Below are 140,476 nucleotides of genomic sequence, written 5' to 3'. Positions count from 1 at the left end.
TGCTTTGCAAGGCTGGCTGAAGACATTACTGCAAGGAGAACACTTTTTGTCTGATCTCTAACACTGAACCTGCATAGTATGATGGCACGTGATAAACATACGGTAGTTCCACTGATCACTGGGATGTGCATATTTCCTGGCCACGTTTAGACAGTGTTGCCTCGAGGAAGCCATCCTCTGAAGATGGGTGTTATACGTTTGAAGGTTAAAATTAAATATTCAGGAATACTAACAGCAACAACCATACTAGCAAACAGAAGGTAATCATGCAATATTCCCATACTCTCCGCCGCCTTAAGACAAGGGAAGCTGAGAAAGTAGCTATGAAGAGCAGGTGTGAGATGGAGAGCGATAACGCGGGTGGAGAGATTAAACCCTTTGGCATCACGGCCACCTCCCCGCCCTGGCCTGCGATTGGTGAAGGCGGGGCCGTAATTGTGCTTTTAGTATTCATAGCGATATAGCTACGGTGATGAGGGAGAGAGAGAGAGAGAGAGAGAGAGAGAGGAAAAGAGAGAAGGAAGAGGAAAGGGATCGAGAGAAAGAGGGGGAGGACAAAGAGAGAAAGGAAGAGGAAAGGGGGGAGAGAGAGAGAGAGAGAGAGAGAGAATGAGAGAGAGAGAGAGAGAGGAAAAGAGAGAAGGAAGAGGAAAGGGATCGAGAAAAAGAGGGGGAGGACAAAGAGAGAAAGGAAAAGGAAAGGGGGGGGGGAGAGAGAGAGAGAGAGAGAGAGAGAGAGAATTCAGGAAGTGAAAAGTGTGGGAACAACTTGATGAGAGAACCGGTGGGAGATGGAGTGAGATAACGCTGAGAGATACACGGAACGAGACAGAGAGAGATACATAGCCCTATTCCGACTAAAATGAATGGGGTACGTAGGATACAGAAATATGGAAAAATACAGAGGCACACAAAATAAAATTAGGAGAGCCATCATTAGGGCGTCCAGTGAAAATAATTTACACTTCCATTCATCATCATCTTCACCATCATCATCATCACTGGGGAGGTGAAGCTTGCAGAAACTCTCCTTCCAAAGTCTTGAACCCCATACTGGTTGTCTGCCTTGTTGACTTGCGCGATCGATAAGCATACATATATATTAATCACCATCATCATCATCATCATCATCAATGGGTAGGATCCAAAACAGGGAAGACAAGTAGAACCATCATCTGAGTGCCCAGCGAAAAATTACCTCCAACCATGCACCGTAGGCCAGTCTCTCGGCCTTAGCACACTCCCTAGCACCTCATCCCCAGGGCTATATTTTACCTCTAGTTAATGGTGTCTTGTAAACTACACCCCTCCTACTCCTACACCCCTTGTCCTCTTCTTCCCTTCTCCCATCAGCGACATAGATGAACTGACGTAGGGGTGCTACTTCTTTTTCTGGAACTGAAATTACTCCCGTGTACTAGAACAGACCATTCAGTTATAATTATTATTATTATTATTATTATTATTATTATTATTATTGTTATTATTATTATTATTATTATTATTATTATTATTATTATTATTATTATTGAACCAGTGCAGATTTATATCCAAGGGGTGGTTGGGATTTATTGCTCACGTAATGGAACTCAGGGATGAGTGAGGCTATTCACTCTCATCTTAAATGTCAGGACCAACTTGCCTAGCCCCGAGCTTCTACACTTTTCATGGGGAAACACAGGATTTGATGATGACTGAATGAAATTATTATTATTATTATCATTATTATTATTATTATTATTATTATTATTATTATTATTATTATCATTATCATCATCATCACCATCATCATCATCATCATTATCATCATCATTTGAAAACACAGTAATGTAATAGTGGCCTAAACATTCTTGTTACAGTGATAACTTGTCATACACATAAATTCGATTCTCATGGGGTTTCTGTGAGCTTTTCGATCAAGGAATGCCACCAAGGGGAGTAGGCTGTTCGTTGGTTCGTTGAAAGATTCCCTGCACATATAGTGCAGGCCGGGCCATACATTAGCCCGGTCAGTGGTATATGAGCTGATTAAAAAACAGTAAGTGGGGAGGACAGGACCTGGGGAATGCCCAGCACACACGTCCTGTCTCCTGACTGGCTTTGTGGTGTGTGTGGAGTAGGCGATTCGTTTTCGTTCAAAGATTCCCTGCAGGCCGGGCCATACATTAGCCCGGTCAGTGGTGTATGGGCTGATTGAAAAACAGTAAGTGGGGAGGACAGGACCTGGGGAATGCCCAGCACACACGTCCTGTCTCCTGACTGGCTTTGTGGTGTGTGTGTGGAGTAGGCTGGTTATCCACCCTTATATGTACTGGACTACGGTGGCCAGCCTATTCGTCCTAGGCCTCGAATGGAATCAAATGAGAGATTGGCTGTTACCTCATATTATTATTATTATTATTATTATTATTATTATTATTATTATTATTATTATTATATTATTATTATTATTATCATCATCATCATCATCATCATCATTACTACTACTACTGTTTTCTTTCATAGTGAAGAGTTGTATTTTCGTTTTAATTTGAACTTTGTCATTCTTCTTCAAAGCTTTTATTTTTATTTTTTTTTTGTTCCACCTTAATTCACCTGCATGTTGATGCAAAGTTGATTAATATTACAAAATTATTAATTCTACAGAAAATTATATTAAAGTGCAATGTTCAAAACATCTCGCTCAGGAAGAGGCACCACGAAATCTTACAAGAATATGACCCTCATTGGAAATACAGAACTAAGCCAGATTAACCCCTTCACTACGATGGCGTATTTTGTATTCTATTCGTGCTACATCAAGACGATTTTTTATAGTTTAGGAGGGGCTTCGAACTTTTTTTTTTTCACTAAAGTCGTCTCTACTCTTGGCCTTGCCTTAACTACACAAAATCATCTGGCGTTGGCAAGAATTATCCTTAAAAAAAAAAAAGTCAGCGGATTGTTGGGGTTAAAAAAGAAAAAAAAAAGAAAAGATCCTCCTTTTTTTTTTTTTTATTGGTCCAGTTACAATCCTTCCTCCTCCTCTCTGCCTACCTGCGCCTCGCCTTTCCCTCACGCCATCCAACCATCCATCCATCCATCCTGCTACTATTGCTGGTATTAATCCATCCATCCATCTATCAACTCTGCCATCACGGTCATTATCAGAATCACCTATATTTCGTCCGTAAAGTTAGCATCATGGAGGCATCAGTGCAGGTACGACGCAAAATCTGGAAACCCTAACTTGTTCATGAAGGGAAGTAAACATCAAAGAAGTTACATGCTCAAAATCAACTTCTAACACAAATTATGGAAACGTCATTTTCATATACAAGGAAATGCCACCAGTCTTCACACAGCTTAAAAATGACGTCGGGTAATGAAAGGGGTAATGAAGGCTGTAACCACTTTTCATGAATTCACCAAAACTTAATTACAACATCTAACGGCAATGATAATAATGTAAAAAGAAAAAAAAGTCATCGCACTGAAATTATTAGTCATACTGGTTATCCGTCCCAATAATTCCAGGGCAGATAATGGCTCTTAATTCAACTAATATATTCCTGCCTTGGACGACTGATTGCCTGTTTTTTTCTTTCTTTTTTTTGTCAGTAAAGGTTTTGGTGTTTGTGTGTGTCTTCTACCTGCAAATACCGCCACGCATGATGGGCTGAACCTTTTATTTTTTTCCTTCTCCGAATTCACCTCCCCACCGTGTACTCCTTACACTGTCCTTTAAATTCTTCTTGCCGACTAGATGGTAAACCCCATAATGTCTTAGTTGCTTTCCTTGCGTTTGTGTGTGTGGGGAGGGGAGAGAATGTGGATGTGGGTCTAGGTGTGAGTGCATGTGTGCGCTCCGTGCGTGAGTGCATGCATGTGTGCATTTGTGTGTGGGTGGGATGGGTATGGATATAGGTGTGTGTGTGTGTGTGTGTGTGTGTGTGTGTGTGTGTGTGTGTGTGTGTGTGTGTGTGTGTGTGTGTGTGTGTGTGTGTGTGTGTGTGTGTGTGTGTGTGTGAAAGACAGACAGAGAAGGAAATTGCTACATAATTATGAGTTTGCCGCAAAGTACACCAGGAAGGAGGGGGAGATAGGAAGCATTACATGATGAGGAACCGGGGAAGGAAGAATTAAGGTGTCATGTGCAGAAATCAGCAGGTTAGGCAGAGGTGCAGGGAAGTTTGTTATGCACCCTCCTCTCTCTCTCTCTCTCTCTCTCTCTCTCTCTCTCTCTCTCTCTCTCTCTCTCTCTCTCTCTCTCACCACTCCAAGCCACCCTCCCGCACCTACCTTTCCGGCATTTCTCCAATTCGCAAAAATTCCTGGCTAACATTCCTGCCTACCTAAACCACGATAGAATTTCACTTAAGGTTCAATATTTGTCCTGCGGTAGACGGGGGGGTGGGGGGAGTTCGATGGCTGGTGCTGAGTCAGGAGAGAGAGAGAGAGAGAGAGAGAGAGAGAGAGAGAGATTAACCCTTTACATGCTGCAGACACACTTAGGCCTTATATTTAGGTTAGAAGCAGACGATTTTATTCAGTTGAAGGATATCTAAGCAGTCTGTTGGTTAACAGCTGTGTCCATTAACTCAAACACCTGTAGCCCCATGAGTGTGTGTTTTTTTTTATTTCCTTAGCTATCGCCATTGTGACTGGTGGGGAGGAGGCACCCACTGTCCATTCACTTGTTATGTGACACTACAGTGAGTGACAAACCAAATCGTTTCTTGCAGTCCAGAGTCCAGGAAACCATTTACTACGTTCGGTGGTAACCATGTAGTCAGCTAATGTACGCCTGGTGGTAGGTTAATGGGCTTCAACCAGATATGGTACATTAGGGTTTAGCTCTGAGGAGTGGATGAGCTTTATTAACTACATCATACCACTCACGGCGAGCGACTGGTCACCCTTTCCTTAAATGCATGGTAGCCCAGCCCCGGACCCCACACTTCTGACGAGGTGGTAAAAAACTGCATTATAGATGAATGGATGGTTGCTGCCGCGGGATTTATTCTTGCTGTCATCACACACACTTGTTATTGCTGCCACTAGACGATTTTATTCAGCCTACCGCCAGATTTTTTTTTATTGATGCCACCACTCAGATTTATTCTTATCATTATCATTACCCAACTGCCAGACGATTGTACTCTTGCCACTGTCATGCTACTATATTCCTGTGACTGTCTTCCTTAGTTTATCTCCAGACATCTCGACATAAACAGACCTTGAATCTGGCTCCGTCTTGTTTTATTTTTCCTGGAAAGAAAACCTACATGTCTCCAGTTTCTGTTTTTTTCTTCCTTTCACTAAGAGCAAGAGGAAGAAAAATAAGTTTTCACCTTAGGAAAGATTTTTGGAAATATGAGTGATAGAATGACCCACAATAATTATGTTCATCCCGGTAAAGCGGTAAGACTTATAGTGAATATTTTTCGGGTTTACGCCGATGAGCAGAACCATCAGGCGTTAGGTGGAATGAAATGAGAAAGAAGAGGCGACCATGAAAAGGTTATAGGTAGCAGAATAATTCTGCTACCTATAACCTTTTCATGTTGAGAACCTGTGAGTGTTAATTATTAACACACAGGTTCTCAACACTCACCTTCAACTGAATAAAACTGTCTGGCCTTAGCTGGAACAAAACACTAGAAGACATAGCCACGAGAGAGTCAACTAGCCTGGAAAACTTACCAAAAGCCAGCCCGCAGCAACCCAACCTAAGCCACAAAAAGTGACACGTAGTAAAAAACAGTAAAAAAAAAAAAAAAAAATGGTAACAGTCAGCCCCTTATTACCCCTTGTGGTTGTAGGGGCCCGAGGCTAGGCTACTGTAGTCCAGATTCTCCAGCACACTTAAAGGTAGATGACCGGGCCTACAGTATGCCCCCTGGTGGCATGGCATGATGGGCATACCTCCAGCTGCAACACAGGGATTTGAATCAATATACCCTCCGTACATGATCGCCTCCTTCAAAGACGCTTTGTCCACCATCAGGTAGGGAAGTTCAAGGTGCAAATTACCAAAAAAAAAAAAAAAATGTATCACAAAAATTTAAAAAACGATAACCGAAAGTAACTTTGAGATATAACGACAAAAAACTGAAGCGAAATGTTACTGAATGGTGTTAGAAAATGTAACAGAACAGCAAGTAATATATAAATAACCTTGTGGTACTTAACACTTGGCTCCTATGACTCACTCAGGTGAACAGAATCTTCTAACGTTAGCTGGAACAAAATTATAGAGTTGTCCCAACCTTGAGAGTGTAATAAAAAATAGCCCACAAAAGTATCCCTGGGGCAGGTACTTAAAACTCTTCGTAATCGACGACCGCTTACCTGCGTCGTACCGGCCGGCACAAACATCAGCCTACATACCTAGAGATTGGCAAGTTCAAAAAATAACCGATTACTATCATCCAGCAAGAAATAATTGTGAACAAATTAATCCAGTGGTCAATTCGTCACGTAGGGTACAGTATTGTACATTCAAGCTCGTCATCTTCATTCCGGTCCTATCAGATCATTGCAGGTTTATTATGTCAGTTTAGATTTAGTTAGGGCTAGTTAGTTCAGTTGAGGACCATTCAGACCACACTTCTTATATCCAGACCCCTCACATCCAGCTCAGTTTCATTTAGGTACAGTTAGGGCAAACGTTCAGTAATGTTCATTTAGATCCTGTCGGCTTTTTTCCCATATTTACTTACACCCAGTAAAACAAGTCCGATTCAGTTTAGGACTACTCATGCTAGGTCTATCCTTTTAGGTCCAATTAGATTTATTCAGGACCGTCAGGTTGCAGCCCAGTCAAGCCAGGACCTTTTCATTTCAGCTCCAGTTATACCGGTTTTGGTTTAGTTTTGTCTTTCAGGAATTTTCAGGTTCACTTAGAACTTTATGCCCATTAAGAAAATTTTCAGATCCACATAGATCCATTATTATTATTATTATTTTTTTTTTAAATGTAAACTTAGACCCAGTCTTGTCAGTTTACATCATTTCCGTCATGCTTGGAACCTGGTGCTGTAGAGGCATTCCGGACAGTAGCAGTCCCTTTGTCTTTTCAAGAGGAGGAACGCCTTTATGTGGTGGGATCAGTATAACCGGGTAGTAAAGCTTCCTGGTTATACAAACGTCCCTCATCTCCCTCCCTGTCCCCCGAAAGAAGGATGGTGTGTTGCGGGAGAGAGGCAACATCAACCTGCAGTTTCTGGGTTCACATTCAGCTAAACCTCAGACAACAACAACAACAAAAGGCCACTCCAAGTCAGTTAGCTAGAATTAATAAAGATCGATTCAGGTTATGATCATGAATACATGTGTCAAAAATGTATCTTATTAGTTTTTTTTTTTTTATGACAATGTATGTCTCCCAGGCCCTTTCAGGTCCATTAGATTTCTTCAGGTCTCAGTAAAGTGCTCTTTGTGAGCGCGTGACGAGCAAGCGAGCGTTTATACATACGCCTGTCATCACACACACACACACACACACACACACACACACACACACACACATGAAAGTGAAAAACAACTTGTACCTCGCATGTGTAACTGTCATCCTCGTAATGCTTTACTCGTAAATCGATGTCATAGTGGAGCATGTCATTTGAAGCCCTCAGTACATTCCCTTGGAAAGCTGGGATCCCAAGGGATTTCTTTGATCTCATGAGTAAACATATAGCTAAAAACATAATTTGCTGAATGTGCAGTATATACTACCTGCTGAAAGAATCTCTTCACCTCACATACTAGAAAAGTTGTTATCCACTGAAAACAATCGAGGTAGAGCCGTGTTGTGTCGGGCCGGGCCGGGTCGTATCGGGCCGCTTATTTTTCAGCTGAACGTGAGAGTAAACATCGCTGCGCTTGCCCACTTCGCTTGCTCGTAATCATCCCTATTAGAGCAATAGTTATCTGTTATCGATTCATGTCTTTCAGGTCTGGGTGGGGAAAGGGGACGGAAAAAGAGTGGGAGGGATGAACTATGATGGTGGGGGGTGGGAGAGTGTATGAAAAGTATATCCTGTGAAGATTGGCCGGTAGGATGTAAGTCGTAATTTCTCAAAAGAATTAGAAAGAGGCGAAAAATGGGAGGGAAGAACGGACAGCAATGGGCGGGACAGGCCATGATAGTGGTGGGTGGTGCAGGGCGGGAGAGTACACCCTGTGCAGGGGAATGTTGTGGGTTGGGCGATATAGGTTTAATCAAGGCTTATATTAAAAAACAGCATCCAAGCAGATGAAGAATAAGACGAAAGCACATTTCTTTCTTATACATCTGGTCCTGACAACGTCGGTAATAATTAGCCATGTAGCAATGACAGATATATGAAGTTTAATGGAATCTACTCTGTGGCACGTAACTACCAACAAATACCCCCCGAGAAATGTTACTCCCAAGGCACGTAATGACGATGTGGGCCTCCGTCTTAGTGAAATCATTAGGATGGGTTCCGTGCTGAAGGAGGGGGCATGGGTGGGCAGGTAAACAGTGGGTACGTGCTTCATATCCCGGGGGTCCCACTGGGCTGGAAGTTGGGGTCCTCGATGTTTGCTCAAGGTACACACTGGCTTACTTTCTGACCCATGAACTCGCACTTACTTTACTCATTACTGAAGCTAATAAACTCATTTTACTGTTTCTGGCTTCAAGTGCATTCCTGTCACTACGTTTTTCTTATTCCATTCTAACTGTTATATTCATTAAAGACTTTTCGTCTTGGAGGCGTTAGATAAAGCCTGCAACAGTTCCCTTCAGTGGTAATTTTTTTTCCGAAGATGAATAAAATCATCTGTAGATGGCAATACTAGCATGATAAATACGTCATCGGACGGATTGGGACAAATTACACTCTGTACGACCGTTTTAATCAAACTCATTCCTCACACAGTCTCACTTTACGCATACACACACTTCCATACACACTCACATCCACGCATTCACACGTGCAGTATGCTAAAATTGTTAATTAAATCACACTTGACTTTTAAATGCATCTTTGCTAAGCTGATCAAAAGTGAGTTAAGGTAGAGCATTAACTTTCACATGCACTACTCTAGCCCATACAGGCACGTTTTCCTAACTTGTACTTTGCGAGCATAAAAATAAGATAATTATGGCCATCACTGTCCCTAAAAGAAGTTTTAGCTTACGCTGTACCTCAACGGACAGTTGGAGTAAGAATAACTAAGATGTACTAGAGATTTTGGAAATCATTGTATTTAACCACTTCATTACAAAGGATCAGTCCCTTAGAATAAGTATATCTTCTTTTTTTTTTTTTTTTTACTCAGACTTGACCTAAAGTTGCCATCTCTCTATCTTGCATGCTGATGGTAGTAAGAGATTAGCACCAGAATATCATGCTACCTGCGAAGAAGTGCTATGGAAATTCCCGAGCCATATCACCGGCTATGTCTGCCACTGAGATGCGTGAAATAAGCTGCCAAAGGACGAGCATCTGGACCAAGTTAAGGAGATAACTATAGCTGCACCAATAACGTAATATACCAGGCACCATCGTACTTGGGGAATACATCTAACAAACTCACACATCCATCACTCGAAATTCTCACTTAGGCTCAAAGGACTAATTGATAGTAAAGAGAGGTGTGACTCATTTTCGCTGGGTATTTTTGACAGTCCTCCATTTATTTACTTATTTATGTTTATGTATTTGTTAATTGTTTGCCTTAATATGCGTCATGACACCCCCAACCTCATTTGCGGTAGCCCATGGTGTTGGTGATAATGAATTAACGATGATGATGATGATGATAAATTCCTTTCCCCACAATTCTCTCTCTCTCTCTCTCTCTCTCTCTCTCTCTCTCTCTCTGTCACGCAGCATCACTGGTGGCCTCCAAAAAAATTAATGTGAAGAACGGGAGCCTGATTTTTGGCCCTGGCTGTACGTGAGCATGAGGGCAGGAGAGTGACCTTTGACCTCTCTCTCTCTCTCTCTCTCTCTCTCTCTCTCTCTCTCTCTCTCTCTCTCTCTCTCTCTCTCTCTCTCTCACACACACACACACACACACACACACACACACACACAGATTCACTATGATGTCTCTCCAAAGCTGCATAAAGTTATTTCAGGGTAAAGCTAATAACACAGAGCAAAAGATCATCGTCTCATTGTAATAAACAAAAAATATAAAATTGCAAGTGGAGACATTTTACCCCTTCAGAACTATATTTCTTTCACTTTAACTTGGCTCAGATCTTCGTCCTTTTGCAGCTTATTTCATGTAACTCAGTGGCAAAAAAAGGCAGTGTTTTGGGCTTGACATTCTTTCCAGTGCATTTCCTCATAAGCAGCATCATTTTCCAGAGCTATTTCATTTTAACAGGTCACCATTCCAGAAGGAGAGAAAGCAAATTTTGGCCAAGCTGGAGTAAGAGGAGGATCGTGGTGTCTCATAAGTAGAATAAAAACAGACTCAGCAGCAGGAATGAAGTGAAAAAGAGGTGTATAAATGGTACAGGGGGAGTTAGGGGTTGTACCACAGGTCATCTATTACTAAATCCAAGATATATTTACTAATCTCTTATTTTAGTTTTTATCATGAATTATTATTATTATTATTATTTTTATTTAAACTTCGATCACGTGTCTTTTACGTCACTTTCATTGTATTCATGCTGAGAAAAAACCTGTTGTAGGAAGGGAGTCACATGTCTCAGTTAACTCGCTTAGAATGATAATGTCTTTTTACCCTCCACCTAACAAAGTCAGAGGAGGGTATTGTTATCATTGGGATCAATAGGTGTCCGTCCGTAGAGATGGGAGGCAGGGTGGCTGGCCGGGCGTAAAGATATTGTTTCCGGACCAGAACTCAAAGTATTCATTATGGAGTCATGAAATTTCATATAGTTATGTGTCTTATAGTGAACTGGTGCTTTTTGATAGGTAGAATGCTGAATCTTGATTTTTTTTTTTTTTTTTTTTTTTTGATAATGAAAAAGTAAAAAAAAAAAATCCAGAGATTCAATGCCACTTGCGCAAGTAATCTGAAACCATGTTGTGTGTCATCAAGGCGTTCTCCTTACGCTCACCTTTAAAAGAAAAGATTGGGGGGTTAGGGCCTTTATGCGCTTGGTTAGATGTGCAGGGAGGTGAAGGGTATGTGCTTGGTCAGATGGAGTGTTGCAACAGCGCATCGTTGCCTATTTTCTTTTTTATCCCCAGTCTTTAATCATGAAAAAAAATAATAATAATTAGGAATGAAAAACTGTGCGTGACTCGTGCCATATTCTAATGTTATATATTCTCTTCTACAGCTGAGCATTCAAGATGGAGCGATGATAATTTTAGGTCAAATTTGAGTAAAAAAGAGTACTGTTAGTTTAATAAAATTTCTGTTATGATCTGACACAGTATTAAGGCAATATAATAGAAATATCAACTTCCAGTACGATGACATCCGCCTTAATTATTTCCTGCCACCAAGCAGAGATTTTATTCAAATTAGGAAAGGTCTTTGGTATCGTAAAGGTTAATAAAAACTAACTCAAAAGACGATAACAAACGAGAGAAAAGCGGATCGCCATTGTTCCCTGGCATTTAATTACATATGACAGAGTTATGATGCGGTTAATGAATCTTCTGTTGTTAAAGGCGCCTTCACGCACGAACCAGGCAGTTTGGGAACAGATGAGTACTGAAAGGAAGCCTGGATGATTCTGTGAGTGCATGAATAACTTTATGAGTGAATGAGAGTAAGTGATTCTGAGTGTGATTCTAGATGCGTGAGTGTTTGAGTGAGCACGTTGAATGTACGACTGTTTGAGTGAACAAAATGTGACCGCGTGAATCTGAAATGTATGGGTGTTTAAGTGTGATTGTGAGTGATTCTGAGTAAGTGTGAATCTGAATGCGTGGATGATTGAGTCCCCAAGTTCGACTAATTCTGAGTGAGTGTGATTCTGAAAGTACGATCGTTTGAGTGAGCAAGTATGACCGTGAGCGATTCCGAGTCAGTGATTCTGGATGTATGGGTGTTTGAATGGGTGACTGTGTGTGATTCAGAGTGAGTGAGTGTGATCCAGGATGCACGGTTTTTTGAGTGAATAAGTGTGACTGTGAGTGATTCTGAGTGGGTGTTTTTCTGAATGTATAGATGTTTAAGTGAATAAATTGTTGGTGATTCTGACAGTATTTGAGAATCTGAGTGCACGAAATAATGTCGTTGATGGTGATTCGGAGTGGCTGGATATGAGTAAATGAATGAGACTGAATGCATGAATGAGTGAATGAGTGTGTGTGTGATCTAGTCTGAGTTGGAGGAACGTGATAGTGAATTATTTAGATTGCAATGTGAGTTAATGAGTGAATGATTGTGCATGGATCGGAGTGCGTGTGCAAACTTAAATGGGTGAATATGAGTGCAAATGAAGTTGAATTAGGCGATTAAATGTGTGTGTGTGTGTGTGTGTGTGTGTGTGTGTGTGTGTGTGTGTGTGTGTGTGTGTGTGTGTGTGTGTGTGTGTGTGTGTGTGTGTGTGTGTGTGTTTTAAACCTAAGAAATTATCTCGTGTATTCATAATTTTTTTTAAATATTTCTCTCTCTCTCTCTCTCTCTCTCTCTCTCTCTCTCTCTCTCTCTCTCTCTCTCTCTCTCTCTCTCTCTCTCTCTCTCTCTCTCTCTCTCTCTCTCCTGGATATTAAGTTCCCGTTGCTTTAATTTTTCTGGGAACCTAAAATTGAATCCTGATTCTTTACGGTCTTGTGTAAAATATAAATTTCGCAAAGAAATACGGATTAGTAGATGCGTAAGTAAATAGAGTCAGGTATATTAGATAGTAATAACATCGAGAGATGCGTAGGTGAATGAGTGGATGGTTAGACACAGACTAATTAATACTTAGATTGATAGATAAACAGTTAGATATATAGATAGGTAGATAGAGAATGAAGAGAAATTATGGTGACACTTTGGCCTAAATACATGTGTTATATTTACAATAATATACATTATGTATATACCATATAGACATACCTGGAATATAGATTCATACGATAAAGAGATAGACTGATTAATACATAGAGAGGGATATAGATATATACCTCTATGGTGACAATAAATGATACAGGCAAATCCATCGTTGGATTGGTGGATAAATTATTGAATGAACTGATATATGTACAAAGCATTGTACCGTGAACCCAGCGAACTGCAGATTAAACTGCTTCATCCTCAATCCGCCATCCTCCTTTCCGGGGACAGGGATGGACCGAGAGGCGTTTTAGATAATCATTCATCATCATCATCATCCGGACCTCCTTTCCCACCCTAGGGCAGGGTGAAGAGTAGCAATGCCCAGAAAGCCCAAATTGCCCAGTTCAATGGGCCACGCTTTCATTCACTCATCATCATTCCCCATGTTCTGTAGCTTCACATAAACGTATCCGATTGAGTCAATCCGGATGCCGCCACGTTAAAAAAGGGTGCCAAATCCCTGATCATCCACTTCTCACATTCATCCAGCCAGCTCGATCTCTTAGCCTCACCGACTTCTAAACCTCTCTTCCTCACACACTCATCCACCATATCTCTCCACATTCTCCTTGGCCTACCTCGCCTCCTCCCTCCTTCAGATTCGCTCAGATATACCCTTTTCACTACTCTATTGTTATCCATTCTCTCCACATGACCATACCATCTCATGGCAGTCGTTTTGTTTTAGATAAAATTACTAAAAAAAAAAAAAAAAAAAAGGTGTTAGAAATCCTAATGCCACGAGAATACAGTCCTACGTAACCCAATATTTGGAAACAGTCATTACGCACCACTAACGGTCCAACGTAACGCCTTCACACCCTCGTTAAACCTGAGACTCCTCGTTAAACAGGAGAGACAATCGTTAGGCACAGGTATGTAAGCTAGTGCGGTGGTCCTTAGGCAATACTTGCTGACACTGGAGACATTGTACACAGTATCTGGTAACATCTTCTGTCATTATTTGATGACACTAATGACATTACGTAAAATACTTGAAATATGTGATCAATTCTTTAAATGGGATTACCTTATTACTTGGATATAATTTACGTAAAATACTTGAAATATGTGATCAGTTCTTTAAATGGGATTACCTTATTACTTGGATATAATTTGGTTATGTGTTAACTGAGGTACTTAATAGTTCACTACTGAAAAGGTAATATGACTTCAGACGTCGTTGTTTGAGTACAAAATATATAGATATATAGATAGACACACACACACACACACACACACACACACACACACGTACGGTATATATATATATATATATATATATATATATATATATATATATATATATATATATATATATATATATATATACCCACTTAAAGCCTAAATTCTTTGATTTTTCTTACAATTCCGTTACAGCCAACTACATAACGAGCCTCATTTCGTTTATTGGGTTGTTAGAGGCGGGAATTCCGTGAGATGGGATTGGATCCTACATCATTACATCGCTATTGGTCACTTAACATTTCTTCCATCATTTGTCGGAAATATATAGGACTGAGCGAAATTAGGAGATTTTGAACTACGGCCCTTTTCAGGCAAACCAAATGTCACCTTTGTGTTCCTCTTCAGCTGCGCCTATTTTCCTTTGCCTAAATAACAAGAAGAAGAGGGGATTTTCCTCCTTATATCTTCCTAAATGACGGTCGTTTTCCATGCGTAACTGAGTGCTATGCGGAAATTTTTGGAAGGCTACGAACTAGAAGGAAACGTTGGACTAAACGGTATCAGGCAAACCAAATTTCACTCTTATGGTCTACGTCAACTGTGGCTAATTTCACCTGTTCCATTGTTAAGGAAGGCAGAATCAGTTTTCCCCCTTATGTATTCCTAAGTTACGCCCATTTCCCAATGCTTAATCGGGCGTTATACGGAAACTCAAAAGAAGCTACGAACTAAAAGGAAATACTGATCAGGCTATGGTGATATAAACCAAACTTCGCTCTTATAACCCTTGTCAGTTACAGCTATTTCCCCTTGCCCGATGGTGCTTTATAGAGGCAATAGAGTTCCCTAAGATCCTAATTGTAATCCCAGGCTAATGATGAGCGGGTAATTAGCCAAGGTACCGCGGGATTCGAGCTGAGAAGGTGAACGGTATGGTGGGACTGTTCCTTACGCTGTGTTTATGGAAATTATTGTGGTTTTTCATTAGCTTGCCTTCACTAGAATGGGATGCCTTTTGACAGGTGTTTTATGAATGATCGTAGTGCTTACTGGAATGCTAACGGCAGGCACTTGTTTGGTGTAGTTCAAAGTGTTTTGTAGATTATGAGGATGTTATAGTATTGAATGGAAGGAAATGCCTCTTAGAGTTAGCCCCAGCAGTTGGTTAAATGTTGATGTTAGTAATTTGAGTATTTAAATTTCAAAAGTGTTTCATAAATAGCATAGTGTACACTACACAGGTGCATAAATAGGACATATTTCCCCAGTATCCAGTCTGTCACAGTCATTAGCGAAAGACATTAATTTAGTGTTGTTCCGATTCGTAAATTATATATATATATATATATATATATATATATATATATATATATATATATATATATATGTATGTATCAAGTGGGGTTGGTGGAGGATTAGAGCCCCTCCCTTTAAAACAATTAACTCTAAGCCATTTGCCACCCCGTTTGCGATACATGGCGTCTGGCAATGAAATAAATATATATATATATATATATATATATATATATATATATATATATATATATATATATATATATATATATATATATTCACTTATTTATATAGTTTTTTATCGCGACTATGAACGCACGCGTTTTTTTCAGGCTGTCACCGGACGACTTTGTTAAGCTGAAATCCTTGGGAATATATATATATATATATATTCACTAAGATAAATGTGAGATCAGTATTCAGGCTGTCAACAGACACCTTTATTTAATTGAATTCCTAGCATGCCATCACAGCCGGAAGGAAAGAGGTGATGAAATAGATTACGTGAATTTCAGGAGAAGGAATAAGTGCTGGGGCTTAACCCAGCATCCACGGCCAGTATTTTGTTTGCAGGAGACAGTCACAACCACACACAAGCATAACTGACAGGGAAATCACCCCAAACATTCCCCCAGATATTTAAAGTCCAGGGGCGGGATGCGCTAATATATTTACGATCAGTTCCGTGTCGTAAGTATAATTTATTTTCACAGGAAGAACGAAGAGAGCATACAATCCCCCCTGTTTCTCTTACTTTCTGCAAAAATTAATCTATAGAATGCTTAGCCACTGGAGGAAAGGATTGTGAGCTCTTTTTTATGTTTATTTTTTAGTTATTTTTGTCTCAGTTATGTCCATATTCTTCCCTTTTGTCTTTTTCCTCCAATATAAATAGGGCCCTACTTTCACTGTCCTTTTCTTTCTACAAAAATAAGGCGCCTACTTTCATTTCTGTACATCGAACAGTCTAGAGTAAAGAATACCATGCCCGAAGATCTTATGGTCAGCCCTCTAGACTAAAGACTGATTGACAAAATTAACATGGAAATAACCCAAGGATATTGCGGGTTTTGTCATTAAAGTCAAAAGCAAAGAGGGGGACGCAGGAGGTGAGAAAATGAACTGCAGAAGGAACGAGTAAAGGTCAGTATTTTGCTGGTAGAGGACAATCACAACCACAAACAAAGCCAACAAGGAAAGCATTCTACAGACATTCCCTCACACTACAACACGCAACCCTCCAGTTACAGGTCTCAGTCCATTTTATTTCTAGGTGCGAACAGGTAAGACAGAAACACCCAGCTTTATGCCTATCGACTGGAAGAGGGTCATTGAGCAGACAACTTTTGCTGAGTCTCAGTTTTCCTTTAGAATGCTACAACTCAATGGTCGCATTACATCCAGGTCCTCATGTAGAATGCTGGGTGAACAAAGGGGGAAACCATATTTTGTCAGGTCAGGCAGTTTGACCAGCACGGGAAACTGTATGGGAATCTCAGTTGCAAGCTGGGTGTAGTTTCCTCTTTTAGTGAGCCTCTCTTGGGTGTTATTGTTGTTGTTGTTGTTGGCCAGGCTCATCTGGAATGTGGACTCATGAGGACTGTAGCCTTAATCTACCATTCTGCAATTGAACAGCCTCCTTTTTGAGGATACTCGTATGGTAGTAGCTGAGGGGCGTCTGTACAACCAGGTAGTTTATAAGACCGAATTACCCAGACCAGAACAATCAATGCCACCACATGAAAACGTCCTCAGCCTTACGTAGTGAAGAAATTAAGACAGGGCTGAGGCTCCTAATCTCGGTACACCACATTACTGTTGGGGAGTTAGGCAATTTCTCACGCCTTCCATGTGATGTTATTCAGAGCAGGAGAGACCTGTGGTAGTGAGGAACTATAGGCTAATCCAGCGACTCAACCTCCGGTATATCTAGTGTGGAGAGATTTGCTTTGCCTTCTGCCGTTTCTATACATCATGGATGGAGATATGGAGAAATGCTCTTGTTACCCCTCATAATCTACGCCTCTTCTGGTAGACTACCCTCTCTAGCACACACACACACACACACACACACACACACACACACACAGATCCTACTCCAAAAAGCAGTAAGACGCAGAGAGAGAGAGAGAGAGAGAGAGAGAGAGAGATTATCAACTTAGCGAGGCTACGAAATAGATGGAGGGAGAGGAAGTGCGAGTATCACGTGAGAGAGGAGAACGTGATGAAGAAAATATCAACAAAAATAGACTACCACTAAATGAATAGAGGAACTAGGAACATTAAGAAGGGAGGTTGAGAGACGAGAGGAAGGAAGGAGAGAAAGACGGTGCCGAAGGAAAGAAGAAAGGGATTGAGGGAGCAGAGGGAGGGAGGGGTAATGTGAGGGAGGGTGACGTTAATGGTGAGGGAGTCGGCTGAGGTTGAGTCGTACCCCGCTATACTGAACTCATCCCCTATTTCTCTGTAATTCACACTTATCTCTGCCTCTGAACGAATTTGTCAAGATAAGTGGTTAATATTTTGACAGAGTCGAAAGCAAGGTCGATTTCCAGAACGCATGTCAAAGTTCAAGGCTTTACAGAGCTGCGTTGTCCTGTTGTTTTGATAGCCATTGCGGGGAAAATGCCGAACTATGAACTTCTATTAGTGGTATTGTGTATATTTGGCATGGTTGTGCGCAAAGGGTGCAGAGGTTTTGTGTTTGTAAGGTCAGTTGAGTTATATGAGCAATGTTTTTGTCATCATCGTACGCCCGGCAACTGCGCGCGCCGAACAAGACTTCCCCAGCCTCCGTTTTCTTCCCCCTGGTTGGATGTTCCGGCCGAGTGACCAACCCACGGCATCTCCCCTTCTCGGGCCCTCTCGCAGCCTCAGTTTGGCAGTAACCATTGAGAGGGGAGGTGTGTCGCTCATTTTCCTTTGCCCGCTGGACTTTGCTTCTATAACCCTGTGACGTGAAGCTTGTAAACCGAAAACTAAAATACATACTGGAGGATTTTTGCCTAGTGAACGTATGCGAGGTGAGGTTGTGTGGTTGGGTTAGTGCCGGTGTACTGTATATGTTTACGACTTCTAGAAATTTGAGAACACTTGTTACCTGATTCTTAGTGACACGAAAAATCTGAACCTTGTGTTTACGTGAGTGTCCTCGACTGGAAAAACATTCGAATCCCCCACTTTCCAGCAAAACAATTTACAACTGTTCCACAATATAAGACCGAATTACCCAGACCAGAACAGTTGAAGCTGGTCGCGATGGACCAGAAAGTTAATTAACCCATCCAAGTAGGAAATGAAGCTGTGAGACTTTTAATTCGAACCGACAAAAATGGAAACGAAAGGTGTTGTCCCCCTCTCGGTCGTCTTCCTGGTCGTACTGCTTCGTCCTGCTTGGTCGTCCCGAGTCGTGCTGCGAGATAATGGGTACGAGGGCGTGGTGGTGGCCCTGGAGGAGTCCCTTCCCGTGGCATCATGTCCTCAAATCCTACATGGATTAGAGGTGAGCACACAATTTTTTTTTTTTTTTCCAGTCCATACTCCATTTTGCCATGACTGAAGATGAAAGGTGTTTGCATAGGCGACATCAGCTAGAAAACAACCCTAAACTAACCTTGTCGATTATGACCGGAAACTAATATAATAACCCTAGTACAGTATACTTTCATCCTTTGGGGAAACATGGGACTGACGTGGATTAAAGATTTTTTTTTTTTTCCTCGGTCTGCGATGGAGATGTTTACGTCCCATTTTGACGTTAGCGATGTTTATATTGACACTACTGATTTAGTTTTGACGTATTCCAAAGGCCCAGGCCAAATCGAGCAGCTTTGTTGTTAATTTGGTCTGACAGCTGATATCTTTTTTTTTTTTTTCTAACAATTATGCCACCTCACTCAACATTCGCCCGATTTGTTTGAATCTCTTGAAACATGCAACAGTTAGACCATGTCACATGGATACCCGTTTCAGTATTCATGTTACTCGCTGGATTCGCTACTTATATATATATATATATATATATATATATATATATATATATATATATTACAAGGCGTACCGTACGTGAAGATGCAGTCTGCTAAATTCATAATTAAGGAAGAGTAGCTGCATTACGAAGCCTTCTATACCAGTGTGAATACCGCAGAGTTTACAGGCGTGGTACAGTTGCGTTCAGAAGAAACGATATACGTCCACTCGCTTAGTGTGCTATGGCTTCCATTGCTGGTAAGATTTGGAACTAATTCCCTCACTTATTGGCGCATTAATAATCAGTACACCAGGCAGTAAGTGAAACGGTTCAACATCTCACAAACAGTAGACTCTACAGTACCGTAGATAACATGAGCAGATATGAATTGTTTCTCCTGAACGCAACTGTACTATACTCTGACATTCCAGTCAACTCACAGTTCACTTTGTTTCTGTGCCTGTATGTTTTTCCCCACTTCATTCATCCGTATAGACTTAATAGAATGTATGATTAGCTCGCTTCGGTATTCATGATAGCCATTCACTCACTTATCAACTGTATTAGTCAAATTTCTACACACCATTCAATATTCATTGTTTCATTCGTCTTTTATAAATGTTTTGGAACTCGTGGTTGATTTTAATCCGTAAGTTTATGAACAGGTATACTCTGTCATTAATATCGTCCAGACCATAGCGTGCCTAATACTCGATTGTAGTTCCCCATGCACTGAATTTAAACCCCGAGGAAAGGTATATTTAGGATTTAGTACTGGGAACTGACTTTGTGTTTACTGATACTCTTAGCCACACATTCATACTCGCCAGTTCTCAGTCAGCCTTAAATTCTATCAGAATGGTGTGTTATTACAGATTATCTTAATTATTCTTATTTCCAGCTGAGTTAAGGGAATCTTCATGCACCATTGTGAAGAGGTTGTCATAATTTATTCTCTTAGTATGAAGTCTGTTGTTTCTACTGCCTGATGATTATTACGTTTAGGGGACACTTGGTATTCGGTGCAGGGTCAACCACGTCGCTCCCATAGCGTTTTTCATGTAGCTCTGAGATACTGTTTGGAAATTGAGGAGTTAGAGCCTTAATTAACACCTACCAGAGATCCGACCAAGTTTAATGAAATGATCTGTGCGGGGTAAAAATGTAATAAATGCCTCATCAGCCTGAAGGGGTTAATATCAGCCCACTCAGTATTCATCTCTATTGATAATTTACTTATACACATTCAGCAGCTTTCATTATTCTCGCAGTCGCCTGCATATGCTGTCACCACTCATCATCATCTCTCTCTCTCTCTCTCTCTCTCTCTCTCTCTCTCTCTCTCTCTCTCTCTCTCGTAAACACATTGCTTACCCGTCACACGTATTCACGTCACGCTTCTCACACACACGCAAACGTCATTCGCACGTCGCACTTACGCACGCAAATATTCACTCTACCTGTACGCAACTGCCACTCACTGCTAATGTCACTTGCTCCGGTCACACACACACACACACACACACACACACACTCACCGTAACCCAATCCCCACGTTCACACAAACATTACTCAGGTCTCTCTCTCTCTCTCTCTCTCTCTCTCTCTCTCTCTCTCTCTCTGATAGTTGTCTCACTGGTACATACAGTATGTGGTAGCTGCCATTTACTTTTTTTTTTTTTTTCCCTGCATTCTACCCATCTCTTACATGCAGTGGAGTAGGATTCTGACAGGATAAAGCCAAGTGTGGATACTGTGACCTGTGGGATGGAGCAGAAAATGTCGAAGGCTTGAAAATGGGAGAATGTATGCTTTCTGTTTCCACTGTTCACTCATCTAATCAGGTATTTTTAGCCAAATGAACGATGGTTTTTGTGACATATATTTAGTTATTTATTTACCGACATCATACTAATTTTTACCGTATTTCAGTTCGTTGACATTCTCTTGATTATATTTTTTTTTTTTTTTTTTTTTTTTTTTTTTTTTTTTATGTGACCGACTCTGGGCATAGGCTTCACAGCCTGCTTTCAAGGCCCAGTAGTCCTCCTACGTACCGCACACCTCTGCATGTCACCACTTCGGCGCTAACACCCACCGTCCATACTGAATACATGCTAGGGCTGTCTCATACAGGACTGGTGTATTGGTATTAGCGGGGGTATTTTTACGACATGTCGGCGGGTCTTCTGGTAGATCAGTAAAGCCTGATTATATGAAATTGAAATCCTTAAACTGTTCCCTGCCCCAGCTGGATTTGAACCTGGGTCCGGTAGGACCGCAAGCCACCTCTCTACCGATTGAGCCACCGCCTCCCCCAGTAGGCTGTTGGTCTTAATTTTGTCATAAATATAGGCTGCTTTCTCGGTACCGGTATTCTTATTTCCGTTTCTGTTCTCAGTTATTCGTGTTTTTTGCACCACTTTCATTTTTTTTTTTTACTAAATCACTAATTTTTCGATTACTTCTTTTTTTAATCTAGTCATTGTATTCCATCCTCTCCCAGGTCTTATTGTAATTTTTCTGTAATTCAGTAAACCTGTTTCTATAATACTAGACTCCTCCCCTTCCCTGTTTTTTCCACGCATCCGGTCATATTTCTTTTTATTGGGATTTCTTTTGCTTCCTTTTTTTCGATTTTCTTTGGCCAACCATAAGTCTATTCTTGACGCCAACCACATCCCGTTTTCTGTAGGAGCTTGGCAGGAGGGGTAACGAGTCTATTGTTATTAATTAGGACCGATTTTTAAGTCTCTCTCTCTCTCTCTCTCTCTCTCTCTCTCTCTCTCTCTCTCTCTCTCTCTCTCTCTGATTGGGTTCATCTCATCCTCCCCCCCTCTTTATATGCCTTGTGTTAGTCGTCCTGTTTGTCTTTATCTCTTCTCATTTTTTGTTTATTATCCAAATATCTCTCCGTTTCTCTCTCTTCTGTCAGTTTGTCTGTATTTTTATACAGCCCTTCCTCCTTCACTCTCTCTGAATTTTTATACATCCCTTCCTCCTTCGTTCTCTCTCTCTCTCTCTCTCTCTCTCTCTCTCTCTCTCTCTCTCTCTCTCTCTCTCTCTCTCTCTCTCTCTCCTATCAGTTTGTATTTTTATACATACCTTCCTCCTTCATTCTCTCTCTCTCTCTCTCTCTCTCTCTCTCTCTCTCTCTCTCTCTCTCTCTCTCTCTCTCTCTCTCTCAAGTGGCTCTTCCGGTTCAACAAATCTCTAAGTCCACCCCCATATTTTTAGGTGACTCACGCGGAGTGGTAGTTATGGTGAGTGGTAGTTGTGTTGGTTGAGGTGGGTGTGGTAGTTTTAGTAGCTTTTGTGAGTGTGGTAGTTGTAGTTTTTGTGGCTGTGGTGTGTATGATAGTTGTGGTAGCTTTAGTGTGATAGTTGTGTTGGCTGAGGTGGGTGTGGTAGTGTTATTTTTGTCAGGTGTGATAGTTGTGGTGGTTGTGATAATTCAGATGGGTGTGGTATTAGGTGTGGCAGCTGTGGTAGGCCTAGGTGAGTTGGTGGTTCTGGGGGAAGTGATGGTTGTCTGGGAGTGGTAGCTGTGGCAGACTAGTTGTGGTGAGTGTGAGTATAGTAGTTGTGGTAGGTATGGTCGGTGTGTTGGCCTAGATGTGGTTCCTGTTGATAAGGCAGTAGTTGTGGGTAATCGTTAAGGTGTTTGGTAGTTGTGGTGAGTGGTAGTTGTGATGGCTCTGATGGATAGGCAGCAAGTGATTATAGTGATAATATAAATTGTGATGTTGATAGTTGTGATTGTGATACTTGTAGTAGAAGTGGAGATGATTGCGGTGATTATAGTAGACGTGGAGGTGATTGCGGTGATTGTAGTAGGCGTGGAGATGATTTCGGTGATTGCAGCAGACGTGGAGATGGATGCGGTGATTGTAGTAGACGTGGCGATTATTGCAGTGATTGTAGTAGACGTGGAGATGATTGCGGTGATTGTAGTAGACATGGAGATGATTGCAGTGATTGTAGTAGACGTGGAGGTGATTGCGGTGATTGTAGTAGGCGTGGAGATGATTGCGGTGATTGTAGTAGACGTAGAGATGATTGAGGTGATTGTAGTAGACGTGGCGATGATTGCGGTGATTGTAGTAGGCGTGGAGATGATTGCAGTGATTGTAGTAGACGTGGCGATGATTGTATTGATTGTAGTAGACTTGGCGATGATTGTGGTGATTGTAGTAAACGTGGAGATAGTGGTAGTTGTGGAATTAATTATCACCTACTCATGCAGTGTTTAACCCAAAATAAGAACATAGACTACATCACTGAACCCAAGACGATGAATTTGCTTGTCATGGACCGTATGTGTATGTATGTATAAAAAGCTGTGTAACTTAAAACTGATCGTGTGTGTGTGTGTGTGTGTGTGTGTGTGTGTGTGTGTGTGTGTGTGAGTAATTAGTATGTTCATCTTGGTGTGTGTACGTATATGTGAGTGAAGATAAGTACGGTCCTTATATGCAGGTCGTGTAGGAGTGTGTGCATGTGCGTTTATGAGAGAGAGAGAGAGAGAGAGAGAGAGAGAGAGAGAGAGTTATGCAGTGCTTGTGTTCTTGTTTTTGTTAACATGTATATAAGTTATATGTGAGGATGTATACATGTGTGTCCTTAAAAATTTTTTTTTTTTCTGCTAGTGTTTGTGCTGATGTTAAAGTGATGCTATAATTTTATTTTGCCAGCTGTCGTGGTTTTAATTTTCCTATGTGTTTACTTATCTTGTTACTGTGGCTGATTTTCTCCTTGCTCACTTTATCGTATTGGTGTTTTTGCTATTATGATTTGTCTGACATTATTATTATTATTATTATTATTATTATTACGTGGTATTATTGTTTTTTTTTCTGTTCGCAATGCATTTTGTTCAACTCGTTCAGCCAAGGAAGGTCTAAGGTTAGGTTATCTCCAGACGATTTTGTTCAGCATAGGGGAGACTTATGAACCAGAGAAATACTAGGCAGCCTTTATCAACCCCCTCATTACTATCGGTATCGATCCTTCAAAAATTAATTCGTCATTCTTGAGGTAACAAAGGATGAAATAAAATATGACGCCACGGAATTGAGCGTTTTTTTTTTTTTATGTTCTATTTGCTATGTATATTTTTTCGTGTTCTCACTGCCATTGGTATTTTCTGAATTTGCAATACAGCTTTCCTTTCTCGTATTCTCATTACCGATGTTCTGCGTTTCTTGTTTGCTATGTACTCGGTGCTTCTATTGTCGTGTTCGCACTACGTTGTTCTTGATATAATCTTCCTGTTTGCTGTAGGCTTCGTGTTTCATGTGATGTAGCCGAGCCGGATACATAAAGGTATATATTAGATGTATTCTGGTACTGTAGTGGTTGTAGCCCTGGGCGTAGTCAGAGGGTGTGGGGGTGAGGGGGAGAGGGTGTGGGGGTGAGAGGGAGGCTGATTTATCACTGTTCATTAAGAGAGAGAGAGGGGGGGGGTCCCACAAGTTCACCAGACCACAGCTAAACACTAGAACAGCACATTAGTAAAACAACACAGCGGCACATTAAGCTATAACAAAAACAGACCAGAGCAACTGAAAAGAATATTACAGCACATGACATAACTGCTTCACAAACGCACTAAGATTCTCTCTCTCTCTCTCTCTCTCTCTCTCTCTCTCTCTCTCTCTCTCTCTCTCACACACACACACACACACACACACACACACACACACAGGAACATCACAATAAACTCATCACAACACGAGCTTAAACTAGTGCTGCTTCTTTACTGCATCCTCTCTCTCTCTCTCTCTCTCTCTCTCTCTCTCTCAGCACAGGAACATCACAATAAACTCATCACAACACGAGCTCAAACCAGTACTGCTTCTTTACTGCATCCTCTCTCTCTCTCTCTCTCTCTCTCTCTCTCTCTCTCTCTCTCTCTCTCTCTCTCTCTCTCTCTCTCTCTCTCTCTCTCTCTCTCCCACCTGTTCCCTTCTTTCTTCTGTACTTCATTCGCTTTGCTGTCCGTATCTTCATCTCATAGAATTAGATATCATAGTCATAGTCTTTTTGATCAAACAACACCGAAAGGACCAATGATTCTGTCGCTGTTTGTTCTCCTTTGTACTCCTTTTCCACTCTCATTTTCTTACCATCCCATCCCCTTTCTTCTTCCCACCTTCTCTCCTTCCTCGTTCCTCTCCTTCCCTCCCTCTTTTTTTCTCCCAGCCTTCCTCCCTGTCTCCCTTCCTCCTGCCTGCGCTACCGCCATCTCGGCAGGGTCAACAACTGAAGGAGAGAGACCCACAAAATTGCTCTCTTGTGGTTGCGCTCCAGGCAGGGACGGAGGAAGGGAGAGGTGGAGGGAGAGGGAGAGATATGAGGAGGAGGAAATTGGAGGGAAGGAAGAGAAGGGAGTAAAAAAGAGTGGAAGAGAGGATTGAGGAGAGATGAAGGAGAATGGATGATTGGGGGGAATGAGAGAGAAGGGGGCGGGTGGAGGGAATCTGAGTGAAAGAAGAAAAGAAAATAGGATGGGGATAGGGGATAGTTTAGATATGGTAGCCAGAAAGGATGGAAAAGTAGAGGGGGGGGGGGAGAAAAGAGAACGAGAAGAGTTCGGTAACAGAGAAAAGGGAAGCTAAGGAAAAAGGTGGGACGTTGTAGTAGTGAGGGATACAATGAGAAAGATGGGAAGTGGCAGCAGAAACCAGTCACAGGGAAGGAAGAGGAGGGGAGTGAAGAAAGGAAAAAAGAGAGCTAAGGAGGAAGATGGGGCTCGGTAGCAGAGAGAGAGGGGAGAGGGGTAGAGGGAGGGAGATTGGGAGGGGTAGCAGAAACCAATCATTATCATCGCCCTTACATCCATTTCTCAACGTCCTGGTATCTGTGCAGGCGCTACCCACGCTCTCCGTTTTCACATTCTTAACGTGGTTTCAGAAAACAGTTGTAGGGGTTGGATTTTTTTTTTTTTCAGGTTGGATTGTCGAGGCAGGAGCCTTATTGGTGTGTGTGTGTGTGTGTGTGTGTGTGTGTGTGTGTGTGTGTGTGTGTGAGGGTTTTGAATCGCTTAAAGTTTTTAGAGACTGGTGGAGTGGGAGTGGGTGTGTTTTCAGATAGTGGAGTGGGAGTGGAATACAGTATTATATTTCAGGGGCCCAAGCAAAAAGGATTTTGTTAGAGACCCATTTAGCCAGGTTGGTCTCAGTTTAGTTTGGGCCGTGGTTTCAACATCAGATTTTAGGGATCGCAGAAACCCGTGAAGCAAATCTGCCCAGTTGATTCCTAGGAGTTTTTGTTACGTATTTCCCTTTTCCATGTGTTCTCTGGTTGGTTTCTTGGAGTTTTACAGACTTTGTTTCAATTACCGTACGTTCTTGAGATAACAGAAACCGGCGAAGTCAGCCTGTCCGGTTGATTTCTGGGAAGTTCTGTGCCCTGATTCCTGTGGCCACTGTGTTCACTATAGCAGGTTTGTGGAAGTGGAGAACGCGATGTTTTGGGGAACTATAGAGAACGGCCCGGCATCCCATTCTACTACTCACCACCTCTTCCCTCTAGCACTGCAGGCGTTCCACTGGCCTTCGTGTGGTTCCGCCTGTTTTAAACCACTTCAGTCCGATGAAGTTATTTTATTCTTGTCACTTCTAGACACTTTTATTCAACAACTTCAGCGCGAGGACGTCTTTCTCATTTTATTTGCGCAGTCTCCAAACGATTTTATTAACACTAAGGAAAAGATTTCGAACTGAAATGAACCATGAGGTGCCCATCCATCCGTTCAAAAAGTCTCCTGGGCTACAAAAAAGTAATCTGAAGATACCTCAACAGGAACAGAATGAAACAACGTTATTGAAATGATCTGGTTAGTCTTTGACTGCTGTGTGTTTCTACAAGCTGATTAAAATCGTCTGACGGTGGCTTAAAATACAAATTTTGTCCATCCCTTGCAAGGTGATGGTTGGGGGTAGTCACAGGACAACTTCCGATAATTTTCCTCGTAACTAAGATTTGTTTTACTGGGTAAAAGAATCAAAAGTAATGCCTACCGTGAATGACAGAATTCAAAGGAAGATTTTGCACTTCTCGTCCCTTGAGCTTCCTGCAAAAACAAATACCGGTACCGGTATTAGTTACGACAAAATGGCTCATAGGGTATATTCCTGATTTCAGACCCTGGCCTGAGATAACCAGATAACCTCCGATACTTTTCCTCGTTGTTAATAATTGTTTTTGTAGAAATGATTCGGAACATGGGAAAAATCTGCACACTCCTTACTTTAACCTTCCTGCGAAAAGTGATCTTAGTTAAGCGAAGATTAATCTTAAGTTTCTGAATCGGGAGGCTGAACGAAATTGTTATGGGAAGTGAGCGAAATGGGGAGGAAGGAGATGCTATTCGCCGTGGGTCAAAACAGTGCAATTACAGACTGGATTTTAGCTGGCTAGACTGTGGTACGAGAGAACGGGCCTTAGGGGAGGAGCAGGAGGGAAGGAAAATAGGGAATAGGGAGAGAAAGAAAGATGGGGAGAAAGGATGGAAAGATAAGCGAAAAGTACGGATGCGGGAAACGAAATGAAACAAAATGGAGATAGAGAGGAAGAATAAGAAAAAACAGAAAATAATAGGAGGGAGAAATGGGGGAAAGTGAAGAAAAAGGAAAGCAGAGTAGGCAGTTGCAAAGAGAGAGAGAGGGGAGGGAGGAGGAGGGGGAGGAAGAAAAATTGGTCTACTTTTTAACTGCATTTCTGGTGGCTGCCGCGGGTGGGACCTGGGGGAGGGGAGACGGGTAAGAGGAGGGGGGGTGGAGTTTGATTGGAGGAAGGGAAGGAGGAGAGGAGTCAGGGATGGAGAGAGGAAAGAGACGTGAGGGAGTGTGGGATGGTACAAGGGAGGAGGGAAGTAGAAAGGGGGGAAAGGTGAGTGAGATGGGATGGCGCAGAGAGGGAGTGTGGGGGACGAGGGAGGGAGGCAGAATGGTGGGAGGGGGAGAGTGGAGGAGATGCAGGAGTGAGGTAAAATAGGAGAGATAGAAAGAGAGTGAAAAAAATGATAGAGGAAAAGGGAGAGAAAAAAAGTGAGAGAGGAGGGACGGACGAAAGGAAGGGTTGTGTGAGTGAAGGATGGGTAGTCAAGGAGGTAGGGAGAGGAATGAAGGAGAATTGATGGAAGGAATGGAAGAGGGAAGGAGTGACGAAAATAAGAAGGTAAAATGTAGGAAGGAGTGAGAGAAGGAAATAGTGGGAGTGACAATAAAACCGGGGTAGCTGATCCAAACCCATAATTGTAAATCCCCGTTTTGTAATTGTACTGCAGACCCTGTGATTGTACGCCACATCATGTTTATCATTTCGCCTTAGTCACCCAAACAACACCATGCCTCTGCAGTTACAACCAGCGCCGTATTGGGTAGCAGTGAAGACCCTGGAGAAAGAATATCACGGTAGGCTGATTTTCATGCATTATCGTTATTTAGTTGCTTTCTTTTCCTTTCTTTTCTTTTCTTACCGTAGCCTAAGCCTTGTCCAACTACCTGCGTGATTAGATGAGGCATTCAGGGAGATTGCAAGTTCTAGAGTGTTATCAAACTTACCGATATTAATGAACTATCAGATGCAACATTGCCTCTTGTAATGTGTATGCCTACCCTGCGTATTGCACAGCATCCTAAGACTCCAAATGTTGAATGAATGCAAACTCTTTAATTTAGTTTTAGAATCAGTGGGGTTCAAAGAATGATGTACGGTATAAAATATTCGGTTCCTCTATGTTCCCAGCATCGCTTCAGCTCCCCAGTCGCGCACAACCGGTAAGACCAGTGTGCTCCTTACTAAAAAGTGAAAATAGTGTACGTCCCAGGCCCCACACTGCTACAGGCTCCAACAGCAGTAGTACAGTACAGGAAGGACGTTGCCCAGCGAGTTGTTCTTCCTTTGGTCAGCCTTTAGGTGTGCAGTACACAAGATCAGCTGAGGCGAATATAAACACTGGCTCCTTAAAGTTCTCTGTCTTTATTTTCCAAATAATTCCACTTAATTCTTTACAACTTCACTGTTCTCACAAGCACTGGAGCTATACACACTTTATAGATTGCAGTTGCACTTAATGTTTAACAACACTTCACAGTTAGTACACTTAGTGCGTGCTAACACCATTTATTACACAAGTACTGAAAATAATCTTCACTGACAGTAATTACACTTAATACACTTCACTGTCTTCTCAAGTTCCACTGATATACAAACTTCAATAACCCGTCACTGTTTGCCACTGCTTTCACAAGTACCAAAAATATACAACCTTCACTGACACTGACACTGCACAAACTGACCCGAAACCCGACTAAATTCCAAACTGACTTGACACCTCATAAACTTGTTATAATCTCTACCCCATCCTTATATAAGCTTCCATTACTCTCGAAACTTCTACTTCTCCAACATTCTAGGACATACTGTCTTGCATCAGCCCCTAGCAACAACAGTTACCAACTACGAGACATCAAAACATTCTAGAGTTGTCTTACATTACATAACACTAAATCATTAACCATATGAACTTGAATTACATAATTTAACAAACAATTACTTAAATAAAACATTATAAAGAAAAAGAGCACAAAAATAAATTAATGTTTAACTTACGAAATAACTACGCTCACAAACACCAGGCAAACTAGCAACTCTGACGACTCGTACTGAAACAAACGGTACCAGAAACGTCTCGAAGGTACAAGACTACCTAACTGGTAAAACCCCGTTCATAACAATAGGGACCTGGATGTAAGCCGACGTCTGTGTGGCGTATACATGATGGTTAAGTTTGTGTACGGTATGTTTGATTGTCCCCTACCTGTAAAATACTTCCCGAGCACTTGTTCCTTCTGAAACTCACTTATTACCCGTCTGCTCTGACTCTCCTTGAAATTTGGTGGCAATACCCACACAGTGCTATTCATGTCAATAACACGCTCTGCACAACAGCTTAATATTTTGTACGTTAACTGAAGTTGAAGAAAAATGTTTGTTTTTATGCAGGGCGTCTCATAACGATGTACAGTACTACAGTACTAACTTCAGAAGAAGATTAGTCGGCGGATTTTGAGTAAAAAATAATTATCAACATGGATGCAAATTACCATTCCTTAAGAAACTGCAAATACTGATGATCAAAAAGACGAAAATAGTCTCCCTTATAATTCACCCATAAGGCCGTCATATTAGCTGAAGAATCACCTGAAATCTGTGATTTAGTTCACGTCATGGGACACCCTTTACATCTTTGGGGATTTTTTCTTTTCTATTTGTCCGTCTTTTTTTTTTTTTCTAGTCTTCGCTCTGCAAAGCATGACACTCGTATGACGTAAGGGTGCTGATGAGTACTTTTTCAATGTTACTGCCTATTTTATGAAGTTTAGTTATGGAGATATTAAGTATTACAATGCATCGTAAGCCCGTATTGAATGGAGTATTCCGTGTATAAGGCTTCTTAGGTCTCTCTCTCTCTCTCTCTCTCTCTCTCTCTCTCTCTCTCTCACACACACACACACACACACACACACACACACACACACACACACACACAAACTCGTCCCATCCAGAGAGAGAGAGAGAGAAAAAAAAATCATCCATCATTCGTTCAGTTAGATACGGGAAAGAAACGCAGACAAATCTCTGTAATTTTCGTGGAGTGCATTAATGGCTGAACAGAGGCTAATTTGTAAGGCAGAATGATGTTTAGAGTGTTTGCACGTCTCTCTCTCTCTCTCTCTCTCTCTCTCTCTCTCTCTCTCTCCCTTGTATATTTTTCATTCATTTCTTCCTTCATTCGTGACCACATAATATTGAAAGAAAAACGCCAAGGCACTCGGTAAAAATATTAATTAAGGAAGGTAAAAGCATTGGTGATGTTCTTTACTTTCCTAAATTTTTGTTAAGTAGTTGTTCCTTATTGATTACGTTATTTATCCACTGACGGTTTTATTGGCTTAGGGAAGACTAGGTAATAACGAATGGTGTGTGTGTGTGTGTGTGTGTGTGTGTGTGTGTGTGTGTGTGTGTGTGTACAGGAGAGAGAGAGAGAGAGAGAGAGAGAGCAATCTGCTTCATACACCAAAAGTCTCCGGGGTATAACAACTAACAACCCACCTCACGTGCTCTCTCCCTAAGGCTCGATCCTCCTTCCAGTACTCCCCTCCGTCCCCCGTCACTCCCCCCTCCCAATCGCCCCCAGTCCTCTGCATAATACGGCTGAGGGATTGGCGACACCTGGGTACTGGTTGTGGCGTAGGGATTGGGAGGTATTGTGTCGGGAATGATTGGGTGTCTTTCATCTGATTTCCTTACTCCTGACCTCCCTCACCCCAGTCTTTTAGCTGCATTTGATTTGGCGGCTGTTCTTTTCTTCTCTCTCTCTCTCTCTCTCTCTCTCTCTCTCTCTCTCTCTCTCTCTCTCACACACACACACACCAACTCCCTTTCCTTCTCTCACATCTCTCAGTTCCTCTCCTCTCCCCTCCTCTCCCACCCCATTACCCTTTTTCACCCCTCTCTCACCCTCTCTTTAACCCCTTTTCTCCCCTCCACCCTCCCGCCATCTTTTAATCCTTCATCTCCCTCCCTCTTTTTTCTCTCCCCTTCGCTCCCTCCCTCCCTTCCTTCCCCTCCTGTTCGGTTACATCAACTTTCTCTCTCTCTCTCTCTCTCTCTCTATCTATCTATCTATCTTTCTCAACTTGCCTTTTTTTTTTTTTTCTTTTTTTTGGTACTCGTCCCCATCCCTTGTTTTTCTACTCATCCTTCTTCATCTGCAAAGCTATTATTTCTCCAACTTTCAGGCATCCCCGCCAACAGTCCAGCCTTCATTGCTCCCTCGCACTAACCTCTAAAGTTCTCCCAGCTGCAGCCTCATCCCTTACTTTCCAACCTCTTCCTTCTCAATTTTCACAACCCCTTGCTCTTTATTCTCCCTTAACCCAAGCACCTCCTCCGAGTTTCCCCAACTCTTCCACTCACTTTCCCCAATCCCTCAGCTCTTTTCTTCTTTTTTAACCCCTCCTTCCCAATCCTTGCCTTCACATTTGCCAACCCAAACTCCATTTCTCTTCTTAAACTCCCTGTCCCCAGCATCTCCACTCATTTTCTTCCTTAAAACCTCTCGCTTTCCTCGGCCATTAACCCCCAGTAAACCCCTCTACGCCAGCCACTTCCATCAACCTCCCCAGCCCTTTTCTTCTCCCCTACACCTCCCCCCAGCACCAGATAAAGCCCTTCTCCCACTTCCTCCCGCCATCCATCTCGAGGCAGGCGGGCCGTGAATAGAGAGGGACTTAGGGGTAGACGGTACACTGCCAGGGGACACTGCTTCAAGGGGCTCGCTCGCTTCTACGCACTCTCCTCATTTCTTGTTATTTTGGTCAATTTTCCTCTTAATTCTAGTGAAGGGAGATGAAGGTCGCAAAAATTTCCCTCACATCTCTAGCCCGTAGTTGGTATCGGCCTGTAACGACGTTTGTGTTCTCGATAGAAGGGTAAGTAGGCTATTTTAGGTAATCCTGATTCTGGTACTTTCCCATTTATTTTTTTAAATTACATTACTGTTGATTCTGGCCCCTCTCACCCCCCTCCCGTGCATTTTTTTTTTTTTTTTTTTTTTTTTACCGATAAGGAGGATTAGTTCATTACACTGAATTTATGACGTACATTTTCGCTGATTGTGGATGTTCATACTTTTTTCACTTACTACGTTACATTTTTCGCTTCTCTGGCGTCATTATTTCCCCCTTTTTTGGTCATTTTTCACGTATTTCGATACATTGTCCACTTAAACCCATACTTTTTAGCAGCAGCGGTTCTGGTACCTTTTCCTCATGTATTAGTATATTTAACACTGCATATGACATCATCCCGTTTGTCTGATGCTAGGGACTGTCTTATTATTTTTTTTTTCCCAGATTTTTGTTTTTTGTCCCTACCGTACTGTAGCGGGACTAACTCAAATGCATGAATTTCACCCACAGATTTTAATAAGTATATGTTGCGAGGGTACAAAGATCTCCGTTACAGTTTGTGCATCTGATTTATTTATTTTCCACTTTCCTGTGTTAGTTGGTGGTTGTGTCCAATAATTCGGAGGAATGTTTGGTATGAGCTTTCCTTGTCAGCGACTCTTCTGTCTATTTGTAATATTTTCCTACCCACAAAAATACTGCCGGATCCTTTTGCGATAAGTTTTGTCGCTTGTTCCTTCTGAAATTCACTTCGTCATCTAATCCTTCCTTCGTCCCCCCTCTTCCGACTTTGTGTCAAGACATCATTTTTGGTGCTTTTTCTTGTCATTCAGACTAAGCTGTTTGTGGAATACGTTTCCTCCATATCGGATGCCATTTTCATCATAGTACGTTGTCCCTGCCCTACTACTGGCCGCTGTGCCATACAGTCTGGTCAGTGCTCACTGCTGACAATGAAGTTTATCATCGTCCAGTGAATAATAATAATGTAAATCAGTTTCATTACAGTGCGATTTTTTTTCGCTATGCAGTAACAACAGCAACAACAACAACAACAACAATAATAATAATAATAATAATAATAATAACAACAACAATACCGGTAATAATAATGATAATAATAATGATGATGATAATAATAATAATAATAATAATAATAATAATAATAATAATAATAATAATAATAATAATAATAATAGTAATAATTTCGTCTTCATACTCTGTTTAACAGGTATGTTATTATACATAAAGACTGATCGATATAAAGAAAAAATAATAATTACAAAGAGTCTGTACACTGAAGAACAGGTATAGACAGATCAGTATATAGGAAAAAGAAAAAATAAAGCAACTACATAGAGGCCATACAAAAAAATACCTAACTTTTCGTTTTGATACACAAGCTACGGTATTGAATATCCGATATCGCATTCTCTCCGACCACACAGCAAAGACAGTTTTGCTTACGTTTTATGCAGTGTCATAATCTTCTCTTCATACCACTATTTTCCCCTCGGCGTATAAGGATTATTCTGGTACACCACCTCCCATGTTTTCATCAGTTCGTTAATAAATCAGTTGCGTTAACGTACGTCCGACCGGCGAAAGTGTGAAAAAGTCTGTGGGAAATGCACTCCAAGGTTGAGAGTGTCCGGCTGTGGCGAGAATGAGTGAAGGAAGACCAGGAACGAGGTGGAAGGGTATGTGAGTAGGATTGCTTGGATAATGTAAGGGCAGAGGAGAGGCAAGACCGAAATTTGTCTGTCTATCTGTCTGACGGTGTAGGTAATGTGCATCTGTCTAACAGTATCTGCCTTTATCTATCAAAAAATCTACCCACGTACTTGGATAGCTTGATATGTATTGTTTTTTTTTGTTTTTTTTCCGTTCATGCATACGTTTTGCCATACCTTCCCCCTCCCTGCCTACCAGTCTGCCTGTCTGTCATCTTTCTATTTTACTTCTTGCCTACCTCCCTCCCTGCCTTACTTCCAGCCTACCAACCTGCCTTCCTCTCCGCCTGGACATTCAGACTCCATTATCGACTTTTCCATTGTCTTTGCAGGGCATTGTGGGCATTCAGCTGTGAGTTGGCCTGTGTGTGTTTCTCCGGTTCCTTTGCCTGCCTGCGAAAAATTCTCTCTCTCTCTCTCTCTCTCTCTCTCTCTCTCTCTCTCTCTCTCTCTCTCTCTCCACCACACTCCGTCACCGTTGTTTACATAAATTTTTTACATTACTTACCTGCCTGCCTACCTACCTTCTCTCTACCTACGTACTGTACCTACCAACCTACCACCACCCGTGCCGAACTCACTACCTACCCCACCAGCGTCACCCCCAAATGTCATTGTATCCAAATATTGACACTAAAATTCCTTCTCCGCGCTCCATTCCCAGCAGTCGCTAAGTGTAGTCGTCCAGTTCACATCTACGCAATCTTTTACGCCGCAGACATTTCCAATACTAAGTGATTTTCATGATTAGAAGAAAATAGGTCATTGTATTAATTTATTTCTACTTATCAGTTGGGTTATGCATACTTCGCTCCCTGTCTCTATGGGACTTTTATTTCGGAGTCCTCCCTCGTAACTGATTGCTTTATCTTTTGGCGCTGTTAATTTTTGAGTTACTATAATCGATCCCTTAATGTAATAGCGATTCTCTTCTACGCTGTCTCTGTCGTTACTTTTTCCACATTATTATTATTATTATTATATTTTCCAGCATTCGCTTATTACCATATATCCTTCACCATTCACCTCCCAACGCTGCTTCTCAGCGTGTTAAGTTTCCTAGCTCCCCACCCTTGAACGCTGTTTGTTCTTGGTACTTCGCCTTACCCTATCTTACTTCTGTTTACTTTGTCACCTCATAATTACAAGATACGGTAGCTTTGTGTGGTTTGTTCCCAGTACTTGAGTTTTCATTTTTTTATTGCTCAGTTCATTTCTGAGTAATCTGTACCATATTTTTGTGCAGTTTTTTCCCCGCTCTCTAAGGAGATCCTTTCTCTAACTGATACATTTGTATTTTGCGTTACTTACCCTTTTATTACAATACATTCCTCTTTTTCTCACTTTTACTGTATCTTTCCTCTGTGTTATGTATCATTTTTTTTTTCTTTTTTTAAGCAGACCCTCTTTATTCATGATTTAGTTCTTTCTCAGTCCCTCCCCTCCCCTCCTTGTGCGAGGTTTTTGTCAAGCCCTCCTATTCGTGCTACTTCCAGACGGTTTTACTCAGTATAGAAAAGACTTCTAGTACTGGAGATTAATGAAAGCCGTATCGTCCCTCAGTGAAAAGCGTGTCTTACAATGGTTAATCCATTCAGTCCGTGGACGCGTCTTATTTATTTCTGCACTTTTTATTATTTTATTCCTGCTACTGTTGTTGATTAATTCCTGCTAACTCGCGACGATTTTATTAAACTTGGTTTGGGTATTAGTAACAAAGGAGTTACTACAGGCTATACCTAACTTCACCATTTCGAATATCCTTTCCTTGGCAAAATAAAATTGTCTAGAAATAGTAAGAATTACATGACAATACGCCATCGGCTTCAAAGGGTTAGTATGGTGTGGCGAGAGCGAGAATGAAATACAGAATACGTCATCACACCGAATGTTTTGAGTTTTTTTGGCGATCACTTCCCTCCATCGTGGCCGGATTCAGTTAAATGGTGTTCGTAATTAAGGGCAGTGGTAATTAACAGAGATTACAAAGGTGGGGTGTTGGCTCTGTAAACAATCTCTCTCTCTCTCTCTCTCTCTCTCTCTCTCTCTCTCTCTCTCTCTCTCTCTCTCTCTCTCTTTGTTTTCCCTGTCTCACCAAATATCTCTTCCCTGTTTCACCAAATATCTCCTTTCTCGCTCTTTAACTTCCCAGCGTCCCACACTATTTTCGCCGCCCGCTACAATATGCATTCACAGTTGCATAGATAAGATCGCTTGTGTTTTTATTACATAACGATTGAATGTTATTATACTTGACTTTCGAAAAGATATCATTATTTTTTGCAGCTACGGAGCTTAAAGTAATTTTTAAGGTATATAATTAAAGTAACTTTTGAGATTACAAGAACTTTGCGGGAAGTTTGGAAGGAAAATAGTTTAAATAAGTTCTGAAATTACAAAAATGGTTTATCTCCTGTGACAGTGTTTCTAAGTCGAGGAGATCGATTTTTTTCCCTCCAGAAGCCCAAAGTTTCTACCTTGTCCTTGTAAGTAAGAATAATTGTTTGTCGTTAATGTTTTCATCAGAAATTGCTGCACCGGCGGGGTCGTGTTAACTGAGTCACGGCTCCATTACACCTTTTTTCATTGAGTAAGTATTTTCGCAAAACGTATTTCTAATTAACCCCTCCAGCCTGATGACAATTCTTTCACGGTGTTGTGGCCAGACAACTGTTATTGTGGCTAACGCAAGACTTGTATTTTGGTTAGTGCCAGATTATTTTATTTAGCTTCTGAGATCACGTCGTGTTGGTGGGGTTACAGTCTTCATTATGTACGTGTAACCAATTATCTTAATCATTGAAGAACGTGCCGGTATGCGGGGATCGATTTATGGAAAAATAAAAATGTGTATGTAATGCAGCTCGTGAAGTCCAGGTTATGTTAACCCTGAAAAACAAAGTACAACAAAGCTCTGTGAGCAGTGTTTATAAAAGTAAGGTGAACCGTCAGTTACGTGTTTTATAGTCACTTACTAAAGTTTTGTGTAAATAGGCCTATTAGCAGAAGTTAAGATGTCGGTAGACAACTTCAACATGTTTTTGCCGCTTTCCTCCCGTTTTCATCAGCTTTGGTGTCGTTTCTGTATCCCGATCACTCCATCGATAATGTTGAGCATCAGGGTCTGTATAGAATACTGTACATAAACCTGGGAGGGAAGAGTGTGACGATTCTTCTGTAAGTGGATTACTGCACTCCAGTGGCAGGTGTAGGCAGTGCAATGATGAGGGGATGGTGGTGCTGGTGTTCATGATGGTGATGATGGTGGTGGTGTTCATGATGGTGGTGCTGTTGGTGGTTCCTTTTTTAATGGATTATCAACATCCGAGTAGCAGATTTAAGGAGTAGAAAGAGAGTATGGTGGTGATAGGTTGAGCTTCTCAGACGGTGTGTGAGGTGGTGGTGATGGTTGGGCGGGGGATAATAGTGTTGTTTTGGATGATGATGTAAATGCCACTCCTGTTGCATGTGTAGGCACTGGAGAGGGTATGTTGTTTAAGATGATGATGGTTCTTCTGCTTTAGAAGCATTTCAGTGACAGGTGTAGGCAGTGTTAAGGGGAGGGCATGGTCGTGGTAGCAGCAGTGAGTGTATGGCAGTGGTGTTCGTAGAGCTGACATGAGGGTGTGTGATGTTACTTGCGCCCGTGCATCATGAGTCGTAGGTGTAGGCAATGGTGATGATGATTACGATGATGATGATTCTGCTGCTACTAAACTGTATTACATTGCAATGTTTTTGAAATGGTCTGGGTTTGGTGATTCTGATTAGTGTGATGATGATGTGACAGTTGCTCTTTTAAGCTTGAGAGTAGTGTGGCATAATTTAGAATGATGTTGGTTCCTCTGTTGCTGACTTATTACATTCCAGTCACAGGTGTACGCACTGGTGAGGGCATGGCATTGTAGTATGCGATGCTGATAGAACAGTTAGTGGTTGTGTATGATGATAGAGATTTTTCGTGGTGATGGTAGAAAGTTTAGTGGTGGCGATGATGGTGATAGAGCTTTTAGTGGTGGTGGTGGTAGAGCTTTTAGTTGTGATGATGGTGGTGCTAGAGCTTTTAGTGGTGGTGGTGGTAGCACTTAGTGGTGGTGATGGTGATGGTGGAGCTTTTAGTGGTGATTGTGGTAGAGCTGGCGTAAGAGTGTGTCTGTTGCTAACCTGCGCCCTTACATCAAGAGTCGGTGTTGGCAGTGGTGAGGTGAGAGTATGGGGGTGGTGTTGGCAGAGGGTGTGTGTGATGGTACCTGCGTCCCAGCATCAAGACTCACCGCGGCGCCTCACCACACCACACCGCCCAGCCTCCACTACATGACCGCACTTATAATGCCACAGGAAGCGCGGTTTGGGTTTCTGGTCCTTCCCCTGAGCGCGGTCAACATCTTAACTACCTTGTCTCTCTATGAGTGGCTTCACTAAGTTCGTTCGTGATCTGCTAGCCCTGTGACCAACCTGGCTGATGTGAGAAAAGGTCATTTTTGTGTTGTACCGTAGTTTTATCCTTCCATTTTTAGATTGACCCCTTCAGCCCGGACACGTCCTTTATAAGTTTAATAATATCATCTAGCACGAAACCGAATTATAACAGAAGATATGCCGAAAGGCTGAAGGGGTTATCAAGCTTTATCCCAAATGTACTTTTCTGTTCCGTCAATATGATTAACCTGTTTATCTCCCACTCTGATTCACCAGTACATCCTTCAGACTTTCATTTTTTTTTTCCCTAAAAGTTTATGATACTATGTGGTTTTAGTTACCCCTCCCCCCTTTCCATCGTTGGACTGCATTCTATTTTTTTTTTTTTTTCTGTGAACGCATGTAAGTAGCTTTTTGTAGCGGAGGAAAGTCGAAGCATTTATTCTGTGAAAAAAATATCTCGATAACCCTTTCACAGCTATGACCATCCTTGCTTGTTTTAATGTAGTATACTTGTTCGTAATATTAAGCTGAGACTAAACATTATTCTGTTCTCCGTGCAACCCGATAGCTCGTGTTTCAGCAGATGAATTACATTTTTTTTTTCTTCATATATTCATCTTAAATGTCTGGACCAACTTGCCTAGCCCCGTGCTCCTACGCTCCTATGGGGCGATATAGGATTGGATAATGGATGGATGGAATTTTCCTTTATTCTTTGAATATTTGCCTATTTCGCCGTCATTCAGAGCCCTTCTTCAGTTTTCTTTATCTTTCTCCCGTTTTTCTTTATCGTCTCCAATCCTTTGCCGTTTTTCCTTTATCTCATTTCCCTGTTCAATCCATTTTTTTGTTATCTTTTCGCTAGTTTTTTCCATTTTCTTATAATACCTCGTGTTCTTTATCCTGTCTCGTTTTTCCATGGCAGACAGCGGACAACACAGGGAGTCATTGTCAGCCTCCCATTGTCAGTCAGCGCCATCTTACGTCAGCCACAATTGCCATCGCGTGGCTCACCCGGGCCCCGCTGTTGTCCACCCTCACGACCCAGCCTTTGTCTGGGACCCCCACGGAACTTTCGGCCTGTTTACCTATCGTGAACTGTGGGGTTATTTTTATTTCTTTTTGGACTACATGCATTGGTTGTTTTGTGGATTTTGCGTTTTGATTACGAAAATGAGAATAAGCGATGTTATTGTCGATTCTCCATTCTGAGCACGAAAGAGGAACCGTGTGTGCCTCTAAGTTTCGGCTCAACGTGTGAAACGCGTTTTTTTTTTTTTTTTTTTTTGGGGGGGGGGCTACGTGCATTGGTTATTCCGTGGATTGTGAGTTTTCGGTATTAATGCTATCACCGTAGCAACGAAAGGAGGACATTACACTCTTTCTTGTGTCTTTCTTTCCTTCATTCTTTCCTCCTCCTCCTGCCTGTGGGTGACTTTACACTGAGTGACAAGCCAAATGGTTTCCTGTACACCAGGTAACCATTTACTACGCTGGGTAGTAACCTTACAACCAAATTTTGGCGCCTGGTGGTTTAGTGGGTAATTACGGCGCTGCAATCGGATTGAGCCGGTTAAGGTATATATCCAAGGGGTGGTTGGGGTTTATTGCTCACATAATGCCACTCAGGGATGAGTGAGGCTGGTCACTCTCATCTTAAATGTCAGGACCAACTTGCCTAGCCCCGGGCTCCTACGCTCCTCATGGGGCAACATAGGATTAGATGATGGATGGATGGAATTAACAGTACGACCATGGCTACGAAAAAATGTATATATGATTTTTTTTTTCTTTCGTACCGTACATGCGTTCTTGTTCTTTTTTTTTTTTTTTAACAGAAAATAATAAGCTGTCAGACATTTCATGCATCTAGCATTTGTAGCATTGGTATAAAATCTAGCTGCAAAATTTGAACTTACAGTATGCGTTGATTTTCGTGTTCATTGCGTTCTTGCGCGTATATAAGACAAGTAAACAACGAAATGAATCGAATGTTGGTTATTTCTTACACCTAGCCTTTCGGGCGCTGAAATTACGGTCATCGTTACGAAATCAGAACGTGTGTCGTCTATTTTGTGCGTATGGTTACGAAATGGGGAGAAAATGCGTTGGTTATATATGCCCTGCATGAATATCTTTTACCACCTCCGGACTGGGTTCCTATATAGCAAACAGGATATAATGCATTAGCTAGCTGTTTCGTTGTTAGATATATCATTTCACTATAATTTTATATGTAGGCTTCGAAATAAATAAAATACGTCGCTTTCATTTCCTATCTGGTAGGTTACTCACCACCTTATTTACAGCTGTGCCATGTGAGCTGAAATTGTGTTGGTTGCACTGGTAACAGTGGTAGTGGTGGTGGTGGTATCAAGTTTGGGGTTCCTAGCTACGAAATCAGTAAAATACATGGACAAAACATTTGGTGTTATGGTCCGTAGGATCTCCATTAACATCTGCAACCCGGGTATGCGTATTATTATTATTATTATTATTATTATTATTATTATTATTGGTTTAATGTCACTTACGTAGGTTTAATAGCTTATGCTGCAGAGTTTTTTTTATTCTGAGTAAAATAATTTGGAGTTTGCCATAATGAAGAGCCAAGTTCGTTATAAACAGCGAGAGGGTTTAACTGAGCAGCATTCAGCCTTATTGCTGTGGCGTGTTAAAAAAAAAAAAAAAAAAAAAAAAAAATCTACAGTACGAGATGGTCAGAATAAATTACAAATTTTCTCACTTCCAGCGAAAAAATTGTTTGCCATGAGTTTAATTGGAATCATAAATTATAACACTGGATGCTATAAATCAGTTTTAAGTGTTCATGTACAGTAACTGCGGCCCCGAGAGAGAGAGAGAGATTGCTTTAATGTTTGCGTGAGATATTGCTGGTGCGTTAGTTTCTTTTATTTTGATCGAAATTGCGTTAGTTATCTGTTTTTATTGCAGAACTATAAACTTGCTGACATGTCAAAACTGCGTTGACAGGTGTGTGTGTGTGTGTGTGTGTGTGTGTGTGTGTTAAAATTAAATTATTCTGGACTGAGTTTTTAGTGGATGATGATGATGATGATGAATGGTTTTGAGGTTAGAGCGCGTGTCCAACGCTGAATAAAAACAGCTCTTGGCTGAATTGTTATACCGGGTGTTCGTAATAGCATCAGGCTTGCGTGCTCCCGTCAAACGTTTATTTTTGCTATCGACAAACGTTTATTTTTACCACCAAACTGTTCTATTTTGCTCCCGTCAAACTGTGTTCTTACCATGAAACTTTTTCATTATTTCTACCGCCAAACTGTGTCATTCTTACCGTCAAACTGTTCTCTTGTTAGTGCTACGTTGCCCTTAAACTTTTATTCTTATCGTCAAGCTGTATTATTGTTACCTCCAAGCTGTTTTATTCTTACCTCTGCCACTCTATCCTTGTTACCTCCAAATTTATTTAACTTTTACTACCGCCAAAATGTTGTTCTTGCAGCATCCACGGTATTTTACTCCTGCATAACTTCCTTCAGTATAGACAGGTATTCTTGTTGCCGCCAAAAATTTCTTTCCTACGGCAAACTGTTTTCTTCTGCTTACCGCCATGCAGTGATACCCTTAATGACGTCAGACTGTCTTATTGCTAACGACAGACTGTTCGGAATTCTACCAAACTATTTTATATTAGTTACCGCCGGATATTTTGTTTTTGCGACCATCAAACTTTCTTTTTCTGACTGATTTTTTATTTTCTTTGCTACCACCAATTTGTTTCTTGCCACCGCTGAACAAGTGAATTCGTAAGGGGTCTCACGTCTTCGTCTGAGGTTAGTCTCCATTGGCAAGAGCAAAATGAGGTATTGAAGGAGATAATGGAGGCTGTTTTAGCGCCTCCACGACGAGAACTCTCCAGTAAACTTAATACAATCATGCGACAGTACCAGGAGTGTATGAAGTCTGTTGTACCGTGCTGAAGTAGTTGTTATATCAAATGAAAGCCGTGAATTGGATAATGGGGTAGCCAGATAATTTGTCATCTGACTGCCTTTTTATGTATACTTTCTTTCCTGGCTACTTTCTTTATACTTTCTTGTCTAACAGCATTATTTATGATGCAAAACTCGAGTTGGCGCAGTTTTCATTTCGTCCCGCTTACGCTTGCTCTCTTCACAATGGATTCTCTTTGTCCTTCCCTTCCTCTTTTTGTCTCCTCGGTTTTTCGTCTCCTCCATGTCTCTTTCACAATGTGTCCTTTTAATATTGTGTATTTTGTCTGGTGTACAGTTGCCTTCTTCTCAATGAATTCCCTTTGTCCTTCCCTCTCTCTGTCTCCTCGTCATTCCATCTCTTTCTCGTCCCTTCCACCGCGATGAGCTTTTTATATTGTGTTATTTTCTAATACAGTTGCTCTCTTCTCGGTAAATTTCCCTTCTTTTCCCTTTCTTTTTCTTGTTTTCTCGATTTTCCATCTCTCTCTCTCTCTCTCTCTCTCTCTCTCTCTCTCTCTCTCTCTCTCTCTCTCTCTCTCTCTCTCTCTCTCTCTCTCTCTCTCTCTGGGATAACCTCCTTCTTGCATTTTGTCCGTACTATCTCCAAAGGATTATTTAGATTATTTTAGACTTTTCGAACGACAACGATCAAAATTTAACAGGGTATATATTTTACAGTACTAATCACTTCACGAGCAGGAAATCAAAGCTGAAGAAAAATCGTCTGAAAGTAGCAGTAATGAGCTACCGGTACGGTACACAAAGATGTCGTCGAAGTAAAAGGACTGAGGCTCATTACGAGTACCGGTACGCATTTTCTTTTTCGTGTACTCTGATTCGCCCACAATCCTTCCATATTTCTCTTTTCTATCCGTACGACAGAGTATCCTTCCTTTTTTTTTATTATTATTATTGTGTACTGCATATTGCTATCACATAAATATATAGTTCATTTAACACTTTCCATTGCCACTGCCAGCGGAGAAGTGTCGGCGTACTTTTGCTCGTTGCTGTAAAGTTCAACATTTGTGATCCTGGGGTAACGCTTTGGGAGATTTTTGCTATATCTAAACTTTATCCCTTTTATAACTGTTACCAGTAAATCGTCTTGAGAGAAAGAGAGAGAGAGAGAGAGAGAGAGAGAACAAGAGTGTCATTGAGGACCAAGGGAGAGAGTGTGGTAGTGGTGGCACCTTGCCCATACTGCCTCTTTGTTCACTCTCACTCACCCAAACACCTCACTCACTTCATCCTTTTACTCGTATTCATTACCCACTCATAGTCGTTTCTTGCTCATATTCATCACTGTTATTGCCTACTCATATTTGTAGCAGCTTCAGTGTAGCTTCTTCCCGTGTTGCACTCACTTCTCACTCATACTGCTGTTTTTCACTCATAGGCTACTCATTCAGTCACAGCTCTTTAACTAACCACTACATTTTACCCATTCTTACTGTCTGTCTTTCTCTACCCTCACTTGTCACTCACCACCCACTTGTTAGTCATGATCATCGTTCACCACACCTTTCCTACTCAGCCACACACTTGCGATACACGTAAATTCGTCATTCACCCACTGACTTACCATTCATCACACTTCTCTCATCATTCTTACCATTATTCATCATTTGCCCTCAATGCACTCCTCCACACCAACAACACAGCTCCTCCACATTCATGATTGTTTATTTCATCCCCCATCCCACTGTCCTTTTTATCTTATATACCATCCTTTCCTCTGTTCTTTACCACCGTCCGTTCTTTCTTTATCAGCCATCCACAGTCTTCCATCCTGCCATCCTTTCCTTTACATCCCTTCATTCTGTCCATAGCCTAATTGCTCTCCTACATTTTCTTTCTAGTCATACGTGCCTGCTGTCCTACCTCTCCTATAACCTCACTCTGTCATTTTTTTTTTCTTGCTATCCTCTATCTATCCTTGCCCTCCAGTCATTCATTCCTTCTATACATCCCTCTCCTTGTGTTTCTTAGCCCTTCATCTCGTCTCCAGCATTTCCAGATGTTCTTTTCTGTTCAACCATCGTCTCTATCACGATTATGCCTTTTTGTCCTTCGATCCTCTATCCTGTTCACCCATCCACCCTGTCACGCTTCCTGCTCGTCACTGTAGGAAAGATGGTATCGCTGAGGCCGGCTGGCTCATTCCAGCTCCACCTTAGTATCAGTCAACTCTAGCGTTCTTGAGTTGGGGGGGGGAAAAAAAAAAGTATTTTGTATTTTGACAGAAGTGGAAACTTACTGATACGCATTTAGGAAGGGAAGGGAAGGGAACACCGAGGAAAGAAAATGAAAAGATGCGTGGAAGTAAAAAAAAAATAAAAAGTATAGTTCTAGTAAAACGTATAGTTGTGAACCGTGGACTATGACTGAGAGAGATCACGTAAATAAAGAGTGATTCGTCGAAATCTAGGTAAACACTCCTCTCGTGAATGTACTTCATCCATTGGTTGCAAGGGTTCAATCTGTCTAGCTATTGCCAGACGCCTTAATCTCGTAAAGAGTGGCTACAAACAAATCGCCTCCATGTCGCCCTGTCCCCTGCCATTTCACTGCCCTCCCCCCAGCCCACACCCACCTCTTATACATAGGGTTACAATTTCCAAAAAAAAAAAAAAAGTTCCAGTAGTGCAGTTCCAGTGCGGAAAAAAAAAAATTATATTGTGGGATGCTGTATGAAAGATGCAGGTAAGAAATGCTTAAATAAAGACAGAATTTGTCATACCGTAATATTCTTCATCAAGTAAGTCTTAGTTTTTCAGTGACATAATCACACTAGGCTTACTTTACACAGGGATGCGGGTGTTATTTATTTTCAGCGGATTATGTTCACCTTTGCGGACGGACACATCCCGCCGCAGCGTGTACGTTCCCGTGAGAGGCTGTGAAGGGGGGAGGGGTAAGGGAAGGCGGTGAGGGGGGGGGCTCTGGCAGTGTGAGGGGCGGGGGGGCGATGCGGGCTGCGGCTCCACCTTGGTTTCCGGAGGTGGCCGCAGCCCTGAGTCGGGTTTCTTGTGCGGCCCTGACACCCCACTCCTGTCTTGTTCACCCCCTTACCCGCCTCCCTTCACTTCTGCCTCCTCCTCTGTTCATCCCTTTTTTTCTCCCTCCCCTTCCCTGTCCCCTCCTTCAGTTATCTTTTTCCTATTTGTGCCGTTTCCTCAAGAAGGCTTAGAATTAATGCTAATTCATTGCACGAGAGTCATCAAGGCAGACGATTAACGTTCTTATCTTCCTTTAGAACTCTGCCTGCAATAGTCCATGTCACATCCAGATCCTAAGTCATAATGCAGGCTGAACGAGGATGACAGAAATTAATTTTATCCAAAAATCTAACCGGTCTTGGTATCGAACTCTGATTCTTCCAGTTGCAAGATGAACATGCCTACCAATGCCCCACAGGTTCCCTTCCTGCCACCCCATCTTGCTTTGCTATCCTGACCTTCAGCTCACGGGATTAGTGATCAGAGGAGGTTCCCCAGCAACTCTTCCCTACCAGTGCATTTGTACGTGTGGCTGACAGGAATCTTTTGTATGGTATTTATGCAGTCCATATTGATATTACGAAGCCAGAAATAATAGCCACGAGGTTTCGGGTGAAAAATATAAAACAAATCAGTAAGGAGAGGATGTTCATGAGAATACGACGGTCAGAAACAGGCCAGTCTTTCATCCAGCACTCAGAACACCGCGTCTCATAATTATATTCGTAACCAAAGTGAAACCGACTAAATAAAAAACTGAGTGTCCCGTATCGAATGGAAATAATGGAAGTTTTTTTTTTTTTTGTCTAGACATGACAGATGTTGAAGGTGTCTGGTGGGGAGAGAGAGAGAGAGAGAGAGAGAGAGAGAGAGAGAGAATAGTGACGGGATGGATGTAGGGAGGTGTAAGGACAGAGAGAGTGACGGTGTATAGGCAACATGATACCCAACGCCCGCCCTCTCTCACCTAGGCTTAGCCTACACCTCCATACACACAGGTATACGTACACACACACAAGTACACACGCGGGTATACGTACACACACTCAGCAATACACAGGTATACGTACACACACTCAGCCACACACACGGATATACGTATAATGTACGCACTCAGTCACACACTGAAACATATATACGTACAAAACTCGACTACACAAACAGGAATTAATGTACACATACACACACGGGTATACATAACCTGTCATCCACATTAAGGGCACACAGTGGTTTATGTACACACACACACACACACACACACACACACACACACACACACACACACACACACACACACACACAACACATTTACATGTTTCCAATCAAATCCATTTTTATATATAAATCCGCATTGCATACCGTACTTGGTAACATATGTACACAATTTATAGTACCGGGTACTTAAACTATACCCTGAGACATATAACTGAAGTACCGGTATGTAAGAAAAGTGAGGAGAGAGAGAGAGAGAGAGAGAGAGAGAGAGAGAGAGAGAATTATCCGTAGTGATCAAGGAATGAGGGAGAGAGGAGACAACTGATCACCTTGGGAGACCTCAGCAGTTTTAGGTTAGTGTGTGGGCTCAGGTGCACGGATTAGCCTCTTCTTTATTCTCTCTCTCTCTCTCTCTCTCTCTCTCTCTCTCTCTCTCTCTCTCTCTCTCTCTCTCTCTCTCTCTCCACCTTTCATTTCTCTATTTTTTTTTACTATTCATGCTTCCCTGTTTCAAACGCTTTCCTTCTCTTACTGCTCTCCATTCTCATCTCATCTCTCACCCTCCTTCCTTTTATTTTTTTTTCCTTTCATTTTCAACCTTTCTCCGTCCTGATCCTCCTCCTCCCTGATCACACTGTTTCCCATCCCACCCTTCCTTTTTCCTTCCCTCCCTCCCCTTCATCTCCCCTCCCTTCCTCCCCTCCATCATAATATCTCCTTCCTGTGATTGTTATTCTTCGGTCCATCTTTTTCACCCTTTCTGCCCCTCCCTTCATTTATGTCTTCATGATCTCTCTCTCTCTCTCTCTCTCTCTCTCTCTCTCTCTCTCTCTCTCTCTCTCTCTCTCTCTCTCTCTCCTGTTATAAAAGTTTAATGGTTAAGCCAAACATTACGTAACCACATCCGTGGTCATTTTGATTGGTTACACTATTTCACGTAGTTAGATTAGTCGAGCTTATTTCGGCAGGATACAGAATAGGATGTAAGCCGATTTTTTTTTTTACTTGTTATATACTGTCAATAATATAATTAATGTGCACTAAACAATGCCTGTAGTGTAACAAATTTTCCATTGTTTCAGGTAATTACGATATATGTGCAGTACCTCAGTGGTTTGGTCTACGTATGTAAGTACCGTACTAACTTTATGTAAACCAGACTTTGGCCCTTTTTCAATTTTTTTTTCATTGCTGGACTTTATATGACGGTCCGTTCCAGAGGCCAAGCAGTCCTACGTCCCATAGTCCTTGGCAGGGTCTTTTAGTTTCCAGGTCCCTTTTTTATTTAGTATATTTAACCTACATAAAAAATTCAACTTAGTTTACGGGTAAGGGTAATCCTTCAGATTTTTCATTCTTAGTTTATGAAAACAAGGTACTGTATGTCAAATATTTTAGCCCCGCTGCCACCAGGCGATTATATTCAGCCTCGGGGACAACCTTAATAAAGAGGGAGAAAGATAGGCCACATCTGACCCCATCAGTTTAACCAGTGTTTTGTTAGCTGAGTAATATCGTTTTGAAATTGCAAGAATAAAATATGGAATACATCATGACACTAAAGAGGTTTTCTTGTGTGGTTATGTATGTGTGTGGAAGGATATCTGGGGCTTGGCTCATCAGATTTACAGGCATTTTCCTCACCATTCCAAAGCTGTTTTGTGTTCTTTCGTATCTCCCTTTTCCTGATCCCTGTTCTATTCTCTCTCTTCTCTCCCTCGTCCTACCTTTTCATTGCTCCCTGCGCACTCTTGCCCCTCCTCTCTTCCCTTCTTTCTTTCATTTTCTTTTCGCATCTCCCTTTCTTTCACCGTCTCCCTCTTTCATTCATTTCCTGTCTGCACTGTCTTTCCTCTCCTCTCCCCTCTCTTTGGCAGACTTCTGTACTTCACCTAGCTATTTATACAACCAAACACCTGGGAATTTCCCCACTGTCACATAACTTACTGTACTAAATTTTTTCTACAGTATTTTTGTTATTTTTGCTGTTATCTACTGTATATTTATTGTCAGACGTCAAGTCCCAGGTTCATCCAGGCCCGGAGCTGCCTTCCTTAATGCGCTTTTGCACTCGATTTCACCATCTTGTATTTAGTCTTCTTTCCTCATTCCTTCAATTTTGCGTCTTTAATACATTCATACGCCTTATCTTTCCTCCCCTTCTCGGTCTTCCTTTCTGAAGCAGTTCTCTTCTTGCTACGATTCTTTAATTCACAGTGCAGATCCATTCTTTAGCCTCATTCTCGCTCTTCCTCTTCTCATTCTTTACATAACCTTGTTACCATATGAAGCCGTACTGTATGTATAGGAGACTTCGTTGCACCTCTTTCTTGGGATTTAATTTGCATGCTGTACCTAAATATTCTCATGTATGCCATTACTCTCTTTTGCCTTCCACCTGCCCAGCCCACCACAACACATTCCACCTAACCACACCTATTAACTCCTCCCCCACTTAACGAACCTTCACCCTCCAAACCTAAGTCCACACTCACTCCACTATGCCTGCACACTTGTTTTCACATAATTTCTCTGTGTATTTATCCCATCTTGTACGGTGTCGTCGTCTTCACTTCGTTTGTGCTACAGCCAGCCAGTATTAAACAGCTTAAAACATTCGCCATCACGTGTGACGGAAAAGGAAAGCACAAAAAAATATCTTGTGGGTTTGCCTCATTACTTGAGCGACGTCCTTTTATACCGTGTTCCTGCTGCCGCTACACCACTTTTAGCTCTGTAGATTGTGGGAGGCCTCTGAGATGGACGTGGTTAAGTGCGCTCCCCGTGTACGTAATTATGAAGGGTTATGATTGTGATTGTGATAATGAGTGGTAATTAGTGGAGAGCATTAAGCGGTATGCAGTAATGGTGTATGTACTTTCCACTTTCCCTGTACATGCGTGTGTGTGTGTTTGTGTGTGTGTTGGAGACGAAGGAAGACAGTCAGAGAGACGGAGGAATGAAGAGAAATGATGAGGCAAGTAGATTAAAAACCTCACACCCTTCCCTCAATCCCACACTCCTTCTCCGTCCCCCTACCCCTACACTCATTCGCTGCCCCCCTCCCCCACACTCATTCCCCGCCCCCCTCCCCAACACCCCCTCCCCCACACCCCCTCCCCCACACCCCCTCCCCACTCAAACACAACATCCACCGTTCCTTCCCCAATCTTACTCCCACACACCCCTTTCCCCACCCCACCCTCACCCCACGCCTCACCACGACTTATATTCCCACACTTAGCCTAACTAAAAAAGCCAGTCTTGCTGGAGGAAGAAGAGAAAATGACGAAGAGGAAGAAGAAAAAGAGGAAGAAGAAGTAGAAGAAGAGGAAGAAGAAGGAGAGAGAGAGAGAGACTGACTAAGAGAGAGAGAGAGAGACTACCACATCAGAGTGACAAGTGTGCATCCTAGCGAGACTAACAGCTGATACACACACACACACACACACACACACACACACACACACACACACACAGCGTCTCACCTGCGTAGTCTGCGTGATGTGGTGTAACTGTGTGTGTACCGCCCTGTAACTGTACCTCCTTTACGTAGCCCCTCGTACCGCTGCCATACCTTCCCACCGTAACTTGTAGAACTGTGAATCACCGGAGTCTACGAGCTTAGGGTTGTGTGTAACTGTGAGTCTTGTAACTGCGTAGCCTATATTACGGTCATATGCGTCTCGGTAGCAAGTAGTTAACCCTCCTAAAGATATAAATTTGTAGTAGTACTCATAAATTAACTTGGGGTAAGTCTGCCTGGTGGTGGCAAAATCTAGCAAAAAGAGTCGTTTATTAGTACCGTACTAATTTCTTCACCATTAGACGTCCTTCCTCAGTTTAATATAATTGTCTTGTGGTATCAAGAAATAAAAAAAAGATGCATCGTTTAGTAGTAATTAACCCTTTCACTGCGATTTCATTCACCACACGATTTCATTTACTGAAGTAAATGAAATCGTGTGGTGGCAGCATGTTTGGGCTCTAACTGTGGCTATGGGTAATTGTGCGTCTCATAACCAAGGAAAGTTAATATAACCTCCTTGCTTATGGTTGAATGTCCTGTATTACGCTCAGGAGCCTCATTTTACTGAGTCATTCGCCCTTGGTCAGGTAATTTTTCCTTCAGAATATAATCGTCCTGCCGTGAGCCGGAATAAAGTATAAAACTGGTCACCTGTCCCACAAGGGGGTGAGCACTTCATTGAGAGGCCCTTGCTATGTTGAAAAAGCCTGGTGGTTGCGAGAATAAAATTTACCCCTTCAGTACGATGTCGTCTTAATATAGTTTCTTCTTTCTTCCTAAACGCGATATTTTTCAACTTAAGAGAGATTTTTTGTGACGAACGGCTTAGTGAAACTTATCTCAAACCAACCCACCCCAGGTTAGAAAATGTCCCTTGAGCAGACTAACAGTGTCTAAAGTTAGCAAGACTTAAATACATACTACTTCGTCGGATAGAAGGAGTTATCGAGGCATTATATGAATAAGAATATAAAATGCACCAACCTTGTTCTCTTCGCACCTAATTATCCCAGTTTTCCCTCACACCCCACTCCTCTCACTTATCGTCTGCCCCCGTCCTTCGTTCTCCCTATTCTTTCTACCGACAGGCGGCTTATTGAAGACTAGGGGAGATGTAAGAAAATGTGTTACCCCAGGGTTCTTGTACCTCAAAACCCATTCTCCCTCACAACATAAGTCTTCTCACTCGTTTCCGTCATCTTCCTCCTCTAACCTCCCTGATCCTTCTCCCCCTCGCACTCATACTTCACATATCCTTCCCCCTCCACAGGTCTCCCCAAACCTCCTCCCTCTCACACTCATCTTTCAGTCACATCAATGTTCATCTGATTTTCCTCATCCCACACCCCTTCATTCCCCTCGCTATTCCCCCATTCCACGCTTCGTCCCATTTTAACTTGTGTCTTTTCGCCTTAATTTCCATCCCATTTTCACATCATTTTCTTACCGGTTGCCGTATTCGTAACCTTTTCAGTCTAATTACGTGCCGGTATTTTCATTTTATTCATGAGATCTCCAGACTAATTTATTCAGCTTTGGCGAATCTTGTCGAACCAAAGAGGTTTGATATAATCTTCATTTACCCCATCACTAGTCTCCTGAAATGTGAAAATTATCTCGGTGTCACCGGAATTAATCAATAAAACTGGACACCAGAAGGAAGTAATAAAACCCCTGCCCCTTTTACACACACACACACACACACACACACACACACACACACACACACACACACACACACACACACACACACACACACACACACACACACACACACACACACACACACACACACACACACACACACACACACACACACACACACACACACACACACACACACACACACACACACACACACACACACACACACACACACACACACACACACACACACACACACACACACACACACACACACACACACACACACACACACACACACACACACACACACACACACACACACACACACACACACACACACACACACACACACACACACACACACACACACACACACACACACACACACACACACACACACACACACACACACACACACACACACACACACACACACACACACACACACACACACACACACACACACACACACACACACACACACACACACACACACACACACACACACACACACACACACACACACACACACACACACACACACACACACACACACACACACACACACACACACACACACACACACACACACACACACACACACACACACACACACACACACACACACACACACACACACACACACACACACACACACACACACACACACACACACACACACACACACACACACACACACACACACACACACACACACACACACACACACACACACACACACACACACACACACACACACACACACACACACACACACACATTCTTCCATCCTAGTAGGCACCTTCCCGCACTATCCACCAGCGCTGCTCTCCACCTGCCTCCGTTTCCCCTCTCACGCTTCCCCTTCTCCTTCCCTCCCTCTCTCCCTCTCCCTCTCCTCCTCCTCCTCCTCCTCCTCCTCCTCCTCCTCCTCCTGCTCCTGCTCCTCCTCCTCCCCTCTATTCTCGTTATTCTCCTCCACCTTCCCTCACACATCTTCCTGTACCTCTCATCTTTCCCCCCCACTTCCATCCCCTCCTCCTTTACCACCTAGCTCATCTCTCCGCCCTCCTCTTTCCTCCCCCTCCCCCGCCCTCTTCTCCCTCCCTCCTCCCTTCGCCTCTCACATTTCTTCTTCGCTCCTACTCTTGCAACCACACCCCCTTCTCTCTCCCATACCTCCCCCACCCCTCTTCTCTCTTTTCCTTCTTTCTCTCCCCATTCTCCTTCTTCCTCCTCTCCCCTCCCACATTCCCCCGACAGTCTCCCCCCTTTCCCTCCTCCGTAATCTCCCTCCCTCCCTCCTCTCTCTTCCCTCCCACACATCCATTCTTCATTGCCTTTTTCTTATGCTGTTCCCTCCTCTCTTCCTTCCACATACCCTTCCTCGTTTCCTGTACTCCCCCAGCCTTCCTCTCTACCTCATCTTCTCCCCTCTCCCCCCCCTACCCCTCCCTCTCCCCCCTCTCTCTTGTCTCTGCCCCTCCCTCCTCATGCACCCTCCCTTGCACCCGTATCCCTACTCACATCCTCCTCCTCCTCCTCCTCCTTTATCCAGTATTTTTCTTCCCTTTCTCCAGTCACCCCTTACATAAACTCTCTCTCTCTCTCTCTCTCTCTCTCTCTCTCTCTCTCTCTCTCTCTCTCTCTCTCTCTCTCTCTCTCTCCCAGCAACTTCTTTTAGGTAATGGGTTAACGAATCACCCACCTAAGCTGAAGAAAATGGTTTGAAGATAGCAAGAATAAATTATATATCATCGAACTGAAGGGATTAAGGTCTGATCACAACGTAAGGAGCGTAAGACTGGAGTAACGCTTGGTCTCCCCCTGCTTCCCCATTCTCCACTCCCCATTCCCCGTCTTCCCCCACGCCCCATTCCCCGTCTTCCCCCACGCCCCATTCCGTACCCGAAGCACCTGAGCCAATGATGGTTTTTGCCGCTCGCCTAAAAGATGGAGCCGTGATTATGTCCAGCAGTGAGGCATGGAGTCCGGCCCCAAATAATTACACACTGGACCCGCTCTGGCCCGGGGGGTGGCCACACGGGGGCACAGTGGCCATAGCAGACGAAGGAGGGCAATGAGAGGGGAGAGAAAGGGCAATAGGAGAGAGAGAGAGTGAGAGAGAAAGGGGAGAGATGTAATGAGAGAGAGGGGGGGTGGGCATGAAAGGGAAGATAGACGGTTATGAAAAAGGGAAGGGACCATGGAAGAAAGCGCAGATAATAATAAGAGGGAAAGAGATAGCCATAGTAAGGGGAGTTAGAGGATCACTGAAGAGAGGAGGTGGCCAGAGGAGAAGGTGATAGCAGGGAAAGTTACACTGAAATCTCCCTTCATGGCATACTGGGGCTTGTCATAGTACGGGTAAAGAGTCGTTGGGTAGGGGAGGTTGCGTGGTGAAAGAGGGGGTGGAAAGCCATGAAAGGGAAGACCGAGGTAAGTAGGAAAGAAAAGTTGAATTAATAATCAAAGGGAGAGAAGGGGAAAGGTAGGAAGGGGTATGTGAGGTTAGGGGGAAAAATAGAAGAGGAAGGGGTTATAGTTAACTGACATACAGACAGACAGAGATGAAGGAAGTGGGAGTGTGCTGAGAGAAAGAAAGGATAAGAAAAAAAGGATGAGAAAGGCGAGAAAAAGAAAGAGGAGTAGAATATAAAACGAAAATAAAGAGGGGGTGCAAAGAAGAGTTATTTAGGACAGTCTTCTCCATATTACACGTCTTAAAGCAATAAAAGCGGCCGTAATAAGGGGCATGCGTAGTGGAAGGAACCATAAAACGAGTACTAGACGGAGAGTGGGGCGTAGGGTGAGAGAGAGAGAGAGAGAGAGAGGGAGAGAGAGAGTTAGCTGGGGAAGGGTATATTAAGGAGTAAAGGAGAGGAGCAAAGAAGGAGGGGAAGAAAAGATACGGAGGAGGAAAGGCAGATGAGTTGGAGGGGAGGAATGGAATGGAGAAGGGAGAGGGGATCTGGATGAAAGTGAAAGAGTGTAGGAAGAGGGTGAGAGATGAAGGAGTAGGGATGCTGTGAAGATGTGGAAGGGAGGGAGGGGAGATGAGAGGAAGAAGAGGTGGGAAGAGGAAGGGTGTGTGTGTGTGTGTGTGTGTGTGTGTGTGTGTGTGTGTGTGTGTGTGTGTGTGTGTGTGTGTGTGTGTGTGTGTGCGGAGAAAGAGTGGGGGAAGAGGAGGAATGAGGTAATAAGATAGAGAGGAAGGTAGAGAAAGCGGGGGGGGGGGGCGTGAGAAAAAGGTGGGGAAAGAGAGGGGAGAGGAAGATCTGAAGTAATGAGAGAGAGAGAGAGTAGTAGTAGTAAAGAATCTAAGTACCTGTGGGCCAAATGAGGTACTTAAGCCAACAACCCGACCTGCTGTAGGTGTGTTGTGGCGACCCTAGGCAACCCTGTGTAATGGGAGCACCTGGGTATTACGGTCACCAGGAAGAATGAGACACTAACAAACTGTCCGTATTTTGTAGGTTGTTGATGTAGTGATGTTAATATTTTAAAATATTCCTGGTGTGTATATCGTACAAGTGAATGTGTGAGGCTAGTAACATGTTGCTACTAAAGTATATGTTTATTGATGAATTATTCACACATTTTAACGGTGTTTCTTGTGAGAATTGAACACTTTCGGTCAATTGTTTCATAGTGCAGTGAGCGTTCTAGCGTAGTACATCGTAAAAGCACAGTGCCGTGAGTAGTCAACTTGTACTAGATATTAGTGTTTAGCCAAACATACATACAGTATCTTTTACCTATGAGTGCGTTGGAGTCCGAAGTAAGTGCTCTTTGATCCATTTATTTCATTGTTTCGTAGCCTTCACGTCTGAGTTTACTTTTTCCTAATACTTTCCCTCATTCTGACAGTGCTGTAACGACTTGTGTGGTAATTTTTTTTTTTACCACACCACACGATTTTTCTGTGTCGAATTAACCTCACAGTGAAGGGGTTGATCACTAAAACAAAAGGAAGCAGTACTGCTTATGAAACCAAAAAGTGAAATCAGTAGTATGTTGCATAGCATAGCATTCGTCTTAAGTTTATAAATGTAACGCACAGATAAGGCAACGGCAGGTGCTTGTTTTGCTGACTACGTAGACTAGCTGGTCTCGTGGGGTTACGTAATGTCTTCTTGTTCACAGGAATACTAGTCATGTATTTCAGGGTGTCACAGTATCTTGTAACTTAGCGTCTCGGTACTCACAGGGCAAAGGTCTCGCAGTCTTGCAACTTGGTCTTTCTAAATGTCAAAATATGGAAATCTCGTAATACTGTCTCATAATCTCGTGGTGCAAGAGGTTCCCAGCGCATGCACATAATCCAATCCAGTAGCCTTTGCAATCATGTTCTTAGTCTTGTGAACTGAGGAGAAAGGCGAGACCCAGGTTTTCTGACGGCGGTTGGCCAACTGAAGCAAGTGATGAGGGTTTAGCTAGTCTGGCTGCGTTACTTTGTTGTATGCCATCTGTTATGTGACATTCTTGCTAAATACGTCATGTAGGCCTTGTAATAGATGTTGCATAAATGGCTCAAAATCCCAAGGGCTTGCCTAAACCTTCACGATCTTCAAGTGTACAACAGTTGGTATAACACAAACACCAGAACGTTTCGCCACTCCCTTATCCCAACCTGTCATAATCTCGCTAATGCTGACAGTTGCGAGGCCTGATTCTATAGTCTTCGTCCTAAATTGCCCATATTTTCTTCCTTTTGTAGCTTATATTGCGTGCTCTTTGGCAGAAAGTAACACTACTATGGATCTACATCCTTTCCATAGCACTTCATCATGACTAATAATATATTCTAGCGTTAATCTGTTGTTACAACTCAGCATTCTAGATGGAGATACAGCGGTATTCGACCAAGTTGAGTAAAATATTGTATGTTGTGGAGTGGAATGATGTGTGGATCTCATATTCTATCTTCGTCTCTTGTATCGTCTCACCTTCCTCATAATTTCGCATTCCAGAGTTTCTAAATTTTGGTACAGGTGACTAATAAGGATCTCTTAATCTCGTCCAGTTCATTCATATCGTCTATCATACCGTTGTCTGTATATCGTAGCACCGTCTCTGTTTTTCTCCCAATTTCGTAAATGTTTGACATCATAGTTACTTCATCTTTCATACCGTTGCCTGTATCACGTAGCTGCGTCTGTCCAGTCATAAACACTCATATCGTCTCTCATACCATTGTCTCTGTCTCGTAACGCCGTCTCTCTGTCTCTCATGCCGGAGTCTGTAAGGTCGAGAATTGCGACCCCGAATTTGGGGTCGCCTCTAGCAACTTAGCCCGCAATTAACATAGCACCACCCCGCTCCACCTCCCCCTCCTTACCTCCCTCCAGCTCTTCCCCCCCCTCATGCCCCTCATTCCCCTCCAGCATCCCTCTCCTACCCCATCCACCATCCCCCCTCATTCCCCTCCCCCCTTCCCTCCTCCCTACGTCCCTCATCACCCCCTCCCCCCTTCCCTCCTCCCTACATCCCTTATCACCCTCTCCTCCTTTCCTTCTCTCAACATCCCTCATCACTACCCCCACTTCCCTGCTCCTTACATCCCGCATATTCCTCCCTGTTTTCTATACACCTTACGCCATCCCATTATACCCCCCTTTACATTGTCACATCACCCCTCACCCCTCTCTCAACACCCCTTCCCCTCTCTTACATTCCCCTCCCAACACTCCCTGTACACCCCTTTCCTTCCCTACTTCCCCTCTGCACCCTTCCCTCAACACCCCTTCCCCTCCCTACTTCCCTTGTACACCCCTCTCCCTCCCTACAACCCCTCTGCACCCCTCACCTACCTCCTATCTCCCACCCTCCAGGCCCTTCCAGCATCTCTCCCCTGTACTTTGGGTCTGTCATTAAAGTTAGGTTAGGGTCGGATGAAGGTCCGGTTAGGTTCAGTTAGTTAGGTACCGTTGCCTGGCCGTGGGCGGGGCCTTTTTTCTTTATTTTTTCTTTTCCTTTTTTTTCTTTTGTAGCTGATGAAAATTGTTAGGCTTCTTCCAGTAACAGCAGGAAGGGCTAAATTAGTTTTGGTTAACTCCCATGCATTTCTCCCTCTTTTCCATTTCTTCCGTCTTCCACTTTCCTGTCTTCCCTTTCCTTCCTCATTCTAACCCTTCCCCTCACCCCACCCTTTCTCATTCCCTTCTCATCCCATGTCACCACATTTCATTCCCACCTTCTCTCTTTTCAAACTTTCTCTTCCGTTCTTCTCATCCACCCACCCTCCATTCTTATTTCTCCCTCCCTTCCTTTCCCTCTTCCTTCATCCCTCTCACGAATGGACCAGTAGGTTTGTTGCTGTTTACATTCCTTTGTACTCCTTTGTACTCTCACCCTCCTACCCCTCTTTTCTCTCACGCACTCACCACCTCCTCCTATCCTTCTTTCCCCACTTTCTCCTCCTCCCTCCTATCTTTTCTCTCATCCCTTCTCCCGCTTCCTTTCCCTCGCCTTCCCATTCCATTCCTTTCTTCCATTATGCTCTTACGTAATCTCCTTTTCTCTTCCAGATTTTCTTTCTCCTCTCCTCTTACACCCTCCCTCCCTCTTCTCTAACTCCTCTCTCCCATCTCACTCTTCCCTTCTTCCCTTTCTTTCCCTGACTTTCTTCCATCTACATTTTTCCCCTCTTCTCCACCATAACATGCCTGCCCTTCCCTCACTCATCCACCGTCCTTTCCCATTCCTGCTTTCGTCCTCTCCCCTCGCCGTCCCTTTCTCCCTCCTAGTCTCAGTGGAATGAATGGAGCTGGGGCCTGATTGACTGCTGCCTACCTTAATAGCGCCAGGCAAGGCTGCCACACCACCCCTGAATATCCACACTGTGCACTGTGCAATTTCCACACTGTATCCGCAGACGCCCCGTCAACTCAACGTACTCGTACAGCGACATGCATTAGTTATTTATTTATTTGATTACTTATTGTACTTTACTATTTTCTCTTTCAGGTTATTCATACTGGTAGCTTATAGATAATGTATTATAGATTGTAGTTTTCCTTTTCAGTCTTTCCTATGAAATTTCCATGTCAGTTTTTCCATGCTGCGTGGTGGTTTTTCTCACTTTTTCTTGCCAGTTTTGGCTGGAGGGTTTGGAGGCGGGGGGAGCTTTCTTGCTTTACTATCCTTATCCTTCAGCATGTAGAGTTAGATCTTGTAGTCATAGTCTACTCTGTACCAAACAGCCTCGAAAGGACCATAAGGTCTGTTGCTGTTCGCTTTCCTTTGTACTTCCATTGTACTTTGTACTTCCTTGCCCAGTTCCCTTTTATTACGCATCGTCTTTCCTCCCTCCTTATTTTTTCCATCCTTTCCTCCTCCTCTTCTTCCGTTCCATCATCCTAACCTCCCAAATATCTGCCCTTTACCTCCATCCCTCCGATTCCCTCCTTTTCTTTTTTCTCCTGTATTTTCTTCCCCTCCCCTCCGCATAGTCCCTACACGCCTCTCCTCCCTCCTCCTCCTCCTCCTCTCTCCATCCCTCTTTCCTCACCGCCGTCCCCTACCCCTCCTCCCACCTTCGCCGGTAGCCATCGTCGTGTAATTACCTAAACGGTGGACACTGGGGGACACTTTGGGAGTGATGGGGTGTTGGGGAGTGAGCCGAGAGGGGGGGAAGGAGGGTTGGCCCGCACCTTTCAAATGCGGACATACAGATGCGGATAACTGGAAAATGCGTACACTGAAGAATGTGGACACAGAGAAATGTGGATACTGAGAATTGCGGACAGTGAGAAATGTGGATACTGAGAAATACGGACAGTGAGAAATGTGGATACTGACAAATACGGACGGTGAGAAATGTGGATACTGACAAATACGGACGGTGAGAAATGTGGATACTGACAAATACGGACGGTGAGAAATGTGGATACTGAGAAATACGGAGTGAGAAATGGAGACACCCGGGAATTGCGGACACTTAGAAATGCGGTTGCTTGAGAAATGCCGACAGCGAGAAATGCGGGAAATAGTTGAATAAATCGGTGTTGATTAAAATGAGTGAAGTACAATGACGAACGGGGAATATGAGCAAGCAGAATACCGAGTTGAACTAAATTATTAAACAAAGCGACATTAAAGAAGGGATATGAGTGAAGATAACTGTACGTGTAAGAGCGATGTAACTGACAAGCAAAATTGGGAGTAAAATTCAAAATGATGTGAGTGATTGTAGATGACTAAAGTTACAGAAACAGAATTCAGAATAACACGAGAGAGTGGAATTAACGAACAGAAATATGAGTCAGTTTAACTCATAATGGCATGTGAGTGAAGAGAAAGACAGTGTGAGTGAGTGGATTAGCGAGCAGGAGACACAAGCGGTAGATGCTGACTATTGATAAGCCTCATCTCACTCTTCTCTTAGGCTTTCGGCCAACACACGATTTTCAGCATTGTTCGGAGAGATCCTTAGATATTTGTATTTTCCGTTAATAGACTACACTTTCTCATTTTAGTGTACAATACTGATGGTTTTATGTAAGTTAAAAAAATAACGTATTGGAGATTATTATTGTTCCATTTGCTAAAAAAAAAATGAGACAATGAGGAGTTATAAATATGCCATAGACTATACTAAAAATAAATTAATCTAGTAAGGGAGAAGTAGTTAATGTTCCCTGTGCTAAATAACAATGAAACTACAGTAGTAAAGAAAGGGCTAATAATGTGCTACACCCTAAGAAAGAAATGAAATTAGTAAAGAAGAGACTAATAATACGCTGTATGCTAAAAGAAAAGCTATGAAAAGAATAAAGATGAGCTTATTAATGTGTAAAATTATTAATGGAAAAATAAGGCTAGCAAGGAAGAGGTGCTTGTGTGTTTCCTAAGCTAACGAGAAAATGGCATTGTTCAATTGAGCGTATTGTCCATAGCACTTCCTCTTTGGCGATTTATTAAGCACATCATACCCTTTATACTGCTCCCTTGTGTGATATTGATGATTTTTTTGATATATTAGGACAGTCTGCTTAAATACCATACTAGACATTATTAAGAATGATATGCAAACTAAATCACTAAGTCTGGAGAGATGCTTAGAAGCCTCTTAAGTCCAGATCACACCGTTGTTTGGGAGGGGGGCGCGCGCGCGCAAGCACACACACACACACACACACACACACACACACACACACACACACACACACACACACACACACACACACACACACACACACACACACACACACACACACACACACACACACACACACAAATAAACTAGATCTACCAACCTACATTGTCCCCATGCTTATCTCTCTCCCTTTACTGCTGTCCCCCTCCTCCCCATCCTTGTAGCTATCCAAACAGATGCCTCCAGTAACTCCAGTTCCCTCCTATCTCAACAACCAGGCTGTAAGTGATGGTAATTGGACATAGACAGACTGGGTAAGGAATCATGATAGGAATAGTTTTAGACCGTCTACAGTTTAAATCCACAGTCCTTCATAAACTACTGTAGATCAGCCAGATGATTATTCCTACTCCCTCTCCTATGGATCGATAGACAGATAGGTATAATTATTACAGTATTTATTCTTCCAGGCATTCGATTACATTTTAAATTTTAGCATGTAGTGTGAAATGATTCACGCATTTTTACTTTTATGGGTGAGGGTGCAACAAAACGCTTTATCCTCTCTTGTGTCCTCTGTCTTTACGCCTGTCACCTACGCTACACGTCTTTGTCTTGCCCTCTTCGTATGTCCAACAGCACGGCTACCTGTCCTATTCCTTTTACACCTTTATCTGCTCTTACACCTTTACCTCTCTAGCGCACTTCACCTGTCCTGTGGCACATTTACCTGTCCTACGCCTTCACCTGTCCGTTTACCTGTTGTCCAGCGCCCTTCACCTGTCCCGCTGCCACGTTTATGAGCGGCGCGGCAAACAAGCGGCAGTAAAAGTCGGGTAGATCACACCTGAGAGGCCCGTCTGCCTTATCACGCCTCATCGGACCAAAAGGCATCTCAGTAGCCGGGCTTACACATTCACAACCCCAGGCGGTATTTAGGAGGCTTATGCAGTTCTGTCATTTACGAGACGTCGACGATAATGACTGATAAGATTATACGGAACACTGATACTGGAAGAGAAATTCTGTTCTCTTAACGAAAATTGGGCAGTATTGGTATTTAAACTTTAATAAAACAAGAATGGCTTCACATGTGTACCGGTGAGGTCAGGAACCATTGTAGGCTACTATTTGATCTAGGTTTCAGGCTGAACGATATCCTCTGGCAGTAACAAAGCTAAAGAAAAATATGGGGTTATAAATATCACTCAGAGAGTACATCAACATTCCTAGTTCTTTAAGAGAACTCAGTCCGGAATGGATTATCTTAAAAATGTAGCCTACGAATCGGGAGGGGGAAAAAAAAAAATATCGTCTGCTTGCCACTGAATCGATCTCCATAAGTATCAGTGTCGGTATGTTTCTGGATATCCAATATTTCCTCAAAATGTCACAATGACCGCCTTGCTGCCGATCTTCAAGGTATCCGCAATCACTGACCGTAGATGTGAAGGCGTGGTGGCGTCCGCAAGCCTGGCCGCGGTTTATGATGGTCACTTTGTTTACCTTACACTGGCCACAACAACACCCTGGGTACGATACGCCCCTGCCTTGTTAGCGGGATGGACACGGGTTCGATCCACCACCACCTTTCCTCTCATATTTTCTCTTTTCGTTTACGGAGTGTGTGTGTGTGTGTGTGTGTGTGTGTGTGTGTGTGTGTGTGTGTGTGTGTGTGTGTGTGTGTGTGTGTGTGTGTGTGTGTGTGTGTGTGTGTGTGTGTGAGAGAGAGAGAGAGAGACTGAAAACCACTCATGGACACTAGTGCTTTGTTCCACATCCACCCTCAGCATTAATTCCTTCACTTCATTCTTTGTCTTTAGTATATAATTTACCCAGTACTGAAATACAGCGTTCATGTAACTGGTTTTGTGAGGATACAGTGTATTTCCATATTATCCAAGTCTGTCCTGCAATACCCTGTCTAAAATTATCCTAGTGACTCTTCCGTCCTGACCTAATGTGATCTAGGTTATCTCATCTTAAGTCACCCTTGATCTATATTCCACCTTTTTTAACGCATAATATCATTTCCAAACACGGAATAACCTCCCCATCTCCTCTGCTGTTCTGTTCTAATCTTCTCCCAGCCTAGACTGACCTAATCATTAGATAAATGGGACAGCTTCAGTATTTCGGTTGGCCTGTACCTTACGCCACCATGCAGTATTGCAAAATGACATGTTAGACGTAAGGAAATGCCGTAAGGTAGTTTATTTATAACATGGCTAAGACTTGGCTTTATTGCCCAGTTTGTGTATAATCCAGTCTAAATTTGCCAAGCCATGTCTTCTCTAACACAGTCTAACATGTCATGCCCAGTCTTCTCTAACCTAACCAGGCCAAATCTGCAGCTTGGAATAATGCATCCTCAGTATATTAAGGAGGGTCTGGCATCAAAAGGACCGCTACTCATTGTATGCTGGGGGTGGTGTGGGGTGACGGCTGCCAGATCACTCCAGAATATACACACACACATATACATACCTCACCACACACAGGTGCAGCCCCGTGTGTAGGTGTGGTGGCATGCGTGTGTACGGTTGTTGGAGTATGTAGGAATGTATGCACTTTTGTGTATGTGTGGCATACATAGATTTTGTGAATAATGTGTGGGTGTATATTTGCATCTATCTGTATCTACCTGTGTTGTACCTACCGTGTGGAGTTTCAGAAGGTCGATGAGGAACAAAATCGGTGTCCTAGCAGGTTGAACAGGTAGGTTGTTGGGACGATCAGTTGGTTGGTTCCCCTTTCCAGGATGATTGGGTATGGTATATTTTGTATCGTACTGTACAAGATCGCGTCCAAAGAGATGCCCATCATGTGTCTTGGGATGGGTGGTAGTGTAATGACGAGCTGCCAGCCGAGAACAGACACACAGTCTGGTAGAAGTGTTGCGCCCGAGCCTTCTTTTTTACACGGTGTTACTGTATGGTGTATTTTCTATCCAGTCTTCGTACTGAACTTCTGCTGTAGTGAGGAAGTTTCAATCAAGTTAGAGTTTATCACTAAACTGATCGAAAAAGGTCATATTTTTAAGTTCACTGAGATGGGTTCTGATGCATAACGTTATCCCCTCCGTCTCTTAATTTTGAGAGTAGTTTATATATATATATATATATATATATATATATATATATATATATATATATATATATATATATATATGGAGGCGATTTGTTTGTGGCCATCCCGTACGGGATTGAGGCGTCTGGCAATATATATATATATATATATATATATATATATATATATATATATATATATATATATATATATATATATATATTCCTATTGGCTTCACAGCGGCCATGTAAACTTGAAAATAAACTTGGAGGGGAGGGAGAGATTTTACGACATCAATTTATCTTCCCCTTGAGAGAACGATATAGATAAATAGATGTAGAGGTAGATAGATAGATGTGTGTGCAGTTCACCTTGACTGTACTGCTTTATGTCCCTTTTATGTCTTCACACGTTACCATCAACACGCCAACCACCATTCCTCAACCTGGCAACACAACACTCTTCCTACACCCTATGCCCCACCTCACACATTTTCTTGATTCTTCTCTTATTAATTTCGGAGGTCGCCTGAATGCATGAGGGATTAAAGGTTAACAAACAGAGTGTTAAACCAAGTTTCTCTTGGTTTTTGTATGCTTGTGTGGGAGTGCAGCTGTGTGCATTCGTGCTTGTCATTAGAGTGTGTGTACGTGCCTGTGCATGTGTGTAAGTTCGTGCCTGTTTTTTGATTGTGTGTGTGTTTGTTTCTGTGCTTGTTTATTTACCTTTGCATTTCTGTATATTTGTGTTTATGTGTTTGCGTTTTTCCATGTATATATGTGTGTGCGTGTGTTTCTGCGTGTGTCCTTGTGTACGTCTGCCTGTATGTGTGCGTGTGTGTAGTTATGTATTACCAACCTCCTCTCAGCATTAGCATACATGTAGGTGAGTGAATGAGTGTGGGTCTTACGAGTGACCTGACCCCTGCCTTGCCTTAGGCCACGTCAGGTCGGGCCCTCACTCATTATATACCGTACCTCTCTCCTATACCCTCTCACCTCTGCCCTTACTCTCACCCTGATTTTAACTAGTCTTTCCCTTCTTTACTTTTCCTTCCCTGCCTCACCCGGATTCCTCCCTCTTTTTCATCCTGCCTATGTCTGTCCCCCCACCCCCACTCTCTCTCTCTCTCTCTCTCTCTCTCTCTCTCTCTCTCTCTCTCTCTCTCCTCCCCCCCTGTCCTACCATTCTTCAGCCCTTTAATCTCGTTGTCTTACCCTCTCACCTTTTCTCATTGTGTCTCACCCTGCTTCACCCTTCAATCTCAATGTCTTTCCTCCTCCCTTTGTCTCACCCTTCAGTATTTCTTGCATCAGCCTTTTCTCTGCCTTTATCCCTGTCCTCTGTCTCAGCCTCACCTTGTTTATCTTTTGCTTCTCTCCCTTTTCTTCACCTCTCCGTTACGTATCCATCTTCTCCACTCACCCCTCAATCTCTACCTCTCTTAACCCTGCCTGTCTCAGTGTCTTCAGCCTAATTTACTATTCATTACCACCAGACCTCACCTGTAATTACCTGGCGAAGGGCAAACACACCTTGAGGACAGCACAGGTACCGTAAAAACAAGGGACTTTACCTATAGGGGAGATGCTTGAGTGTTTACCAGTACTGATCGTTAGTTTTATCGTAAAAATTACAAGGTTGACCGTAAATTCGATCGTAAGTGTAACTTCCATTATAATATGATTTTTCTTCCGTAAGCTTAATAGCTGGATCGAGAGTTTTAATCATAAGATTGATTGCAAAAATTTGACTTGTTTTGATGGTAAGTCTGACCTTCATTGGATATAAAGCTGATTTCGTTTTGACTGTAAGTTTAATTGCAAGATTAATAATAAAAATGTACTGAACGTAAATTTGGTCACAATTCTGGTTCGTACTGAGCGTAGAGTTGTTCTAAAGTCTGAGACCGAGTTTTATTTATTTTGGACCGTAACAATGAGAAATATATTGACCAGAATATATGGATAGACAGGTATAGGTAGATTGCCAGATGGACAGGTTAACACTAACAATAATAATACGAATAGGTACTAGTGGCTTAACAGACAAAAATTGATAAACAGAAGGGTTTTTGTGAATATATGGCGTATTGCGTTTACTGTACTGTACAATTCTTGGGGGAGTTTAAAAGTAATAAATAAGTTTTATTTCTATTTAATAATGAACTTTTGTCTGTTTTAAAAGGGTTTATCCACCCACTCCTTGTTGCGTGGACCGATTATGGTGAAGCTCTGCCAGAACACTCCCTCAGGACCCGGATTTTGAATAAACTTTTTTTTTTTTCAAAGTATTATTTTCGAAATTATTATACTTTCTTTTAAATATTTTGTTTTCTGTAACGGAGCCAGCGAAGCCGACTCCATTTTCTTCGAGCCTTGCGACATATTAATTTGTTCATACGTATTTAGTTTATTTCAGAATGCAAGAAAATAAACAGAGTGACTGAGCAAACGAGTGTAGACCGACGTAGGCAGCCTTACGCGTGTATATTATGCGAGTGTCCATCAGCATGTACAGTACCGTATATAATTCACTCTCTCTCTCTCTCTCTCTCTCTCTCTCTCTCTCTCTCTCAAAACCTTACCTGGAGCGCTCATTAACGTTTTTTTTTTTTTTTTCCTATTTTTTCTTTCTCTCGTTAAGTCGGATCCCCCGCTAAGACCCTACGGCGTGACCTGGGCCGAGACCTTCCTCCTAACTTTATTTTTCACTCCTCTCTCGCTTGCTTTCTTTTCTTATCGAGTTTCAAGGGACAGAATTATCGGTGAGTTTTTTTCTCTTTCTTCCCTGGCCACCTTGATGTTAGTTTTATTCTGCGATTGTGTCATCTGCCTTTAACAGTTAATCCTTTCATGGTCGAAACATTTGTAGTATTCCTCCAGCTAATGCCTATTGATTGATCAGTCTGTATTCATCTGTCTTTATAACTTTTCAGTCATCCATCTGATAATATTTCACTCTTTATATATTGATCTATCTTCTGTTATAAATTTCTGCCTATCATCATCAAACAATATTTATTTGATGTACTGCCAGTCTACTTGAATATTAACCTTGTGTTTACATTTTAAGCTTGTGGTCGTTAGCTGTATAAGAAAAAAAAAAACACACTTTCAGTTCGTATATTCCGTTTTAATGCCAATACCAACCCAAAAAACAATGCTTCACTATTACTGGATTACCCTGTGGCCACAAATCACTTTTATCCTCTCCAGGAAACAGACAGGATTAGTTCGGATTACTGGATTAAATTTAAAATACTTAATACTTACCCTCTGCTCTTTGACCAACAGACGTAGTGTTTTGAATCAATAGCCCCTTGATTCTTTTTTTTTTTTTTTTTTTCTTGCTTTCAAGTTCATTTGCCACCGTCGGCCGATTATATTCAGCTCGGGGGAGCCCCGCCGTAGTATAGGGGTTAATGAATGCTGTACTTAACCCCTGTCTTTTCTAAGGTTTATCCTAAGCTAAACAAACCGTCAGGTGATAATGGTAACGAAATAAAAATACGTCGGCGGTTGGGGAATATTTTACGATCTGGTGCGGTTAGTTCAGGCCTTCATTACTTTCTTCATTCCCAGACTTCTGCAATACTTTTTTTTTTTTAAGTTCTTTATAAGTAGGAGGATTAATAGTCGTTCTTGGCCTTAAATGGTTAAAAGATGTATGGAAGTGATTTAGAAACAGTGCATGAAGCAAGTGACAATTGTCGAGGTGTTCAAATGGGCAGCAGGTGTGAACAGGTGTGGAGAGGAGATATGGGACGCAGGGCGAAGGAAACTATAATAATTGCAGTGTGAATATGATTAACCACTGTTGTACAGTGACAGTTTATAATGGTTGCCACTATCGGACGATTTTACTCAGCTTAAGAGAACCCCTCCTGTTTGACAGTTGTCTCTGAACTGAAGAAAATTGTCTGGAGATAACAAAAATAATATAAAGATTTCATCATACTGAGAGTGTTGGATTGACTGATATAGGAGGAGTAACTGTGATTAAATTAGAATGACAGCTGTGCAGGTGTGGATGCGATTGGAAGTTGTGGAGATGAATAAAGCAGCTTCTGACTGATATATATGGCAACTGTGGAGGTATGAGAAAAACAAGAACGGAAAAACAAGTGTAGAAGAATATGATAGTTTTAGAGGTGGAAGAAAATGTTTGTGTAAATGACAAGTGGTCGTAGTGGGTAGTAAAGGTGCAAGTAGTTATCATGGTATTGAACCAAAAGGATAAAAATGTAGCGAAAAAATGCAGTTTGTGTACCGTACATAACAAAAAAATCTGTGAAGGAAATGGCGCTTGTGTAAACTGAAAGAAGTAACACAAATAGCAAAATATGTGAGAAGAGATGTACGCTAACACTTGTGGGAGTCAATAAGGGGGAAAAAAAATACAGCAGTAATGAGTGTTGTGGCGAAAATGATCAGTTATGGACAGATATGGTATTAACCTGATATTTGACACGTGGAATTGCGCAAGCATCACTGAAATAAATGACGTTTTCAGAAGATCTAACGTTTATGGTATCAAACAAAAACCAGACACACTAACTTGATTGAAGCATGGAAAGGGGTAGCAGTTGTGGACAGGTGTGGGCAAACGTGGGGCAGAGGCGACAGCTGTGAAATTGTAGGGATTTTCTCTGTGTCAGCAGATCTAATTTATTTTCGTCCGTGGTCACCTTTTCGAGTTTACCTGATTTGACTCTCTCTCTCTCTCTCTCTCTCTCTCTCTCTCTCTCTCTCTCTCTCTCAATAATAGTGAGTTATGGTTATTGTTATTGTTATTATTATTATTATTATTATTATTATTATTATTACTCCTCACCCTGCCCTAGGGTGGGAAAGGAGATCCGGATGATGATGATGATGATGATGATGATGATGATGATGGTTGTTGTTGTTGCTGTTGTTGTTGATGATGTTTGGTGTATCTTTCTGACTTCTGTGTTATTTCATCATATTTTGTTTTCTGTCTTTTCTATATTTATCCTCATCATCTACCTGCTCCTCCTCTCCTCCCTGACCTGACCTGAACTCTCCTGGGATTTGACCTCATCCCAAATCTGACCCATTTTCCCCTCAAAGACAGACCATATGCAGCTGTGAAGGTCATCTGTGTGGGTGTATGTGTGTATGTATTTTTAGAAGTGGATATTCGGCTACGTTTAATCCCTTCACCACGATGACACCTTTATGATCTAGTTAACAGAATCTCCAATACTATATAGAGCTCGTGTTGTGAAGGTTTTATATGCTGACTCGTAATTCCTTCATATCGTTACTTTTTTGTTAGTGTAGTTTCTCTCTCTCTCTCTCTCTCTCTCTCTCTCTCTCTCTCTCTCTCTCTCTCTCTCTCTCTCTCTCTCTTTTCCCACCAGTTTCGTCCCCATCCCCACTTTAAAAGCCAAATTTAGCCTTCCAACATGTCATTACCGTCACACTAATATTTATCATCACCTACATTTCTTTCTTTCTTCTTTTTCCTCCACGTCCCCTCCATCCACTTCCTCTCTTTTTTTCCTCCACTTTTTTCCTTCCACTCCCTTCATTGCCTTCCTTCTCCACTTCACTCCTCCCTCTCCCTCCAGGCCTTCTCCATCTCCTCCCCCTCCCCGCCGTCTATCCCTTCCATTACTTCCTTCCCATTGTTTCACCCTCCCTCTCCACTCCCCATCCCTCTCCATCTCAGTCACTACCATTTTCCGGTAAACTCGGCCTTATGCCTCTCTGTTCACAAAGTTCATTTTAGCCTGCCACCCCATCATTACGGCCTCACTAACACTCACTCTCCCCTCAGTCTACTCCCTACTCCTTCATTTCTTCCCCCTTCCCCTCCGATTTCTTCCGCCTTCCCCTCCGATTTCTTCAGCCTTCCCCTCCATTCTTCCCCCTTCCCCTCCGATTTCTTCCGCCTTCCTCTCCATTCTTCCCCTTATCCCTCCATTCTTCCCCCTACCCCTCCATTTTTCACTCTCCCCCTCCATTGCTTCACTCTCCCCCTCCATTTCTATCCCCCCATATCCCTCCTTCTCTCTTTATAGCAGTTCCCTTCCCTTCCCTTTCCTTCCCCTCTGTCTCTCCTTCCCTCTATCCCCATCCCCAGTCACTTACCTTCCCCCTCCTTCCATCACTTACCTCCCCCCTCCCCCCTCCATCTATCCCTCTTCATCTCTTCAGCACCATCACATCCCACTAATCTCGCCCCTATCCCCACCTTACCTACAGCCCAATCTAGCCTCTCCCCGCATCATTACGGACACACTAATATTCAATGTGTGCGGCTGACAGAGTGACGGATGGTGGGCTGGGCTGGGCTTGGGGGTTGGGTAATAGAAAACAGGGAGCCGGGCTTGGAACCCTTGGGGGCCTCCTTAACCATGTTCCATCCCGTGTTATGGAAAGTCTGGGTTAGTTGAAAGATGTTTTTAGGATCCTTGTGATGTGATGGTTTCCCTGGCTGTCATATTGTGCCAGACTGACTCTGTTCTCCCAAATATTTCCTTTTCTGCAATGTTTTCGGTAAATCCCACATATACCCCTTTTACTCAGACTAGGCCTAGAATTGCCGTATTTTCGTCTTGAAAGCTGAGTTTTAACAAAAAATACTAATGTTAGCGACGAATAAGTGCTATGGTATGGATGGAGAATCATAGCAGTCTTTTTTCTACCATGGAGCTACGTAAAATAAGCTGCAAAAGGACGGATATGTGGACTAGTTTAGGTTAAAGGACCATAGGTGGGGACTGATGGTGATATTTGAAATACCGATTAGCTTAACATTTACCGTCTTCCCCCCCCCCACCCGCTTCCCTGGTGAGGCTCTTGACATCTGCTTTGTTATGCGCACCTAAGGGAAAGGGTGGTCAGAGTGACTCAAGTAATGAACTGCGGATCATTAAGTCGCGAGTTCAAATAACTGTCGAGGCTCTGACCCTCATTAAAAGTGTGTGTTGCCATTCCTACATATGGGTCCATCGACATACCATATAACACCTGCGTTGGTAAAGTACCGTTACGGCAGTAACTAGCGAGACTGTGTATACGATGACCTGGCCATCATAGAAATGAGCTTCGTAGTACATCAAGAATGGGATGCGCTGAAAAATGGAAAGTAAGGAAGTCAAATAACAGCTAGAACCCACAGTCTCTGGTTGATTCAGATAGGGTTGTTGCACTACGAGAACGGGCTTCATAGCATATGCCCAGAATCATCCGCTTAACCTCACCTGGTGGGAGGTGGAAGTCACACAATTTCCATTCCTCTTAACTTAAAGCCTATAATGGTTATCTGTTATGACTTTTGTGCATTTGACAGGCATCTGTCTACTTTTCAGTAAAAAGGAAAAAGTATATACTCATAAGCAGTGGCGTAGCCAGGTATCCACATATTTAAGGGGGAAGGGGCAAGATGGGGCCAGGCTCTACACTGTGGCGCCCCACTTCTGATCATTGTGAACAAATTAAATAATCCAAAATTTCAGATGGGGGGCCACGTGGAAGGGGCAGTATGTGACTAGGGGGGCCAGCTCACCGCCCTCCTCGTAGTTACCCTGCTGCCTATACTATAGCCTAAACAAGAGGAAGCGAAAGTTATTTAATAATAGATAGATATCTAACTACAATCAAAATGGGTGTGGTTGAGTCAAATTAAGAATAAAGGAGTCATGACTGGTGTTAAGAAGGATGGGGTGGGTTCTGAAACGGTCTCGTTATGATGGATTGACAGTCGATGGGATGGGTAAATAATCTCTCTCTCTTTCTCTCTCTCTCTCTCTCTCTCTCATTCTCTACGTGTGTATGTTTTTATGTTTAATTCCTCTGTGCTTGGTACCAATAGTTTCTCTTAAGTACTGAAAACTTGCCTGTTAAAGCTGTAAAGGCTGTGTACTCAGTGTAGCTAAATCTCTCTCTCTCTCTCTCTCTCTCTCTCTCTCTCTCTCTCTCTCTCTCTCTCTCTCTCTCTCATTACGGATATCGGGCGTCATCTGAAGTTTTGCATATTATCAGATCTGTTCACCAGTGTGTGTTTGTTTTAGGCCTCTTCAGTCACTCAGCCCCGCCCTACTGACTCTCTCTCTCTCTCTCTCTCTCTCTCTCTCTCTCTCTCTCAGCTGGTATGTTTACCTTCGCCAACAGACATGGAGGACTTCATGTATCCACCCGTGATTATCAGCTAATTTGTCAACAAGAAATCTCGAAAACTTATCGATGAATTTCAGTTAAATTTTGTCGATATGTGGGTCGTGGGCCATGGAAGATTTTATTAAATTTTGGTGGTGGCGCTCTCTGAGTGCTGTAATCTTGTTCTCGTTCGCTGCTTTTCCCTGATTGATCCTTGTCGTTCGCATTTCTTTGCTCCTCTTCCCTGTTTGAACCTTATCTTGTAGAATTTCCTCTTATGCTTGCTCCTTTCCGCCTTTCTCGCGCTATTCCTATATTTTTATTCATAATTACTCTGGTTTGTTGCCCTCGTTTACCTCATATTTCCTTCTTGTCTCAATTTGTTTCGCTCTCATTTTCACACTTGCTCTCTTTCAGTATTGCTTTGTTTCCTCTTCCCGTGAGGGTTTCTTGCACTTTTTCTTCCTTCGCTGTCATTCCTTCCTCTTATATCTCGAACTCTCATATTTACTTTCCCATTTTCCGTCTCTCTCTCTCTCTCTCTCTCTCTCTCTCTCTCTCTCTCTCTCTCTCTCTCTCTCTCTCTCTCTCTCTCTCTCTCTCTCTCTCTCTCTCTCTCTCTCTCCTTCATCGTACTCAACTCTTCTCACCCTACTCTTTTACCCTTTTTGCTTAAACCATCCCCATTCTCCACCCCCCTCCCCTCTCTTTCCTCCATCACTCCTTACCCCCAAATCCTCCATAACCCCCTCCCCTCCTCTCTCCCTCCCCCTACCGCCCTTCACGCCCCTTCGTCTCGTCCCAGCCAGCCAAATCGAGTGTAATTTCCTCTTTTAATTTATCAGCTCCTGTCCTTGTTCTTGTTATCCCCCTTCTCCCCCCCCTTCTCCCCCCCTTCTCCCCCCCTGTCTATTCTCTTGTCCTTCCTTCTCCCACCGTCTCTCCTTTCCTTCTTTCCTTCCACCCTCTCGTCCTTTTTTTTTTTTTATCTATCTTTTTTTGCCTTTCCCCTTCCTCTGTATTTCTCTCCCTTGCTGTTTCTCACCTTTTCCTCCCTCCTCTTCATTCTTTCTTCTCCTTCCCCCCCCCTTCTTCATATTATCTTCTTTCTATCTCTTGACTTTTACCTCCTCTTCTCTTCTTACGCTATCTTTCTCTCTTTCCCATACAGGTACGTTCCTATGTTCCTTCCCTCATTCTGCTCCTCTGTCCGTCTCTCCCTCCCCTCCATATCGCTTTCCTTCTCTCTCCTTTCACTCCCTCCCACCACCTTCTCTTCTTAGCCTCCCTCCCATCACCTTCTCCCCTTTCCCTCCCTCCCACCTCCTTCTCTCCTTTCTTTTCCTCCCACCACCTTCTCAACTTTCCCTCCCTCCCACCTCCTTCCTCCCATTTCCTTCTCCCTTTCCCTCCCTCCCACCTCCTCCCCTTCCCTCCCTCCCACCTCCTTTTCCCATTCCCTCCCTCCCACCTTCTTTTCCCTTTCCCTCCCTCCTATCTCTTTCTCCCTTTCCCTCCCTCTTGTCTCTTTCTCCGTTTCCCTCCCTCCCATCTCCTTCTCCCTTTCCCTCCCTCCCTCAGTCCCTCCCTCTCTCCCACCCTGTAATAGAATCCTACGCTTCACTTTACCTCTCAGTTTTTCCTCAGTTTTTTGTTTTGATGGCGACGCAATTGTGGGCTGGTGGTTGTGGCGTTGTTGTGTTGTGGTTGTGATGTAGCTGTGCTGTGGAGTGTGGTGGTTCTGGTGTGATGTGTGGTTGTAGTCATGTCGGTGTGTGGTTGTAGAAATGTCGTTGGTGTGGTCGGTATGATGTGGGTGGTGGTTATGGAAACATGATGATGATAACATCGACGACAGCGACGATGATGAAAATGATGATTATGATGAATCATACGGATCCATAAGGAACCTTATATATTAGCTACTGTAGTTACACCTGTTTTAAATTACGCTTCACCTTCCAGCCTTTACACACACACACACACACACACACACACACACACACACACACACACACACACACACACACACACACACACACACTTACACCTCCCCACACCTATCTGGCTCACACATCTGTTCCTGGCATTCAGTTACACCTCGGCACATATCTCGTTACACCTGCACATACCTGGCCAGCCCTTCCATGACTCTCCACGTCCGTCACGGCTCATAGATGGAAGGCGAAGGAGGCAAGAACAAAGGAAGAAAGATGACGAAAAGAGGAGGAGGAAGAGTAGAGGAGGAGGGGTAAGAGTAGAGGAGGAGGAAGAAGACAGCAGGAAGAAGAGAGAGTAGAAGAAATGGACTAAGTGATGATCGGCGGAAGAGGGAAGAGAAAGAGAAAACGGACGGAACTGAAACCAGAAGACACTAAGATGTAAGGAAGAAGAAAAAGGAGAGAATAGAGTAGGAAGATCAAGAATGAATTGCATAAACGACGATGAATCAGTGGGAAGGAGGAGGAAGGGAGAAGAAAAAAAAAATGAAGAGAAGAGCATAGGAAAAGAAGTAAGCTTAGATGATGGGGTTGGGAGAGGAGAAGGAGAATAAAGAAGAAAAGAGGGGTGGACTTGAAATCATTAACAAAGGACGAGGAGGAGAAAGATGAAAAAAAGAGGAGGAAGAGGAAAGAAAAAGATGAAGAGGAAGAAGAAGATAAAGAGGAGGAAGATGATGTCCTATGAGACTCGTGGCCAATGAATGCTTAATGGTGGGAGGGGGAAAGGAAGAGGAGAGAGGTAGGGAGAAGATGAGGAGGGAGGCTGAGACTGCGAGAAGAGAAACGAGGAGGAAGAAGAGGAGGACGAGGGAGAAAACTGGGAGGGAAGGGGAGAGAGACTGGAAGAGAGGCTGAGACGGAGGGAGAGTTGAGGACGGATGGAGAGTGAAGAGAGAGAGTGGGAGGAAAGCGAGAAGAAAATCTCCGGTAGAGAAGAAGATGAAGAAAGAATAATTGGAGCAGAATGATCTTAGTGGAAGGTGGAGCAGGGGAAGGAGGAGGAAGTAGAAGCAGAAGACAAATAATTGAAGATAGGCATAAAAAGATGGAGAGACCAGAGAAAGAAAAGGAGGGGAAAGAACGAGAGGAGGAAGAACTGAGAGGAAGATGAGGAAAAATGAAGAGGAGGAAGAGAAAAATGTAGACATAGAGCAGGAAGACGAAGAGGAAAGACGAGAGGAGAAAGGGAGAGAAGAGAAAACGGAAGACGGGGACAGTTGAAGAAGATCGCTGAAAGAAAGAGGAAGGAGAGGAAGAGAACTCGAAAGGAGAACAGGGGGAGGTACTGAAGGAGGAAGGAGGGGAGTGTCGGAGGATGGAGAAAAGATACCGTAGAAAGACGAGAGGAACGAAGGAAGAGGGAAGAGGCACGAGGTGCTAAAGGAAGGAAGGAAGCAGAAGAGTGTCGGAGGGAGGGGAAAGACTTTGTAGAAGGACGAAAGAAAAACAAGTAGGAAGTATGAAGAGGGAGATAGAGAAGACACGGAGGTACAGGAGGGAGAGGAGGGAAGAAGAGAGGAAGGAACGGAGAGAGGGGGTGAAAGAGAGAGCCAGGGAGCCCGATCCATCAAGGGGTCATCACCGCTGCTGTTGCTCTCAAATTAGGCATTCATGTGCACGCTCGTTCACAGCATTCCAATACGTGCGTGTGTGCATGGACGAGCATGTGCGGGTGAACGGGTAGGGGGCGGAAGAGGCACGTTTGTGTGTGTGTGTGTGTGTGTGTGTGTGTGTGTGTGTGTGTGTGTGTGTGTGTGTGTGTGTGTGTGTAAGAGGAGAACCACCTGTGTGTGTACGTGTTTGTGAGAAGGAATGTTACGTGCGTGTGCGTAATGGCAAGTCAACATCTCATCTTAGCGGTGTCCGTGTGTGTGTGTGTGTGTGTGTGTGTGTGTGTGTGCTAGAGGGAGAGGAGACGCATCTCTGTGTGTACAGGTACGTGTGTTAGCGTGAAATGTGTACGTAATGGCAAGCAGACATCTCATCTCATCTCATATATATATATATATATATATATATATATATATATATATATATATATATATACGTATGTATATTGTGAACGTATACATCTTAGTCAATTTCTTACATTTTTACCCAGAATGGATGCAGATCGTGACTTCATCACCCCGCTCTGTGTGTGTGTGTGTGTGTGTGTGTGTGTGTGTGTGTGTGTGTGTGTGTGTTCTCCACGCCCTCCACCCTTGCCCCTCGCCAGGAAATAGATTAGCGACCCCTCCTCCCCAAAATCAATTACACGCCGCGATGTGTTCAGTCATTGGGATAAATTACGGGAACCAGAGTAACCTTCTAGGAGGGAACCACCAGACTTTCTTTGTCAAAGAAGAAATGCTAGTGATATTTGTGAGCAGAGACAATTTGTATTCTGTTTTCCGTATTACTGTTGATTTCCTAAATGTGTGAAGGGTCTATTTAGTTTGTATTCGGCTTATCTTGCCCGATTTTAGTTTAAGGACGGATAAGGATTGACTTGGCCTGTATTGAAATAGTAGCTATCACGTGGGTTTCCCTCTGTTGGGTTATCCATGGTTACAGTTTGTTGGTATTGATGGGATTTTATTTGTTTTGTACTGGGCTTATGTTAGGTCCTTGAGGACTAGGTTGGGTCTGTTGGACCTGTTGTTGTTTTTGTATAATAAGGCTATATTGGGTTTCATAGAGCTATGTAGCCTATGGTGTATCGGCATTGTGCTTTGTCCAGTTGGGGGTTGGATTGAATTTGTTTTTGAGTTACGATGATTCAGTCTTCCCTAACATTACTTTCGTTCTGTTAATGGGTTACATCATGTCAACATTTTTGGTAGTGCTATTTTTAAGTCTTTTGGGGCTAATTTAGATCTGCCTTATACCGCAAATTCATTAGTAGGTTACGTCCATTATTATAGACATACTTAACACACATAAAGAATCCTTGCGTCTACCTTAATGCACCGTTAATCTGTCTTAATGACTCTTATTATTTTTTTTTACCCATTTGTTGTTCGTGTCTAATTCCTTACGTACCGTTCAACTCGTATGTCATATTTCTTGGTCCCGGTTCGTTATGCCGAGTAGTTCAGGAGTCCTAGGGTTTCGTTAGTGAGATCCATATAACTTCAGATGTATTAAACCGCCTCGTCCGTACCTTTTCTACTATCCTTCCCTCATTCTGTTCGTGTGTCACTCCTGCTTTTTGTTTATTATTTGTATCTTATTCCTCTCTTTCTTTCCCACCTTCATCATACTTTCCTTTTGTTTCATCCTTTTCTTCTTTTTCGTTATCTTTTACATTCTCGTAGCTTGATCATATTCTGAGACGCGTCCTATAGTACTGCCTATCAGCCTTCTGCAGTTATCCTCCCCCCCCCCGTCTCTCTCTCTCTCTCTCTCTCTCTCTCTCTCTCTCTCTCTCTCTCTCTCTCTCTCTCTCCTTCACTTGCTTCCTCAATCACCCTCTTCATTTCCATTGTCACCGTCTTTCTTCTCTATCTCTCAGTCCTTTTCAGAAAGCATCGTTAGGCTGGGCTGAGCACCTGCTGAGAAGTTTTAATAATAAGGCCTCATACCCGGGAGGCTGATGGGGGAGGGGGGGGAAGGGAAGGAGGAGAAAGGTTTAATGTGTTCCCCTGGAGAGCTGGTTGCTTTTTTTTTTTTTTTTATGTAGGGTTAAGAGCAGTCTGATTATTTCAGATTATTATTCGTACTTCATCAGATTACGTTGGGAGTTACCTTCTTGGTTTTGAATTCATATTTTTGTCGTAAAAATCTCTTGTGATTTGCATTCTCTATGGTAAACTATTTCTTCGGTGTTAAGATTTTTTTTATTTACATTTCTTGTTTCTCCCAGTATCATTTTTCAAAAATAAAGTAAAATAAATACATAAATTTGCTCCATTTTGGAGCGACTGGGTGGTCTGTTCGCCAGACCGCGCGACAGCCTCACAATGATGAAATTGAAAGATGGAGCCGAGTGCTAACGAAGATGGGAGAGCCTGGGTCATCAGTAACCGCCAGCCTCCTTCCCAGTCAGTCTTGTGTCAGGCTGACGGTACTAACAGCCCTTCCCTCCTGGGTGGTGCTGATGCAGTTGTTGGTATACCTCGGCTGAAACAGAGATCCATGCTTCAGCTCCTGAGCACCTTACCATCTATAAACAAAGTCTGTACTCCATTCATTACCCAGAACTAAGAATAAGGACCTGGATGTACAGTTAGCCGATGTCTGTTTGTCATATTATGAGGGACTGTGTTGGTGATTTCTGTACGGCACCACTTAAGCTGCAACTCCGGTCATGTAGTGGACCAGTTGTGGGCTGACCTTCCTATCCTTTTTTGTGTGTATCAATTGTATGTTTTTCTCTGGATCAGGTGTGTAAGGTTAGTGATTGCACTTTTTACAGTATAAATTGACTTATTATTCCAGCACGATATGTTGAGGATTTTATTTTGTTACTTTACGACGATACATTATAAAACCTGCATTAACTTACCTTCTATAATTCCAGGACGTCATCCGCTCAGCCTCGACTTCCATCTTCGGAGCTACCCGCGGGAGAGCCCACTTTCGGCAGGTGCGGGTGTTGGTGCCGCCCTCGTGGTCACCCGGTACCTGCCACGCCCTCACCGCTCTTCACAATGCCACAGGGGAGACCTGGCACACAGCGGACCTCAGGGTGACGCAGGCGAGGCATCCCCGTTACGGCCCCCGACCCTGGACGCTGCATACAAGGGGCTGCGGACATAGCGGGGATTATTTGTCTCTTGGACATGATTTACTACTACAGAATTCAACCTTACTAAACGGTGAGTGGGTGATGTTGTAGGCTAAAGTGTTTTTGGTATGAATGGGCATTCTCATTTTTTGTTTCTATGTAGGCTGTGTTTTGTATATGAATGGGCGCTCTCATTTTTTGTTCCTCTGTCTCTATCCAAGCCTTCTCCTCCCTCCCTCCCTACCATTTCTTTCTCACCATGGGGAGACCTGAGAGTTTAGGACACTGGACATCTCAGGATGACGCAAGTCAGGCACCCCCGGGTCTGTGGCCGCCCACATCCCATCTAAAAAAAAAAAAAAAAAAAAAAGGCGAGAATTAATTGTCCCCGGCACAATTTACTATTCAAAATAGTGAGAGGATGTTGTGTTAGTTGAAGTGCATTGACTGGAGATGGGCGTCTCTCTCTCTCTCTCTCTCTCTCTCTCTCTCTCTCTCTCTCTCTCTTTCAGCGTGTTCAAGTGGTGTGTCCCGAAGTTTATTGGTGTGGTGTAGTGCTGGGCGATGTTAGAGTTCGTGGTTGCTGATGGGTGACCTCAGCAAACTAGGTATAGGAGAGAGAGAGAGAGAGAGAGAGAGAGAGAGAGTGTGTTCTATCTTTTAGGGACACACTCCGCTGATTTCAACGATATGGAGAGAAGTTTTAGTGTGTATTTGGGTGAGGTTACGGCTGCTTTCTATTGTGTGTGTGTGTGTGTGTGTGTGTGTGTGTGTGTGTGTGTGTGTGTGTGTGTGTGTGTGATGTAGTACATATAAGGGTAGTACAAGCCACCACTACCAATAAGAGTAATGTACTATTGCTAAATATAGCCCCATCCAGCGTACCATCGCCTCCTTACCTAACCCTTTCTAGCCCTGCCTCACTTTTATCCCACTTTTTTCAGTACGTCTTACCCTGCCTCATTCTGCCTTTCCATGGTTCATTCTACTTTCCTTTGCCTCATTCTAACTCATCCTGATAACTTCACCCCAATCTTTCTCACTGCCTCTCATTGTCCTTCACCCTGTCTTTTCCTGACTCACCGTCACAGTCCTCATTGCCTCTCACTCTACTTCATCCTGCCATATCCTGGCCACTCAGCCCCAGTCTCTGTTACCCCGCCTTTTACTCTACCTTATCCTTTCCCTCCCCGTTCTTCCTTACATTCTACCTCAGTTCCCCTCTTTTTGCCTCGCCCTGCCTCTCACTCTGCTTTAGCCTACCTCACCCTCAGTCTGCCTCTTCCTGTCTGATTTAAATAAGAAGTTTTGGTTAGCTGCAAACCATAATTTGCTCTTAGTGCGACATGTATTTTCTTTAGACAAGTCCAGTATTTTCTTCAGAGTAGGCTACGGTGGTGGGGATATTCTTAAGTCTAGTGTGATGATTTGCCTACTCGACTAAGGTACATGTAATTTTTGTTAATAGGCTATCTCTTTTCTCATGAACAGGCATGCTATTAATTTTAGTTTGATCCGTTAATTATGTTGTCATGTTCAGTTGATCGTGGTAATGTTCCATTGAGTACTTTATTGTTTTGTTTTTTTCTAGTGCAATGTTCGCCTTGTTCTGGTGTGATGTGGCCACCAAACTCCTTCTGAACACCCTTGTATTAGATTTACAACATTAGGATCAGTCAGGCTCGTTCAGAATTCAGATTAAGTGAGATTAAGTCAGCATAAATTCGACATTATCTTGATGGGCGTCTGGTGTGGGACTGTAAGGAGGATTGGGGTATGTTTATTGAACTGTACATCACACCATATTGTCCGGGACGATTGTCGTTTGCTTACCTCATACTTCCCATCATGATTCCTTCTGCCTTGATTATTTTTCTTTTACCCTCCCTTTCTTTTCTACCTCCAGCCGACGTTATTTCCTTTTCCCTTCTGTATGTTTCATCTTCCTTCCTTTTGTCTTTTTTTTTTGTAATCCATACTCTCATACCCTCCATTCCGTTCTCCATCTTTACCTCCTGATTCCTACCTTCTTCCTGTTCTGTTAGAATTATTCTACATATTTTCTTCCCCCTCTCCCCCTTACGCATCTTTTTTTACCTCCTTCATTCTTTCTTCATCACCTTTCCTCATCCACACTCCCTTCTCCTCCTCCACCTCTCTTTCCATTTTCTTCCCTTTCCCTGTTCTGTCATCTCCCTTCTTTCATCCTCCCACTCTTTCCTATATTCACATCCTCTCCTCTTCCTCATGTTTTTCATCTTCACCTTTTCCTCATTCCTCTTTCCCTCTCCTCCTCTTGGCCAACCCCCCCCCCACCACTCGTTGTCCTTCCATCTCATTCTCCCTCCCTTCATCCCTCTCCTCTCCATCTCCCTCCATCCCGCTCCTCTCCATCTCATCTTACCACTCCCCCTCCCATTCTCCTCCTCCCTCGCATGCTCTCCTGCTCTCTCCCTCATGTCTAGAGATGTCATACCACCCTTCTCACTTTAAACCACCCAGGAACATATTTTTGGAGGGAGATCTGGATAAGCAGAGAGAGAGACCCATCTGACAAAGGAGTGGCCTGCAGATCACTTGGTCGCAAGTTCAAAGCCCGCTTATTGCATCAGAAGCCGTTTAGAATTTTGAGGAACAATGTTCTTTGCCACCGTCACTTCGCTCATCCTGATATTATAAATAACAAATGTAATAATAATAATAATAACAACAACAACAACAACAACAACAACAAGAAAGCAGTCAGAGAGCACACACCATCGCCAGTGCCATTGCCATTAAAATGGATCTGGTTCCGGATCGGTGCCAAAATTTAACCATTTGTTTCTTGGTCCATGGCCCACCTTTCCACAAAATTTCATTGAAATTCATTGAGAACTTTTAGAGTATTGTGCGGGATACTCTGGATCCGGATCCGCACCAAAATTTAATCATTTCTTCCCCTTGGTCCATGGCCCATCCTTCCACAAAATTTCATCAAAATCCGTTCATAATTTTTTATTATTTTATGAATTGGAAAATGTGAGTACGTTTAAGTACCTGGATAGTGTGATGAGTAAGGATGGAGGTTTGGAGGGTGAAGTGCTTGAAAGGGTACAGCAGGGAAGAAAGGTTGCTGGTTCTTTGAAAGCAGTGATAGGAAACAGGGAAGTGAGCATGGAAGTGAAAAAGTTACTACATGACAATATTGTGATACCAACTCTAACGTATGGAAGTGAAGCTTGGACGTTGTTGGAAGGACACAAGTCAAGAGTGAGAGCAGTGGAAATGAGTTATTTAAGAGGAGCCTGTGGAGTCATATGGAGAGACAGGCTGACGAATGAGGATATAAAGGAGCGTTGTGGTGTGGATGTGGATGTGATAGGAACCGTTATGAGGAACACACTGAGGTGGTTTGGCCATGTGGAGAGGATGGAGGGTGAAAGACTGACGAAGAGAGTGTATGTGAGCGAGGTGGAGGGAGGGGGAGGCCGAGGATGAGATGGAGGGATGGGGTGGAGAGGTATATGAGAGAGGGGGGTGTGAGTTGGGAGCAGGGCAGTGAAATGGCGGGGGACAGGGCGACGTGGAGGCGATTTGTTTGTGGGATTGAGGCGTCTGGCAATAGATAGATAGATTTTTTTTTTACTAATCCTGCTTACAGACAGACACAAACAAACCAGTGCGGGCAAAAACATAACCTCCTTGGCGGAGGCAATAATAGTTATATTATAATGATGCGATTTCTGTATGTTTGTTTGTTACCGTAACACAGCAAAGAATTTTTATTGGAGCAAGATGCTGTTAAAATGCTATAACTTGAAGAAAAAAAAAAACAACGTTTCCACTCCAGTCGGGCCACCGGTTCCCGAATTATGACTCATTTCTGACGATAGGAAGTGACGACATCAAGCGGAGGCCGCCAAAAGCAGCCTTTAAGCGAGTAATAATAATAAAGCTGTTTTACTGTACTCATTTTATTTAGTATCAGATCGTACGCAGTTACTGTTTTATGTTTTCAGTAACATATATTAATTTTTATTTCTTAGATTTTCGTTTATTAATATTTGAGGTATTTCGTAAGTCTCATTATTATTCCAAGCCAGTTTCTGGCATGGACATGGAAGAAGGAGATCTAGATTTTTTACTTTCTTTCTTTTCCCACTGAAGAGAAGGAAAGACCCAGGTTCCATCTCCTCACACATTCTTAGGGCCCGGACACACTTGCCCCCGAACATTTATGATCGTCAAGAGGAAACGAGGCTCAGAGGTCCGTCCAACGATCAGACTCGAATATTGAACTGGCTCTAACCCGGTGCTTCGTTTCGTCTTGTCGATCACATGTGTCCGGGCCGTAGAAGGCACGAGGCTGTTTGGGACACCAACACCAGTACAAGAACGACCTCCACGTTCACAGTTCCGCCGTTTTATTCCCTTTGTATGTCACAAGAGTGCGTAGGTGATGCGGTTCTTCCTCTGTTGTCGAAAAAGTGAAATGGAACTTCAAAATAAATGCATTGATTCTTTCAGTTAGATACCCGCTAGGGTCTGTATTTTTACAAGATTTTAGCTGGTTTCAAAGATAATAAGTATTTAGAGCAGTTAACTTTTACGCGGAGTCTTTTTTCTTCCTACTCTCTTTCTCGTTTGGTTGTGAAGTGTTTGGTAGCTACCGTATATGATTAAGATAAAACTAGACACGAGCAGTGTAAAACACAAGTATCATGAAAGTATATGAATACCGTACGTCCCCAGGCCTCCACAGAGAGAGGGAAAGGGAGGGGGTAGAGAGAGGACAGGCAGGAGAAAGGAAGAGGGTTGTCATGTGAGGGAGGGCGGGGGAGGGGAAGGGGCACCATAGCCATAGTGAATCCCGCTTCACCTCGCCTCACCCTCAGGCTAAGGGTGCTGTAGGGCCGGCTAGGTAGGCAGGTAGGCCATCTCCATATATATGTAAGGGCGGCCGATGGGGCAACCGACTGAGGACAGTTTAAGGGCGATTTATTCCCTCAGCCCTTCACCTGGTAATTGATTCCCACAGTTTCCCCCGGCTGAATAAAACTGTCTTAACTTTGTAGAATAAAACTCTTAACTTTGTACCATATATTTATATATATATATATATATATATATATATATATATATATATATATATATGGGCAAGGAACTTAGTGATATTTGTCATATCATTCTTGCCACCAGCATAGGATATTTGTTGTGAAGCACCCCCAGGGTCCAGGTAGTTAAAGGAAGGCCAGGGGTATTTTGACAGAAAGCTAAAAAGGGTCTATGGGTGATTTAAGGACATTCATGTAGGAGGCCTCCATATATTGTAATCAGCGCCACAATGGGTACTTTTACTGCTAGCCGGGTTTATGGTTGTGTGTGTGTGTGTGTGTGTGTGTGTGTGTGTGTGTGTGTGTGTGTGTGTGTGTGTGTGTGTAAACCAAATCCTAGATACGTTCATTCTAAGAGACGTGGACACGTTTAAGACTTAATATGCTGTATATTATATTTGTTGTATTAAGCTGTTTTAACATACAAAATCAATCTCTCCCTCTCTCTCTCTCTCTCTCTCTCTCTCTCTCTCTCTCTCTCTCTCTCTCTCTCTCTCTCTCTCTCTCTCTCTCTCTCTCTCTCTCTCTCTCTCACACCGCTAATCACCCATTCTGACCACACCTGTACCACAACGCCTATTAGTCACACAAGGCAGATGTCGCGCAAATGTCAACCCTGCCTCACACATCTGTTACTTTATTATTATTTACTCGTCATTTATAATTCTCTCTCTCTCTCTCTCTCTCTCTCTCTCTCTCTCTCTCTCTCTCTCTCTCTCTCTCTCTCTCTCTCTCTCTCTCTCTCTCTCTCTCTCTCTCTCTCTCTCTCATTTACATTCGTATTTTAGATTAATTTTAACCTACCCGCACTGCTGTGACCTCGTTAGTTAGCAGGTATCTACAAGTTACGCTCAGTCTCACTTATTTTGAGCTTCTTACAACCTTTGGAAACGTATCATACTTCGTTGCATTTAGCAGTCATTTATCATTTAGTCTCGTTGATACTTTTGCCATTTATACATTTGAATGTGCGATGGAGAGATGGATGAGGATGTGGTTCTGAATGAGTGGTCTGGCCATATGGAGCAGATGAAGAGTGAGGCTGTGGAAGAATGTGCTTGGGAACCGGGTGGTTAGAAAGATAGAAGGAACAAAGACGGCATGGAGAGGTAAGATAGATCGACACAAGAAGAATACTGAAAGGTAAGGTTGGAAAACGTGAACAGGGAGGATGGTGATTACAAAATAGTTATAAGTATACCAGTAAAAAAGATGAAATAAGGTAGTAAGGAAGATGCTTAACAGAAAGACAGGACAACCAGTGACAAGGTGGAGAGGTAAGGTAGTAGAGAAAATGGTGGAGAGGGATTAGTTAGGATTGGAAGGCGAAGAACAAGTTGAAAAGGTAAGATGGGAGAGTATCATGTATGAAAGAGGCTGCTATGGTGCGTGAAGAGGAAGGGTTGTTGTTTAGTAGAGGACAAAATGCCAGTCGAGCTCAATCAGTAGAGTCCACTTCACACAGGATGCGGCATCGGCCAATGAATATAATGAATAATTTCATTTGTTGGGTTTGTGGATAGGGTGGCAGAATTTCGACTGTGTTATAGAGAAGTATGGAGAGGATGAAAGATTTTCTAAACCTCTCTAGAGGTCAAGGAATGGATCGATGGGTATGAGGATAAACGGAGAGAGAGAGAGAGAGAGAATCACCTTGCGTTACTTAACAGTATAACCATAGTAAATTAAAATTTTGCATATATTTGCTTCCTCACACACACACACACACACACACACACACACACACACACACACACACACACACACACACACACACACACACACACACACACACACACACACACACACACACACACACACACACACACACACACACACACACACACACACACACACACACACACACACACACACACACACACACACACACACACACACACACACACACACACACACACACACACACACACACACACACACACACACACACACACACACACACACACACACACACACACACACACACACAATTACCTCTTTCCCACCCCCGTACCCCGAACATAAGGTATCACTTACAAGGGCTTCTCTTAAGCCTACCTCACACCTCACTGTCTCATGCCTCATCATCTCTCCCTCTCACTTCTTTTCATCTTATCTCTCTAACCCATCTCTTCACCTCTCTGCCTTACACCTGAAATCTCTCACTTACACCCCTGTTCACCTCATCTCCCTTCCTCCTTTAAACCTCTCTTCACCACAACTTTCACCTCTTTACCCCAACTTCTGTTTACCTCGTCTTCCTCACACCTCGCTACTTCTCACTTTTCCCTTACACCTGCATGCACATCATCTCTCATGCCCATCACACCTCACTTCTCACACCTACCTCCTTCCTTACCTCACAATTCTGCCATACCTCCCTCCCTCCCTTTTCACACACCTCCTCACCCCACATACAGTCCTAGCACCCCACCTCTTCCACGTCCCAGGTACAGAAGGCATCACTTAAAAACGCGACGTCGCATGAGAAGACACCATTTGAGTCCTCAGTCTCGTTTGTAGCAGAAGGGTTTGGTTCGCGCGGAGTTCCTCAGGGCAAACATTTAGGTCCCTCTCTTTCTCCTCTTTCTCTGGGAACTTTGGCATCTTTCGGGTCCCGGACCTTGATTCACAAACACACATTATTAGTTCTTCCTTTCGTAACTGATCTGTTTTCTTTGAATGGTCAAGGAAAGGAGAGTGTAGTCTTAGTGCAGTCTTCCCGTGTCTCTGGTTCCTCCTCGGGGTAAAAAAAAAAAAATGGTTACGAGAAAGTAAATAACGGGTTTAGTTTTACTTCGTTTTAAGTATGAGCGAGGAAAGAGTGCAGAAGATTCTTATATGTATTTCTTCCAGCAAAACAAAGTCTAAGTTACGAGACGGAATCGATCGTAAATACGTTCAAGAATCCTTCTCCCACCCTCTGTCTCTACCTTTGCCCCCAGCCCTACACAACCGCCAGATCTCCCCTGACACGCTAGCTCATACCTTTCACACCGGTCGTTTGATGGTTTGTGGCTGTTGGGTGTATAGTTATGATACCCATCTTTCACTTTTAATGACGTGGGCACCTTTGTTGTTGGGGATGCAGCAGCTGGACTTGCTTTTCTCATTTCTTCATTATTATTATTATTATTATTATTATTATTATTATTATTATTATTATTATTATTACTATCCTTTCGTCTCCTGTGATTGGGAACTACTTTTATATTATTTTTGAGGCTGGATCACCTTGAAATTCTCTCTCTCTCTCTCTCTCTCTCTCTCTCTCTCTCTCTCTCTCTCTCTCTCTCTCTCTCTCTCTCTCTCTCTCTCTCTATCTCTCTCTCTCTCTCTCTCTCTCATTATTTACTCAACATCCCTAATACGGCCTCCCATATATTGACACCCCCATGTAACCCTCCAGATATGACATCCTTCACATACACAGGCCCATTTTTGACCCTCCTTCAGATGCCACGATGTCACTGAAAGATTTCCCTCACCACACCTCCACCCTAAAATAACCGAATACCAGTCGCAGAATACCATACCAGGAATTGAACATATACTTAATTATTTCATACCACTACTACTTTCACACCACTCGTATGCACTGTACAGTTACGTATTATTTTCACCACTCAGTTAATGCCTACTTTGATTTTACCATATTCCTTCATATCGCCATCCCTCGCGACACCAACCTACACCATTCGATTCCATTCTTATCTGATCCACACGCCATACTAGTTTTTCTTTCATAACACATTACACATTACACAGAGGAGTGCAGCTCCTCTCTTATCTTTCTCACACCATGTACCAGCGTATTAGCCTAACGTACGCCAACACACACACACACACACACACACACACACACACACACACACACACACTATACAGTTCTACAATTATTACATCATACACCATCATACCACCCTCACCTACTTAACGCTTATCATCATACTGGTCACACCTGTACCACACACCAGCATAGCAGCCTCATCTACACCACACACCATCAAACTTCCTATCCTTTCACAACACACCTCCCAACACCAGGCAATTCAAATACAACACACAGCCATACCAGCAACACCAACACCACCACACCAGGTTTCATACCAAATTTACACCAGTATATTCCACAACACCAGAGGCCCTACACAACACAACAAACCTTTTTTTTCATGAATTGCACATAAAAAGATCCCTCCATTAACCGACTCTCTCTCTCTCTCTCTCTCTCTCTCTCTCTCTCTCTCTCTCTCTCTCTCTCTCATTTTTCCGTCATTTTTTCCATATTTTCCCCTTCCCCCAGCCCATCCCTCCCCTCTCTTCCCCTGTTTCTTCATCCGTACCTCTCCTCCCTCCCCTCGCCTCCATCTCCATTCAGAACACACCTCCTTCTGCCACTTATCCCTTCCATTCCTCCACTTTTCAACCCCCCTTCAACCTTTTTCAGCCTTTCCTTCCCTCCCTCGCTGCCCTTTCCAGCCCAGCCCCTCACTCACTCACTGTCCTTTCCCAGCCCTCCCTTCTCTCCTCTTAACCCTTTCCAGTCCCTTTTTTCCGCCTATTCTCACCCTTTAGCCCTTCCCGGATCTTTTCACATCTCACCCCCTCACCATTTATGCTCTCTCTCTCTCTCTCTCTCTCTCTCTCTCTCATATATATATATATACCGTATGGAGCCTCTGTGGTACAGTGGTAGAGTGTGCGTTTCGTACACGGGTGGGCCAGGGTTCGCGCCCCGCCAGGGTAATAAACTTTGGGAGTGTTCATCCGGCCACGTACTGCATTGGCGGACACAAGGGGTGCTGTGGTTGAACCAGTGTCGCTTACTATAAAGTATGCTTGCACCCAGTCGGCTTGCGCGGGCCGTTTACACATGGTTCACAGACTACACACACATCCAAAGCCACTCCAACACTACAATTACACTTACAAGCACTTCTCACCCTACATACTGTACAGTCTCTACTAGACAGCCTAAGCTACTTGGTAGAGATACATTGGCTGTATCGTCCCGACTTCGGTCGGGATAAGCCGGTCCTGCAGTGGATACTCAAACGGCTGATGATGATGATGATATACCGTATATATGATAGGATTTTACATTTTCCCTCTCACCCTCCTTATTCTCAGCTTTACCCAGTCTACTTCCCAGCCATTCTCAGCTCTTTCTTAGCCACCCATCTTCAGCCCATTACAGCTCTTCCACCTCACGTCTCCATCCCTCAGCCACTTTTAGCCTTCTTAGACCTTTTCAAGCCCAAATCAGCATATCAGCATATTCTTAGCAATTTCCAGCCTTTTGTCAGCACATTCTCAGTCAATTTTTTTGCTTTTTTCAGGCCTTCCACTCGCTTTCGGTGCTTCTTGTCCGTTTTCAACTTTTTTGAGCCCTTTACCACCCTTTTTGGCCCATCCTAGATCATTCTCAGACATGGTTTACCTTTCTCATCCCCTCTCAGCCCTCTCTAGCCCTCGTCAGTCTTTTATTTCTCTTCCTCAGTCCTTTGTCAGCCCTTCTTAGCCCTTTTTAGGGCTTGATCCTGCTCCTCCTTCCCCATCCAAATCCCCCCCCCACCATTCACTCCTTGACAACCCAACGCCCCCACAATGGCCATGTGACGGGGGGGGGGGTAGGTGTGTGTGTGTGTGTGTGTGTGTGTGTGTGAGAGAGAGAGAGAGAGAGAGAGAGAGAGAGAGAGAGAGAGAGAATCATGGAAGGACAAAAATGGTAGGTGTAATGAGAGATAGAGGGGAGAGGGGATCAGACACTCAGGTATCCCAGTAAGGTGTTCTAGCCATAAAATTAATAGAAAAAAAGTATTCCTTTGTTGCAGGAGAGAGAGAGAGAGAGAGAGAGAGAGAGAGAGAGAGAGAGAGAGTGAGAGAGAGAGAGAGAGAGAGACCAGGACAAGAAGATAAATATAAGAGAAACCGAGCAAAGATTACGTTAGGAAACGAACAGGAAAAAAGAAAGGGTGACTGGGTAATAAAGGGCACAAATAGGATGAGGCAGTATAGCGAAAGGGAATTAGGATCAATTAAGAAAAAAAACGAAAGGTGGTATGAACAGGACACAAGACAGAAGTGTGAAGTAGGGGAGGTTAGTGCACGAATATGATAAAAAGAAAGAGAACGAGATAGGAAATAACGAAGAAAAGAAAGCGAGAGATATATGATAAAAAGAAAGAGAACGAGATAGGAAAGAACGAAAAAAAGAAAACGAGAGTAGAGGGAAAGATGGGAGGAGGTGTTACGCTGGGTTAGGATAAAAAGAAAGACAAGAGAAGATGGGAAGAGGAGAGGGAATGGGGGTTATGCTGGGTTAGGATTAAAAGAAAAAAAACGTGAGATGGGAAGTGGGGAGGTGGAGGGGGTAAGGTTGTTGGGTTAAGGGAGGGACTAGCCTATAACGGGACCTGACATGGGGGGGCCCCCACAAGCCACCAGTTTCCCGTCCCGGCACACGACTGCCTGTTAGTGATCATTAATTGTCCAGGGAGGGACATTAGTGAGACAAAAGGACCGTGTGATGGTGCTGGGAGATGTGCCCTGGTGGGGAGTGAGGTAGTGAGGTGTACGATGGATTTTGAGTGAGGCGATTGACTTCTGGCTGTGTGTGTGTGTGTGTGTGTGTGTGTGTGTGTGTGTGTGTGTGTGTGTGTGTGTGTGTGTGTGTGTGTGTGTGTGTGTGTGTGTGTGTGTGTGTGTGTGTGTGTGTGTGTGTGAGAGAGAGAGAGAGAGAGAGAGAGAGAATAAATAAGTCTGATAAAATCTTACTGAGTCTTATCACTTTCAGGTCGTCTTCTGGCCCGCGCTTGGCTGCAGTACCGGTATGGTGTGTTCGAGGAGCAGGGTCACACCGGTAACCCTGTACATCCGCCCCACTACCTAGCCCCCGATGCTACCTGGCGCCCCAACACCTGTGCCAACCTCCCAGTGCCGCCCAATTCACAGTGCCACCCCGGTAACCTGTCGTGTGCCTTCAGTCTCAGGAAGGAGGATGACCCGGGAATATCGTCATCATTTCTGGCCTTCCCGGAGCTGGAGACGGTGAGTGCCAGTTTTTACTGAATGTTGACAACACTCTCTCTCTCTCTCTCTCTCTCTCTCTCTCTCTCTCTCTCTCTCTCTCTCTCTCTCTCTTTTCATTTGATTTTTTGTCTGCTTTATTTGCAACGGCATATTGTGAAGGGAGGTGAGTGGGAGCAGCAGTGCTCGTTTACGGTATGTGTTTATTCAGAGGAAACATGTAAAAGCTTATGCAGAATGGCGGAAATGTAGGGAAAAAGTTAATGCAAAAGTTGATATATGTAGTTGATCTAAAATGGTGATGTAGGGAAGACGATCTAAATTGACGGAGAAGTAGAGCAGGAGTTTATTCAAAATGGCGGAGATGAAGGTTTAGAACTGATCCCAAATGGCGGAGATGAAGGGTAGTAAAAGTCTATCTAGAATGGCGATGAAAGGTAAGAGTTGATCCAAAATAACAGGTGTAGGGTGAGTTGATACAAAATGGCGGAGATGGAAAACCTTAGACTGGGGTCGCACATTAATTGGCCAATCTTCGTGACTTCTCCGTAAAGGGGGTATCACACGGTACTTGAAATCATGGTTTGCCGATGGAACGCGTTCGTGGTTTGCTTGAACCATTGGCTGGAACCAGGCACAAGCCCTATCACACACGTTCCTCGAACGCTGCCGACGGTCGGCCAAAATGTAAACCAAGCACACCGGAGTCTGTTCCACCGTCTCATACGAGTCACACGTATCAAATGCTACATGGCTTTTCTTGAATTTGCTGAGGGGAGAGTGATTGCTGCATTGGCTCTTGCAGTGGTGACACTTGAGAAGAAAGAAGCGGCGGCGGCCAAAACCACGAGAAGGCGGCTGCGGAGCCGCCTTCTCGTGACAAGGGAATGGCCTTATTTTTTCAATGAGGGCGATATCAGCAGCCGTTTTCCATACTATCTGCGCAGATGCCATCATATCTACAGTGTTGAATGAATGGCGAGATTCCTACAATTCTTCACCCAGCGTGATGTGCTGTGTCCGCTCCCCAATGTAAACAATATCGACATCGATATTTCACCCGTGAACGATATAAAAGGTTATTTAAGCTTTCATAATTAATAATATATATAATGGAAAGTAATAATTTGAAAAATAAACAAAATACTGCAGTATAGCCTCCAAGTTCTCCATTCAGCTCGCTCTGGTATCAGGGAAAACTTTTTGTACCTGAAATCGTCGGCAGGAATGAATTTGAACCGAATCCAGTTTTGCCCACGAAATCCTCTGCGGCTACCACGGTTTCGGGGGCGGTTACCACGATTTCTTCGGCAAACCATGATTTCAGGTACAGTCGCGGCACATAGTCCTTGACCAGGGTGTAAGAGAAAGTCAGTGTCACCACAGGGCTGCAGTGCGTCGGAACACGTTCCCTTACACCCTCTGCCTCCTTCCCTCATCACCCCCTGCTCCCCTTACCAGCTCCCCCCTCTACCTCTCCCCCATACTTCCAACACCCCGCATTGCAGCCCTGTGGTGGCATTGACTTTCCCTTACACCCCTTAACATGAGTGGGTATTAGTAGGGGTCGCGGCTGCCGTCATAGATTCTCTCTCTCTCTCTCTCTCTCTCTCTCTCTCTCTCTCTCTCTCTCTCTCCACGGTTTCTAATTGGACCGGTATTAAAACACGATGAGATTTTTAAGTCATTTTTACCGAGTGATCTGGTCTGCAAGTTATAAGGGTATGGTTGTGGTCGGTGTTCTTACGTTGGTTTTATTTTTATTTATTTATTTATACACGTATGATTTTCCTTTGAAGATTATTATAGTGCCCGAGTGCGATGGTTGAGGTAGAAGGGTGTGAAAGTGAGGATGGCAGTGTGTGTGTGTAAGGATGAGAGTACTTGGGTGTGAGAGTGGATGGTAGAGTGTAAGGACAGGTGATGGTAGGATGCATAAAGGTACATACAAGTAAAAGTACAATGGGAAAGGAAACAGTAAGACCTGATGGTTCGTTCAAGGTTGTCTGTTACAGAGAATACTAAGTCATCAAATTCTGAGCAGGAAGTAAAGATAGCGAAGCAAGAAGTGAGCGTGAGTATGAGAAGTTGGTACGGTGCAAAGGTGTGAGCTTCGTAGGGTGTGAGGATGAGGGTGAGTGTGAGGATGATGGGTGTGAGGGTGAGTGTGTGAGATTGATTGGGTGTGTGATGTTGACAGGATGTGAGGGTGACCGTGTGTAAGGTTTGTTTGGTGCTAGAGTAAGGGTTTGTGAGGTTCGTAGAGTGTGTGGGGGGGATGGAGGTGGGGGTAGGATTTGAGAAATGAGGTACGTGAAGTTCTTAGGATGTGAAGATGAAGGTATTTGAGGTGGGTAGGTTTGTGAGATTGACAGGGTGTGTAAGAGTGAGGGTAATAACGCAATAGTAATGGTATGGGAGAGTGTGAAGGTGTGTTTTGAGTATGGCAGGGTGTGAAGATGTGTTTTGGGGCTAGTAGGGTGTGAAAATGTTTGTGAGGCTGGTAAGGTGTGAAGTTGTGTTTGTGAGGTACTGGTAGGATGTGAGGATGTGTTTGTGAGACTTGAGTGTAAAGGTGAGGTTGGTTCGCAAGGTGAGGGAGGCAGCACGTCATGTTGGCCTTCCAGTAATTGGCACCTCAAATTATCATGAGTATGACCCAAATTTACGAGGTCACCGCAGCCTTCAGTGTGGCGGGATGGGGGTGGGGGGAGGAATTCTTGCTACACAGCAATGTTGGGGGTGCGTAAATAAGCCAACAAAAACACACAACCCCAACAATAGCAAGTAACTTACACCATACAGCTAGATGGTATTGTGACTTTTCCACCTACTGCACCTTCTTGGCCAATTTATTTTCTCTTTGATAATCACCCTATTGTAGAATACAGTTATACATGTTAACTTACGATTGTTTGTAATTCATCTTCCATAGTGAATTGCTTTGCTTATTAAACCATAATCTTTTGTATGTTATTTATATCGTTTTTAAAATCAACATAGTTTGCATCAGTAACAAAGATACTGAGGTGTAATGAAAGGAATAAATTTCTAAGTGGTGCTACACAATCTCCACAACCTTAGAATACGACACAATATTCTCCCTAGCACATCTCTGTGATATATGATGTATTTTACAACTTGGTCATCTCATATGCCGTTAACATCTTTGTAATATCGAGTAAATTCACAAATCATGCAGAATACTGGTTGTCCTCTTTGTAGCTCAAAGGTATACTACAGTACCGGTATGTCATGCATTCCGTACAACTGGAACCGTAGAATGGGCAAAACTGGCAAATCAGCCTTCAGGATGGCTACAGAACCTAGCAGACAGTTATTCGCTAATCTGTGAACTTAATGACAAAAAATGTTCCTAAAGGGGTAACTTACAACTTTGACTGCTTATATGGATGTGCCATATACAGAAATAAACTGGTAAGGAAGTTTTCATCGCCTGCCTTTAGAAAGCGGAGCAATAACGTTTTTGCCAGTGTGTGTGTGTGTGTGTGTGTGTGTGTGTGTGTGTGTGTGTGTGTGTTCCCCTTATACCTCATGAACGACTTGAGCAATCAACATGAAACCAGGATATCAAGGTATGACGAAAATCTTGGCCGAGTTCAAAAATGGGTACTCGGGGTCAAGGTCAAGGTCACCAGAATTACTGCCAAAGGTCAACTAGTTTTTATCGCCCGCCTTTGTATCTCATGAACGGCTAGAGCTATCAACTTGAAACCTCCAGGGTATCAAGATATGGCCTAAATCTTGGACTTGGCCAACAGCATACTCTGGCAGGCTATTAGTATTCAGCTCCCGAATACTTTTTCTTCATTTGTATCTGTTGTTATTATTATTATTATTATTATTATTATTATTATTATATTATTATTATTATTATATTATTATTATTATTATTACCCACCTTTAGCAAGGCTGAGCAATAATGTTTCTGCTAGTGTGTGTGTGTGTGTGTGTGTGTGTGTGTGTGTGTTACCATTGTATCTCATGAACGGCTTGAACTATCAACATGAAACCTTCAAGGTATCAAGATATTGCCAAAGTCTTGGTCGAGTTTGAAAATGGTCACTCGGGGTCAAGGTCAAGGTCACTAAAATAGCTTCCAATGGTCAACTAGTTTCTTTAATATGGATTGGCTTTTCGTGAAACACGGTGACTGGATTCTGTTGAGTTTTGCAAAATATCTTCACATTTGGTTTGTAAGTAGCCTGTAACTTGGCCAACAGCATATTTTGGCGGGAGCATTTGACTCCTGAATGCTTTTCCTTATTATTACTATTACTATTTTTATCATCACTGGTATTCGTGCCTCCATATGATTTTATTGTCATCTGAAATTTCGCTCTTTGAACAGATTAATATAACCAACCCCACCAATTTGAAAAGTTTCTGTTAAGCTGAGAAAAATCATCTGCAGGCAGCAAGACTATCAAAAGCATATCACTGTATTTGGGGGCGAGGGACCTGACTAAAGGTAAAATTTGGCTCCTAGTTATGAATGCTAGGCTGACCTATGTAGGACTGGAATGCTGATCAGTGTGTACTGAACCTGGAGGGCAGGGAGTACACATGTAATGATGCTGCATGGGTACAAATGTCACAAAGCTCTTATACAGTAGCTAACCAAGATGCAAAAACTTCATCCTCTATGATAAGTCGTTAACAGCTAGCATTACAAAGTTGTGGAATGGAAGGTTTCGTAGCACTTCTTATGCGAATTATTTAGCATATGGCACTTTAACATTCTCTTTTGTGTTATTTATATTGTTTGAATATCGACACAGCTCCATGAATAACTTGCAAGATTATACTGAGATGTTTGCTTAATGTATCAGTAATGAGACCAAATACTGTACAGCAGTAGCGCCTTTTCTTTATTGATTAGTTTGCTTATTAAACCTCAATATTCTCTTGTATGATACTGATACAGCATATTCCAGGGTTAAAGGTGTCAAAGACAAACTGGAGAATATTAAGGGGTAGGCCAGTACAGTAAACTCTCATTTATCCGGCATAATTCAGCCAAGCCTTACGCTGTTTAAAGCAAAATGCCAGATATAACATAGTACCCCCCATTGGCTCAATATTTGGCATCGAGCTGGATGTTGCGATATTAGCCATCTTGAACCTATCCTAAAAACTTTCCCATGGGTAAAAGATGAAAATTTAGCATACAGTATATCAGTTGGCTACTGTTTAGGAGCTGGTTGATACACCTCAGCATTGGATATTGCATAGAACCGCCAGTTATGTCCCATTTCGGCACCAGATATTGCATAATTTCGCCAGATATTGCCTTGCTAGAGCCGAGCCAGCAACACCAGATATTGCATTGGACCAGATATTGCAGTGACGGATAATTGAGAGTTTACTGTATGTAGAATAAATCACTTAAGAATGGTATGACTATCTCCAAAGCCAACAACAATATGGTTTATCATAAACACTAACACTGTCATTAGTATGGCAGGTTAAAAACACATGGATGCTTTAGTAGTGTGTAGGATCAACCAGCCATTAAAAACAAAGCAGTTAAGAGTGATGACAACCGACAGTGAGTCAAATCAAGTCCCACCCTTGTTTGCTACAGGTCTCTACGAATACTGTGACAAAAAATAATTATCTATGACTGTACACAGTTATCATCATGGTCATACTAACAATGTCCTTTATACACTTGTGATGGAAAGACTGGGGAAACAATTGGAACCTTTCATAGACATAAATCAGAGAAGTCAGAGTTGCTTCCTCCATTTTACTCACATTGCAAGATGCCAGGCTAATGAGAGCAACAGGAATTTGTTTTTCTTTTGTTATTGTCCTTGTTGGAGAAAACTCTGAAAGAGCATTCAAACTATTACCTGTACATTATCTATTTTCATTTGGTACCCTTTTGTGACTACATATCCCCCACGACAGTTCCACCTCATCCTTCCATTTATTCATCCCCCACTATCAGTTAATTTTCTCCACCTCCAGCATCTTTACTGTTGGAGGATACTGTATTTATATATTTTTTTTAAGACCTTCACTGTCCTCATGCTACACATGGAGGATATTTTTTATAAACTTCACTGCACATGTAGAGGGGTATGGTATGTAGGAGGACTACTGGGCCTTGGGAGCAGGCTGTGAGGTCTATGCCCAGAGTCTGGGGGGGGGGGGAATCCACTACAGCACCCATTTTCACTGGGTACACATTCTTGTCCCAACCCCACTGCTTGCCAATGTTTCACCCTATCCCATCCATTCCCTTGCCCACATGTCCATTTCTCAACCCTTGTGATGTTTCTTCTCACATCACAGGTCACACAGTGAGCATGCCAATAATTAGTCCCCCATCATGCCAGTGATGTTGTTTATTCTTTATTTTTGCCACCTCCAGATTAATTTCTTCACTTCTGAATATATGAATAGGAATTGTGCAAAGTAGATTTTTCAGCCAGACCATTTACCACATTCATCATCCTGGAATTCCAAAAAACATTCTCGTTGTATAGGTTCTGAGTGAGGTGATTTTTGAGGAATAGTTTACACATCCACATTGGCAGTCTAGCCAACACTACCACATCAGCACTGGCAAACATCCCCATAGCAGTACCACATCAGCACTGGCAAACATCCCCACAGCAGTAAGCTCCAGCCATTCAGAGCAATAGTGAAATCGGAAGGTGCTTTTGGTTCAGGCCTGAGCGTCTTAGAGGTATTAATCTGGAAATGAAAATGACAGCTCCTGCTAAAAGGGTTGAGTGTGCAAAGAGTGACGGGAGATGTCATGTAATGGCACCAAAGGTGTAACCTGGCGATCAACCGTTAAATTTTCTGCTAGCATAGTCAAGGGCTTTAATTTACATCTCAAAGGAGATAATGTAGGATGTGTCATTGCTTGATGGTGATGATGATGATGATAAATAAGTAAATCAAATATCAAAACTATTCAGCACCCTTGTAGACCTCTTCATAGGAATATTAAAGATCTAGTCCCTGCTGAATATAATTGTCCCTGCCAGCCCCATCCTTTGTCCTGCTGTGAGTTATGCTAAGCGTGCAGGCTCCTTTGATTGGGAGGAGGGGAAAGGAAGGGTGGGGAAGAAAAGAGAAAGGCTGGGGTAGGTACTGGGGGGAAAGGAGAGGGGTGTAAATTGTGGAAAGAAGGGTTGGAAGTAAATTTAAAGAGGAATGGGTGGGGTAGAATGATTTCTGGGGTGCAAAGGAAGAAGTGGAAATGGGTTTGGAGGATAGGGAAAATGGAAAGGTATGGGATGGAGCAAACTGGATTTTGTAGGGAAGAGTGAAAAGGGGGTGTGGGAAAGGATCGAAAAAATGGAAAGGTAAGGGATGGAGCAAACAGGATTTTGTAGGGAAGAGTGAAAAGGGGGATGGGAAAGGATCATGTGGATTTTGAAGGGAAGATGGAGAGAGAGGAGGGAGAGGGAAGAGGTGAAGTTGATTTGGAAGGAAAAGGAAGGGTCAGAATGTATTTGAGGGACAAAGAAAGTTATGAAAATGGAATGTGGGGGGGGTGGAGAGAGTTGGAATGGGTGGAGTTGATTTTGGAGGGAAAGGGGAAGGCTGAAATGGATTTTCTGGGGGAAAGGGGAGAAGTGAAAAGGAATTTGGAGGGAAAGGGGAGGTCTGGAGAGAGGCTAGGAAGGGAAAGGGTATTGTAGGATGAGGCTGAAGGTGTGAAGGGGAAGGAGGGAATGTGCTGAAGTTGGGCATGGGAGTACACCAAAGTGAGAGAAAAATGAAGTGGTATGGTATGGATGGAATGAAATGAATATTGTTCAGGAGAGAAGAGGAGATTTGGGATGGGCAGATTAAGGGCATCAAGAGGAGAACAAAAGAAAATTGAAGAGATCTGGAACATAGAATGTGGGTACCTGGAGTGGTGTGAATGTGAGGAAGGCACAAGGATGCTAAGCCCTTCACAATGAGAGATCTCTGTAAAACTTGCTTCAGTAATGAATCATTACAGTAAAAAATAATACAAAAATATATTGTTATCTAGCTCAGATAGTACAATCATTGCCCTGACATAACAGCACAGTACTCATCTGGTTTGTTAATTGCAGGTTAGGGAAGTGGGCAATGAAGGCAAGCACAATTACAATGCACCCACACTCAGTAAAATCACCAGGCAATACAATATAGAAAATGGTGGTAAAGCCATCATCATTTAAAGAAGATTAACAAAGAAAGTACTAATTTAGATTGTTAATTTTTCAGGTTAGGGATTTGTGTGATGAAGGCAGCCACAACCGTGATGCTCCCACACGACACAACCTTCTGTGCAATGGCAAGTCTGTGTGGGAAGTGATGAGAGCCAGTCCGGACTTTCAAAACAACAGGTGTGTAAAAATCTTGGGTGTTGGTACTCTGTGTGTCTGTCATTTTGTATCTATCTCACCCTTTCTATTTAGCTATCTGTCTGTCCTGTCTCTCAACATGTTCAGTTGTCTGTCCATTTATCTATCTGTCTCCGTATGTGTCTGTCCACCTGTTGCTCACTGCTGCATCCCATTTGGAGTGGCAGCAGCAAAGGAATATTCAGGATTTTTCTTCAAACTCAGTAACAACCCTTCTTCCCATAACACAGCATCCTTCTTCATACATTCCCTTATCACTGTACTTTGTGCTTTGAATTCTTCTCCCATGACCTGTACAGTCATCTCACTCCTTTAGGTTGTCACTCCATTCTCTCCATATAGCTGAACCATCACAGTAATACAGCATGTCTCTGTACCTCCCAGTAACTCTGTATTGCATTATTCCAGCCTTGCTTCCTTGACTAGTTTATGTGATATGAAAGTTGCATTATTATAACAGCAATAAGTAATAAAGCACAGCAGCTTGAAAAGGCACTCAGCTATTTGATCAGCAGGATAGCCATCTTCAGTTTCAGAGTCCAGGAAAATTAACTAAATAAGTATTAACTCAGATTATAGTAATTAGGTCCTATTGATGACACTATGGGTGTGTTAAACAAACACTATGGGTGTGTTAAACAATCCATTACTGAGCAGCAATTTACTTGTGCATACATGTAATCCAAAATTACAACAAAATATACTCATTTTGAAGATTCTGTAGGCATTGTAATACCTCTGTTTAGTTTTTTTTATCCATCCATCCATCATCCAGTCCTACATTGTCCCGTGAGGAGCATGAGAGCCCAGGGCTTGGCAAGTTGGTCCTGACATTTAAGATGAGAGTGACCAGCCTCACTCATCCCTGGGTGGCATTACATGAGCAATAACCTCAACCATCCCTTGGATATAAACCTTCACTGGCTCAATCAGATTGGAGCGCCATAATTACCCACTAAACCACCAGGCGCCATAATTTGGTTATATGGTTACCACCCAGCATAGTAAATGGTTTCCTGGTGTACAGAAATCATTCGGCTTGTCACTCGGCATTGAGTCACCCACAGGCAGAAGAAAGAGGAAAGAATAAAGAACAGAAAGACAAAAGAGGGAGTGTAAAGTCACCCATAGGCAGATGGACATGGAAAGAATGAAGTAAAGAAAGACAGAAGAGGAAGGAAGGAATGAAGGGAAAAGAGGAAAGGGCAGACATCTGAGAGCAGCACTACATCGAGTGAGTGGATGGTGAGTGCCCCCACCTACCACAACTCTATTTTCTTTTTGCATTTGCTTCCATTACCATCTAACAGTAGCTTATTTGCTTTAAAAACAAGTGATGGATGACTGAAAAGCTACAGTATAACAATCATTTAATGATCACAACAGAACAGGTAATCATTTAGTAGTAATTACAGTATCTTTAAAAATCTACTTGGTGTAATAACTATTAAAAGCTGAAATAGTCTCATCATCATCACCATCTGATCTTGTTTGGCTCATGAAGAACGTAGAGGCCCGGGGCTAGGCAAGTTGGTCCTGATATTTAAGATGAGAGTAACCATCCTCACTCATCCTTGAGTGGCATTACATGAGCAATAAACCCCAGCCATTCCTTGGATATAAACCTACACAGGCTCAGTCCGATTGGAGCGCCTTATTTACCTATTAAACCACCAAGCATCATAATTTGGTTACTAGGTTACCACCTAGTAAATAGTTTCCTGGTGTACAGGAAACAATTTGGCATGTCACTCAGTGTAGTCACCCATAGACATACTGAAGAGGAAAGAATGAAGGAACGACAGTAGAGGAAGGAAAGAAAGAAGGAAGGAAGAGAGGAAAGGGCAGTCACCCGAGAGCAGCATTATATTGAGTGAGTGGATGGTGAGTGCCCTCACCTACTACCATGAAATAGTTTCATGTTTCCATTTTTCTCATGTTAAACTGCTGTTGCAAGATTCCTAATCCTAGGCTGTTACTGTGTTTCAGCATTCATACTCTGTATTTCAAATACTTCAGGAATGTGGAAGGAGGACTGAGAGAGAGTGAAGTGTCATTCATTTACGTCAGAGCTAGACCTCCTCGGATTGTTCTTCTTGTTGAGGATACAAACATCATGAATGTGCAAGTAAGTTCTTTTGTTTCAGAATATAGTAATGTGTGTTTTCAGAAAGTTGGGAAATAGCTTTACAATGACAAGCACAGTGCCTTAATTTTGAAAACACCGCATCGTTGGTGGATAAGGTCTTGGTGTGCTTTTTAGCCTCCCAGCCCAGCTTTGACCATCCCTGCTTAAAGCAGTGACCACCAGCAGTTATGATAATTGGGAGTTTCTTAAGTCATTCATCAGCCTGGATGAAGGTCATAAGTGGAGTATACTACTGGGTTCAATTCTGGGCTTTGTATTGTTCCTAATTTATTTTGACAGTACTTATGAGTGTTTGTACTGGGAGTACCCATTAAACGAAACCCCAATATACGAAAATTCGAAGTAACGATAGTGAAAAATGTAGGACAAATTCCCCTATACAAAATGCATATGCTTCGATGGTACGAAAAGTGCTATGAGAAAATGATTCAAATTTGGCATGCAACCGACTGCAGCGCCACTGTCATGTATGGTGAGGCAAGCAACTACCTCCACTTTGTCCCAGTCTGTTCCCACTCCCCAGCTGTGTAGCGCATGCCTTCTGTACCAGAATCTTTTGCATCTCTCACATCTTGCATCATGCCACCTAAGCGTCCTGCACCTTCATCATCATCTGTGGAGTCTGTCAAGAAACGCTACACCGAACCCTGACACTGGAGCGCAAGCTCAAAATTATCAAGAGGCACAAGGAAGGCCAGGGCGTGAGTGAGATCAGGCCTCACTTGTATATACTGTACTATACAGTACCGTTTTCTGTTTTTTACTCAGTAATTTGATAAATAAACAACTTCTTAAAGTTCATTTAGCCTTTATTAACATTTCTACTGTAGATTTAAGAGCTTACAACCAGCCTATTACAGTACAGAGTAGTTAGTGGACAGTTTTTGGGGGGCTTCTGGAACGCATCTCCTCATTTTTTTAAGTTTCTTATGGGGAAAAATGCTTCAATATACAAAAAATTTATATACGAAAGATTTTAAAGGTACCTAACCCTTTCGTTTATCAGGGACTCCCTCTTTACAGTATTGCAAGATCTCCAAATTTGCTGATGGTACATCATCATCACCATCATCATCATCATCATCATCATCATCATCATCATCATCATCATCATCATCTAATCAGAGTTGGTAATAGGGTTGACACACACAAAATAGGTTGATGATTTAAAGAGATCTAAATAAATTATTTAACTGGGTTCAAACACAGCAAATGGATTTTAACCTTGATAGGGCACTTTTGAATATAGGATGTAAAAATGTAAAAATTAGGTACACCATGAATAATATGTTACCAAAGAATGTGAACCAAGAAAAAATTAGAAATAATAAAAACAAATTACTTGAAATTAAGTCCACAATGCACAAAAGCAGTAAAAATAAACTAGTCAGATAAATTGCAAGACTTTGAATTCAAATCAAATATCATTTTCACCCTATACAATTCCTTAGTACAGTACTGCCCTGTTTAGAGTACAGTCTTCAATTTTGGTCTCCTTGTGACAAGAAGGAAATAAGAGTGCAGCAAAGAGCTACAAAAATTATACCCACATTAAAGAACAAACCATATTAGGAACATTTAGAAGGGTTAAAGCTGTGTTAATGTATTGAAGCAAAGATTACAAGGGGATCTGATTCAAGTACGCAAAATATTTAAGGGACATGACAATATGAAAGTTGACAAGTACTTCACCTTTGACCAGTCAAATTATACTAGAGGTAATGGTTATAAAATCATCAGCAAACATTTCCAGTCTAATGAAGCCAAGTGTTTTTTTCTTCGATAGAGTTGTCAACAAATGGTACATACTGCCTAGAAATGTGGTAAACTATAATACACTAATAATATTTAAAAGTTTATTGGATAAGTATCAGTCCTCTAATCCTCAGTCAAATGCATTAATGGCTGAATAATTAAGCTGACTGACTGATTTTTCCTCTTGCAGAGTGTGGAAAATACAACAGCAGTGTTTCACATAATGTTAATCTTCCTTTACATAATTATTAAGGTAGTGTAGGATTTTTTTTTTTTTTTCCCCAGTATCCTATGATATTTCCACGGCAGTTTTTCAGTGTTGTATGGTGGTCCTTCCTACTTTTTCATTCTGGTTTTGGCTGGAGGGTTTGGTGGGCAGGGGAGCCTTTTTTTTTTAAATGTAAGGAAGAAGGAATCGGAGGCAAGAAACCTGCAAGATTGATCCCTCCAAGAAGAAATAAAAACAAAATAACAGAGAATCAAATTCTCATTCACTTCAAGATGCCTGGACACACTGCATTTGAAAGACTGGAGGTCATAGGCAGTAAGAAATGCAGATGAAGGAAGACAGTTGCAGAGTTGATCTGTTGCATACATGAAGGACTGGGAATAACAGTTAACTGTTGCATTGGAAAGTCATACAGAAAAGGGATGAGTTTTTTGTTAGATGGGTGCTACACGCCCACCATAGTGGTGGAGGAATGCAAGCAGACAGTTCAAAGGAGCAGTGACCATTGAAGTAGCAATAGAAAAAAGATGAAGATGCAACAGTGAAGTGAAGAGACAGAGGTTGAAGGGAGCCAGGAAGAGGAGGAGAGATAATGAGACAAAAAGCCTTTGACTCTACCTTATTGAGAAGAGCTGTATGTGGGCAGCCTTCCCACACATAAGAGTTGTACTCTATGCAAGGACAAATAAGGCCCCTGTATAAAGTCAACAACTGTGCAGGAGTAAAGAAGGCACGGAGTTGGCTTAGCACACCTAATCCCCTGGAAGTAGACTTTGCAAGATGTAATATGAGGCGTCTGGAGGTAGAGGGATGACGTTGCAGAACATTGGATTATCTGTCCTCACTTGCCGGGGTAAATGTGACCCATTTTCTATGATTTAGTGTGTAAAAGCAGGTGAAACTCACCCTTATCACATGCAGTCTGAGGGTCTGAAGTCCCGGGGTCATCTGAGTAGAAGCTGGCTATCAGGTTGTGCTTCTGGAAGGTAGAGGGGCGATATTTTGATCTGGCCACTAGACAATAGGACACCGCAACTGAAACTCCCATGTTTACACTCTGCTGCTCAGCCAATCAGCACCCATGTAGCATCGCCTGTAGTCAATCTTTCCACCACTTTCACGTGTGATGGAAGGAGTACTGATGTTGTGCTGTATTTTGCCTTATTATACGATTTATACACATCAACATGTCTTCTAGTGACACTGAAAGTGAAGTGCAGTTACCAAGGATAACTAGGAATGGGCAGAGGAGCCCTGAGAACTGGAAACAAGCTGTAGCTAAGAAGAAAAGAAAGCAGTGATGAACCTTACTTTAGTCGCCATAGGAAGCAACAGGTTCGTGCAAGATGCGTTGGTTCTCCCTGCCAGTGTCGTGATAAATGTTTCACTTGTATTGATGGTGGTAATGTGCAGGAAATTTTTGATAATTTCTGGGCATTAGGTGACCATTATGCTCAGACAGCATACATTTTTGCATAATAAATAATTTTAAAAATTCATTAAAAATTGTTTTTTTAGCATTGATGGAAATAGTTCATACCATAGTTTTGGTATACACTGATGTTTAGAAAAACTACCAAACTTTGATTTTTCCTTTATTTGTGTGCCATTATAAAATGGAGGATAGAATTTTATGCAACAAAAAATCGTTTATATCAACAAAACTTTATTATTTTTATATTTTATTTGAAATCTACAAGGAAAGGTGAGTACATTGAGTATAAACATGTACACAATACCACAGAAAAAAAAATGCAGAACCTTTTGATAACCTTTGAATTGAAATTACTCGAAATTATGGTTTGGTGATGTCGCCCCTCTACCACCGGACGCCTCATGTGATCTTTCCAAGATAAATCCTAAGAGAATGAAACCCCAAGTTTGTTCAAAGATGATGAGGGATTGAGTTGGATATTGTAAAAAATTAAAGGATTCTCCTGCAGAAGATTTTGGCAGGTTGAAAGATGTAAGAACTGAGTTTTTGATGCATTAAAAACAAAATCACTTTCACCTCAGTCAGAGATATGAGTCAAATCAGACATTAGGTGCACCATAGCCTCATCCCTTTTTTGCTGCAGGGGTGAAGTCGGAGGGGGTGTGAGGCAGAGCACTTGCCCCTCCCCCACCCCGTGAGGATGTGCTTTCCTTTGTACTCCTTTATGTGTCCCTCCAGGTGTTATCGTTTGCACTCTGTAACAGAACTTGTTATTTTATTGTGGCTATCAACCCATTGTCTCTTAACTGCAATCACTTTAGGATGGTTTGGCCATGTGGAGAGGATGGAGGGTGAAAGACTGACGAAGAGAGTGTATGTGAGTGAGGTAGAGGGGGGAAGAGGGAGGGGGAGGCCGAGGATGAGGTAGAGGGATGGGGTGGAGAGGTACTGTATATGAGAGAGGGGGGTGTGAGTTGGGAGCAAGGCAGTGAAATGGCGGGGGACAGGGCGACTTGGAGGCGATTTGTTTGTGGCCACCCCAAACGGGATTGAGGCGTCTGGCAATAGATAGATAGATAGACTTTAGGATGGATCTTCCAGAATCAGAACTTAAGCATCTGCCGCTGATGTTCTCTTAATACTTGATTTATACAATGTTGCTGTTGAAATGCAGATGAAGAGTCTTTGCATTGTTTCACATATTACTAAACTTGCCACAGATGTGAGTACCACTGATAGATATAGTGCAGTACTGTACCTCACTTGTAAGATCGCTTAGCTTAGCCATCAGAGCTTTAGTCAAAAATCAAATAAGCACTCACCTATCCTCACAGAAGTGAGCACTAGACATACCAGTACCTGTAATGGCAAACTGTTCCAAAATTACTCTATAAATAATACTGTAATGACAAACAGTAGAGTCTGGAATGTACAAGTACAGTATATTTGCATTGTAGTCAGCTGAGTGTTATTGTTGTATTGTACATATATCTGACATGCCTTACGGTTTTGCAGAAGCGATGGGACTTCATGAGGAAGGCTGTGAGGAAGGTTGTGACTTACGACATCCCTGATGGCTACAATGTTGGTCTGGTTGTGTTTGACTCTGTGTCTGGCACAAGGCACCCTCTAACCACTCTCACTGACACCAACCGTGAGAAGATTGGCTCATCCCTACCCCGCAACCCCTCCCAGGTGGGAGAGCACAGGCGTTGTGTAATATGTGGAGTGCGCCGTGCTTTGGCTTTGCTGCCAGCAGGCTGGCCAGGAGGCCATATTGTGATGGTGGCTGGAGGTAGTGGGTCTGTGCCAGACACTGAAGCAGCAGAGATAGCAAGATTGCTGGCCCAGGCTAGAGTTACTCTTCACACCATCATTTACCCCCTCACTGAGAAGTACCCCCAGCCCAATGGTGGCCTGGCTATGCTGGCCACACATACTGGTGGTCACTCCTTCATTGTGCCAGATGAGGGCATCGGAGCAGACTCCAAGCTGAGCATGTACTACAACCTGCTAGACTCCCTCTACCACACACTGGCAAGCCTGGCCCCCCGGGGTGCCTTGCCAGTCAAGGTTCATGCAGCCCAACATCCAGGAGGTCGTATGCCCATGTCAGAGGGAAGCTTTCTGGTTGACCCAGGATTGGGAGCTGACACTGTCTTCACCATCTTCTATTATGACATCAACCATGTAGGCAATGTCATCCACCTTGTTAGCCCTCAGGACCAAGTCATTGACACCACTAATATGCAGACTGAGGATGCCAACATGAACATGATCATGGTGCGCCTCATGGCAGCTCAGGTCACCCCAGGCCTCTGGAAGTACAAGGTCACCAACAGGGCAGACTCACACCAAGCTCTGTTTGTCCAGGTGACATCTCGCCCCCGCGCCCGTCCCACCGCCCCCAGGGTCAATGTGCGTGCGTGGACCAGTCATGCCCATGGAGTGGTCAATGCCAGTGATATCTCTCGGCCTCTGGCACTGTACTGTGAGGTGTTGGCTGGTGTGGCAGGAGTTGAGGGAGCCACAGTCAGTGCCACCATCTCACGCCATGGCTACACCACCAACGGCACACACCACCCACCCACCACCATACAGCTCCTTGATAATGGACTAACAGGTCAGCTCAAATTTAGATATTTGCTAGCATATTATGAAATATTTTTACATCATTACTGATTATATCCATATATATATACCGGTATATATATATATATATATATATATATATATATATATATATATACAGATGGAGGGATGGAGTGGAGAGGTATATGAGAGAGGGGGGTGTGAGTTGGGAGCAGGGCAGTGAAATGGCGGGGGACAGGGCGACTTGGAGGCGATTTGTTTGTATATATATATATATATATATACTGTATATATATATATATATATATATATATATATATATATATATATATATATATATATATATATATACTGTATATATATATATATATATATATATATATATATATATATATACAGTATATATATCCATCCATCCATCATCCAATCCTGTGTTGCCCCATGAGAAGCGTAGGAGCCCGGGGCTAGGCAAGTTGGTCCTGACATTTAAGATGAGAATGAAGATATATACATATATATATAATATTCATTCATTCATCATCCAATCATACATTGCCCCATGAGGAGTGTAGGAGCCCAGGGTTAGGCAATTTGGTCCTGACATTTAAGTTGAGAGTGACCAACCTCACTCATCCCTGAGTGGCATTACGTGGGCAATAAACCCCAACCACCCCATGGATATGAACCTTCACTGGCTCAATCCGATTGCAGCACCGTAATTACCCACTAAACATACATTTATGTATATATGTAAATATATATATATATATTTATATATATATATATATATATATATATATATATATATATATATATATATATATATTTTTTATATATTCCTCACCATGCCTTAGGGTGGGAAAGGAGGTCCAGATGACGATGATGGTGATTCTTACTGATGTTGATATTTTAGACTAATATTGTGTGTTTAGGTTGATTTATAAACTGTTTTTAGACTTAGATTAATGAATTTTAGCCATAGGTGGGGTGAACATTGTCATTTTGGGATACAGTTTACTAAGCTTGATCTTTTCCAGACTGCAGAATATTCTGACCCATTTTTGTGTAAGCAAACTCCTCCTTTTAACACCTTTATTCATTACAGAAGCTACACTTGCATTAAAGGGCATTGTAAGGAGGATTAACTTTTGAAATACAGCGTAAAAATACAAATGGTTGGTGAACTAGTTGATGGAACGAATGCTAGCAAGTGTTTAAACAGGTGCCCATGCTGCGACCTAGCGTGATCTGAGACTAAACAAATGACGATCGCTTTCCGCCCGATACTGAAAATGACTTTAGAATTACTTTCAACATATTTTTGGAGCTTATTATTTTTTAATTTTGTCTGGATTAACAGAAATCCGGAATAAAGGGGTCCGGACCAAAGAGGTTCTACTGTATATGTATATATATATATATATATATATATATATATATATATATATATAAACAAACAACCTACATGTAGGATGTAGGTGGTAGATTATTAACCCATGGGGATGAAGTAAGGACCAGATGGAAAGAATATTTTGAAAGCCTGATGAACTGGAATAGAGAGAGCAGAACGGCTGTAAACACAACTGGTTTTGGGGGTGTACATAGATGGAATGCAGTGCCAGGAGACGTGACACTAGCGCAGGTGAAGAGTGCAGTGAAGCGGCTGAAAAATGGGAAAGCAGCTGGGGTTGATGAAGTGTATGCAGAGATGCTTAAGTGTAGTGGAAAGAGTGGAATTAAGTGCTTGTTGGAGATATGTAAGAAGGCATGGATGAGTGAAACTGTGCTTGCAGAGTGGAAAAATGCTGTGATTGTACCCCTGTACAAAAATAAAGGTGAGGGAAATGATTGCAAGAAATATTGTGGCATAAGTTTATTGAGTGTGGAAGGGAAGGTATATGGAAGAATTAATACAGAGAAAGTAAGAGAGATATATCATCAGTCCTAGTGACTGATGAACAAGTGGCTTTAGGAGTGGCAGAGGATGTGTGGATCAAATATTTGCAGTGAGACATAGCAGAGAAGGCTTGTGAGAAGGACCATAAGGTATTTATGGCATTCATGGATCTGGAAAAAGCATACAACAAAGTGGACGGAGAAGGATTGTGGAAAGTTTTGCGCATGTACGGTGTAGATGGTAAGCTGCTAGGTGCCGTCAAGAGTTTTTATGATGGTAGTGAAGCATGTGTAAGGGTTAATGGGCATCTAAGTGAATGGATCACGATCGGTGTGGGCGTGCGACAAGGTTGTGTGATATCTCCATCGTTGTTCAATATATATATATATATATATATATATGGATGGAATGATGAGAGAAGTAAAAATGAGTAATGGAGAGAGGGATGGCATTGGCAATGAATGGTGATGGATGGAATATCTCAAATTTGTTTAGTTTTTTTTTTTTTTTTTTTTTTTTTTTTTTTTTTTTTAATGTGTCCGACTCTGGGCATAGGCTTCACAGCCTGCTATCAAGGCCCAGCAGTCCTCCTACATATGCTAATGATGCAGTACTGCTTTCAAGTACAGGACAAGAACTTGGTAGGCTAGTGCAGAGTTTTGCTGAGGTCTGTGAGCATCATACCTTGAGAGTAAATGTAGAAAAGAGTAAAGTGATGGTTAGTGAGAGGGAAGGTGACTCCGAGTGCGATGTTGTAGTGAATGGAGAGAAACTGGAACTGGTGAGAGAGTTCAAATACCTGGGTACAGTGACTGAAAAGAGAGGAAAATGTGCAAAAGACGTTGAAAGTAGGGTGACACAAGGAAGAAAAGTAGCTGGTGCAATGAATGCCTTGATAAGAAACAGAAACTTGAGTGTTGCAGCTGCATGAGGCTTACATGAAGAAGTGTTAGTGCCAACTGTAACATATGGATGTGAGACTGTGGTGTGGCATGACAATGAAAAGTCAAGAGTAAGAGCAGTGGAGATGGGATTGCTGAAGAATATATGTGGAGTACAGAGGGTGGATAGGATACGAAATAAAGTGATTCATGAAAGACGTGGAGTGAGGAAGTTGGTGGACAGCAGAATCGAAGAGAGTGTATTGAGAGAATAGATAACAATAGAGTACTGAAAAAGGTATATCTGAATGAATTTGAAGGAGGGAGGAGGTGAGGTAGGCCAAGGAGAATTGGAGAGATATGGTGGATGTGTGTGTGTGGAAGAGAGGTTTGGAAGTTGGTGAGGCTAAGGAACTGACAAGAGATCGAGCTGACTGGATGAATGTTGTGAGGAGAAGTGCATGATCAGGGATCTGGCACCACTTTTTAAAGTGGCAGTGTCTGGATGGACTCAATCGGCTACATTTATGTGAAGCTACAGAACGTAATGAATGTTTTTGGCATATCCATAGAGCCAGGATTCCAGGGGCTTGATTGATGAGTGAATGGAAGTGTGGCCCATTAGATTGGGCAGATTTGAGCTGTCTGGACATTGCTTCTCCTCACCCTGCCCTAGGGTGGGAAAGGAGGTCTGGATGATGATGATGATGATGATGATATATATATATATATATATATATATATATACATAGCCTATATATATATATATACATAACCTATATATATATATATATATATATATACATAGCCTATATATATATATATACATAACCTATATATATATATATATATATATATATATGGAAAATGTTTAGCAGTGTATAGGGTACTTACAACACGTCTGTGGTTGTTCGTTACGAAGGTTAAACCGCCTCCTCTAAGGCTCTGGCAGTGGTGAAAATGCTCTTGAAGCACATAGGCCTACAGTAATCCTGTGTTGTGCTGCACTTAATCCTTTGCACTATGAGTTATAATTGTTTAACACTGCACATACTATTCTTGATTGCGCCACGCCAGTTTCAACCACCAGTTTACACTCTGTACTTAATCTTTGCACTCTGAATTCTAATATCATAACCCTGCATGACACTGTAAATTCCCATGTGGTCTAGTGGCAAGGTATTGCAGTTTATTCACTGTTTATTAACAAAAACGAGCACATGCGGCATCCATTGAATGAGCGTCTAGTTGGAATGGTAGTTAGGTGGTAATTGGGGAAGCCGGAAGGGATGGGGGAAGCAAGCAGAAAGGGTAAACGCAGCTGGTCGGTGCTGCATGCCAATTTCAAAGTACGGTTGAAAAAAATGTAGGATATTTTTTTTTTTGGCGGGGGGGGGGGTTACAAAGGCCTGGGCCCAAAATGTTCTGTAAGTGGGGAGTCCGGATAGTGGGCGTCCAGATAGTACAGGGAGTCGGTGGCTGAATCGTTAGAGAGGCGGCTTGCAGTCCTAATGGACCCAGGATTGAATCCCGGCTGGGGCAGGGAACAGTTTAAGGATTTGAATTTTCTAAAATGCAGACTTTCCTGATCTACCAGATGACCCGCCAACATGTCGTAAAAGTACCCGTGCTAATACCAGTACACCAGTCCTGTATGAGACAGACCTAGCATGTATTCAATATGGACGGTAGGTGTTAGCGCCGAAGTGGTGACATGTGGAGGTGTAGGAGGACTACTGGGCCTTGGGATAGGCCACTGCCCCCAAGAAATAGGCCCTGAGCCTTTGCCCAGAGTTGGACACGTAAAAAAATATATATATATATACTATATATATATATATGTATATATATATATATATATATATATACTGTATATATATATATATATACACAGGTATATCTCGATAGACAATACCCCCAGATGCGATACTCCAGCTTAATGATGGGGATAGAAATACCACCATACCCTGCCTAATGATGGCCAAACTTCTGTTTAATGATGGATTTTGATTTTTTAAAAATCGATTTTGATTATATTTTAGACTAAAATTGTGTTTTTAGGTTGATTTATAAACTGTTTTTAGACTTAGATTAATGTGTTTTAGCCATAGGTGAGATGAACATTGTCATTTTGGGGTGCAGTTTACTAAGTTTTATTTTTTTCAGCATTATATTTGACGATTTTCAGATGTTATTTGTTGGTTTTAGTGAGTTATTTACAGGTGTTAGGTTAGCTTCCCTTACAGCTGTTAGGCCATTTAGATTGGCTTTAAACTTGTTTTTGGACTAATTTTGGTGGGTTTTGACTTGGCTGGCAGGGGGGGAAAACCCAAAGCTGAAAAATGATTCCCATTACTTTACACATTAAAAGTACCCTGAGAAACGATACCCCGCCTGATGATGGAGTTTTATCTAACCAATTACATCATCAAACCGACGTATACCTGTATATGGAAGCGCGGACCATTGGATTGGGCAAATTTGGGCTGTCTGGACATTGCTACTCCTCACCCTGCCCTAAGGTAGGAGAGGAGGGCCAGATGACATATATATATATATATATATATATATATATATATCATCAGAGAGGTGAAAAGATTAGTAAGACAGAGTAAGAAGAGAGTGGATGAGGAATTTGGAAGGAATTTGAGTGTGAAGTGGAGGGACTGTAAGAAAATGTTCTGGAAAGAGGTGAAGAGAGTAAGACAGGGTGGCAGTGAAGTTAGTAGGGGAGTGTAAGATAAAAATGGTAGATTACTAGTGGAGAAGGAAGATAAAGTGAGCAGATGGAGAGAACACTTTGAGGAATTGTTGAACATAGAGAATGGAAGTAATGCAAGTATAAGTGGCTGGGGAATGGCTGGGAGAAGGGGGAAGGTGAGAAGACAGGAAGAAATCAGTAGGATAGAAGTTGTGAAAGCAATGAAGAAAGTCAAATAGGAGAAGCCCCAGGAATTGATGGAGTGTGTGGTGAAATGCTGAAGCATGGGGGAGAGATAGTAGTAGAATGGATGTGGAAGATGTGCAGATTGGAAGTCAGGTATAATTATTCCTTTGTACAAAGGAAAAGGGGAAAAAGGATTGTGTGGTAATCATAGGGGGGCATTTGTCTTCTCAATGTAGTAGGAAAAGTGTATGGTAGGATACTTATTGACAGAGTTAGGGAAATAACAGAGGAATTAGTTGGAGAAGAACAAGGAGGCTTTAGGAAGGGAAGAGGTTGTGTAGATCAGATATTCATTCTTAGATCTTTAGTGAAAAGTTTCTAGAGAAGGGAAAGAAGTTGTATGCGGCCTTCATGGATTTGGAGAAAGCATATGACAGGGTGGATAGACAAGGATTGTGGAAGGTATTAAGAATATATGGAGTAGATGGGAAGTTGTTGAATGCTGTGAAGAGTATGTATGATGGTGCTAAGGCTGCAGTGCATGTGGATGGTGAACTAAGTGAATTTTTCTCTTTGAAGGTTGGGTTGAAACAGGGATGTGTCATGTCTCCATGGTTGTTCAATCTGTATATGGATGGGGTAAAAAAAGAGGTACAAGGATGGGCAGTGGATGTTGGAGTGGCCCTGGTGAGAGAGGGTAGTGTTTGGAAACTCCCTGTACTGTTGTTTGCAGATGATAATGTGTTGTTAAGTGAAGATGAAGGGGAGCTGCAAGACTTGGTGGATGAGTTTGGGAGAGTGTGTAAGAAACAGAATCTAAAGGTGGATGTAGGGAAGAGTAAAGTGATGGTCTTTGAGAGAGGTGAAGTCAGTGAATGTACAGTGAGGTTGGATGGTGAGGAAATGGAAAATGTCAGTACGTTTAAGTACTTGGGTAGTGTGATGAGTAAGGATGGAAGTTTGGAGAGTGAAGTGCTTGAAAGGTTACAACAAGGAAGAAAGGTTGCTGGTTCCTTGAAAGCAGTGATAAGAGACAGGGAAGTGAGCATGGAAGTGAAAAAGTTACTACATGACAGTATTGTGATACCAACTCTAACGTATGGAAGTGAAGCTTGGACGTTGTTGGAAGGACACAAGTCAAGAATGAGAGCAGTGGAAATGAGTTATTTAAGAGGAACCTGTGGAGTCACATGGAGAGACAGGCTGACAAATGAGGATATAAAGGAGCATTGTGGTGTGGATGTGGACGTGATAGGAAGCATTAGTGGGAACACACTGAGGTGGTTTAGTCATGTGGAGAGGATGGAAGGTGAGAGACTGATGAGGAGAGTATGTGAGTGAGGTGGAGAGGGGAGAGGGTGGGGGAGGCCAAGGATGAGATGGAGGGATGGAGTGGAGAGGTATATGAGAGAGGGGGGTGTGAGTTGGGAGCAGGGCAGTGAAATGGCCGGGGACAGGGCGATGTGGAGGAGATTTGTTTGTGGCCACCCCGTGCGGGATTGAGGCGTCTGGCAATAGGTAGATAGATAGATAGATTTATTTATTTATATACACACACAAGGTGCTACCCAAAAGTTCCAGTAATTTGAATATTACAGGAAAATAAGTTACCTTACCTCCTAGTTCTCACTGTTGCCTTCGAAGTAGTCCCCTTGGGCATGTATACAGTGGTCCCAGCGTTTTTTCCACTAGTCCGTGCATCCCTGGAAGGCTTCAGGCATGATGGTCTTGAGCACTTCCTGCGATTCTGTCTGAATCTCCTCAATTGAGTTAAATCGACGCTCTTTCAGTCGTAATTTCAGCTTGGGAAACAGGAAAAAGTCGCAGGGGGCAAGGTCAGGCGAATAGGGTGGGTGGGAAATGACTACCGTGTTAGTGGAAGCCAGGAACTGCTGGACAACAATTGATGTGTAGACAGGGGCACTGTCATGATGCAGGACCCAGTCCTTGTTCTTCCACTGTTCTGAACATTTGTGATGGATATTCTCCCTCAGACACTGCAAAACTTCACAGTAAAACTTTCTGCTGACAGATTGACACTGCTGCAAATTTGATGTGCTTTTTTCGGCCTCGGTGAATTGGGAGACTTCCACTGCGATGACTGCTGCTTTGTCTCTGAGTCATAACCATAAACCCATGATTCATCACCAGTTATGACCTTGGAGATGAAGGTGGGATCATCTCTGACCTGATTCTTGAGCTCCATGCAAACTGCAACACAATGAGCCTTCTGCTTATCACTCAGCAGTCTTGGCACAAATTTTGCAGCAATGCATCTCATCCCCAACACGTCCGACAAAATGCGTTGCATGCTTTGTACAACAGTTCATCGATATCACAAACATCATGGATAGTGAAGCAACCAGTGAGTTTCTGCAGCCGTCTTGTTAATGTTGAAGCAGAACTTGATGTAGGTTCTTTGTACCGTGAGGTCTGCCATTGGAAAACCGCCAAACCACCTACACACCACGTTACAATAGTAAACGTAGCGCAACATCATGTCCACTCACAGACACGGCCGGGGCCACACTGACGCACAAGGGGTGCTGCTGACTTCTCCTAGTGGCAAAAGGCAAAACTGCAAACAGTTGGCTCCCTCTGTTCAAATTCCTGGAACTTTTGGGTAGCACTTCGTATATAATAAAGGCCTGGAGGGACTAGATTTATGATGGAAGAGTTGAAGGGTTGAGAAGTAGGATGGGACTGGAGTGTATTGGGTGTTGTGATGAGGAGAGGTAGATTGAGATGGTTTGGGCTTGCAGGGAAGATGGGGGGATGATAATTGGTTGCAGAAAGTGAGAAGTGTTAATGTTAGAGGTAAAGTTGCAAGAGGCAGACCAGAAAAATCTGGGACGAGGTCATTAGGTGTGAGCTCAGGGTTGAGAAACTGAATAGGGAAGCTGCCAGAAATCGAGCAGCACTGTTTATGAAATCGTTTAGTTTTTAAAGGCTCCAACATGCTTGCATGCATCGGCTTTGGTCACCTAATGGCGGCTTTCCGTGCTGCTCGATCTTTGGCAGCTTCCCTGTTCATTTTAAACTTGTGTATTACAGTTGCTAAAGTAAAACCTTTGATGGCCAAGATTAGAGTTAATTAGAAATACAGTAATCACTCTAATATCCGGACGCCCAATAACCGAACATCCCCACTACCCGGACATAATCGTCCTGGGATCCAATATTCCCAAAATGGTCCGAAACCCCCCCCCCCAAAAAAAAAAAAAAAAACTTTTTTCCCATCTGTAATTTGAACCTACCGCGTGCTCGCGGGAGAGCATTGTTGTGGCGCGTCATTCCTCTGACGTCCGATAGAGCGCCACTGCATCCTCCCCACTTTCCGCCTGTCTCTCGCTGCGAGTGCACGCTCGTCGAAATGGCTGCCCACGTGATCGCTTTTGTGGTGGTGCCCTACCTGCTGCAGGGCCTCCTGCTGCTCTCAGGCCTCCTCTTAGTGTGTGTGATGATGGCCCCGCCACCTGAGAAAAGGAAGAGAGTGGTGTTGACTCTGGAGAAGAAACGGGAGATAATGGAGAAAATAGATGCGGGGTGGTCTTCTTCCCACATTCTCCGCGAGTTTAACCTGGCCTGGTCTACTTTGTTCGATATCAAGAGGTCCCGAGATAAACTCATGCAGTACACGGCTGACTTCTCGTTGAGAAGCAAACGCAACGTGGAAAGGAAGGTTATGTTTACCCCCAAGTTTGCAGAAATCGACCGATCCACGTTGATTTGGTATCGACAACAACGTGCTGCTGGTGTGATGGTATGTGGAACGGAGCTGAAGGCTGCTGCTGAGAAGTTCGCCAGGCTTCACAACGCCCTAGACTTCAAGGCATCCGAGGGTTGGCTCTTTGCATTCAAGTTGCGGCATGGCCTTACCAACCGTAAAGCACATGGCGAAGCATTGGACGCTAACAAGGATGGAGTTGACGAGTTTCGGCACAAGGTGAAGGGCTTGATCGACAGGGAGGACCTAACTCTCGGTCAAGTCTACAACGCTGATGAAACTGGCCTATTCTATCGCTCACTGCCAACGAACACTCTAGCCGAGGAGACGAAGCGTGTACCTGGCCGCAAGCTTTCCAAGGAACGGATATCTGCTTTGTGTTGTGCCAGTGCTAACGGCATGCACCGGCTTAAGCCCGTTGTTGTTGGCTGCACAAAGCAGCCTCGGTGCCTTCGTGGGGTGATGGATGTCCTTCCTGTCGTCTGGTACCATTCTTTGAAGGCATGGTTCACAGCTGTGATCTTCAAAGACTGGTTTCACCGTCACTTCGTCAAGGAGGTCATCCATTACCAGACGAAGACACTGGGAATCCCGCGCGACCAGGTAAAGGCCCTCCTTCTCCTCGACACTGCACCTGCCCACCCGTGCGACAAGGACTTGGTTGCTGAAAATGGCCGTATTAGGTGCATGTTTCTGCCACCTAATACGACTGCTCTCATCCAACCAATGGACCAAGGAGTGATCGTGGCAACAAAGCGCCTATACTGTCGGAAGTTCCTGGACAAGGTGATGGTTGTTCTCGAGGACGAGGACAAGTGCAGGGAGGGACAGGACACACGAGGCAAGCGGACTTTGGAAAACCTTCGCCACTACAACATCAAGTCTGCGCTGTACAACTGAGTTAGTGCATGGAAGTCCCTGTGAAGACTGGAAAATGGTTGGTCTCGTCTGCTTCTCGGAACGGATGTGGAGTACGATTTTCTAGGCTTTGACGTGGATGACTTCCATGCATGGCTACGTATGCACAGCGACGATGTAGATGTGGACGATGTTCATGAGTGGTTGGATGACGACGAGGGCAATCCTGGGTATCAGACATTGTCTGATATCGAGATCGCGTCTTCGGTTGCAGGTGTCATTACCGAACTTGAAGATTCCGACGCTGAAGGCGACGATGATGCAGACTCCTCTCAGCAGGACACTACTCCAGCCATGCCCAAGCTGAGCGCACTCCGGGAACATCTAGAGTTCGTCCTAGACTACCTGGAACACCCGGACTGCGACAGGGAGATGGGGCCCTTGGGACTCGTGGAGGAAGTGCGTTCTTTCAGGCAGTGCATCATCAATCGTCAGAATCGTCGGTCATTGCGTCAATCAACCAATGACAGTTTTTTCAGGCCCGTGACCCCCACTGTGCCCAGCCCTGGCTCCACTCTGTTGCCTCCCCAAGACAGGCCCTCATGCTCCGAGCCACAGCCCAGCACATCAGCTACGGTGGAGTCACCGCTCGACGTGAGTTTGCGGCTGTCTTCAGAGTCGTCTGCAGTGGGTACGCCATCACCACGACCCAGCGATGCACCCCTAGGTTGCCTGCCAGTGATACTCTCAGACTCTGACAGTGAATAAACAGCAAGAACTTCTCCACTAGACCACACGGGAATTTAGAGTATTGTGCAGTGAAAAAAACAATGTGTTGTGTTAAGGATTTAAAGTTGTGAGAGAAAAGACTCAATAGAAAAAAAATTTAACGTAAATAGACTTGTTTGTTTTGGCTTTGGAAAATTATATGAATGGGAAAAGTTAAAGTGCAACACTTAGTAAGTTACAATGGAGCATTATTTAGACAAGAGTGCATACTGTGAAGAGAACGGACTTCTGTGTGTTATTGACTAAGTTCAGTGCAAGACTTCAGGAACAGTGTACCGCAAGTGCTTCAGGAAATCGTTCTCACTGTCAGAGTCCGAGAGGAGGCGGTTATTCATCGAGGTGGCCAGGGACTTACTGTAAGTAGCCAGAATGTTTCATACTGTACTTTTTTCCATACTATACTTACCTCATTTCACTCTTTAATGTCCTTTATTGGTGTGAATAGGGTGTTAGTAGCTATGCATGTGCAGTAGGAATGTGTTTTTCTGAGTTAGGCTAGGTTAGGGTCCATAAGTACCAGAATGTTTATTAATGTCTGAACATACTTCTAAACCCTCATTTTATGTTTCTTTTGCATTTATTTCAGTCATTTATGTGCCTTATTGGTGTGATTTGGGTCTTAAATAGGTGCTATGCATGTCCAGAGGGAGTTGTATAGGTGTTTCTTTGAGTTAGGGTCCATAAGTACAAGTCCATAAGCTGGGGCCCAATATCCGGACAGAACCAATATCCGGACCTACCTATGGCTCTATTACGTCGGATATTGGAGTGATTACTGTACTGTATTCAACATGGTGGAAATATGGTAACCAGTTACTACAGAGTTTTTTACTTATACTCCCACATCATATTAGCTAGTACAGATTGCATGGGTGGATGGATTTGTCGGATGGGCAGGGCAGGTGGGGTGGTTGGGCAGTATTGATGGATGGGTGGGAAGTGTAAAATATGGTCCATGGCAGGAACAGATCCCTGGGGAGTACTATTCCTGGAGAATATATCCCAGGGAAAATGGGACCAAGGAGGAACATTAGTTCAACAGCTATAATGGGACCCAGGGGTTTTCTCCCACAGAGGAATTGGCCATCCATGGTCCTTCACAGTGCCAGTATGCACTGTTATAGGGTTTTACTCAGGCAACAATGAGTACCCCTGCTAGTCTTTTACATTAACCCCTAAAAGACTAGTGTTAGCATATGCTGTCTGAGGGTACTAGGGCCAAAAAGATGGGTGATCGCATATGTGGTCATGCCTTCCCCAAGTTCCCCATCCTCATCCTACCACCCTACCGTCACACCCACACACCACCCCCAACCCACCACTCCCACCCACCTCACTGCCCCACCAGAACCCCCACCCCCCACCATCCCCAATGCCCCCTACTCCCCACCACCCCAATGCCCCCTTACCCCCACCACCCCAATGCCCCCTTACCCCCACCATCCTCAATGCCCCCATACCCCCCACCATCCCTAATGCCCCCTTACTCCCCATCACCCCTCACTCCAATCCCCCACCCCCCCACCCCCACCCCCACCCCACTCCCCACTCCCCACCATCCACCACCATCCCCAATGCCCCCCTACCCCCACCACCCTCAATGCCCCCTTACTCCCCTCCACCCCTCACTCCCATCTCCCACCCCCCACCACCACACCCAATGCCCCCCTACCCCCACCCCACTCCCCACCACCACACCCAATGCCTCCCTACCCCCACCCCACTCCCCACCATCCACCACCACCCCCAACATCCCCCTACCCACCACCCCACTCATCATCATCTACCACCACCCCCAATGCCCTACCCCACATCATCCCCACCCCCACCCCCATACCACTCCCCACCATCCACCACCACCCTCAATGCTTCCTACCCCCCACTACCCCCAATGCCCCCTTACCCCCCACCACCCATCACTCCCATCCCCCACCCCCACCCCACTCCCCACCATCCATCACCACCCCAATGTCCCCACCCCCCACCACCCCCAATGCTCCCTGACCCCCCACCACCCCCAATGCTCCCTTACCCCCCACCACCCCTCACTCCCATCCCCCACCCCCACCCCTCACTTCCAACCCCCACAACCACCCCTAATGTCCCCCTATCCCTCACCCCCCCTCACCTGTACCCCCCACCCCACTCACCACCATCCACCACCACCCCCAATGCCACCCTACCCCACATCATCCCCACTCTCCACCATTCATCACCACCCCAATGCCCCCGCCCCCCACCATCCCCAATGCTCCCTTACCCCCACCACCCGTCACTCCCAACCCCCACCACCACCCCCAATGCCCCCCTACCCCTCACCCCCCCTCACCTCTACCCCCACCCCACTCACCACCATCCACCACCACCCCCAATGCCCCCCTACCCCCACCCCCCATCTCCTACCCCCACCCCACTTCCCACCACCCCACTTCCCACCACCCCCCACATCCCTCCATCCCCCACCATTTCCCCACCACCCCCTACCCCCACCCCCTACCCCCACCCCCTACCCCCACCCCTACCCTCCTCCACCTCCCACACTGCCACCTTCCAAACAATCCCCCATCCCCACTTCCCTACCCCCCACCCCAGCCACCTGCCACCCCCACAAACCCTCCACCATATCGCAACCGCTGATTGTGCCCCTCCTGAGCATACGTCTTTTAGGGGTTAAATGTCAGCCACCACCATGCAAATATCTATACAGTACTGTATTGTAGGAGGGATTAATTTACTCAAGACATTAATATATGATGGATTACTTGTACTCAAGACATTAATAATGTATTGCAACCCAGTAAATCTGTATCTATTTGTCTGTGTGTAGCCATACACCTTGATCCCGTAAGGGGTGGCCACAGACAAATCGCTTCCATGTAGCCCTGTTCCTTGCCATTTCACTGCCCTCCCCCCAGCTGACACCTTTTTCTCATATACCTCTCCACTCCATCCCTTCATCTCATCATTGGTCTCCCCCTCCACCTCGCTCACATACACTCTCCTCATTAAGCCAGTGTCGCACTGGGCAGAAAACGGCTACCGTGTTAGCCGTTTTTGCAAGCCAAATGACCAACAGTCAGTGGGATTCAGCTTGCTAGGAGGTTTGTTGCTGCAATAAGGACTCAAATGAGCTCAATATCATTTTTCAACATGTTTTTAACTGTGAATGAAATATTTAATTAGATCAGGAGGTAAGTTTAAATGAAAGCAGTTCACAAAAGTGGCTAACATGTTAGCCACTTTTGCCCAGCGTGACTCCACCTTTAGTCTCTTGCTCTCCATCCTCTCCACATGGCCAAACCACTTCAGTTTATTTCTCCTACTGCTTTCTATCACATCCTCATCCACACCACATTCCTCCACTTCCTTATTTGGCAGTCTGTCTCTCCATATAACTCCACATGCTCCTCTCAAATAACTCACTTACACTGCTTTCACTCTTGACTAGTGTCCTTCCAACAAGGTCTATTAGTTAGATTTTATTAGCCTTCATTACCTGGTAGGCATACATACATTTTGTAATGACACTTTTCCTTATTTTAGGTCCAGACATAGCACAAGGTGATGGCGTCTACTCACGTCAAGTACCTGGTCTGGTGAAAGGTCAGTACAGCATCACAGTGCAGGTGGAAGGGGAGGTGGAGGGAAGCAAGTTCACCAGACATGTGCGGGTGGGATTGGTGGATGTTGAGGGATCCCCACCCACGCGTGATGCACTCCCGCCTGCACGTGTTGTTGATTTACGAGCATCTCTCTTACCTGACAAACCCAATCAAGTGGGTTTCATGTGGACTGCACCTGGAGGGGATTTGGACTATGGAAAGGCTGATCGTTATGTGGTTCTGACAGCTAGCACTCAGCGTGAACTGAGAGAAGGTGGAGGGGTGGTGGTGGAAGGCTGGCCCAACCCAATGCCAGCCCCATCTGTCCAGCAACACACCCAGACTTGGCAGCAGTATGATACCGTGACCTATCTTGCCCTGTATGCTGTGGATGAAGAGGGAAACACAGGGGAACTCAGTAATATTGTAGCAGTTTTTGTGCCAGCTCCACCCACCACCACTGCTTCCCCTCCACCCTCACAGCCTCCTGCTGCATCTGCCAACACCTCTGCTGTGATGGAGGGTAATGGAGGCCCAGTGTTAGCGGCCCTTGACACCCGCCAGTTGGCAGTTGTGTTTGGTTGTATTGGTGGTTTTTTGATAGTTGTGGCTGTGATTGTCTGCTACTGCACAGCTGCCCATCGCCGCCACCGCAAGGCTGCTGCCGCAAAGAAAACCCAAGAGACACCTGATGCATATAGTGTTACAGTAACAGTTGCCTCAAAAGACCTCAATGATGGCAAGGAAGCTCTGAAGGAGGGGATGAAAAAGGAGTACATGAGTCCAGTTGAATCCTGGTCTGCCTCACAGCTTTTAAGTGGCCACCAAGACAAGCGGGCCAGTGTGTCAGGCCGCTCTGACAACACCTCTGACCACTCGGCCTCAACCAAGAAAAGCTATGGTGGATCATCAGGACCTTTGGAATATTATGGTGATGGCCAGTACCAGTACCGCCATCCTTCCTACCCAGAGCACTACCCAGCACCTAGTGACGGTTACCCAACACCCACTGAGGGCTACCCAACACCAACTGAGGGTTACCCGAATGAGGGTTACACTGTTCCCATGGAGGCTCGATCATACATGAGCTCCCAGCCCTCTGACTCCTTCCTGTCTGTGTCTTGTGATCTCCTGCCATCCTCCAGTGGACCACCAGCCTATGCAGCCTACCCAACATATGATGCTTCGCTGCGATCAACTAAGGTGCCACCACCCATTCCACCCAAGCCCAAGGTCCTGTACACTCCTGAGCCTTACATTTATGACACTAACTCCCTCGATCCTCATTCTTCCACGCCGTCAGTTACATCAGAAAAGCGAGTACGTAATGTTACCATGGTGTAGTAATTATGAGCCCTCAAATATATAAAATACAAAGCATCATGGGCCTTTGAAATGTGAATAACTCCAAGACTCAGAGGCAGATTGATGCAGTCCAGCATATGGCATTATTAGTATTTAAGATTGTGGTGTTCTAGCCACCTGCTAGTAAGATAAGGAAGAAACTGTTTAAGAACTGCAAAAAAAATACTCCTCCATGTGAGGATAAGTAGCCATGAGAAACTACTGTTTCTCATATACGAAAGATAATGAAACGTGTAGTGCATTGACGAACAGGATTTTATTTTGGGATATGAAAACACAAGGGAAACTAAAGTGTGCTAAATTAACTCTATATTGATGCTGTATGAGACCCTAGCCTCAGGCCCCTACATGTTGAAGGGGTAATATGTGATTGACTAGTTTTAACAGTTTCATTATCCATCTAGTGTCCCTTCACTATCCCTGCTCAGTCATTTGTGATATTAGTGTACAAAAGTTTCATTGCAACAGTGTGTGTTTCAGCTGCTCATGAGGTCAGTGCAGAGCCTGGTGATGCAGTAGTGGGTGTGACAGTAATGGCTGTTTGCAAAAAAGTTAAATCACATAATGAAAATCAGTGTCTGACATATCTGTATCATTACTAACATCACTTTAATGTGGGATGCAGGCAGATCACATGAAACAACCACAAGCCTTCCACAAATATGCATCAGAATTTTGAGGCTTGGCTTCCCCTTCACCATCTGACATTTAATTTAGCCATGAATATAGTGTTTTTTTACATTGTTGTCAAGGATTACAGTAGTGTGTCCTGTACACACCAAACACTTTTGGAAGTACGTGCACTAACTGTTTCCCCTTCAAGTAATTTAGAGTGATTAAACAAATTCAGTAGTTAGTCATGTACCTCATCATTATGGAAGAAATTACATTTTGAAGGTATTGTACAGTCCCCCCAATAAGTGATGGCAGAGTTTCAGATTGCTTCGGCCACCCTGCACTGCCATACATTCAATGAAATCATAGTGAACATAAGGTAAAAATTCTGTGCCTTCTTCATATCAGATAAAATATATATTATATCAGGTTAAGAGTTATGTAAAATAAATAACACGAAGCAGTGATACGGGTCTATAGAAGTTAACACTTTGATACATTTCCCAATTTGAATGATTGTGTAAGCATGTATTCCTCCACACATGGCGCACAGGATAACCCCGTGTTCCTGATGTATTTGCCTCCCAGGATTTCAAATATAGATGCTCTAGTTTTGAAGACCTGTTAAGGAAAAGTCTTGTGATTGCAATACTCTACCTTATTTTCAGTTGCTATGGTGATGATATAGCAACAACATGGGTGCCACAACAGTGAAATTATTCTTAATAAGGATACCTTGCCTGCAGCAGCAGCAAGACCATTCTGCCTTTTATTCCTTGTCTTCTCCTCACTTATAATAAGTATAAACAGCTACTGTATTCCCAGGTGATGGTAAATTTTTTTCAGTTTTAAGGAGGTATGACAGATTTTACCTTTTTCTCCTACATTAGGCAATAAAGAGGACCAAAATATGAGTTTATTTATAAACTCTTGTAGTGCAAAAGCACATATCTTTTGCTATCTTTTAATCTGTAATACCAGTACCATTCTTTTTAAATAAATCGCACTGTCCTGCTTAACTGAAAATGCTGATTTGGAAGTTTTGAACCTGGTGATATGTTTATGAACTTAGCTTTTTATTACTCATGCCAATCGTTTATGCACTAAGGATACTAAGCTGTGACACATGTTGGCATTCTCAGACATTCTCAAAGGAGCTCTGACTCTCGGCAAGGTTTCGAGGTTCTTTGCTGTATATCTCATTCACTGATAGTCCTCTGGTTTATAGTAAATCCATCAGAGAATTTTCCTAGTGGAAAACTGGCCAGATGTAGTGTAATAACTGCATTTCTTTGAGAAAAGTTGTCTTCTTCTGTGCATGTTGATTGAACCAATTAAAATAGTCTATAACTTACTCTGCTTTCCTGCTTTCTGTCATCACCCATGGAGACAATAGAAATGGAAATACATGATCGTAAATTATTCCCTAGTACTGTGATGGAAATTATAAGTAATACAGACTGATTATAAATGATTATTGAATTTCTTTTCTTTTCAGATCTACACTACTTAAAAATTATTGCGTGTTACTAGATTTAAGCTCTGCAAATTATTCCTGACTGTCCCTGAGCGATAGCTCTAAAATTTCATTAGTTCTGTTTAGAATTTCCTTTTATCATAACGAACTGTTTCCTTCAAGTTTGAAATATACCAATACTTTAGCATTTACTTTATGGTTTTTTGTAACAATTTTACTTAACAGGTTTCGCCTTGTAATGATAAAAGATTATGTGCATTACTGGCGACCAAAATCTCCTGGATACTCTGCCATCACTTCTTAGGGCAACTGTACACTGCTCTTCTGTATTTAGTATGCTGAATATGGAAGTCATGAACAAGATTTGAACTTGTATCATAAAATCCACACTTTCTTTACTCTGGAAGTGGCTACAGAGTGAACTTTGTAAAATAATAATTGTATGTAAAAAGTGAGATAGATGTTTAGAGTAGCCTGTTATACTGTAATGAAAGTCCATCTGGATTTTATTCCTCAAAATACAAAAACATGTATATTCCATGTGATAGAATAATAACTCATTTTGAATTTGTTTTACATATTTTTATGAAACTTTGCATTCTAAAGTATCTATCTGAAGTTCTTATTTTCATTACTGGACTGTTTTGAATGCTGACTGTGACAGAAGAAGAGGAACAAGAAATTTGAGATCAAGGGAGGAGGGGGGAGGGGGCAGAGAGAGAGAGAGAGAGAGAGAAAAAAAAAAAGACTAAATAATATGAAGGAGACCAGATTTCAGTGGCTGGGGAGCAGTGATGTGCCAAAATATGTAGGCCAAGGCAGGAGTCTAGATCAGTATGGTAGCTTAACACTTCTGTACATTAAAAGGAAATATACAGGGTGGTCCATATATTACACATCTCAGTTTTGGTGCACTGTGGGGACAGCTCAGTCAGCATTTCCAGTTTCTGCCCCGCATCAAGTGTCAGCTTCTTTTGTTTATCACTGTAAATTCATAGTTAATTAGTAATTTCATGAAGCATTCTATATATCTGCACTCCCAATATGGGCAAACCAAGCCAGTCCCCAACAAGATAGTAATTTACAGACCAACCTGTATATGTTTTCCAGCATTGTCAAACAGTTACTATGGTCTACTTTTTTCAGTCTTTGTGTACTCTTTTACTTGAGATGACCCCCCAGTATAATGGCTGTTTTCTTTAAATTCATCCTGGCTCCCTCTATAGTCTTATTATTTTTAGGAAGGGCCTTTCCTATTTAACCCCTTAAAACTAGGTGATGTCCTCTTCATTTTTTTCTTGCTGTCACTTGACCATTTCACTCAGTACTAGCAGGGGTACCCGGCATTGCCTGGGTCAAAAAGGTGAACACTCTGATCCTATCTGTTCTAGTTCAATCTTTCCTTCTACTCCAGAAAGACCAAGTACTTCATATGCTTACGAGGAGGGATTGTTAGAGGTCCAGGAACTTTCTATTTCAGCTTTCGCAGACTAACCTACAGTATTTAAGTGCACTTGTTTACTATTACCGGTGACCTCAAATGACCTCAGAGGTCAACTGACCATTGACCTCAAATAACTTCAGAGGTCAACCTTACAAGCCCTATGTCTGAACCGGAGGTCATGTGAGTCTCCATGCCAAAAATTGGGTTGCTGGATCCAGTCATTCGAGTATGTATTACAGTACCAGTGACCTCAAATGACCTCCGACCGGTGGCCTCAAATGACCTCGGAGGTCAACCTCACATCAACTGTGTCTGAACTGGAGGTCATGTGAGTCTCCATGCCAAAAATTGGGCTGCTGGGTCCAGTCGTTCAAGGTTTATTACCAGTAACCTCAAATTACCTCCGACCAGTGACCTCAAATGACCTCAGTCAACCTCACATAGCCTATGTCCAAACTGGAGGTCATGCAAGTCTCCATGCCAAAAATTGGGCCGCAGGGGTACCCGGCGTTGCCCGGGCCAAAAAGGCGAACACTTCCGTTGACTTCAAATGACCCAGATCTGAATTTTGACCCCCTTAAAACCATCCTTGGGTCACCCTGATTCAGAACATATATGGGTCTGGGGGTCTCTGGCCCTTGGTTTGGGCATGATTGAAGAACAAACAAACAACGTGGCTCTTTTATATATATACCGGTAGCTACGGATGTGGAAAGTATTTAAAATTTTTGGGGTAAATGAAGGCCATGTGTAACCCTTCCTGTTCAAATAGTATCTCATAAATCATATACATACAACAATCTGTTGGTAGCAAGAATATATTATATTGAATGGGTAAAAGCATATTCAAAATCCAAACAAATCATCCTTTTTCTTATTTCAATCTGCCATTCCAATACACCTTTTACCCAGCTCCTCCTCTTCAAAGTATTGTAGCCTACCTCTCCACTTCCAGCCATATCATCACTTTCAGATAATTTTATTGTGTGTTTTTTTTTTTTTTTTTTTTTTTTTTTAAAATACAAGGGGAGTTAGATATAACAATAATAATGTCAATAAAATAACAAGGTAGCAAGATTAAAACTAAAGTAAGGCCACAACCACACCAAATGCTTGCTAGCTTGCAAGGGCATAGGGCAGGAGTTCTGCATTACCGTAACCTATACAAGTGGCTGCATTGGAAGCAGGCGAGAACTTCTATGGATTTCATTAACAGATCTCCCACCCACTTCCGCCCAGGCCAACAAGCATTGGTGTGGATGCAGGAGGTTAACTTTGGCATTCTACCACTTTCAACTGGTTCCATTCCCAATCTTCTTTTCCAACCCCCTCCTCTCTACTATTAGCTGCCAGCCGGTCACTTTCTCTAGTCACTCCTGTGTGCTAATGACATTATTGGATGACTGCTACATAGTGCTATGTTTGTGCAATCTTGTATATATTTGTATAAACTGTTATGTGTTCATTTGCACTTGTAAATTGTAAATAAAGTTGAATTCAATACTGTCCATCAGATTCCTCACATATTATTATTATTTTTTTTATAGTGTGTGAGTTGTGAAACAAAGTAGAATACAATTATATACAAAGACACATAAGATATAAGTGTGCTTCACATACTGAAATTGATTTTTTAGTTAGCAGTGTATGTCTTCATAAGTCGTAAGGATGAATGTATGAAGGCTGCTAGGATGTTGTGAATGCCCTACAACAGTCTGACACTGCCACAATTCTAGACCACTGTAACATACACCTTGTTTTTCCCCATCCCACAGGTAGAAATGAAAGGGATCCATGTCAGGTGGCTAAGGCAGCCATAGTGCCACTGTTCCTTAAGTCCCCGTCCACACGAGCAGGCAGTGCACGACAGGCAAACATTGTTACCAAATCACGTTCCACACAACATTGTACTTTTGGTTTTAAATGTCCTGCCATGGTTCTTACTGTAACCAATGTTGTCGTACTGCTCTCAGTTCCACTGCTATGCTGGATGTTTTTAGCCCGACTTCTCGTTCTAAAGACTCCAGCGACTGAGTGGGGTCCTCTTTCTAGACCGGAATTAGAACACTTACAAAGGAACAGGGCATAAAAACTCGGCAGATGCCTTAACACACATATTGCCTTAGTCCAACTTCTTTACAATATACATACAGTGGTACACTGAATATGGATGGGGTATAGTGACAGGTTAGTTAATATCGGTACATTATATCACCTGGGCACTGTGCTTACACCTGAGTTACTACATAAGAGAATATCACATAAATATGGTGAATCTGTTCATACACTTGGTTTCTTGGACTCTGCGTGGTATGTTGGTCTCTTTGCACTTGGGAATCACCCACACTAGGATATTACTCTGCTTCTAAGGTGCTTAGGTATTAACACAGCACTCTGGGTAAACTGGGGTAGAGACATTAAAATACCCACCGCCGCCGGACCACCCACCCCGCCACCCCCCACCCCACCACCAAGCCACTACCACATCGTCACCCCAGGAGGACACCACGGTGGGGCTAGTGACCCGGAAGAAGAGGGTCACTGGGACACTACTGTCCTGAGTCCCTCTTCCTCACAACTATCCCAACACCAGGTAAGCGGGAAGAGACAACGACCCCGCGAGCAGGGCAGCCATCACCAGAATCGGGGAGGGACTAAACTAGATTCAGTCCCAGGTGACACCGCGCTCATGGCCATTGTACGTGACGGGGAAGGAGTGGCCACTGTACGCCCTTCAGTTACCTCCTGAAGGGCAGGCAGGCCCAAGGCTACAGCCAAAGTACATACCAGGGTAGACAGACCCACGCCTACGGTCTCAGTATGTACCGGAGAGGGCGCGGCCTCTGTGCACCCCTCTCCTGCCCTTCTCTCTTACGGGAGCAACACCACGCTCACAGCCATTGTACGTGACGGGGAAGGAGCGGCCATTGTATGCCCTTCAGTTACCTCCTGAAGGGCAGGCAGGCCCAAGGCTACAGCCAAAGTACGTACCAGGGTAGATAGACCCTCGGCTACGGTCTCAGTAAGTACTGGAGAGGGCGCGGCCTCTGTGCACCCCTCTCCTGCTTTTCTCTCCTACGGGAGCAACACCACGTTCACGGCCATTGTACGTGATGGGGAAGGAGCGGCCACTGTACGCCCTTCAGTTGCCTCCCAAAGGGCGGATAGGCCCATGGCTATGGCCGCCGTATATACCAGGGTAGATAGACCCAAGGCTATGGCCTCAGGACGTACTGGAGAGGGCGTGGACTCCGTGTACCCTTCTCTTGCCTTTTCCTCTTTCGGGAGCAGCACCGCCAGCACAGCCATTGTACGTGCGGGGGAAGGAGCGGCCACTGTATGCCCTTCAGCTGCGAGCCCTAAGAGTAACGAAACCGCACTCACGGCCATTGTATGTGACGGGGAAGGAGTGGCCACTGTACACCCTTCACTCGTGATTCCAAAGGCCTTCCCGACGCAGGAAGTCCCTTGCGCGGCCGACCCCTTTCCTCTCGGCTGCGTGGGATGCCCTTTGTCCCCTTCTGGGAGTGTTGCCCCAGAGATGCTGCCAGAGTGGTGGCGTGGCCCGATACAGGTCATACCACCTACCCCTGAGAAATCCCTGCCCCTGCCGGACACCCGACGGAGACGGTGCCGCAGCTCACCCCTATCGGCGCCCCCCCTACAGGCAACCGCAGTCCCAGGACCCCCAGGCCCGACCAGCAGCCCCCAAGTCCGGGCAACCCAGGCTCTCTCTCTCCACAGAGCCAGAGGCGACAGGCCTGCCTCCTACAGCTGTTTGGCCCCAGTCCCGAAGGCCACCTCTCAGGTCGAGGCCCCCAGACCGGAGGGCCTCCCTGCACCCCACCGACAAGGCTACAGTACGAAGGCCTTCTCGCAGGTCGAGGCCCCCCAGACAGGAGGGCCTCCCTGCACTCCACCGACGACCAGGACCCGGGCAGTGTATTGCCCCCTGCAGGAAGGCTCCCTGTAGGGCCTCCCCTTCACGCCCGGACGCCGTAGTGAATTATATCCAGGAAAAATGGGTAAAATAGTGACATTAACGCCTCTTGTGTCATGAACAGTCGAGACGGGAATATAACAGTGAATAGTGAGGGCCAGAACAATACAGTGACAAAGTTACCAATAACCTACTAAGGCCCGATACCCGGCAGAATAGGAAATAGCCCAAATCCCAGACAAAAGAACTTATAGAAATCGTGGACCAAGACTAGGGTGCGTGGGAGAATTAAAAGTCTATGAATAAGTGTCGTCGCGACTAAGTGACTCCATCAAGCGTCGCGACCCGCACCCTATCCAGTTATAGTAATATTCACCCTACTAACTCTTGGCCCTGTCCACCCCTAGTGCATCGGACTCAAATTATATAATACCAATTCTGCCTATACACGAAATACGGGTATCACGATATTGTAATTAATTACCTAAGTGTAAATGAGGAATACTGTGTCTCAAGTGTAACTGTCAACCTTGGTGTTAAAGGCTAACTCTGTGTCCCTGTCTACTGTATATCCAATACCTCTCTGTTTTATATTGTAACAGTGTAGGAATTAAGCCAACAGATGTGTTAAGGTATACTGCCTGGTTTTTATGTCCTGTTCCTTTGTGGGTGCTTTACTTCCGGTCCGGAAAGAGGACCCTGCTCAGTCGCTGGTGTTCTTAGGACGAGAAGTCGGACTAAAAACACCCAGCATAACACTGGTGGCAGCGGTGGGATCTGGATCCAAATAAAGCACGGAGGAACGATAAAGGAAACTTGCACAATGGCAGCCAAACCTCACATCCAATTGCCAAAATTCAACCCGGAGCAATATGACATTGACGTATACTTGGATATGGTCAAACTCCTCCTAGACACCAGATTCGACACCGACAGAGAAAAGATAGCCGTCACACTACCCAACCTGGGCAAAATAATTGCTACTGTAACTCCGAAAATCGTCCCAAGACTAAAATAGGATCAATTCAAACAAATTGTGAAACAGGCAGTGACACCATCTCTGGGCACAGTTGTAGCCTTATCACAACTAGACGCCCTCACATATGACGGAAGCCTCCATGACACCTTCATCCAGGCTAGGCGGCTCGTCACCGCTGCGTACCCGGGCACAGACGCAAAAACCCGGGAACAACTCATATTCCACAAACTCCTCAGGATCCTCCCCGGTTTCATTAAAGAACACTTCATAATACATGAACCGACAGGAGACCTGAATAAAGAAATCAATTTAATAAGGCGCCTTCTAGCCGTCCACTCCTCGCCCCAACGCATCGGCGAAATCAAGCAATTCCCCACGGATCTCATCGCCATAAATCCGTGGGAATTTTCTCCTTGCTGCCCTGAGTGCTCAATTCACGACATTCGTGAGCAGCTAAAAGCTGCCCGGCGCAAGAAAACAACACAAGAGCGCCTACAAGCCTCCCCACCATACGCCGATTGCCCCAAGCCTCAAAGAAGGAAATTAAGACGAGGAAGGCACAGAAGGCACCCCCCCACTGCCCCCGCATCCCACCGTAATGACGGGGGCCACCTCACATCTCCCCCAATCTACGACAGGGGAAACGTCATCTTTCCTTTTCCTCCCCTCTCACTATCTCTTCTATTTTGCCTTCCCCTATTCCTACCCCTATTCCTAACCTTCCTAAAATGCCCGCCGCCGGACCTCCCACCTCACCACCCCCTACCCCACCACCGGGCCGCCACCGCACCACCACCCCAGGAGGATACAATGGTGGGGTTAGTGACCCCGATCAAGAGGGTCACCAGGACACTACTGTCCTGAGCCCCTGTTCCCCGCAACTGCCCCAACAACAGGTGATCAGGGAAAGGCAACTACCTTGCGGGTTCGACAACCATCGTCAGAATAGGGGTGGGACTGACTAGATTCAGTCCCAAGTAACACCGTATTGACGGCTATTGTTACACCCTCTAGGGCAGGAGGCCCAAGGGCAGGAGGCCCAAGGCTATGGCCTAATAAAGTGTACCAGGGTAAGGCGACCCAAGGCTCCGGCCTTAGTACACCCCAGAGAGAGAGTTCCCCCAATGCATCCCTCTCCTGTTGTTCTCTCCTACAGGAGCAACACCGTGCCGACGGTCCCTATACGTGGCGGGGAAGGAGCGGCCCCGTACGCCCTTCAGTTGCTTCTGGTCGGAAAGATCAGCTCCCGGCTACGGCCAGAGTACGTACCAGGGTAAAGAGCCCCTGCTATCGTACGTGTAGCTTTTCCCTACTACGGAAGCAACACCGCGCCGACGGTCCCTATACGTGGCGGGGAAGGAGCGGCCCTGTACGCCCTTCAGTTGCTCCTTGTAAGACAGGTAGGCATCCGGCTCCGGCCGTGGCACGTACCAGGGTAGAGAAGCCCCTGAAGATAGCCTCAGTACGTACTGGAGAGAGTGTGGCCTCTGTGCCCCTTACTCCGGCTTTTCCCATACGGGAGCAACACTGCACCAACGGTCCCTATACGTGGCGGGGAAGGAGCGGCCCTGTACGCCCTTCAGTTGCTCCTCGTATGACGGGTAAGCTCACGGCCACAGCCAACGTACGTACCGGGGTAAGGCGACCCAAGGCTCTGGCCTCAGGACGTACCGGAGAGGACACAGGCTACGTGAGTCCTTCTCCAGCCTCTTCCCCCTGTGGGAGCCCTTCGTCACCACCCGGGAATATAGCCGCGGAGGTGTTGCTAGAATGGTGGCAAGGCCCGATATCGGACTTACCTCCCACGCCTGGGAGATCCTTGTTCCTGCCCGAGCCCCGACGGAGAAGCTGCCACAGCCCAGCCCTGTCGGCTTCTCTCCCCCTTGGTGTCCGCAGTCCCAGGACCCCCAGGCCAGACCCACCGGTTCCCGACGAAGGCGATCCAGGCTCCCTCAATCCACGGAGCCAGAGCCGACAGGCCCGACTGCTCCAGTTGTTCGGCCCCAGTCCCGAGGGCCACCTATCAGGTCGAGGCCCCCAGACAGGAGGGCCTCCCTGCACCCCACCGACGAGGCTCCAACTCGAGGGCCACCTCTCAGGTCGAGGCCCCCAGACGGAAGGGCCTCCCTGCACCCCACCGACGACTGTGACCCGGGCAGTGACTCCCCTGCGGGTAATCCCTTGCCCTCTGCAGGCCGGGTCCCCCTAGGGCTCTACCCTCACGCCCCTGTCACGGAGTGAACATTACCCAGGAGATATAGGTAAATAGTGACGCCCCTTGTGCCGAGAACAAATCAGAGAAAATAACAATGAACAGTGACTAAGTGAAGACCAGTGCAAAACCAGCAACAGTTACCATTAGTTCAAAAGAACTCAGTGCCCGGCAGGACAGAGAATGAACCTTAGAGTAATTATACGAGTTCCCCCAATAAAAGAACTTTCTGTGAACGAATAGAAACTAGGGTGCGCGGGCAGATTAAAAGCCTGTGTGTAAGTGTTGCCGCGACTAAGTGACTGTGTCAAGTGTCGCGATCCGCACCCTGTCTTATTTATAGTAGTATTTCCCCTACAGACTTCCAATCTTGTTTATCCCCTTTGTGATCAGTTCAGTGTATATTCTGCCTAAAAGTGACATATGGACAATAACATATATAATTCAACACATCCCTGTATGTGCATTGTATTGTGTACTAAGTGTGACTGTATCTTGTGGTGCTGAAGGTTAACTCTGTGTCCCTGTCCCCCTGTATCTTAAATATCACCCCTTGTCGTATTGTAACGGTTAGCATTAAGGCAATAGATGTGTTAAGGTGTACTGCATGGTTTTTATGTCCTGTTCCTTTGTGGGTGCTTTACTTCCGGTTCGGAAAGAGGACCCCGCTTCAGTCGCTAGTGTTTTTAGGACGAGAAGTCGCCTTAAAAACACCAGCATAACACTTCCCACCTCACATACCACTTTCTCCACTACTACCGCCTCCCCCCTTCCTATTCCTCCCCAACACAAAGCCTGCCTCCCCCTTCATAGGCCTCCTAGAACCCTTACCTCATCTTCCCCTAACCTACTTCCCAAAACCACCTCCTCCTATCTACCTCCTTCCACCTACCACCCCACACCACCCACCACCAACACTTCCCCACCACTCATCTTCCCCGCCAACACGGCCAACTCATTCGCCTTCCCTACCACACCACCCAGCACCAACTCCCGCCTTCACCTCCGCGGAAACAACCACCACCACCGTACCACCACAACTCCCACCACACCCCACCTACACCCCACCACGCACCGCCCCACGCAATATATCACCCACCAACTCCCCACGCGCACCAACCCCACCTGCCACCCACTCCACCCATTCATCCACTCTTGGCCACCCATTACCCACTGACCATGCCCACTACACAAGACACCCCACACCACCACCAACAACCGCCCACAACCATGACGGGAAGCCCACGCCACCACGTGCACAACCACCAGCACCACCTACGCCCACCCTCACCACCACGACCACCAGATCAGGACGCCTCTCCCGCCCACCATCTAGATACACCCCCACACCTTCATCTCCTGCCCATCCTGCTCCCCATTCCCCAACACATGCCACCCACACCCCAACCACCACCCCCATCACCCTCCCCCTCCATCAAGCAACATGGAAACTACCCAATTCACCACCAGAGATGAAGATTGAGAGGGTACTATGGCAACCTCACAACCGCCCCCATATCAGGATCAGGGCAACATACCAGCTTCTCCGTCTCCTATGCCGGACCAACCACCCATCCTCTCTCCGGCTCACTCTCAACCACCACCGAGAGCCAAACCCCACCACACTCCACTGGACCAACCTCCTACGACACCTCAACCCGGCCCACCAGACATCCACCACCACAACATACCACCTCCAGTCACGGGGCCGTGACTTTTTAACCACGGAGGGTGGTAAAATACCAGCCGCCGCCAGACTACCCACCCCGCCACCCCCCACCCCACCACCAAGCCACTACCATACCGCCACCCCAGGAGGACACCACGGTGGGGCTAGTGACCCGGAACAAGAGGGTCACCGGGACACTACTGTCCTGAGTCCCTCTTCCCCGCAACTATCCCAACACCAGGTAAGCAGGAACGACCCTGCGAGCAGGGCAGCCGTCACCAGAATCGAGGTGGGACTGAACTAGATTCTGTCCCAGGTGACACAGGGCTCACGGCCAATGTACGTGACGGGGAAGGAGCAGCCACTGTACGCCCTTCAGTTACCTCCTGAAGGGCAGGCAGGCCCAAGGCTACAGCCAAAGTACGTACCAGGGTAGACAGACCCACGGCTACGTCCTCAGTACGTACCGGAGAGGGCGTGGCCTCTGTGCACCCCTCTCCCGCCTTTCTCTCTTACGGGAGCAACACCGCGCTCACGGCCATTGTACGTGACGGGGAAGGAGCGGCCATTGTACGCCCTTCAGTTGCTTCCCAAAGGGCAGGCAGGCTTACGGCTACGGCCAAAGTACGTACCAGGGTAGATAGACCCTCGGCTACGGCCTCAGTACGTACTGGAGAGGGCGCGGCCTCTGTGCACCCCTCTCCTGCTTTTCTCTCCTACGGGAGCGACACCGTGTTCACGGCCATTGTACATGACGGGGAAGGAGCGGCCACTGTACGCCCTTCAGTTGCTTCCCTAAGGGTAGACGAGCTCCTGGCTACGGCCAAAGTACGTACCAGGGTAGATAGACCCTCGGCTACGACCTCAGTACGTATTGGAGAGGGCGCGGCCTCTGTGCACCCCTCTCCTGCTTTTCCCTCCTATGGGAGCAACACCGCGTTCACGGCCATTGTATGTGATGGGGAAGGAGCGGCCACTGCACGCCCTTCAGTTGCCTCCCAAAGGGCGGATAGGACCACGGCTACAGCCGCTGTATGTACCAGTGTAGATAGACCCAAGGCTACGGCCTCAGGACGTACTGGAGAGGGTGCGGACTCCGTGTACCCTTCTCCTGCCTTTTCCTCCTTCGGGAGCAGCACCGCCAGCACGGCCACTGTATGTGCGGGGGAAGGAGCGGCCACTGTATGCCCTTCAGCTGCGTGCCCTAGGAGTCACGAAACCGCGCTCACGGCCACTGTACATGACGGGGAAAGCGCGGCCACAGTACGCCCTTCATTCGCGGCTCTGAAGGCCCTCCCGATGCTGGAAGTTCCTTGCGCGGCCGACCCTTTCCCTCTCGGCTGCGTGGGACGCCCTTTGTCACCATCCAGGAGTGTTGCCCTGGAGGTGTTGCCAGAGTGGTGGCAAGGCCCGATCCAGGTCCTACCGCCTACCCCTGGGAGATCCCTGCTCCTGCCGGACACCCGACGGAGATGGTGGCGCAGCTCACCCCTGTCGGCGCCTCCCCCTACAGGCGACCGCAGTCCTAGGACCCCCAGGCCCGACCAGCAGCCTCCAGGTGAAGGCAACCCAGGCTCTCTCTCCCCACGGAGCCAGAGGTGACAGGCCCGCCTCCTACAGCTGTTTGGCCCCAGTTCCGAGGGCCAGCCCTCAGGTCGAGGCCCCCAGACCGGAGGGCCTCCCTGCACACCACCGACAAGGCTCCAGTACGAGGGCCTCCTCCCAGGTCGAGGCCTCCAGACAGACGGGCCTCCCTGTACTCCACCGACGACCAGGACCCGGGCAGTGACTCCCCTGCGGGCAGTATATTGCCCTCTGCAGAAAGGCTCCCCCTAGGGCCTCCCCCTCACGCCCGGACACCAGAGTGAATGATACCCAAGACACACGGGTAAATAGTGACGTTAACGACCCTTGTCTCACGAACAGTCAAGACGGGAAAATAACAGTGAATAGTGACAAAGCGAGGGCCAGAATAATACTAGTGAAAGTTACCACTAACCTATTAAAGCCCGATATCCGGCAGAATAGAAAATAGCCTGAAGTAAATGTGAACCAAGACTAGGGTGCGCGGAAGAATCAAAAGTCTGTGAATAAGTGCCGTCGCGATTGACTCCATCAAGGGTCGCGATCCGCACCCTGTCTAGTTATAGTAGTATTCACCCCACTGACTCTTGCCCTGTTCATCCCAGTGCATCGGACTAAATTTATATAATACTAATTCTGCCTAAAGACGAAATAAGCGTATCGCGATATTATAACTAACAACATAAGTGTACATGCAGAATACTGTCTCAAGTGTAACTGTAGATCTTGGTGTTAAAGGCTTACTCTGTGTCCCTGTCTACTGTATATCCAATACCTCTCTGTGTTATATTGTAACGGTGTAGAAATTAAGCCAATAGATGTGTTAAGATATACTGCCTGGTTTTTATGTCCTGTTCCTTTGTGGGTGCTTTACTTCCGGTCCGGAAAGAGGACCCCGGTCAGTCGCTGGTGTTCTTAGGACGAGAAGTCGGCCTAAGAACACCCAGCATAACAACATTAATGATTAAAACATTACTTCTGCTACCCACAGCGTTGTTTTAGTTAAAATTAAAAAAAAAAAAAAGTTGCAATTTAAAGTTTGACTTTTCATAATACAAGCGGAGTTTCTAGTGGCAGAATAAAACTTTTTTGTGATTGGAGGAGAGAAATGGCTCTTACATGGTCATTATTTCTTTGTTCTTTAAGAGAAATTGGTACGGTACTAGGTCGTGGTTAAAGTAATATTTAGTTCAACCAAAATTAACATGTAGTGTTTAAAAGGAAAATAAAAAGATGGTTATAGGGTAGGGGTGGTGTATGAACCAATCAGCGTGAAGTGTGGTTCTACTCTGAGTGAGGTTTAAACCGGACCTCAGTCGACTCGTGCTGGGTAAACAAAGTTTTTGGAGGGTCGAGTATCTCACAGGTAAATGAGGATTTTTAGCCTTGGGAGGTGATTCTGCACCTGCTGATTCGCATGTTGTTGCTAAGGTCATGCCAGTTAATGGACTGTGTATGTTAGATAAGGAAGAGGGTAGCAGTAATAAATGACGAATGAAACATTTCCTGCCTGTCACCTTGTGGCATAAAGTGTTTATTCACTTTTTAATTTTTTCTGTTGTCAGTATTTGGCTGAAAATTAACACATTTCATTCATATTACAAGGTTTGTTTTGTATAATTTAGGACCGTGTCGATGTAATTTAGCCTTGAGCAATTTCGTAACTGAGCTTAGAAAAAGGAATTGACCCTACGGTAGGTTGGCTAATGCAGAGGTAAATATTTGGATCTACTGTACCACTATTTTCGAAGTTTTTTTTTTTTCTGTTTTTGGCTGTACTTTGCATTGTTTATTTTTAGAGACTTTCAAGAGGAAATGCTGTACTGTAGAAGTGGGTTTTCAAAAAATAATTCGCTGAAAACCAAAGTTACAAGTTACCAGAAATACAATTAAAAAACATCACAAATGAACTTGACCTAAATACATACTTAGTAACCTAACCTAACCTAGTTTAGCCTAACTGGGCAGACAAATTTCAGTATTACTTTACAAGTGGACAATATGCAGTTTAGGAATTTTAGCACCATTAACGTATAGTATAGTCCCTAAGGATCATATTGAACCCTCATAACCCCATCTGGAAATTGATATTTTCAGAGATAATGAATTTAATTTAAAATTCCATAAAAACCTACCTTGGATCTTCACTCGGCCACTCAGGGTTAAAAAATGCACGTGTTTGTACGTGTGTTTCTCTTCCCTTCGACTGCGCATACGTCTTGTAAGTCTGTATCACTCACTCATAGGCCAACTTTAGGTCACGTGATTGTATTCTACCAATGTATTTGAAGTGCGGTCTTTGATTCATTCCAGATGGAAAATTTAAATCCTTCTCGCTATGGCCTCTGAAGAAGAAAGACATGCTGTCTGTCCAGGGTGTGATATTGATTATTTACGAGTG

At 43.9% G+C, this 140,476-nt stretch overlaps 2 protein-coding genes across 2 annotated transcripts in view; both read left to right on the top strand.

Moving 5' to 3' along the window:
- Positions 1-18,811: 18,811 nt before the first annotated feature.
- Positions 18,812-125,221, top strand: LOC145401890 (calcium-activated chloride channel regulator 1-like). The gene is made up of 8 exons (XM_080273998.1): positions 18,812-18,982; positions 79,268-79,565; positions 91,370-91,623; positions 99,850-99,971; positions 102,009-102,117; positions 105,015-105,017; positions 107,073-108,180; positions 122,732-125,221. Exons 1-8 carry the CDS (start codon positions 18,812-18,814, stop codon positions 124,132-124,134), a joined length of 3,468 nt encoding a protein of 1,155 aa, XP_080130124.1. The 3' UTR covers positions 124,135-125,221.
- A 14,190-nt stretch (positions 125,222-139,411) lies between these two features.
- The window catches only part of Cse1 (chromosome segregation 1), a 125,360-nt gene continuing 124,295 nt past the window's right edge, over positions 139,412-140,476 (top strand). The window contains exon 1 of the mRNA XM_080274211.1: positions 139,412-139,441. The gene's annotated coding sequence lies outside the window, so the exon portion shown is untranslated. The remainder of the gene's footprint in view (positions 139,442-140,476) is intronic.

This window comes from Coenobita brevimanus, chromosome 57, assembly GCF_032717465.1.
Source record: "Coenobita brevimanus isolate Jiangsu-jjx chromosome 57, ASM3271746v2, whole genome shotgun sequence".
Taxonomy (NCBI): Eukaryota; Metazoa; Arthropoda; class Malacostraca; order Decapoda; family Coenobitidae; genus Coenobita; species Coenobita brevimanus.
Note: the sequence above shows the minus strand (reverse complement) of the source record. Positions and strands in the feature narration are given on the sequence as shown.

Excerpts from the sequence above, each read along its gene's own strand:
- LOC145401890 (XM_080273998.1), top strand. The coding sequence starts at position 18,812 with ATGGAAACGAAAGGTGTTGTCCCCCTCTCGGTCGTCTTCCTGGTCGTA. Across the intron at positions 79,566-91,369 it reads GAATTCAACCTTACTAAACG|GTCGTCTTCTGGCCCGCGCT; the intron begins GTGAGTGGGTGA and ends TATCACTTTCAG. Across the intron at positions 99,972-102,008 it reads CCGGACTTTCAAAACAACAG|GAATGTGGAAGGAGGACTGA; the intron begins GTGTGTAAAAAT and ends CAAATACTTCAG.